Genomic DNA, 117452 nt, shown 5'->3' with positions numbered 1-117452 from the left:
TCCCATTAGCATCGCACCTTTCCTTCAAAAAATATTCACTATTCTGGCCTGGCCTTCATTTCTGTGAGAAAAAAACTTGAAAATGGGAATCCTTTAAGTTCCGGAAGGTAAATAAGCCATCCAGCTTATTTTTAAAGTTTAATAGTATTTTTGAAAAGTTTAATAATATCTTTTACACTTTCTCTCTTTTTTAAGTGGAGCTGACTATACCATCATTTTGGTTCTCAAAACCACTGTCTCAGGCATTGTGACTTTTTTATCTATAGAATTGAAGACGAGCAGTTGAATTTTCTCATGGAGTTGGGCTCCAAGCTTACGTACTCACCCACAGCTGACCTGTTTATTTTTCTGGTATGTTAGAGTAGGAAAGCTCTCCAGTAGAAACCATGTTGGTAATTTGCATTACAGGTCAGTGCTTATCAAGAAAATAAATCAGTTACAAGAGTCCTATAATTCTTATTTTAACACTATTACCCATGTCTTCCTGAGTGCCTACACCCATTTTTAGTCATGATGCACAGCGCGATTTATTTTCAATTTTAATTTGTCCTGTGAAAAACATTCTGATGCTGACGTAATCTGTAACACTGATATTTTTAGATACTATATAGTAATGGCATCTTTCTTATTAAAAAAAAAACCAAAAAAACCCATGAGATTTCTGATTATAGTTAAGAATTTAAAGTATTTGCATATTACTATAACAGAAATAACCACGCCAAGTATAATGGAAAAAATGTTGGCTAACACTTTAACAACTTGTAATTAATTTCTCCTCTGAAATCAGTTTTATTCGTTGGAGGGAGGTTTTTTGTTTGATTTACTTTGTGTTTATACTGTTGTAAATAAAAGGATTGTCTGGTGTTTCTGCAGTGTTCTAAAAGTATTTATGCTCATGTTAAAACGTATAGAAACTAAAGCTTGTTGCTCCTTTGTTGCTTTTGCTGTGACCCCAGCCTTGGCATGGGGAGGGGACAGGCAGAGTAGTGGCCATCAGGGAGTCTCTGAAAACCATCACAGGCTGAACCCTGGAGATGCATCTGGATCTCTTCTTCCTTACCCAACATCTGGGGGGAAAAACCTAGCTCACTTAAGTCCCAGTTGAGCAAATATGCCCTTAAATGTAAGAACATGAGCAATTCCTCTTGAGTTCAGAGTCTTCATGCTCCTGAAGCTATGTGTGCACACAGGAGCGTGGATGGGGAGAGCCTCCTGGCTCACCCTTGATGCCTTCGTTTTGCCCAGGTTCCTTAAATCAACCTTTTTGTGGCCTTTCCTCCTTATCTTTCCTGCTCTAACAGCTGCAGGGTGGCATGTAGCTTGCTCAGGCTGCTTCCATGGGATGTGGTCTTCTGCCCGTTCCTGGTGGGGCTCAGTCATGTCATCCAAGGGGACAGAAGCACGTCCTGAGGGCCTCCGGCCGGCCGTGGCAGGGACTCATTGACAGCAGCAATGTTGTATGCCAGCAGCACTACTCCAACGCTATTCGCAGAGCAAAGAGGGAATTTCCTTAATGCCTTTCTGAGCAAACCCATCCATGGGATAATTTATTTGTCTTCAGTTGGGTTATGCCAGCAGGGAGACCTGCCCTGTAGAGGCTTTAACAGGGTGTCTGAATTAGCGAGTACTTCTCAGCTCTCATACTCCAGCTGTGCTGATCTTCTGATTGCTAAGAATTTAGATAGTGGAAGTGTTGCTTTGTTTTTATTGGTAGTAATTAAAGAAATAATAACAGAAAACTGTTCCAGACCAGATCTGTGAATGGTGTCTTCTTGAGCTGGCAGAATAAAGCTTTTCCATCGCAACTCAAAGCCTCTTACACTTTCAGTAAAGGCAAGCATCCTCATTAAGGTGCTGCTTTATCCAGCCCTTAGGGAATTCAGTCAGAAAGAGTCAACATAATAACCCATGACAGACATCTTTTCTGCTAAGATATTTTTATACCTTCCCAATCGTATTGGGCTAGATTGCCTGTCCATTTTACTTGTCACTGCTTTTATTTGGCTGCAGTACTTCAGCCCATCACTCTGCCAGCTCAGCTGCTGCACACAGTTCATTTTCTTTAGCAGGAGGGAAGAGAGGGAACAAGGAATTTGCTTAACACCAGCATTGTGAGACATTTTTAGTTGCTCACGTCTCTTGGCCCTCGCAGCAAATTTTAGGGAGGAAAACAGTCCTTTAAAAACATGTACAGCATCTTGGTATTTCAGGGCTGGAGTGGAGCTTGGCAGAGAAAACCTGGATGGGAGCCAGGCTGCTTCAGCAGATCCTACCTGAAAGCGATCCTGCTTAGCCCTGCTTTAACAGGGCGTTTCGCTGAAGTGGAAGCTTTTATGGCAATTTTCCCAGTGAAACTGAGGTAGAATAAAGAGATAAGTGATGTATCGCCTGTTGGCTTGACAAAGCAGAACAAATACTTTTTCTTCTGGATAATAATGAGATATTAAGAGCTTTGCTTCATATCATGTGTAAATACAGGCTTTGATTTATTAATTCAAAACTTATTTATTATTAAAATCAGGTCAATTCTCTTTGTTGAGGGGAAAGGGACTTTTTACTCTTTTCACTTTCTGTTTGTAGTGGATTTTCACATATAAAGAAGCCTTTCCAAGGACACTCGTCGCAGAAATGCTCACCAGGCACATTCTCCCGTCAATCACCGTCTGAAGCAGATGACACTCTTCCGCAAATCTTGCCAAGGTCCCATGGCCTTGGTGGGGAGAAAGGTCCCACCCCGTGCTAGAGGTGTTTTCCTCCCCTCAGGAGCTAGAGGACGGGAGGACAGAGGGAGCCAACCCTGTGGGACCTTCCCCAGGCTGCCCTGGGCATCACCTGGCAGACGCATCCATGTGGGCAAACCAGCATCCCACCTCCCATCCCTGCCTCGCCTCATTGCCCAGCACGGGGGTGCGCTGGCTTGGACCGTGCCTGCTCAGCTGGAGAGGCAGGAGGTACTGGACGTGGACACCTCACCAAGCCCCTCGAGGGTGGCAGAGGCAGAGAGATGCCAATAAGGGGGGGTCCTGCTCAGGAGGTCTCCTGTTGGCAAAACAGGCAGTGCTCTGTGTGTCCCCCAGCTCCTCTGACCCTGCAGTATGAGTGCACTCCCCAACTCATACTGCAACACAGCCTGGGTGACAGCCCAATGTGACTCCAAAAAAAAAAAAGAGGAGCTAACTCTAAACGTTTGATTTAAGGCTCTTCTACCTTAAGTTAAAATGGTCACTGCAAGTTACAAATCCATTTCCAAGTCAGCACCCTCTTCAAAGCTTTGGCTCTTTTGTCTTTCCTTTCCTAATCAATGTTTAATTATTAACAGAAGAGTAATTTTTGGATAACGAGTCCCATCTGCTGCCTGCATGCCTGTATTTGGCCTGGCAACACCAATCTCCAGAGAGGTTCTCCATGGCCTCTGCACACCCAACTGACCATCCTTCCAAAGCAAGAGCAGATGCAGCTTCTTCTGAAAGCACTGAACTAGCTGAAGCCGAGCTCCTCTCTTGCACCTTTGCTGCTGGCCCGTGGAGTCCAGCAAGTTCATGTTCTGCAAGGCAGCAGCTGGCCCTGCTGAGCTGTTTCTGGAGCGCAGCTCACCCATGACTCATCTCTCCTGCAGCCCATCTCACTGCACTTCTCTTTGACCAAGTCATTTCTGTCACTCTGACCGTTGCCCCACTCTCAGGTTTGCTAAGCCCACAGCACTGAGGAAAGACTCTTTCAGAGGCAAGCGGGTAAGCACTGTGAGGGGCTGAACAAGAAACCTTTAATGGCACAGTAAAAGCCGACATCAATTTTAAGTCATCTGTTCCCAGAATTTGCCATCGTTATTGGGGTATTGGTGGTACATATTTATGGGGAAACTGCTTTGGGGAATGGTGCTGTAATGCAGCTGAAAAGATCCTGAGTCGGTATTTGAGTGCAAGGGATCTCCAAACCCTGGACAGGGTTGCTTTATCACTTTAAAAGAAAGAGGTCGTGGGAGGGGAGGGAGGAGGAAAACTGTTGGCTATTAATAGAGAATATGAGTAGGAGCTTTATTTTGAATGGCTGCTTTAATTAGTGACATGCAATGCAGAAGCAAGGCTCACGAGGCACTCTACCTGCTGACTTCCCAGGCGCAGATCAGAGAGAGGCAGACAGATAAAAAACCATTGCCGTGCAGGGGAGTTCTAAATAGGCTGAGCTAAAATGCCCGAATTAAAACATAACCAGGAGATCAACGAACCTTGATCTTCAGAGAAACGGTCTCTGAATGGAGACTAGTGGAGTCAGTGCCAGCTCAGACTCAGGAAATTTGAGTTACCTTCCCAGCCTTACCTGCCTGCCGTGAGCTTTCCCCATTACTCTTATTTTTCTCAGACTTTGTCTTTTATGTCCGTGTGGGCGATAAGCTCCTGGAGATAACAGCTGTCTCATCTTATTCAGTTTTACAGTGCCTGGTACAAATGTGTCTCGCTTTCTCAGGGACCCTGCTCCTGTATGGTGCTACAAGAAATAATATTGCTCTGTACAGTGGTTCTCCAGTAGCACAATTTATTGTACTTGTGTTTTCAGTATCTCAAAGAAACAAACAACAACTAGAAGCAGCTATTTAGGTGATTTAAAGCTAGGAGATGGCTTGCTTCCTTAACTCTATAAGCCATGGCATGACACCTGAACCCAGGAACCCAACTGGACTTCAGTAGTACATTAAAATAGTGGCACTATTTTGAAAAACACAACTCAGATGCTTGTGGTTACTATTTGCCTATTTGCATCTTGCTTTAAATAATTATGCATGGGGTGGCAAATCCTCTTTCTAATGAAAGGAGAAAGGAGTACTCCACAGGTAGGCATGTTATGGTGCTGATAAGCAGCAACCAGCCCTGCAGGAAAGTTTTAGTATGCAGATATCAAAAGCCGAGGCGAGGGCAGACAGCTGCCAGGCCGACGCAAATCTCCTCCTTTCCCAGTAAAGTAGTTCTATGGGAATGCTGACTCACCTGCTCCCTGTATAACAGAGGTGGAGAGAAAGCAATTATGTATAATTTCACGGCATTTCTTTTCCTCCTGCACCACCATTTCACTTGTAGAGTGGATCTGGCTGAAGAGTCAAGAGTTCTCTGTGTTGGAAAGCCTTATAAAATTATACCTTGGGCTAGATATGTAAAAGCTTGATAAGCAGGTGTTAATAGTTCCCACTCAGCTTCAAAGAAAGGGTAATGTTTCATTGCTTGGCAAGCCAACACTTAATTCACATAAACCAGTTGTAAATAGGTTGTGGAATAGTTGCAGAGAACATTTACACAAAAGCTGTTAGCAGATCTGCTGGTGGTGTTTGCACAGGCTTCCCCTTGTGTTTCTGACTGTGTATTTAAAGTTTTCGTCACATTATCTCCCCTTTCTTCCCAACCAAGGGAATCTCTGATTCTGAAATATTTCAGCTCATCTTGAAATATTCATCAGAAATATTCTGAAAGAATATTTCAGCTCATCTGCAAGTACTTGCTCATCCGCAGGTGCTGGTCCATGGCCGGTTCTCCAAAGCGGTGCGATTTTTAGCACCCAGCCCTCTCAGCAGCAACATCTCTCACTTCTCCAAGCAAGAAGTCGTGGCCTGTCCAGCTGAATGGCTTCTGAAGAGCTTCATCACTTGGCCTGTCTTCCCACCTGATCAGTCATGTCAACAACTTTAACTTCACTGTTGCTCTTCTGTCCCTTGATCTGACAGCACAACTAAACTATATCAACCAAAAAAGATCATCAAGATGCACTATTGTTTTTTCTCCTTAAGTCACAGGCTCTGGGTTGTGGTAGTCCTGATGAGCTGAGGACATGAGAAAGGCAAAAGAAGACAGGTTGCTCAAGATACCTCTTTCTCCTACTTTATTAGTGGTTCTGGTGAAAGACATGACCTCTCTCTACAAGCCCGGTGCTGCAAGGTTGCTCCTCATCTCCTCATCTCCTCATCTCCCACTTCCCACCAGAACTCAGATGCTGTTCCTTGCACAGAAAGCTGCTGGTTATTTTGCTAACTTGAAGGAAATGCCTAAAGGACAAAAGCCACAGGGCTTGGAGGGCTCATTGAGCGTCTGTCATCACAAGGCTCCTTCTGTCCACAGACCATATCTGTTACTCCATGTTTATGGCAAACCAGGAATGGTGGAAGCGCAGCCCTCAGCACACCTGACCCAACACGGGTCTCTGTTTTGGCAGGCCAAAGCCAGCTAATCCCATCTTGAAATTAAACCCCCTGAATACAGCGAGGCCCAATGCACTGCCTGGTACCCCAGCGGTAAGAGGGGGCGTGCAGGTGAGACCTCTCCTCACTGCCCAGCACAATGCCAGTGAGGCTGGCAGGGCTGCCTGCGCCTTAAAACAGCGTTGAAAATCATGGGCTAAATTCTCCTTGAAGTTTTTTTCCTCCCACTCAAGATCTCACTTTAATCTCATTACATCTGAGTTTCAGTTTCCCCATTTCCCAACCAAAATCCCCACAGGACCTCAGTGAGTTGAGTTGCACGAGTTTTGCTGTGGCTGTGCTACTGTCTCTCGTACGCGCTTCCAAGACATGGAGTAAGAGCAGCCTGGAAGTGGGCGGCACCTGCAACGCTGTTGACTTACACCTGCAATCAGTGTTTGGAGTGTTTTGCAACATTTTGCAAGATGGCAAAACAAACTATCCTCTGTTTTAGAAAGGAGGTAAATGGTGAACTCCACTGCAGATACCTTATCTCTTGCAGTTATGGAGAGATCAGGACACAGTCAAAACAAGAAGCCTGAGGCAGAGGAAGTTTGCCTTTGTATTTTTACTCTTTTTAAACTCATATCTTTGGGTTCCAGAGGTTTGTGACAGTTTGCTCTGATCTTTTGCAGGGCCCTTGCACAAAAATGCCTCATCGCTCAGTGCCAGCATCTGCACACGTATGTCCACACTGGAATCTCGTTTCCCAGCTTAAGCTTGATACTACCGTGGTTTTATTCCATGATAGTAGCTACTATCACAATGAAGCTGCAGGTCTGATCATAAGCAATGTGGCTTTCAGCTTAAACCCAGAGTAAAGCCAATGAGTGAACTGGCTCCCCAATGCTTCGTACTTGTAACCTAAATGCTGGATAGCAAAAGAAAGGTGGTTGGTTTAGTGGGGTTATTATCAATCCTGTGAAATGTAGGCTTGGTTTTCTTTTTAAATCACCCCCAGCATTATAATGAATGAATCCTAGCAGGTCGTGCTCTCTTTGCACTGCTTTCACTCTGCTCCACTGCACGCAGGTTTCAACACCGCATTAATCTCTGCGGTGCTGGAGACCCCCGTGATAATCAATGCAAGAACAAATCACCCACGGCAGCTGTCACGGCCACCCGTTCCCCGGTGACGAAACGTGTGCAGGAGTCATTTGTTCTGATGAAGGTTTGTGTTTTGCTTTTATTTTGGTTTTCAGCCAGCTTTCCTAAAGAAAAGAGGCCACGTTTGTGACCACGTTTTGTCAATGCCCCTTTTCCCTGGCCCTCAGCATCCCAACTGGCTCCATCAGCCGCTGCCTGGCTTGAGCAGCGCACGCGGAGAGGTGCAGAGGAGCTGCGGTGCTAGGCTGGGGGCAGCAGTGCCAGCCCCACCGTGGCCACGGGCACTGGCCAAGGCAGGCAAGACCATGCAGAGCACCCAAACAGCTCTGAGGAGAGCTCACCCCTTCGTACGCGTGGCATGAAAGAACATAAACAGGAAGCATGAAGCCACAGGAAATTCGACGACTGAAGTTTCACCATTCATAGAAGCATTATTTTTACTAGCTCACTCTCTATGTCTTATGTCAGTAAAGAGCGTTCGTTTTCTCACTCTGCTCAGACCTTGCGTAGGAAAAATATCGTCCCTTTAGCTTACGGATTGCTTCACGTTCTGCCTCCCACAGTGTTACAATGTGGTAATGCCGAGCCCTAAAAATTCACACCAGAGGATGCTGAAGTCCAGCCACAGGGACACAGCTCCAGCCAGAACTCGGGAAGACTGGCTCGATGGGAATATTGTATTGATTTAAATGAGTTTATAGAGCTTGGCATCTGTGAAAGTTCCTGCTGTCACGTTGTGCATGCACTCAGGTGTCAGTATGAAGACATCCTTCCGTTGCTCTACATGTTTCAGTCACCAGGACAAGGCTGATATCTACTATTTTGTTTTGAAGTAAGGGGGAGAAAATAATGTGCTTTGTAGCATCTCTCAGAGCACTCCTTTTAATCCTTCATAACTTTTTTTTTGCTGCTTCTCTAAGCAAAATTCTCCCATCTATGAATTATGCAGATGAGCAGTTTTTCTCCCAAATCTTCCGGCTTTTGGCAGTGAACGAGGGGTGCTCCATACTTATCTCCTTCTCTTGTCCTGACACACCTCTCCTCAGGGATTTCTTCATCCACAGACACAAACCCCACTCCATCCCCTGTGCTGCTGACCGATGGATCCACTCTCTGCTCCAGCACCATTCTCCTGTCAAACTAAAAACCAGGTGGTCCTCAGAAACAGGATGGAGAGAAACCTGAAGGTTCCAGGTCCGTCCATCCTGAATAATATCTGTCTGTTGATCTGTCAGCACCGTGAGCTGACAGGGAACCAGTGTGGGGGGACCTCAGCACCTCTCCAAATGTGGGAGCAGCCTGCAAGGAACGCTAGCGGAGCCCGCCTTACCTACACACTCGCCTGCAAAGGATCCTGTGACCCAGCCTTTCCAGGGCATCCATACAGCCACAACTCTTGCTCAAGAGCGCTCCATGTCTTGGCCACCGCCAATACTTTGCTGGTGGTTTTCCTCACAGACAGCTTCCTGGAGGTGGCTGTACTGGTGGCTTTCCCAGCCCACCACTGGTCATTGCCCTGTTCCTCTTGCATCTCTCTGCCACTTCACTGTTCTCTTCCAAATACCATTTTCTGGCATACCCTGCTTGTCTTTGCTTTCAAGGCCTTTCCTGGTCCCCATTGCCCACCAAAGCCATCCTTGCCCCGCTGCCCAACAAGCGCTCCTCTGCTTTCTTCCCAGCTGCCACCCTCATTTGGGTGATGCTCTAGAGCAGCATCCTGCACAGCTCCTGGCATCTCTTCAGTTTCTCCTTAAAACTCCTCATAGTAACTGCAGAAAACCCCACAGCAGGTTGATACCACTGCCTTTTACACTGCCCAGCACTGTCTCCTTGCCTCCTTTTCCTGCCCCACTGGACTTGCCTGCTGTTTCCTTCCCTGTCCTTCACTTGTGAGGTCTTTGAGGCTGTAAAGTTTGGGGCTTTCCAGGAGGCAGTAGCTTTGCTCCACTCAGCGAGGCAGGGCAGGCCTGGCAGCAGCTCCTGCCCAAATGTGTGGCTGATACAATCGGCTGTTCCCAGGGACATTTTGTGCCCATCTTATGGTGCTGCCACAGCCCTTGGGTAGAGCAGCTGCGCCAACCTGCTGGGTCACCCATCTCTTGCACTTCTCCTTCCCCACCTTCTTTTCCCTCTCTTCCTCCCAAGCTCCATCACATGCTGCCATCTGAACACAAAATAGCACTGACAGTTTACCTGGAGGTTTTTAATTCTCCTATTCAGAGCATTCCCCTGGTTTTAGGGTTTTGCTGGTTTAGTCTTTTTCCTTGCAGGACATTTTTCCATTTTAGCTCTAAGGTAAGTCCCTTGCAGCGACTGTCCTCCCTTCTCCTTAATTTTCTCTGCTCCCTGGCCCGTTCCCCCTTGTCCTTCACCCCCTGTTTTGTAAGCCAGGCTGCTTTCTCCTTCCCCCCACCCTCCCTGGGACCATTTTCTGAGCATTTTTTTTAGCCACTTCCCTTTTTCAGGCTTGCTGTGCAGCTGTAGATGACTGAGGGTACAGCATCCCGGGCACACACTGGAGTAACCCTCTGCTTCCAACCGCCTGCCCCAGCACATTTTAATCTCACCAACAACTGCACAAACTATTTATAATCAGCTCTCTGATTACATTCCTAAGGTCAACATCCAAATTAAAAGACTCACAGTAGCTGATACACTGCTGCAAAGCCTCCTCTCCCCCACAGGTTTCCAGAGCTGCTGGGTGGTATTTAAAGGCTGCAGTCGAAGGTGCCACCTCTCTCTCAGGTCTCCCACCTCGCTGCTGCCCCTCTCCCTTCCTCTGCCCTCTCTGCTGCTTCCCACAGAGATACCCTTGGGGAAAGCTGATCAAAAAGTGCCTGCATTGACATGCCCCAGCAGGTCAAGCCCTGCACACCATATACCCCAGCAGGGTCTCGCCAGCTCACCCAGCCTGTGTCTGGCCCCGAGGAGCTACAGCCCTCGGAGCACCCAGCTAGGGACCAGCGGTACAGGTGACAATGCTCACCGGGCTCCTGTCCCTCCCTGCTGCTCAGGGTTTCTGCACTAGGTGGGTGTTGTCACTGCCACCATCACAGACCCAGGTCACTTGGGGCAGCTAAGCCACCTGTCAGTTTTTAACTGATTTCAGCATGACCCCAAACCCCACTGTTTTTCCATGACTGACTTACAAAAGCAAGCCAGTACCACCCTTCGGACTTGCCTACAGAAACCCAGAGTCCTGTGTGCCACTGAGCGATGTGCAGCGCTGGCCCTTAGAGATGGTCTGCAGCGGCACCAGGAAGCCCCACCACAGCACGGTGCTGCCCAGGGGGGCTTATACACCATGTACAGTCCCCAGGAGGATTGCAGGCATAAAATATGGGGACTAGTGAGAAGGGGGAAAGAGTCTGGTTTTGATTTCACCCCCAGGTGCTTTCACTCAGTAGCACTTCAGCAAGCAGCAGCTACTAAATGTAAGGCTGAATGGAGAGGGCCACACACATGGGGTCACCAACCTTACTGGCAGGCTGGTCAATGAGACCAGGAGAACTTCCTCAAGCGCGGCTCAGGACCTCCTGCAGCAGCTGAAAGTCAGCCCTCACCCAGAAAGCTCATAGCCTCAGCCAAGGGAAGGTGGGAAAGCTAAGCATGGTGAACCAGCTGAGGATGAGGAGGCAAAGAAGGGTGAAGGGGCTCTGCAGAGAATTACTCTACTCAGAGAAGGTTACATCTGCCTTTAACCGGCCTTTTTGCATTGCATCATGGAGGCGAGGTGTGGGCTGTGCATTTGAGGAAGCTGCATTTAGCTGAATGGGGTAAAAGGGAACCCAAAATGTTCTGATTTTAGTTCCAGAAGTAGACAGGGAGAGAAAGAGGAAACTCTTGTGTCTGTTAAGAAGGATCCTACAAAAAGAAATCTCTCTGCAAGTTAGCTGGCAAAGTTTAGTATTAATTATGTTTTTGTACAGACGTGTAAATTGCACAGTGCTGGTTGTTTCCACTGCTCTCTTTGTAGGTCTTGTGGTTAAATAAATGAAACTAATATTTTCTTAATGGCCGTGGAAAGCTATGGTGGCACTTCATCCATAGGTACATCTTTGCATCAGATACTCTCAAACCAGTCAGATAATATTACTATAGTTTTAGGCATACGTAGGAAACCTGTTATCTCGTCCTGTTTTAGCAGGTAATGAGACGGCTTTGCATGGCTCCTTTCTGTATACAGTTTGAAGCCAGGAGGACCTGGTTAGATCATCTAGGTTGGTCTTCTACACTCCCCATGCTATTGAATTTCACTAGATAAGTCCCTATGAAGCTCACCACGTTCAGCTAGACAGAAACGTCTAGGTCTTGTGCGCAGCAGGCAGAGGCAGAGCACCATCAGTGGCCCTCTGACACTGCGGGCAGCAGTGGTGAGCTATTAAATACGATGCTAAATCTTGCCTGCAGATGCTAAACAAAAATACTTTTGGAAAATGACTGCTGTGCACCTTGTTTTCTTTTGAGGTGCTTTAATTATACTACTGTCTTCATGACAGCACATCTTGGTCTCTAGCAAGAAAAAAACATTATGTTTTATTTGGCTGGAAAAGTCAGGTCTTAATTTTTTGTTTTGTGATTTTCCAGGAAAATCCCAACTTTAGAATTTGATTTTTAATATGTAAAAATAAAATCTAAGATCTTACAAGGAAAGTTCTTCTCTCTGTTTTCAGTAATCGCTTTTCACAATGCTGGCAAAGCAAGCTATTGCACCATCCTTCTCCTTGAAGACCATCACCACAGGAATGGCAGAAGCTTTTGGGGGGGCTGCTGTGGGTTATTTTGTTACTAACCATTACAGGACTATCAGTGGTAGGGCAGGGATCTGCAGGGGGAGATGCTCCATAGTTGGAAGAGTTCTCTGGGTAGGTCTAGGACAGCAGAGAATCCTTTTTGCCTCAAAATATGCTGATTCTGGTTTACTCTGATATGCAATGAGAAAGACAGGGAGGTTTTCTTGGGAAGCAGCAATGTGATGTTCCCATGTACTTGGGGATGTAAGTCTCAGGACGTAATAAACGCTCAAGCTGACAGATAGCAACCAACCACGGAGAGGTGTGAAAGGGTTGCTTCATTCAGGAGGCTTTTGGTTTTGGTTTTAAATGCCTCATTAATGTGAGTTTTGGAGATTATTATGCCATCTGCAGTGACACCCTGTGGTGATGAAGCAGTAGTTTATCTCTGACCCTGTTACCTCAAAAAAAAAAAAAAAAAAAAGAGTTCTGCTGTAACTGTCCTGCTGCCTGCAGTCATTAGCAGGAGGAAATACACAGCTGAAAGGTAGTTTTTCTTGCTAATAATATGAGGAGACAAGTCTTCTGCTGTTACTGTTATAATTTAGCTATTATTATTCATACTGTTAATATTTCTAAAAGTGATTTCATATGCATGCTGCCTGGCTTTAGCAGATAATAAATAAATGTGAGATTATAGTTAAAAATATAATGGTATATGAAGGTATAGTAATTTAGTTTAAAATGTCAGGAGAAACCATACATACTTCCAAGAGGAATGCCTTATGTATAAAAAAGGACCTAATAATTTGTTAACCACTGTATATTTTGAGCAAGTTGCATGGGTTTTCTTCTGTTATGGAGCAGAGCACCAAAACTGTGGATTCTGTTCTCAAAGACAGACTGTTTCCACTGGACTTACCAGCATCAGTGTTTGACTTGCCTTTTCTCCCTTTAACAAAGCAGATTTGGAATATGCACTCTCAGAGGCTGTTGTGGGAAGAGGGCAGACTGACTGCACTGAATGTAAGGATTTGCTTAGCCACAATGGAGTACTTGACCTGGTACAAACCAGGCAGCATGAATTGCCTCCCCACTTTCAGCCCAGGTCTTTATTTTCTTCATCCTTCCATTGCTTAGCATCAAATGCATTTAAAAAAAAATTATTTTTTTTTTTCAGTTTTGCCAGAAAAGCAGACATTAGTAAAAATTGTTAGCTGTCTCATATGCCATCTTTGTTAATTTCATTATTGATGTATGAAAGACTTTGTGGTTCTGGTGGCTTTTCAAATCAGCACAACTAAGGTCAGGCTTTTAAAAAGCCTTTTGGACATGATTTAACTGATGATCCAGTTAGCCATACGAATACCTGTATCTTTAAGTGAAAACGTGGGTATGTGCACTTTCCAGCTCAGCTTGGAACCCGCAGCTGCACTTGGCATGAAGGCTTTCCCCAAGGAAGTGAAGAACTGCTCACATTAGTTAGTAGAGTCGAGACACTTTCATGCAAGTGTTTTCACCCAGCCTTTCACCAGTGGACTCCATGAAGGTCTCCATATTTAAAGCACTTATTTCCTTCCCCTTCTAGAACAAGAAACAGTTGTCTCCCTCACACTTCAGAAGTTTGTTGGACAGTACGTCTTCCCAAATTGTTTTTCCAAAAGATATCTGCTAGGAGAAAAACATATCAGGCTGTATCCGACAGCCCAAAAGAGGTAAGGTTGCTGCAGCTCCATGTCCCCACGTCCAACTAGTAGCAAGGCTGATGTATTGCCAGTAGGCACACGCACAGAGCACACACATACACACACACACGTGACCATGTGTGCAATCACCCACACTGACAACACAAACATATGCTCAGAGGGCTCACACACAGATAGCATCAATGGCCTCATCCTGCTCCCTTTGCTGGCTGAGCAGGATAGAGGTCCGCTGGTCAGAACAGAGCCCCCACTCATGAACAGAAGAGAATTTAGTAAGAAGTCAGGACTAACCACACTGATCAGGCTCAGGGCCCGACAGTTCAACTGCCCCTTTACCAGTGGAGCCTGGTGTAAAACTAGCATGTGCTTTCTTCCAGGTTTTTAGCATAAATCACCTGTTCCTTTCTCCTTTACCTTCACTCAAAGGCAGTTTCCTCTTTCTCATTACATTGTGCAATCCCTCCTCTCATTTTGCTTCCACTCCTCTACCTTAATCTTCTAACTTTCTGCAGTTTACCCCACCAAAACCTACAGCGCTGATTAACTGGCAATTGTGCCTCTATACTATGGCTTTCATCTATTTTGTGTGGTCCTCACACACTGAGCGGCACCCTACAGACAACCATTTAAGTTTTCCAATTTTCCTCATGTCTCTGCTAAATGCTTACTATCTTCCATCCCACTGCCTCTTCCCTGAATTCAACCTATTGACGAGATCACATTTTCCCAATCACCATGAGCTTAGCCCACCAGCTCTAGTCAGACCTCCTTGCCAGACTGAGTGAGCATTCAAGGACGTTCTCACCTCCCCCTCTCCCTTCTCCAACAGGCTCTGTCTCTACCCACAAGTCCCACTGGAACATCAGCCCTTGGCTAGAAATACCCAGAAGCCTTCCTGGCACTGACAAGGAATTTACTGACTTGGAGTAAAATGCAGCTTGTGTCCTGAGAGGAAAGGACTGACAGGAATATTACCTCTTTCCCCAAGCCTTCCTAAATGACTGGTCACATAGCTTACCTTTGATTTTGGTTTGCTCTATTTTAAAGACTATTGGAAAAGTTGTAGAATCATTTTGCCTTTAGAGGACCAAGAAGGATCAAGACCAGAAACTATTAAATCCAAGGCAAGAGCAAACTCCATGACACAACTTTTTCACAGCAAAATAACTAAGAATTCAAAGAACATTGCTATTCCAAATTACTTTGAAGTAGATTAACAGAAGTCCTGTCAGTCATTTACAACATATAACTGTGCAGCTGCTTGTTGTAATTCATAACCTACATGAAGAAATCTACATATAGGTTTTTTAAAATGTTATTTTTAGGTATGTTTAACAGGGGCCCACTTAGTTTTTCAACAGAAGTGTGGGTAATAAATCTGCCTGGAACTGAAGTGTCAATCAGTTAAAATAGACTAACCCTCTCTCACAAAACATTTCTACAAGAGAGACACAAGATTCCTCCTGATCAGCAGGTAGTCATCAGAGAACTCATCTACAATGTTTAAAATTGCCTCCTTTGCATAACTTTTGAACCTGCATTTCCCATGGCTCAATCACTACTCTTATTACCTGGCTATATAGTACACAATGCTTTAAAGCAGCTTCTTTTCAACTTCAGGCAGTAAGGCAGATGGGGCAGAAAAGGGAAAGTAGTATTTTGAGAAAAAGGGACATAATTAAGCTTAAAATTAATTTGCAAAACCTATCAGATCCTACACAAATAATACACGTAGAAAAGCATGATACAATTTAGGAAACAGTATTTAATTTACGTTTAAAAAAAAAACCCAAACAAATGCCTCTGGAAGTGAACATCAATTTGCTAACATTGTTTATGCTACACAATTTAAAGAGTTTTAAGTCTTGTTTTGCAAGTCTTGCATAGTCATTTACCATTCTGTCCTCCTCTGATCTTAAGAAGGTTGCCACAAGCTGAAACATCAACAAAAATGTTTTACAATTTTGTAAAAGCCTGTTCCATAAAATTCAGAGTCACGAGATCTAAATTTAGCTAAAATATGTTAACAAATAGTAAATTTTTGTAATTAACTCAAATTGATCTAAGAAGTGAAATTTCTCCCATACCACAAATCTGTTTCCACACAGATTAAATGTGGTATGCATATAGCACAAAGCAAACCCACTCTCATTTACTGCCAGAAAGAGGAAAGCAGACTATTCAGAATGTAGACTTCCTTTGGCACTGATCCTTATAATAAGCCCAAAATATGCCGCAACAGCTCCTCCCTTAGGGAGCTGCAGAAAAAGAAATTTTGGAAGACTGGTCCTCCCCCTTAGTCACTCAGCTTCAAGGTCAGAATACAAAATTTATTTTGAAACGGCTACCGTGTTGATGTAATTGCTTTACCTAATATTCCATACAAAAAGTTATAAAATGATCAGGAAAAAACTGACTGTATTCTAAATAAATACGCTTCCTAATTGTATGTAAAAAATCTAATGGCTGTTCTCCACAGTTTATGCCTTAAGTTATAAAAAAGGTTTAGGTTAGTTTATAACCTAAACTTTAAGAACTTGAGTTAAGAAGAAATGTATGACGACACTACTATCACATTATCATTAGTAAGCATATCACATTCTGAATCTTCTTCCTATTGGCAAAAGTATGAAACCAAACTATTTACAAGAACTGTTTCCTTTCTCTGCCCCTTCAGCAAAGTGAAATGTAGCACCAAATAGATCTGATAAGTGATCTGATGTTTCTTCAGTCTCCTCTTCCTAATTTTTTGAGATACTCAAGAGCACTACTTTCAAGTTTGTCTGTGCTTCAGCTACTCAAGTTTGCATTTCTAACACAGCCGTAAAATGTTTTACCTCTAGTAACGGACATAGCTAACTTTGAGACAGTTCATTATGCCACGCACAGTAGTGAATAGTAATTCAGATTTTAAAGTGGTATTTCATACTAACATTGCGTATAAATTACAGATTAAAAAAACGAACTGAAAAATCACAAGGTGAAATTCTTTTAGCAAGGGAAGTAAAATTCTTTGGTGAGCATAGAGACAATGCATGGAATCTGTTTCTTTGCATTAAAATCCTGCCGAGTTGAGCAGGACTCATACTCTGCCACTCTGCGATTTACACGAGTCAAAATCTGCATAAGTTCAAGTTTCCTTGCATGTTCCTTCAGCATTTTACAGAGTGACTGAATAAACCAGGAGCCTTCAGATGAATTCCTCCAGGAGTAATAGCCTATGGAAGAGAGAGAGATTAAATTGACCAGATGTAGTGGCTTCTGATACAGGACAGGATAGCAACTAGGGGAACAATGCATTGTTTCCAATAGCAATCAATGTTTTAAAATAAAAACTCAAAACCACTAACCAACAAAATTTAGGTTTGATAATCTCCCCAAATTCCAACTCAAAAGATTTCTCTCATCTTTTCTAATCTAAGAAAACTTTAAGTAGGTAGAAAATAAAAAGGCAGGAAAACTATCTTCTGCTGCAACAGTCTTAGCCATTAATGACTTACTACTTCTTTATAGAGTACACAGGACAGGACAGTACGAAGGACAGGGACAGTACAGACGGAGCTGAGATGCAAAATGGATTTCGGTGTCACTATCTTCAGGACTACATGCATGAATTAAAGACTGGAACCTACTTCTGCTAACTGATAACGTAAAGGGCATACTAAGGGCTCTGCCACTACTGATTTTGCTTAAGGATGCAATGAAAATAGAGTCGATAGGCAAATAATACGCACCCACTTCTGAATACACATCTACAGATATCTGATCGTTTTGTTTTCTTCGAACTAATACTACCTTTTACCTCCTGCTGAAAATTATTTGCACAACTCTGATTAACTGAATTTATAGCAGATGAACATTTGAGGGTTTGCTAGGGAGAAAGATGTATATTCAGGTTTTGGTTTACTTTTGCAGGAACTGAGAATAGCAACTACCTCAAAAAGAAATCAAAGCAGGGGAGAAAAAACAATTGAGGGAAGAAAAATCGTATTTCCATGAAAGAGAACAAGTGAAATAGTCACCCACTGACTGGACACAACTGCAAATTGTCACTTACAGTATCAATACAAGCTGATATATAGATACAATTTCAGGAACAAAAATTTCTTTGCAAGTCTCTCACCTGGAGCTGTAGAATATGCATACAGGAAGTCTGCTTCTACAGGTATTTTTTGACACATTGTTTCTTCTGATCCACTGTCTGCCTCAATACCAGAATCTAATTCTGTCCCTCTACAAGCCTATTTGGTGGAAAGAAGAATGGAAAATAAAATAAAAAATAAAGAAATAAAGGCAGCGATCATGATCAGCATACTGATTTTTTTTTCTGTTTTAAAGACAATAATATCCCCATGAAAAAAAAAGGCAAAAATAACAAGAATTTACGTGTCACATTTCCATTAGACAGACTCAGAAAAAAAGTAACTAGCGTTTTTTTAAATCAACTATACAGTTTGGATAAGATCAATATTCATTCAAAAGTGTATTCAGAAACTCACTAAAATATTGACTAAAGTTCAGAAAGATTTTACTTAATCCATAGAATTAAGGTAATGCAATCTCAGCTATTACAAACACTGCCTACCTAATAGGGCAGACTGTGCCACTTTTAGACCTGAAGAGAATCTTATTCTGAAAGTAATTCAATTTAAATCAATTTTAGAAATAATTAACTTTTTTTTCACTAATAATTAATGGGAAACAATATTTTTTTTTAAGTATCCAGCTGATTTGATGACCGTTGTTCAACTGTATATCACCTGAATGAAAAAGAGCTTGGGTTTTCCTGCTAAACTTCTGCACCTGTCACCTCTGAAAAGGCTTGTTAGTGCTTTCAGTTCAAGAGGGCCATCTGTACCATAGATGAATCCTTCATCGCCATGGCTTAGCAACACGCAAACAAAACTGCTTCTCTTGCTGTGATCTGCTTCAGAAACTTGAAAGAAAAAAAGAGAATTATCTTAACTTCTTGCATTCCCTAAAAGCTTTGAACATTTGATGCTTCCTACATGACGGAAGCCTGTAAGAACTAATTCCCACGTCTAGAAACCTCCAACCAGTTTTCACTTCTGAACAAAAGGAGCCAACCTACTTTACTTCAGGAGGTTGGACACAGAAAACCCCAAATTAAAGGCCAATCCTACCCATTCTAAGACATGGCTACAGAACTGGGCCATGAACATCATGAGGAGACTATCCTGGTTTGGCCCAAACCAGGCCAATTAGTCTTGGAGAAACCAAGGTCACTGCTAAATTCCTCACTGCTTATGAGTGAAGAGCCGAAGGGGGGTCCCAGCTGCAGGGGGGAGCAGACAGGGCAGGTGACCCAAGATTGACCAACGAGGTATTCCATCCCATACACGTCATTCTCACTTTCCTATTTATCACTAACCCACTGCCTCCTGGAGGTGGGGCCCAGGAGGGAGGGGCCCTCCTGTCTTCCACTGATTGGTACCAGCTTTGCCAATTCTCCAGTTAAAAGCCTGCAGGTGTGATGGCAGGGGGAGCTACTGCATTTTCTCCTCTGCCCGAGGATTTCCAAGCTCTTGATCTTGGTTTTGTATATATTTGTATATACTTAATTATTTCTATTATTATTACTATACTCTTTTTCATTATTATAGTTTATTAAAACTGTTTTAACTTTCCAACCCGTAAGTCTCTCTCCCTTTTCCCTTTCCCTTTGGGTGGGGGGGGAGGGTTAACAGAGAGCATCTGCCACAGGTTTAAAAGCCAGCCCAGCTTTAAACCGTGACAGATTTATTGGTGCCCAACGTGGGGCTCAAAAGAAGCTCCAACAGGTTGCTCTGATAAGTTGAATCCTGGCTCTGGTAGGAGGAGACCCAGAGAGCTCAGCTGAGAGAGTATCAGATTTCTTCCTTTGAGATTTATGAGGGGTTGGAAATTAAAACAGATAGTGAAAATGGTGATGTCATTTTTGAATGCTGTGTTATCTCATCTTTTTATAGAGTTTCTTTCACAGTTGAGTATTGCAATGATGCCTTACCTGCCGTGGGCACTGTGTTATTGCTTGCTTCTTATGAATGTTTACATGCAGTTTAGCAGTGGGCGCTGGTCGAAATGTATTGTTTTGGTATGGGGTTTGATACTGATTTATGCTGTGATAAACTGGGCAGTTAATATTCTGATCTCTTATCTCTATGACACAATGATGGGCAGCTTTAATCGCGAATCAGTAGCAGCAACTTCATCTGCACGCTCCAGTCGTCCTTTAGCTGATTCTGTTAATGATTACACTTCCAGTTTTACTTTGGGAAATAGTACCTTCTCCTTTTCTGCCAAGCTGATTCCACTAGATTTTGCGAAATTAGGATGGTGCTGTCTAGGTGGCATGTTTTTATTTTTGGTTGTCCTGAATGTGTTTCTGATGTGGGATAAGATTAAATATCGGTGCAGGGACAGTTGTAGGTGTTATGCAGCCACCTCAGATCCTACAGCATGTACTGCCGCTATAGCCACTAAACCCACTGAAACCTTGGCAGCCTGTACTACAGCTGCTACACCCCCCAAGATGGCCACTGCAGCTACTCAGACTCTCAGCACTCCCACGACAGCCACTGCATCTACTCGGACCCCAGCATCTATCGAATCTGTACCAATTGCTCCTGTAACCAGGAAGAAATACCAAAAGAAATCAGCTCGTGAAGAGGAGGATGATGACTCAAGAGCCTTCTAAGACAGAGCCATCATATGACCCAGGTGAGGGCCCTTCTCAGGCAGAGTTAGGGCCTGACACAGATGGGGGTTTCCTCAATCGTCCTTTTAAAGAAGACCCCTCACAGAAGAAAGGTCCTTCTAAAGCAGAACTATCACAAGAGAAGGACTCGGACGTAGAGATAACCTACCAGTCCTTATCCCTGAAGGACCTGAGAAATATAAGGAAAGACTTCAGCCATTATGACGGTGAACCTATTGTTACCTGGTTGCTCCGATGCTGGGATAATGGGGCAGACAGCATGCAATTAGATGGTAGAGAAGCCAGACAGCTGGGATCCCTGTCCAGAGATGGTGGTATTGATAAGGCGCTCGCAAGAAAGTCAAACACTATCAGTCTCTGGAGGCGACTCTTGTCAGCTGTAAAGAGCAGGTATCCCTATAAAGATGATGTTATGAGTCACCTAAGCAAATGGACCACTATAGAAAAAGGTATTAACTACCTTAGAGAACTAGCGGTGCAAGAGATCATTTATAGACACCCGCGGGAAGTTGTAGATCCTGTAGATCCTGATGAAGTGGAATGCAACCGATCCACGTTCCGGAAGGTTGTGAAGAATGCTCCACCGACATATACCCATACATTATCAATATTGGTATGGGGAGAAGATGATATGGCACGTTCTACTGTGGGCGAAATGGCTAACTGTATGCGACAGTATGAAGATAGTATTTCTTCCCCACTGCAGGCACGCATCTCGGCTGTGGAAAAACTGACTAAGGAAAACAAGGACTCATTTAAACAACTGTCAGACAAACTGTCCAAGATCGAGAATAAACTTGACTCTCTACCTACACAGGCGCGCATTGCAGCTGTTAAAACGCTCTCCTACAGGACCAGCTCAAAGGAAACGGAACACATCACGAGGTATCCTGTGGTTTGCCCTGCGTGGTTATGGGGAGGACATGAGCAGATGGCATGGACAACCTACCAGTACCCTACAGGCACGAGTATGTGAGTTGCAAGCTAAAAGAAATACCAGAGAGAATTTTTCTAGGAGGATGGCTGCTCCAGTTACCAGTGAGCAGGACCCCAGTCAGGGTAGATGGGCCTCAAATTCCTTTTTCCCAAGTGTGAATAGGAGAAATGAAGGTCCAGTCCCTGTGAGCAGCACGAATCCATTTCTTAATTAGGGGGGCCCTGCCCCAGCCAGGTGGAGGAGAGGGACAACCGAGTTTATTGGACTGTGTGGATTCAATGGCCTGGCACATCAAAACCACAAAGGTATCGAGCCTTGGTAAACACTGGTGCACAGTGCAGCCTAATGCCATCGAATCATAAAGGGACAGAATCTATCAGTATTTCAGGAATAACAGGGGGATCTCAAGAGTTATCTGTATTGGAGGCCGAAGTGAGCCTAACTGAAAATGAATGGAAAAAGCACCCCATTGTGACTGGTCCAGATGCTCCATGCATCCTTGGCATAGACTACCTTAAGAGAGGGTATTTTAAAGACCCAAAAGGATATAGATGGGCCTTTGGTATAGCAGCTGTAGAGACTGAGGACATTAAACAGCTGTCTACCTTGCCTGGCCTCTCAGAGGATCCTTCTGTTGTGGGGTTGCTGAAGGTTGAAGAACAACAGGTGCCAATTGCTACTACCACGGTGCACCAACGACAATATCGCACCAATCGAGACTCCCTGATCCCCATTCATAAACTGATTAGACAATTAGAAAATCAAGGAGTGATTAGCAAGACTCGCTCACCCTTTAATAGTCCTATATGGCCAGTGCAAAAGTCTGATGGAGAATGGAGATTAACTGTGGACTATCGTGGCCTAAATGAAGTTACGCCACTGCTGAGTGCTGCTGTGCCAGACATGCTAGAACTTCAATACGAACTGGAGTCAAAGGCAGCCAAGTGGTATGCCACTATAGACATTGCTAATGCATTTTTCTCTATTCCTTTGGCACCAAAGTGCAGGCCACAGTTTGCTTTTACCTGGAGAGGTATCCAGTACACCTGGAATCGACTGCCCCAGGCGTAGAAACACAGTCCTACTATTTGCCATGGACTGATCCAGACTGCACTAGAAAAGGGTGGAGCTCCAGAACATTTGCAATACATTGATGACATCATTGTATGGGGTGATACAGCAGCAGAAGTTTTTGACAAAGGGGAGAAAATAATCCAAATTCTTCTGAAAGCTGGTTTTGCCATAAAAAGAGGCAAGGTCAAGGGACCTGCCCAGGAGATCCAGTTTTTAGGGATTAAATGGCAAGATGGGCGTCGCCAGATCCCGATAGAGGTGATCAACAAAATAACAGCTATGTCCGCACCAACTAACAAAAAGGAAACACAAGCCTTCTTAGGCGTTGTGGGTTTCTGGAGAATGCATATTCCAGATTACAGCCAGATTGTACTCCCTCTTTATCAAGTGACCAGAAAGAAGAATGATTTTCAGTGGGGCCCTGAACAACGACAGGCTTTTGAACAGATTAAACAAGAGATTGTGCATGCAGTAGCCCTTGGACCAGTCCGTATGGGACAAGATGTTAAAAATGTGCTCTACACCTCAGCTGGGGACAATGGTCCTACCTGGAGCCTCTGGCAGAAAGTACCAGGGGAGACTCGAGGTCGACCCCTAGGATTTTGGAGTCGAGGATACAAGGGTTCCGAGGCCAATTACACCCCAACTGAAAAAGAGATACTGGTAGCATATGAAGGAGTTAGAGCTGCTTCAGAGGTAATTGGTACTGAAGCACAACTTCTCCTGGCACCTCGATTACCAGTACTAGGCTGGATGTTCAAGGGCAAGGTTCTCACTACCCATCATGCAACTGATGCTACATGGAGTAAATGGATTGCATTAATTACACAGAGGGCTCGAATAGGAAACCCTAATCGCCCAGGAATCTTAGAAGTGATCATGGACTGGCCAGAAGGCAAAGACTTCGGAATGCCACCAGAAAAGGAGGTGACACGTGCTGAAGAAGCCCCACCATATAATGAATTACCAGGGGATGAGAAGCAGTATGCCCTGTTCACTGATGGATCCTGCTGTCTTGTAGGAAAGCATCGGAAGTGGAAAGCTGCTGTATGGAGTCCTATACGACGAGTCACAGAAGCCACAGAAGGACAAGGTGAATCAAGTCAATTCGCAGAGGTAAAAGCAATCCAGCTGGCTTTAGACATTGCTGAACGAGAAAAGTGGCCAAGGCTGTATCTTTATACTGACTCATGGATGGTGGCAAATGCCTTGTGGGGGTGGTTAAAGCAGTGGAAGCGAAGCAACTGGCAGTGCAAAGGTAAACCTATTTGGGCTGCTGAACTGTGGCAAGATATTGCTGCTCGGCTAGAGAAACTAGTCGTGAAGGTACGTCATGTAGATGCTCACGTACCTAAAAGTCGGGCAACTGAGGAACATCGAAACAACCAACAAGCAGATCAGGCTGCTAAAGTGTTCCAAATAGATTTGGACTGGGAACATAAAGGTGAACTATTTTTAGCTCGGTGGGCTCATGACACTTCAGGTCATCAAGGGAGAGATGCAACATACAGACGGGCTCGTGACCGAGGGGTGGACTTAACCATGGACTCTATTGCACAGGTTATCCATGATTGTGAAACATGCGCCGCAATTAAGCAAGCCAAACGGTTAAAACCTTTGTGGTATGGGGGGCGGTGGTTGAAATATAAATATGGGGAGGCCTGGCAAATTGACTATATCACACTCCCTCAAACCCGCCAGGGTAAACACTATGTGCTTACCATGGTGGAGGCAACCACCGGATGGTTGGAAACATACTCTGTGCCCCATGCCACTGCCCGGAACACTATTCTGGGCCTTGAAAAGCAAATCTTGTGGCGACACGGCATGCCAGAGAGAACTGAGTCGGACAATGGGACTCATTTCAAAAACAGTCTCGTAGACAACTGGGCCAAAGAGCATGGCATCAAATGGGTATACCACATCCCCTATCATGCACCAGCCTCTGGGAAAATTGAACGGTATAACGGGCTGTTAAAAACTACCCTGAAAGCAATGGGGGGTGGAACCTTTAAAAACTGGGATAAGCATCTGGCACAAGCTACCTGGTTAGTTAATACCAGGGGATCTATCAATCAAGCTGGCCCTGCTCAGTCAGACCTTTCACATACAGTAGAAGGAGATAAAGTCCCTGTGGTGCATGAAAGGAATCTTGAAATTGTCTGGATTCTTCCTGCAACGGGCAAAGGTAAACCCATTCATGGGATTGCTTTTGCTCAGGGACCTGGATGTACTTGGTGGGTGATGTTGCAAGATGGTGAAGTCCGATGTGTCCCTGAAGGTGATCTGATTCTGGGTGAGACTACTTAAGTCTGAACTGTATGTTGTTGCTGCATAAGTGTCTTTCAGGTTAAGACAGTGGTGATGAGACCGGAACTAGCTTCATCAAGTGGCGTCCAGTAACCTCCTCGAGTCTGACATCTTTAACCTGCAACCCGTGGGCACGAACCATGACAAAAGAGAGACTGCTAGCCAGAGAGACTGCTGAGAGACTGCTAGCCAGATGGAAACCCACAATCCTGAACCAAATGAACTTGATGAACTTTTTGCATAAAGATGAATCATAAACTAGTGACATGTGTATATATATTTGAAAATGAAAAGGTAGTGGTGATCTGAGTATGACATGAATGGTATGGAATAAGGGGTGGAATGTCCTGGTTTGGCCCAAACCAGGCCAATTAGTCTTGGAGAAACCAAGGTCACTGCTAAATTCCTCACTGCTTATGAGTGAAGAGCCGAAGGGGGGTCGCACCTGCAGGGAGGAGCAGACAGGGCAGGTGACCCAAGATTGACCAACGAGGTATTCCATCCCATACATGTCATTCTCACTTTCCTATTTATCACTAACCCACTGCCTCCTGGAGGTGGGGCCCAGGAGGGAGGGGCCCTCCTGTCTTCCACTGATTGGTACCAGCTTTGCCAATTCTCCAGTTAAAAGCCTGCAGGTGTGATGGCAGGGGGAGCTACTGCATTTTCCCCTCTGCCCATGCTGGGGGGGAGCAACTCTGCCTGAGGAGGATTTCCAAGCTCTTGATCTTGGTTTTGTATATATTTGTATATACTTAATTATTTCTATTATTATTACTATACTCTTTTTCATTATTATAGTTTATTAAAACTGTTTTAACTTTCCAACCCGTAAGTCTCTCTCCCTTTTCCCTTTCCCTTCGGGTGGGGGAAGGAGGGTTAACAGAGAGTATCTGCCACAGGTTTAACAGCCGGCCCAGCTTTAAACCGTGACAGAGACAAAGAGGGTGTTCCCACAGCGTCTCAAAGTCTGAATGGTACACCTCGCTAATGCAGTAACGGTCAACAGCCTCGTGATCTGGGATCAGACTGATGGGAAGTTCCGAGTTTTGTGAAAGGCTGGGGAAGTCTTACCTCTCTTCCCAGAGATGCTTCAGCTACTTGGATTACATGGAAACTGAATATAGCATGAAGTTGTTGCAGCTGCAGGGACCTAGGTACTAGCATTACCCCTCTCACTCTTGCCCTGTAGCAAGGTCTAGAAAGATTTCTCAAGCCTCTGAACTTTGCACTTACAGACATTTCGGGTTGATATAAAATGTCTGTAGATTTATATTTTTTTTGCATCTTGTGGTACGAAAAGAGCATAGAACAGATATTCTCTAATGTCTTTTGTTGCCTGACATTGTGGGGATTGTACTTGAGGACCAAGGACCATGATGATTCTTTTAAATACATGAAAAGATACAAACATGGTTTAAAAGAAAGGAACCAAACGGAATTCTGACTGGGAAACTCAAGAAGATGTCAGAGTGTGTAGATTAAAAGCGTAGCAGTCCCAAAAGTTGAAGTCTCCTGATTAGATCTTGCCAAAACACTGACTTTCTATTCTGGAAAAACAGAACTATTTAGATTTTTCTCAAGTGATGCACACTCAGGCATTTCTGCAATCTACGGACAAGCACTGCATCTAGAAGAGTTGGGAAGGGCTGTTTTTTGGGAATCTCTACTTAGGTTGCAGTCTGTAGTTTACACTGTCTATTTGGAAGCCTTATAACCCGGGTAAGACAGAGACCTTTCCACTTTCAGCTACTGTCAACAGACAGGCTGCAACTATACTAATAAATTAACCATGCCTGGGAGCATTCTCTGGCATAAACATTAACTGGCACTAGAGAACCTACATCTATGTTAGCAAACACTTACATTAAAAGAAAAAATTCAACAAACAAACAGGATCACTGCACGCTAACTGGCTGCTGGGAATAATCCCTGGAACACTTTTACTGTTGAACTGTGACCTGGAACAGTCTGGGAGAGTGCTAGTAGGCATGAGCCACAGTCATGCCAGAGAACCTTCCAACAGTTAACTAGAATAGACTGTGTTCCAGGACTACAGGTACCTCCAGGCACCATTTAATTTACTGGTCTAGATATAGCCAAGTCCAGACAAAGCAGGACTAACACTAACAGTAGTATAAAGCTCTCAATTGACAGAGGGGTGTTTTGTTTCACAAGCCAAACAAAACATGAATTGCTTCTCTAAGAGTAATTCAGTCCACATGCTTGCAGTTCTGGTCCCTCAAACAGAACCCGCCCTGGATCAGAACACCTCTTGGGCCACACCGCTAAGCATATAGCACAGAACCCCTCTACCCAATTAAGCAGGTGTCTTTCCAACTCACAGAGCTTCAGTGATCCCAGGGTCAGAATATAAATCAGTCTGCATTTAAGTTTCATCCTTTTTTCCACCCTTCTTTAGAAGATGAGAAAGGGTATGGAGACAACAGTCATGGCACAAAAGTTGGAGAGACAGCAAAGATGAATAAACATAGAAACTATGATGTACATGTCATCCTTAGCAACAAACCACTGGTAGGTGTGAAACACCATCTAAAAGAACCATGGAAGAAGAGATGTGAGCGCTAGAGATGTAGTTGGAAACAGTGGTGGATTTAATACACACAGTGAACATATTATTACTTACCATTTTTCAATAGTTTAAAAATGTCCCCACATGAAAGATCATTGTTGATCTTTATTTTATATCCCAACTTCATAAAAACATCTCTGACACTTGCAGCATCTGCATCTGTACCCGAACGGGGTAACATCCCTACACATAAGAAAAATGTATTATTTTTTTATATCATATAGATGGCATGGTCTGATTGAGCCAAATTATTTTCTCACTTATACCTATATCAGTCTGGAATATTATTCCATTATTCCAGATCCACTCTTAACAGAAAAAACATTGCACTGTTATACATGCACACCATCTCCCTCTCTCTGTACCTATACTGTAGATCTATCTACTCCTTATTTTTCTATCTACCTGTCTACATAAAGACATAAAAAAGGACTTCATTTGCAAAACAGAAATCATGACTAAAAGGTAAGACGGACTTGTACTGCCCATCAATTTTTCTCCCCGTTACTGCTATACCCTAACGTGTTCCCTCTATGCATATTTGGAAGAATGCACTGAAACGAATCACATCCATTCAAAACACTTAATTTTAGATTGCAATCAAAATTGGTCTGTGTATTTAATTTTGAAGAATACTACATGCCACTAATTTATCTAAATTAAGGGAAAAACTTAAAAATTTGAAAATGGTACCGGTCTGTCTGTGGAAGTTCTTATTGTTTATTATTACACATTCCCCCATCTCTGGATAATCCATTCTATAACTGTAGTCTGGCAGAATTCCAGAGTCCATAGACTTGCTGGCAGGTAGGTTCTTTCTGTATAGAAATCAGACAAGCTTTAGGTGTTAATTTCTGATCACTCTTCTCTATTTTCAAAATAATAATAAAATAAGGTTATTTTAGCAAATTCATTGAAACTGGTAAGGTTTGCTACTTGTTCCCTAGAAGTTCCATCAGCAAGTTTGCCAATGAGACCAAGCTGAGTGATGTGGTTGATACTCTAGAAGGAAGGGATGCCATCTAGAGGGACCTTGACAGGCTTGAGAGGTGGGCCCGTGCAAACCGCATGAAGTCCAACAAGACCAAGTGCAAGGTCCTGCATGTGGGTCGGGGAAATCCCGGATACAGGCTGAGCGATGAGTGGATTGACGGCAGCCCTGAGGAGGAGGACTTGGAGGTGATGGTTGATGAAAAACTGAGTATGAGCCAGCAATGTGCACTTGCAGCCCAGAAAGTCAATTGCATCCTGGGCTGCATCAAAAGCAGTGTGACCAGCAGGTCGAGGGAGGTGATTCTCCCGGTCTACTCTGCTCTCACGAGACCCCACCTGGAGTACTGTGTTCAGCTCTGGAGCCCCCAACATAAGAAGGACATGGACGTGTTGGAGCAGGTCCAGAGAAGGGCCACGAAGATGATCAGAGGGCTGGAGCACCTCTCCTATTAGGAGAGGCTGAGAGAGTTGGGACTGTTCAGCCTGGAGAAGAGAAGGTTCCAGGGAGACCTTATAGCAGCCTTCCAGTACCTGAAGGGAGCCTACAAGGAAGCTGGAGAGGGACTTTTTACAAGGGCATGTAGTGATAAGACGAGGGGTAATGGTTTTAAACTGAAAGAGGGGAGATTTAGATTAGATATTAGGAGGAAATTCCTTACTGTGAGGGTGGTGAGACACTGGAACAGGTTGCCCAGAGAAGTTGTGGCTGCCCCCTCCCTGGCAGTGTTTAAGGCCAGGTTGGATGGGGCTTTGAGCAACCTGGTCTAGTGGAAAGGTGTCTCTGCCAGCAGCAAGGGGGTTGGAACTAGATGATCTTTACGGTCCCTTCCAACCCAAACCATTCTGCGATTCTAAGTTATGTCTGTGAAATCAGTTGGTAGATCTGATTTAAGACTAGTGAAGACTGTACTTGCCCAGAGATTAAAATAAATAAAAATGCTTTGTATAGTAATGCTCCCAAATAAAACTTTTGTTTCAAGTTCAGTAAAATGTGCACATACACAAATTAAAAAAAAAGTGAAGTCATTTGTATTTGTAGTAATCTTCTGTGCAACTTGTAACAAGCTTAAAATTTAAAGAATTGAGAAAGAACTGTGTCTAAAATGATAATACCTCTGCACAGAAGAATATGAAAAATTAGTTCAAGGAAACCAATTATTATAACAACAAGAAATCAGTTCAGTTTTTTTACTATCACCTTTTGAAAGCTATGTACCTGGAGGCAAGATCAGCTCTGAGATTGTAAATCTATTCTGAATTCTAACCAGAAGTCATACTACCAATCAGTTTTCACAAGTAAACATTTAAAACCTAGAAAATGACCAAGACCCTACAAGCAGCTGTAATTCTGCCTTAATGTGCACACCAACTACACCACCACTCATGACTCTGCAATGGCTGTCAATTTTACTCAGTCCATACATGCTGAAGCCGGTATGGCTTTTCTTATTTAAGCATATGGGTAAGCGGTTACAAGACAGGGGCCTGCTATCACATTGTGTTCTACAAATAAAAAGTCTGTAATGCCCTTAAATTTAATTTTCATTGAAATACTAAAAAGAATGACTTCAGAAAGAAATTAAGTTCCCAGAGAGAGCATAACCTGATGACAGTGCTACACCAGCGTAACAACTAGCTGTCACCAGGAAGAACAGGCCTGCGTTTCCTCCCTTCCACCCCTGTAAGTTCCCCTTGCACTTGTGCTTCCACACACATAACCTTACAGCAGGTCAGCTCAAGCAGCTGAACTGACTGCCACAGGTTCAGGTGAGCTCTAGAAGCAGTTCAAGGGAAGAGGTGAACATTCAGCCCAGGGTGAGGCAGCAGCCTCTTTCAAGAACAGCTAACCACTTGATAATACTTATCAAGCCAAGTCTAACTGCACCACAAATGTTTTGCTTTTTAGCGACTTGTACGTACACATGGCCTATTCTGTCAGAGACTGTATATTTTTCAAAGTCACTACAACAACTCTAATCGTTGTTTATGATTATTATAATTTACCATAATTGAAACTTTTCTTTTTAGCATTATTTCTTCTATGGCTCTGGCCTTCTGTTACAGCACAAGATTCCTCAAGACTTAAAGTGAAGACTTAAACCAAAAGTACCGCACTTACCCTTTGGAACCAGGAATAGATTTTGCATCTGCCAGATCTTGCCCTAGATGTGGTCCATCTCCTATGTCTGCCATTATGGCTCTCAATTATCAGCTTGAAAACATAGGAAAATAGAAATATATGACAGTTAATTTTCATATGAAATAGTATCTTCAGATTGCTTAATTTTTGTTAGGTTTCCCTAAAGCCTTACACAACCAGAGAGCAATTTTTTAGAATTATAGAGAAAACATGAATGTTAAAAGGAGATATTCACACAGAGTAACTTTAGCCTAGGAGGATTAGTATTGGTAGGCAAAAAATAGCATTTCTGAGTAATTCCTACATATCTTATATTTGAAAGAAGAACACGAAATAGTTTTCTAAATTACTGCGTTCTAAAACACCTCTGGGATAAACAGTCTGCAGATCCCTGTGGCCAAATCATTGGAAATGCCTACAAAAAGCAGGATAAGAGACAAACAAATTGAAAACAATCTTTAACATACTGTAATGTCCGTACATGCATTAGTAGCATTTTAGTATTATGAATGTTGTGTTATACATGGATCCTTCCATCTCAGTAAGACAGAAATCGAGATCCAAAACCAAGCAATACAAGTTATCGGACGTGTGCAAAGACTACCATAGAAGATTAGATTTTGAGTCATAGTATTCTGAGAAATAAATAATTTCTCTGCATTCCATTTCAAATGAAACATTACTGCATCCAATCCTAATTGGCGTATGCGAAGGCAACTGCAATATAAATAACATAAAACCACGACAACATAACTCTCTGCTGTGGGCTGCTATTTACTTTTGATCAGAACACAGGACAAGAAATCATGAACGACACTAAGTCAGAAATCAATTTAAAAGCAATAAACCTCCCTCCCAATTACTCTGTGTGTATTTATGGAACATATTACCACAAGTTACCTTTAACTCAGGACTCAGAAAAGGATTAAGCATCATAAAGTTAAATTGCCAGATAGGACAAAGTAATAAATGCTTAGAATTAAAATAAGTGCTTAGACCTCAAGAAACAAACTAGGCACTACAAGGCAAGAATTTTAAAGAAATTTACTTAGCAGATATATTTATGGTAAATAGGGATGTACAAATAACCAGACCAAGCAGTAAGATTTGCTGGTCAGATATGATGAAGATTCTTACTTAAGGCTTAGGTTCTTTGGTGGCAAACTATTTTTCCCATCTTACACCATTATATTATTATTTTATTAAGTCTTTTAACTTCATATCTATACTCTAGCTAGTACACCATGAACATCCATCTTCTGTGGCAACAATGATGCATCAGAAGCACTAATCTAGGTACATACAAACCTCTTTCTTTCCTTGTTTCTTAAAAGACATTTACTTATATTTTTAGTGACTTCAAAAGATCTTCAAGGTTACTCTGAATACTATTTCTTTGTACCTTGGAGCACTGATGTAATTAAGAAATCTTCTTGCTCACAAAATTATTCCAGACTTGAGAACTTTATCATGTAGATTAGTAGCACACAGGAAATTTCCTGAAAACCAAATTACAAAAATATAGAATAAGCTTGATATTTTAGAAATAAAATTTCTAAAATACATTATTACTTTATATTTTAGAAATTCACTTTAAAGACAGTATCATAGGGCAGGAATGATATCTACGATGCTGAACTTGCCTGCCTAGCACCATGATCTGCATTCATTCATCCTAACTTCAAAGTCTAGTTCCTTAAAAGTTCTCTATCTGAAAAAAGACAAGCACTTCCAAAGGTTAATTCAAGTACCTAAGACCTGTGGCAAGACAGTGATCCAAGCCTATGCCTTATCATTGGGCAGGGAGCATTTTCATTGACAACAAAGTCTAGTCTAGAGAGGCAATTGGTGCATCTACCCAGCTGTAACTGGAAAGCAGAGCTTCTGATCCTTGGGAAGAGGAAAGAATGGCTTTCATTGACAAGAGCACTAGAAGTCCCCTGCTCCAGCAGAGCCCAGCTTCCACGTGTCTCTATGCCTCTTTTAACCCTGTCCCTAACACAATCATCCTTGGCTTTGGTTCCCAGCTTTCCTCAGCTCTCAGCCTGACACTTTTGAACAAAACTTTATTTTGTAGGAAAACATCCAACCAGACTGACCCACAATTCTGACACAACTCATACTGTTCCTTCCTCTGGAGCAGCACTATGTGCAGAAGCACAACCCAAACCCTTTGCTGTGGCTGGGATTAATAGGAGAGACAGGGAAAAGTTTAACTTTATTCCTTGTTTGTTCTTTATCTACCAACAGTAATGAAGAACCACACCATATAAAAAAGCACAGTACCATGTACCAACTCCGTTATCGAAACCAGCCAGCAGGTGTAGTGAGAGCAGTGTAGCCATGTCAGCATAGAATTCAACTCCTGCTACAAGCCCACGTGTTTATCCCAGCTGTCTGGCACTGCGAAGATCCACAGAGCCAACACTGCAAGTACATGAACCAGCTAGTGTAAACTATTAAATGTACGCCTGCATGAGCTGTGGTCACCTCTTGTCTATCATACGAGGCAGCCTGGGCTACCAGTAACGACTTAGAGAAAGACTCAGCTAAAAAGCTAACACCACTCTGGCCAACAGATGAGACCTTGGAATCATTAGGGAGGGTAAGTGGATCATTAGGCTGCCTTGGGTTGGCATCAGGTGTGCTCCAACCAAACTGTTGCATCCCATTAGGGACTGGTTTTAGTAAGCTGGTGGGAATAACACCAGTGAACAGCAATAGACTTAAGTAGGCAAACTGGAGACCTAACAGACTGGGACCATTGAATGCTTCTATAACACAAATGTTGAAGCATGCTGCAAACAATAAGAAAGATCTTCAACATTTAAGTGACCTTAAATCAAGACTTATCTCCTTGACCCTTTTGCAACCTTAAAACTTAAAACTCTAAAACTGCTGTCCTTGATCCAATACCAAAGAAAACAAAATTTGAAGTAGCTAGCAAAACCTACAATTACAATGAACTACAGTACTTTGTTTCTGAAAAATGTAAAACACATTTTGTAATACCGTATCATAAAAATATTTCTTACTAAAGTCTTTGCAAGCCTAGCTCACAGCCTAGTGTTTCAATTGTTTAATGAAGCGTTAGAGCTCACTGCGTTCTACTGCATCACAACTGGAGCTTGTCTAAGAGTCTTTACAGAAGCTAGAGAGATAGTGAAGAAAAACTGGGCAGTGTACGTTAGGCATTTAAAATATGCACGCTTTATCTTCAGAATTGAATCTGTAACTCACCTTTAAATCCATCAATTTCTGAGCACCTTAACGCACCAAGTCACTTGCACTTCTTTAAAGAACAAAAGACATCCACAGAGAGATACCCGTTTTGTTGCTAGGCACTCAAATGCACGTTTTAATCAGCAGTATGTTTTCTGCTCTAAAGCACTAGTCAGGGTAACAGCAACCTTCTCTGGAGGACGGTGCTGATTCTAACAGACCACTAAGAATTGCCTCATCTTGGTTTAGGTAATGCAATGATGTCATGTTCTGTCAAGCAGAATACTCATTTCTCTGTAGAGGATGATCTGATGCTGCTAGGGATAGGGGGAAAAAAATGAGGACAATGCATTAAGAATTTAATTTAAAATTGTTATTCTGCTCCTTGATATTCTTTTCTCTGACAGCTTAGGTAAGATGAGCTTTCAACTGTAAGGAAACTTAAAAAACAAGTAGCTGAAATGAGCAACAGAATTTTTTAACCTAGCAGAATACGTTCTGTAGGTTTTAGGAAGCTTATTTTACAACATTTTATCTGAAAAAAATATAAAGGTTTTTAAAAACCCTATGAGACAGAGATAGCAAATATAAGGATGATGCTATAATGAGCTTTACAGATACTAAGTAGTAAAAAATAAAGTGGTTCAGAAAGGTCCAAAACTATGCCCAGCAAGCTACCAAAATTGACCGGTCTCTCTGTATAGCAATAAAAGCAAAAATATATTTTGCCTTATATAAATGCAGTTGTTTCAAGGCTTTTCTTTTGATAGGAAAATGATAAATAAAACCATGGTTTTATTCCATTCAAGCCTGGATTTACTTATTCTACCTAATGAAAATAAATTCATATCATCATATATTACCACTGCCATAAGAACCATCAGGTTTCTTTTTAAAGCAATATTTATTTGAATTGTAAACCAACAAGAGAAATTAATGACATAGTGATAAAAATAATACCAAAGCTTCTCAGGGAAGGAAGCAAATAACTGAGTTGTCTCTAGTTACCAACTGTATTTTGAAATATGCAAACCACAGGAGACAAGACAACACATGTTCAGTATATGCCAGCTGCTACAAAGCAATGATTGTAGCAATATTAAAATACATGTCCAAAACAGAAACCAGTATTGTAAAACATGTCCTTAAAGATTAGAAAAGAGCAGTTTTCCACCTCACGTGACTGCAAGAGAAAATGTCAAGCATTCAAAAAAGGTATTTTTTGTACATAAATGTATACGTGGCACATTGCGATACTAATGCAGACATACAAATTAAGAATTTTCCATTCTACAATGTATAATGATAAACAATAATTAATAATGGAAGGAAAACATAGAAGCTGACTGTATGAAAAAAATGAAAACATTTGAAATATACCATTATGTTTTCTGTGTGGCATTACCCCCCCTACTAAATGCTGCTAGCACTGATGGAAGCATGCCAATACTGTGACAGCCCTTCACATTACTTCTGCTCTGGATGTGGTTGTTGCAAAGCACTGACAGTGGGGCCAGCACTCTGATCTTCCAGAAGCAGACAGACTTTCAGTCAGTCAGCATTAACCTGCAAAATCAGCAAGACCTGAAATTATTCTGAGAGTAGATGGGACCCTTGCTTATTCATTCACCTATACCTATTAACCACATCAGATAATAGGCTATTAACCTGCAACAGATAATAGCCTTGTCAGGCTCCTTTATGTTAAGGACATGGTGTGTTATTTTTAAACCTACCAACTGACGAGAAGCAGGTAATTAAAGGAGAGAAATACGAGTTGGAGGGGAAAAGACTAGATGACCAGCGCTACCCTTCAACCCAGCAGGGAACAGACAGGACCCAACAGACCTCGGACAGGGCCTTCTACGTGCTATAAAAGGCTGCCCCAGTGCCTGCGCGGCCTCAAGCACGCTTCCCCTGCTCTGGCAGGATGGGGACAGCAGAGCCAACCGCTCGCTCCGTCGCCCCCGTGAGCCCCGCCTCGGGATGATGCCTCCCAGCCACCGCACCCTCACTCTTTGTTAGCGACCGGGTCGCTGCCGAGCCATTTTCCAGCCGAGGTTTAAGCCGCTGTCTCCAAAGCTTTATTTTGGTAGATCCAAACGCAGATTTTCACCCTGTGTTTCCAGTTAGTTCGCAGTCTATCGGAGGGACACCAGAAAGCAGTTTAAAATTAAAGCTCCTCCCCGCCCCCCCTTTTGTTTAGGCAGCTTCGCCACAAAAACAGGCTTAAATGAGCCAACTGTCCGCCTTAAGCTTCTGGAAAACTAATAACTGTGCCACTCGCTCTCCCTCCGGGAGGGGCAACGGGCGAGCGCTGGGGCGGCAGCGCGGCCGGTCTGCTCCCGCCGCGCCCGGGAGCCAAGGCACGGCGGCGGGCCGAGGAGGGACATCCGGCCCCGGCAGCCGCCCGCCCCGCCGCCCGACCTGCTGTGGCAGGCGCCCCGCGGGCAGGTGGGGGAGCGGGAAGGCGGCGCTCTGAGCCGGGCCCGATCCGGGCGAGCAGCGGCTCTCCTCCCGGCCCAGGCATAGGGAGGCTCCCGCTCCCTTCAGCCGGCTCCCTGCGGGCGAGGTGCGAACGGCCGCCCCCGCCGGACCGAGGCCCCGCGGAGCCGGAGAGCCACAGCCTGGCCCCAGGCGGGCGCCAGCCAGCCCTACCCCCCACCCCTCCCCGCTTTGTTCAGCCCAGCCACCGCGCCCGCAGCCCAGCGCTCCCGCCGCCACCACCCACCGGCTGTGCCGCCTGCCCGCTCCACCAGCGCTGCGCTCCAACCTGCCTTCCCCGCGCCTCAGCTCGGCTCGGCTCGCCTCGGACAGCGGACCGCCGCTGTACGCGATCGCCTCGCTGCCCCTCTGGCTCCTCCCCGCGCGGGGCGGGGGAGCCCGCCCGCCCCAACGGCACGTCGTTCAAACGGCGGCGGCGGCAGCGCAGGGGCTATGGCGGTGAGTTGGGGCGGCAGGAGGCTGCCTCCCTCCCTCACTCCCTCTCCCCCTAGGCCGTTCCCCGCCGTGCGCGGTGGCTCCCGGCCCTGAGCGGAGACGACGTGAGGCCGAGCGCCACGGCTGAGCAGGCGCGCGGGGCCGCCTGCGCTCCCCTCCGCTCGCCGTGGCCTGCCGGGCGCCGCCGAGCCGGTACTGCCGCCGGCCCCCGTCTCCTCAGCGCGGGGCTTGCCGCGGCGGGGGGGCCGGCCCCGCGGGTGTGATCCCTCACGCCCCGAGTGCCCCCGCACCATGCGTGGAGGGGTGCTCGGGCGAGCCTTGCGTGGGTTTGAGTGCTGAGGCTGTTACAGCTGTGCTTGGTGCTGTTATGTTTGACTTCGCCGGACACAAACCCTGTTGTTTTTTGTCTTTTGTTGTAGTTCCTCTGTGTGCTGAAGAAACTTACCTTTCTGACAGAATGGTGGCTTATAAAGATAACCGCCATCTGAAGTAATTTGTGGGAATGGTTACCAAATGAGAGCCTGTCTTTCAGATTTCAGTGAGGTAGATGAGCGCAGATGTACCGGACTGTGTCAGAGGAAGACCTTCCACTTACGGTGAGGTTTATCTCCCACCACTGCATGATGAAAGCTTGGAAATCGTACAGCCGATCGACAGGTGTAGTCTGAATATACCTTCCTGCTGGCATCCCCGTGCCCTTCCACTTGGCCTTATACAACAGCTCTCTGAAGCTGAGGGCTAGCTTCAGCTTCCTCATCAACTTTCAGGTCGGTTAGTTTAATATTTGTACATTGACCTTCGGTAGCAGCAGTCAGAGTAAGTTTGACATTAGAAACTTAAGTTTTCCAGCTTCTCACAACAGGCACTAGCCTGTTTTTGAGTTCTTGTCACCAGGTCTAATAACCTTCATTTTGCACAAAATTCCTCAGATCTTAATTGTAGACACTACTTCTCCTAGTAGGAGCGTAAGATGAAAATTACATGCTCCTTGTTTTTGTTGAGGGAAGGTGAGTAGTGTTTGTCAGTATGCCACAGTCCAGCTCAACCATAAGGATAACTAAGCTAATTTTCACTAACGTTAAGAAATTTAGCACTAGGGAGAAAGTTGTGTAATAAGTTCTTCTAAGGCTGAATCAGTAGCTGGGAGAATGAATGCATGAATTCTGCTGTAGAGATATGTTGCATGATACACACCATCCAGGAAACCAGTGTAATCGCATTATTTTGAGCAGTGGTTGATTTGCATGTCTAAGCTTCATTTCTCAGCAGGTGTGGATAGTGTGTTTTGTCCATAATCATTACAGATTTTTGAATATCCTTTTTTTTTTTAAACAAAAATGTAGGGACACATATGATGAAATCATGCATTTGTGTTTGTCTTTCCCCTGTAGCACAAGGGAGAAAATTGCCATTTCAGAAATGGTGAGTCCGTTTGTTTAAAAAAAACTGACAACCATCTAAGTTATAAAAATACAATATGTCCACTGTCCTCATCACTAAAAATGAAATAGCCTTCCATCAAAGGGAGGCAATAAAATAGCAAGTTCTTTAAGTCATCTCCCAGGAGATACATTTTTCCCAGTGTCTTCTAGCAAGTAAAATAAAAATAATTACTCCCCTTACTTCTGGTGGGACAGAAGAGAGGACAATAAAGTGGGAATTTCCCAGTAAACTCGGAAGGCTAGTGTATAGTTATACCTTGTCTGTAGGTGTAAACTGTATGTGCTCTAAATAGGTGTGTTGTGTTAGGTATAGTTGATATAGGAACTGAAGTTACCCTGAGAAGACCCAACACATTGGGCTGCTGAGAATCCAGAGTGTTTGGACTGCAAGAACAGTGACAGATCTCAGTTTAAAGTAAGGGTCGTCATTCTTCTCCCAAGTTCAGATATCCTCCCAGCCGTGTTTCTGCAAAAATACGTCCTGATCTAGCTAGGAAGTTTAAAATGAGTAGAGAATTATGTGAATTGTCCTTCACTTCCCTTCTTTTTTTTAATGGCCGCGTTGTGGGAAAGTGCTGATGTAGGGAATGTCTTTTGCACGCAATTAATTTACAGCAGAACCAACTGCATCAAAATGAAATTGAGGGTTCTGCTAGCGCTTCTGAGAAACAGTGATTGCTGTCAATAATTTCATTTTTCATTCCCAAAGAAGAAACTAATTGCAAGAAAAGAAAGGGAGTGGAGAAAATTCACAGGTCAGGAGACTGACAAGGTCTGTAGAGATAATGTGTCTGACCCCCGTAAGAGAAAAACCATTCTCTTATTTATGCTTGACGTAGGCACTAAACTATCAAAACACAGGGAGGCTTAGATGTACCATGGGCAGAAATGTAGGAGTCCAGGAACCTTTACTGTGGAAAACTTGGAGGGCGATTCAGAGGATCTAAAATTTGGGCTTTGAGGCCCACAAGAATATTTAAATACTTAAACTCACCTTGTGGATCTAGATCGTTAAGATCGTTAAAGGTTTGCATACTTTTGAGTACAGTCAGTTTCATTTTTATCTTTCATCACAACCGGGAGGTTGAGAACCAAGGATTGGTAAGTGGTTATGCCGGGCAGAACAAAAAGTTGCACCTTCATCTTTTTTTACTTCTTGACCCTGTTTCTCTCTTTCAGTTTCTTAGTGATGCTCTTTACTGATTTGCAAGTGTTCAGAAGGGCAATGAATTTTTCCAGGAAAAAAGTTAATTAAACTTACAATAGTTATACGTATGTTAATGTGTGTTTATGCTTTACTACACTACTTTGTAGCATTTGGATTACTTTATGTGACTAGAAGTTTAAAGGTCGCAAGATAGCAAGCATTACTGTATCACGTGCTATTTCTTGAAAAGAGATAAGATTGCTATCATAAGTTTGCAAGAAAGGACATAAGATTTTAAAGCAGGCGAAAGTATTACTGATCAATAGCAAAGGTCGGCAGTGGAGAATGGAGCCCTTATTTTGGACTTCATTTCTTTTAGATACAGAGCTCAGAGCTAGAGTCACTGAAATCTTAATTTTTCTCAGGAACTCAAGTGCTGTACTACCCATACAAATTGATTATATCATTTGTCTCTCCAACCATAAAGCAGAAATAATAGTATTTTTTCACTCCTTACTAATGTTGTGTGGCTAATTAACACAGTCTGTATACTTTTTGAGGAGGAATGTAATACCATTCTGTAAACAAAAATGAAACTTCTTAGACCTTCTCTTACTGTGTCTATTCTGTTGTGTTTATCTTTGATAGTATTACTATGAAGATCTTTTTCTTCCAAATCTGTGTGGAAAGATGTTAAAATGAGTATCATAGCAAGGCTGGGTGTTGATTTGCAATATTGGCTACTCTCAGTTAGTAAATAAAGTACGCTCAATAAAACTGAAATCAAAAGCAGTGATGAGTACAAGATATATTAAAAGTGAGTCACAAACAGAAGCTGATACTGATTTGACTGTTTGTAATTGCTTTAGGACAAATGAAGAGAAAATGGGAAGAAAGACTGAAGGAAGTAGAAGAACTAGCATCTCACTATGAAAGAAACCCTCTTCCTCCAGTTTATAGACCAAGACTGTCCAAACCCTTTCTGCCATCCTCTGTTTGGAAAATATTTTGTCGTCAGGCTGAAGCTTTCAATTATGTAAAAACCTGCAAAGAGGTAAATTATGTTAGGTGAATGTCTCTACTCTTAACGTACTTTCAAGGTTGAACTTAACTTAAAAGCTTAGTTGACAGTAAAGTCTTTATCAGATTGCAAGATGGTTTTTTTTCTTTTTTTTTTTTTTTCCTTCTCCCCAATGCTGAAACAGCAAGTATTTTTTAATTTTTTTTTTTGTCTCCGTAGGAGATCATGCTACACTGGAGGTAGCTCTAAGAAGTACTAGTTCTAACATACAATTGCTATGTGGTATTAACCTCTAACAGTAAAAGTGCTTTTTGGTAACGTTGTAGTGATAGGTTTGTTCCTTCTGGAGATAAGGAAGCTGTCAAGGTTGGCAGGAGAATGGGAAGGTAGTGAGAGTTGAGTAGGAAGAAAGAGGAGGAAAAAACTGAGGAAGAAAAAGAGATAAAAAGGAGGCAGAGACAAAATAAAAACAATACAATTCTCCAATGGCATCAGAGTAGCAAGTTCAGATGATAAGTGATGAGCCAAATAAATGTTATGCAAAATGTATCCTCTGTTTTCAGTTCTCTGCATTTAATACTTTTCATATTGATTGCTGCTTTTAAATAAAGTGAGTTTCTTCCCACTGTTTTAGGTGTTTAAGTAATGCTAACAGTCTGTTTTCCAAAATGTGCTCTCACTGGCTCGGCAGTGGGTTTTTTGGTTTGTTTTCTTTTCAGATTTCCATTTTTGGATTTAAATAATGTAGAGTGTGAAGAATATTTGCTATAAAGCCATATGCTGCCATCATATCTATAAGACTGTTCCTTTCAGGAGATTGTTCCTCCTCCCATTAGATGCACTTGCCACTGATCGGGGAAAAAGATGACTTTACAGAGAAAACAGAGTTTACATTAATGCACAACAAAGAAAAGCTTCAAATTTTTACTCATGTGACTGAAATCAGAATGATGTTCTTAATTAAAAACAGGTGCTACTTGGGTTGAAAAAGGACAAGTGATCTACTTATAGTTTTGTAATATTTACTAACCTTTGACCACAGAAATTAATGTCGAATAGGAACTTCTGAAGACTTTAACTGGTTCTTTGAATAAAAAAAGTCAATGTTTTTATTTTAAAAGGATGTTCATGTATTTGCCTTGGAAAGGAACACACAAAGCGGACAGAGGTTTTACCTTGTGACAACGTATAAAGAGCTTTGGTTTTATTACACGTGAGTATTTGAAAAGGTATCCTGTACATTACTATAAGATAGTAGTATATTGGATGTACTTTACAAACTTAAATTCTAGGCCAGACAGGTATCTTTGTTGATATTTGATGATGAAGTTAGTTACAAATTTTTCAAAGCATTATAGGGCTGCTACTTTTTTTAATACGGGTAGTTGATTGAAAAAGAAAAGAATATTTAGGACTTGTGGGATCCGTGTTTGCAACTGATAAGTATGTATACTGTTTATTGTGAGAGGTTGTGATTTTGTGTGGTTTTGTTTTTCCTTAGCAAAGGTTATAAAACAAGTCTTATGCATTGCTATGAAGTAATTCCTGAAAAAGATGCTTGCAAACTTTATTTTGATTTGGAGTTCTACAAACCAGCAAATCCTGGTGCAGATGGCAAGAGTATGGTTGCAAAGTTAATTGAGGTAAACTGGAGCAAAGACGTGTTGTAGATTAATATCAATTTGTTGTTGATTTAATATGAAACCGAAGAATTTACCACTTTATCTTGATTATTCTGTAGTAAAATGAAAAAGAATTGCAGACCTAGTGGTGATTTTTAATGAAGTAAAAAGTACTCTCTTAATTAAAGCAGAGGTTCTCTCCTTTAAGTGAAAGGAAAAAATAGAGAACAGTGGTTGTTGGAATGCTTGTATTCACTGTAGGTTTACTGAGATGATGTTTGCTTTTGCAGATTGTTTTATGTGCTCTGCCACTTCGAAGCTGTAAAACTGAAGGAGTGTTTAGGTATTCTTCAGAGGAGCATCAATGAAAGTTCCATTCAGATATTCCTCAGTTCATTTCATTTGCCAGCTGGTGCAGTTATGTATCAAGGCTTAGATAAATCCCTCTTGATTTTAGGTGTCTTCAGATGGCAGTTCACTGTAGTTGAGTTAAATGATGATGTAGAGAACATCAGGTGACTGCACTTATCAATTTAGTACCTAAAGTTAAATATGTTTGCTAATTATCAATTTTATTAAATAGTGCAAATTTCCATTTTATTGCAAATTTTGTTGGAAAATGAGCTCCACTGCAAATTCAATATGACAGAGGTGGAAAATAAAGCAGGTTTTTAGAAGAATATCTTCTGTTCCAATAAAATCTCTTTGTAAGTGGCCATTTATTTGTTAGACTTCTGACACTGACATGCCCCTAGCTAGACAGGAAAGAAAGAAAAACTTGATTGAGGTTGTTACTTTGTAAGGAACCCTTCATTGATACAGAATCCGGAGGGGATTAATCCATTGCAGATCAATTCTGAAATTCCTCAGGTTAAGAAGAGAACTTTGGATTTGCTGGGTGGGGAATCTGAGATGCTAAAACCCTAAGTTCCCAGACCCTTAGGTTCTGAGTCCCAGTCCTAAAAATGAGTAATCACAAGCTTAGGTTATAGAGGGTTTTCAGAGCTATTTTAGAGCCAGACATCTTATGTTTTCTGCTTAGTTAGTGTTCATTGTGTCATACCAACGAATTAGCTAAATCATAACAATAAATTAACATACTAGCCCTTTAAGTCATCATAGCGTCTATCTTCCATTCTAGGTAAGCCTGCATTACAAACATTGTCACTCTGGGTGTGAACTGCTTTGTGGTGGGAAAAAAACAGAAGATAAAGCCACTAACTTAGACTTTGACCTGAAAAACTGAAAATCTGCTCAGCTTATCACTGTTAGTATATTCAGTGACTTGGTTGTTTCAGGAAATACAGTCTATGTCAAATATGGTTAAAATTTGCTATGTTATGAGTTAGTTTGAATTAAATTAATTGTATGCTCAAAATGAGGAAAAAAAACTTGAAAAAAAAGATGTAGGATCTGCTTTGTGTTAAGTTTTATAGATACCACTTTTAAAAATGCTGGAGAAAATAGCCTAATTAATGTTTGTAATTTCAGCTTGTTGGCCAAAAATTAAAAGAACTTTATGATGTAAATTGTTCAGCCAAAGATGTCTTGAATTTAGATTCCAGTACTGATGAAAAATTTAGTCGACACTTAATATTTCTACCCCAAAAGACTGTGTTTAAGGATAATAGTCATGTTGGTAAGTGTGTTCTTTTCTTTTACACCTAGAAATAAATGGTGAGGTTTTGACTTTGTACAGTGCCATCTCACATTGAATATTTATTTTAATGGAATTACATGTGGAAACAAATACGTATTCCCAGCAGAAATTACTAGCTATTTCTATTTCATTAAGCCTCATTATTTCTCAACTCATCTTCTACTTCCTTTTTCTATAATTAGCATTTGTGTTTGCAAAAATGTAACTTTTTTTGTGCCTGTATGTTTTATTTACGAAACTACTGGCAAGACTGGCTTTTGGCTTGAAAATTGTTTTACAGTATGACTATGACTCTTCAGTTTTCAGGTTAATGTCAGTCTTAACAACTGAAGCTAAGATTATCATCTCTAAATACAGTTAGTTTGTGCTCAGCACAGGGTCAGAAAGGCAGGACAAAGATGGTTTCAAGCCACCTGTGCATAAACATGATTAAGAGAAAGCTGAAAGCAATTTTAGTTGTTAATATAAGTTGAGATTTCATGGGATAGGGCAACTCCCAACACAAAGAATTGCCACTTCAGGGTTGTCTTGACTCCATTTTAAAAATAAGTAAAACAATACCTCCTCACTTCACAGAAGTATTTGAACATACTTTTAAAATAGTTTATGAAGCACTGAGGTGCTAGTGGTGAGCATTAAGAAAAGTTGATTTTGAAATTCATAATTTCTTCTTCTTCTTCTATATATATTCTGTATGGTGTGCAGTAAAGCAGGCTTGTAGGCATACATTGAACAATGAGGGCACCATAGAGTATCAGCTGAGTTTTGTCTGAGTGAAGCAGGAACTGATGGAAGACTGCTTGCCCAGTGGTGGAACTAAAATCTGTATCAGCCTACAAATGCAGAAGTTCGGGTTATTGAACATTGCACCTGCAGCCTTGGTTTTGTTGTTTCTGAATATTTGACTGTGTGATTTTATAACTTTTGTTCCTTATTGTGTTTGTTTCAAACAAACAAATAGGGTGAGGGAGAGGAAGCAGAGATGCTGTTAGAGAGTACCGTATTAATAGTCTCATGGGTTATTAGAAGGGATGAAATCTAGATTTTTGACATTTAGTTCTACTGTTTGTGTTCAGGAGGAACTGTGACATCAGTAGAATTACATGTATCAGAGAGAAGGAAATGATGTGCTTTGTTACTGGGTTTCCACTGGCAGTAGAAGAGGAAGAGTTGAGGATATTGGGTTCATAATTTTGGTCCCACTCAGTTTCCTGCTTTTATTCTGCTATCTGCTTGGTCACAATCTGTCTGACTGTCTTCACACCCAGTCTTCCTTTTCCTTTCTCACCATTACCTCTTTTTCTAGCTCTGCACCTTCCCTCATTCCAGTCTTGAGTAAAGCTTACACTGTATTTCTTCTTTTTTGATACCTCCTGTGTTTTTTAAGTAGCTTCTTACTGTGCGCTGTGTATGTCCTAGCAGGGGATTGTAGAGAGCACAGGGAAGATGGGCTCTTTGCTTTTAGTACGTAATGACAGCACGGTGATGCTGTCATTAATGACACAGTGCTGGGCTGCTTTCTAGCTCAGTACAGCACTAGAGAAAATCCTATTTTCCTTTTGAATTGTCGTTATTTCATGAGGAGAACACATGTACTGTTGGATCAAAGTTGTGTAGGGTTGACACATTTTGTGTTGCTCTCAGGAATCATCTATGAAAGGTGTTGTCAGCATGAACAGCTGGAGGAGTAGAGCAAACTGTAAGGAGAGGCTGGACCTTGTAGGCCTGTGTACATGTACAAAATTCTTTTTCCCCAAATATTTTTAATATATGCACGTGGTCCATGGTCTAAGCATCACTTCAGGCCAAAATTCAGATCCTTACTCCAACACAGAGAGGCCATAGGACTTCTCAGAACCACTTTTTTCAGCTTTTTTTAACATTAAAAAACCTATTTCTCATTCTGAGGAGCAGTGGAATCTGTGTCCCTAAACCTTTTGAGGAGTAGCTGACATGGCAAGCTAAGCAGCTTGTCAAAACCATAAGCAAATGCTTATAATATTGGCTGCTAGCCCCAAGCATGACACAGCAGTTATTTCTTACGTGACATGGTGGTAACAGCTACAAACCCCAAAGACTTAAATGGGATTGCTGCAATTTTTAGTTCAAAAGTATGGTCTTTAACTCCTGTGCCACTATAAAACTCTTAAGTAATACATGGATGGTAAATAATTTGGTATGACAGCAATTTTAGCCTGTGATCTTGATAACTAAATTACATTAGTCAGTTCTTCCAGTAGAAGCTTGAACTGTTTATTCTAGTCCATTAGTAAGCATTCTGCGTCTCCACTGTGACATGAATTTGACATGTTTACTGTCAGACTTAATATTTTGAGATTGTGTATTCATGTTCTGCCTTTGCCTTTTCAACAAGATGTTGAAGTCGCAGTAAAAATAGATTTTTTTTTTTTAATAATTGAGATATGTAAATATCAGTGTTAAATTAATGCATGTTACCAATAATGTTACACTCTAGACTTTTGATTAATGCATTTTAGTAACCTGCTTGACAAACCTGGCTTAAAGCGTATTAGCTTTGTACTTTGTGCAAAATACTCTGCTGTAGTAAATAACTAAAAATGCAGACAATTTCATCAAGTAATTTAATAGAATCTGTATGAAAATATATATATTCTTTGAGATGATGGAAAGATTTTATCTAATATTGAACTTAAAAGGTTTAATATATTTTTCAGACACATTCAAGTGTTGCATTTTTTTTAAATTCATCATTGTCGTGTTCTGTCTAATAAAAATTACTTTAAGATGAGTTAGTGGCATTTATGTGGGATAAACTAGAATATGAACTATCACATCTTGGATGATATTGTTTCATAAGCATTTTATGTCAGGAGTCATGCACAAAGTGCATGGGCTTTAAATATGATAAAAAAACATTTAGTTTATAATATTTGGAATTAGTTACGAGTTAGAATTAAATACAGGGACTGAGTTCATAGCTCATGTAAGAAAGCACGAGGTCATGTAAATCCCCAGGAAAGCTGTGGAGATCAATGAATTTACGTTGATCTACACAGTTGACCAATCCCAAATATATAAATACAAAATACAGTCAAGGCTCAAAAGTGTGAAACACAGAGTTCGGTTCCCACATCTGACTAGTTACAAGAAGAAAGAAAACAAAGGTCTGTGTGAATGATAAAGAACTAACTCCCAAAATAATCTTTCACTTACAAAAGCCTTGCTGTTGTGACACCAGAGTGATTGTTCCTTAATTACACAAACAAAAAAAGGAAGTGGTCAACCAGGACTTTTTTTAAAGATACTTTAAATTTTATGGTAATGGAAATAAACTTCAGTTCTGAAATAGGTACATTTTCTCCCTGAACTGAAGATCTGAGTAACTATTGTTATAAACCTAAGAAATTCTGTGTGGTTATTTGAACACACAGGGTTAAAACGCTGTCTAAGACTATGACTCATTTGTGTGCCTCAGTAGTCCTGTACTGAATTATGAGGATGGTGATACTAATGCTTGACACACTGAGTCATTCTGCTGATGTGTGGCATAGGAGGACTGACATTTCACATTCTTCCAGGTTCCCCATTGTACTTCATCCAACAACTGCAGAATCCTCCTTGCCAGTACTCCTTCCACTTCATAGTTTTTCTTCCACATCTGTATTTATTCTCTTCTTTCTCCCTGCAAGTAATTTGGACATGGTTTTCATTTGTTTGTCTGTCTTTGGTTACCATCTAGCAGAGCCTGGAGTACAGTGGGAGTTGGATTACAATACTGGGAGTTTGAAAAGTCATTAGAAAATACTTTCATAAAGTAATTTGTTGTTTGAGTAGGCACTGGTCAAACTCTTCCATCACTTAATGTACCGTGAGGCTGCAAGTAAACCTTCTTAATCATTCGGAAAGTAAAATTAGGGGAAGCAGTAGTGAGAGGGACAATCAGAAGCTCTTCAGAATCTTAAATCTGAGCTTGTTAATGTCATCGCATGCTGTTATTAAGTACTACAAAAATATTCAGCTAAACGATTAAAAACTACCTGTGATTGGATTAAAAAAATAAGTTGTGTAATAGAAAAGCTATATGAATGCTTTATTCATGTATTGAAGAGTTTCACTAGTGGTACTTGAAATATTAAATCAAAACTACATTTTATAAAGGATATTGACTACTTATTTTTTCATATCACTGTCATTAGCTAAGTGATCCTACATTAAACATTTTAGTAAGTTTTCCCATTAACAGCCTAGTTCATATGCAGAAATGTTTGGGCTAAGCTGGCATGAAGACCCAAACTGAACTTGTTCAGTAAGTTTCTGACATTGTAGTGGAAAATTCAGGTTCACAGAAATTTCAGTGCAAAAGTCTTCCTCCTGTTAATCATTCAGTCAAGATCATTTGTGCTCCAAGCTTGGGAGCAGCTGGAGACCTTGTCTGTCAGAGGCGTCAATAACTGCAATGGTACAGGTGTGATGGGTAGATGAAATTCTTTTGAAAGATAAAAAAGACATTTGTTTCATTTTTGCACTTTTATCCAGGACTTTGAATTTAGTTTGGGAATTTGTAGTAGCAGCCTATGCGATTCTGTTATGTTGTCTTTGTTTCTAATGAGGTGATTGCCCAGCCAACTCGCTTCTCAGTTCTCTCTGTTCTCAGCAGTAAAATTGCAAAGGGGAAGACTGTGGTATGATACAATTAATATACGCACAGTTGAATTGTTTATTTTATTGTGTTTAAAAAAAAAATTCATAAAAATTCTTGCCAAGCATGGGTTTCTTATTTACTAGCCAGAATCATTTTGTGCACTAGGCTGGTGCAAAAGATTTTTTTAAAAAAAATCAGGAGGGGAACACCCCCCTCGCCCCCAAACTCCCACCACTTCCATCTTGGCTGTTTTGAAAAATGTTTGCACGGGAACTGTTAAGTTCTTTCTTGACTCATAAATGATGTTATCTGCTTTTGGGGTTTGGTTTGTTTGTTTGTTTGTTTCTTAAGGTAATTTTGTGAGAACCATTTTGCAGCCTGCCATAAGGTTAATGGAGAGTAAAGCTGCTGTTGTGATTCCAGAAGAAGGAGCAGGACATGCTTTCCAGTGTGCTGCAGAAGCAGTTGGATTAGATGGTTCTCTTAGAAACCTCACAGACGTCAAAGATGCTTCCAAAGGCTGGCCAGCCATTGCTCACAAAACAAAGGATATGAAAACATCACACCATGGAGAAAATTTGGAATTTTCCTTTCTAATAGTAAATAATAAAGAAGGAGACAAGCAACTTTTTGTAGATCTAGGTAAATATAAGAAGTGCTTTTAAACCTCTTTGGGACGCAACAAAGGTTAAGAAATGAGATGTTCCTTAATCTTTGATTACAGACAATAACAACAGTGTTCTTATTGTTGTCCCTACGGTCAGAATTTAAACCAAATATAATACGTGCTGAAACTGTCATCATAAATGCTGTACCTTAAAGGAGCCTTAGATGCTTGGTCCATGGAACTTCGTATATTGCTACATTTAATTATTTTGTTCTGAAGTTTGAAGAAACTCTTGCCACACAAGGATCTCTAATTTTGTTCCTAAGGACTTAGTGCTCCTATTTGGATTAAAAGAGGATAGTATATATTGCATTTGTGTCATTTCAGTTGAATTCGAAGTTGCTTAATTATGGACCAAGTCTTACAGGTGTGGCCTTCTGTATTATTCTACACGTATGAATTGAGCCTTCTTCCCCCATTTGGAATGGCAGTTGTTAAGTTTTAATGACAGGATAATAGAAATCTTGGGTTGGGCACTTCATGCCCTAGTTGTTCTCAGCCTGTTCATGGTATTAAAATGTTTAAAATCTTCAGGAGCACAATGCCCATAGTCAGAGTAAATTTGGAAGTTCCGCCTTTCTCCACCCCCATATCTGGTTTCTCTGCTTTTTTTGCCCTGTCTCTGTGAAATTAAAATAAATAGCTTAGCATGCTTTTGTACAGCAGTGGTTTATGTACTTGAGGACTGTTTATCATGGTTTTTTTCTCAGACTTCTCTGAAGAACCCCCATTCCTTCAAATTCTTCTCATGGAATTCAGGATCACTTTTACTGCTGGCCTCTTCAGTATGTCAGATTTGTTGAAATAGAGTCCCAAAGTTGGCCCTCTATTAGGCTTCTCCATTACTGATTCAGAAGGATTACTTTGCACCTACTGCTCAAAATTCCTTCAAGCATATTCGTGAATGGAAATTAAAGAAAAATAAATTGTTTACCTTTTAAGAATTTGATGTTAGTCTTCAAAAATTAACCATACTCCATCTTTTAATTCCTTTATCTTCGTGAAACCCACAAATGATGCACCCACCTCCTCAATAATTCTTAGACAGATTAGGCAATGTTTATGGTACCTGTTCCGTTTTTTGGTTTTTTTTAGTTTTTGAGGTTGTAATTAAATTTTCCTGATACATACTTCACAGTGTACTACACACAAGTACACTGGTACGCAAAACCCAGGTACGCAAAACCCAGGAAGTTTGCTGAATATGAAGTACTTGCTGGTTAAAATAATTGTGTAGCTTTTTATGCTCAGCTGTATTTCACAAAGTTAATGTGAAAGCACCATTTTTTTATACTGAAAGAAACTTTTAGCAGTGATAATGTCAAAAGGATTAAAATGCCTGTGTAGAGGTGTTGAGTGTTTGTCTTAATTCTTTGATAACATAAAAATGTACATGTGTGCATGATCTTGCTTTGTTGCATTTCTTCTATGGGAGGTGAGCTGAAGTCAGTAAGAGTTCTTGTCCATTCTTTAGACCCTTAGCTGGGTCTAAGGAAAACTGTTTAATTTACAAGTACTAAGTATCTTAAATCCTAGCCAGCATTGCTATATTAAGAAATATTTGTTTTCCTGTAGGAGTTTATACAAGGAATAGAAATTTCCGGATGTATAAATCATCAAAAGCAGGAAAAAATGTGATTCTAAAGATAGCAGAGGATAATAAGTTTGTCCCTAACTGTGAAGAGAATGTTTCCTTGGAAGAAGGATATTTTCTTTCCTCTTTGATCTGCAACACTAGGTAATTGTTTGATGCCAGTGGAATTGAAAATATTTTTCAATACCTACTTTAGTGATTTTTGTCCTGCAGTTACAAATAACTACTATCAATGAGCAGTTCTTTCATGAACATTGTTATAGTGTCATTTAGGAGTTTCCAGTAGAATTCCTTGTTTTTGAAGAAAAAAATTCTTGGGACTCTTTTTTGGTTTTTTTTTAACCTACTTTCAAATGTTTAAAGAACATGGAACATGTGGTACGGCTTCTGAGTTGTGCCTCATTTCTCTATATGCACTCGAAATGCTGAAATGTAACCATTAACAAATGGGGTTTGATTCTGTATCGTTCTGAAAGGAAAAATTAGTCAGTTAAATTTAGTTTCCAGTCAATTAAATATGAAGAGTCTAAATATTTTCCAAAGTATGATAAAAAAATAAAAAGGATTTTTGTACATGTTTACTTGCATACCAGATTTCCCATTTGGTACAGAAACCTCCTTAGGCTGGATACTGGTACATATAATAATCCAATTTTCTGTATCTAATCTAAACCTCTGATCTATCTTGCCCTGCACTGAGTGTATCTTAAGATGATCCTAATCATTACTGCAGCAGAAAGGATGTTAAAATGGTAGATCTAGCTGTATGATATTATGTATAATATTTTTATTGAAAACATGTATTTGTTGTGACTTCAGTTTTTATATCCTGAAATGTTTATTGTCTTGAACTGATGCCAGTAGCCCTGTGGCAGACACTGTGTAGTGTATTCAAATCATAGGTATTGGCCGAGTCTGTCACAAATATGGATGAGAAATTCTGATGCGTTGAATTTAGTCTTCTGTGATCGTTGGGCTTCCAGCTAGTAATACGGCAACGAAAAGCAGTTCATTGCAGAAAGCAAAACAAAAAAAGTTGAAACCGTTCAAAGGGTATAGATGCATAAATACTACATCTAGAGCAAATACTGCAACGGACCAGACCTGAGTGTGGACCAGCAGTCTTCAAAGGGCTGCGTCCCGGGATTTTTGCCAGGAGCCGAGTGTTGCTGTTGTGAAGGAGGAAGCTCTGCCCTCTGCCGGTGTGCGTCAGGGGAAACTATCCGAGTGAGACCAAAAAGTGCTACAGGGGTAGTGTGGGGTAGCACACAGAATCGCAGGGTGGCGGAGGTTGGCAGGGACCTCGGGAAGTCACCTGGTCCAACCCCCTCCTGCTCAAGCAGGGCCACCCTGAGCCAGTTTGCCCACGAGCATGTTATGCCATACTTACATGCTTTGCTGTTAAGACTCACACATTTTCCTTTGTATTCTTTTCTTCAGAGCGAAGGATGACACACAAGTTCTGTCATCTGGCTTTTCAGAGCAGGAGAGAAAAATGTCTGCTTTTTTAAACAGTAAAACTACCAGAAGCAGTAGAGGTATCTCAATCTTTTTCTACTTATAGAAAAAAAGTACTCTTAAATTTGATGTCCTGTGACTTACACACCCGATAATATCTATGAGGGCTTTTCTTCAGCTAGCTTTCTGCAGGAAGCAGAGTACAGCTATATTGAAGGATGCTCTGCAGCACTGTAATGCCCTCCTCTCCTACTCCTATAGCTGCCATGCTTTGTCCCAGTTCCCTCTGTACCTTGGGGTGGGGGGGGCAGTTTAAAGATCTACAGGAAGTTAACACTGGATTTATCCCTGGGTTTATTTAAGGATTTGGTGTGATTCACGTACATTTTCTGTCTGTGGTCTATATAACGTGTAACAATTACATATTACAACTACAAAACCAGTAACGGTATGTATCTGTGGTCTTTGTTTTAACAGATTCCATGGAAGGTTATCAGGATTCACCATACCCAGAAATTGATCATTTTGTTCATTCTTTGGTTAATAAAGATGGGGTGCAAGGAGGTAAAGACCACTTTAGTATTTACAAATGAGTATTCCACAGCAATATTTTTAAAGAATTTATTTATTTATTTTTTCTCCCCAGGGATACGACGATGGAATTATTTCTCTCTGGAAGAAATACTTGTATATGATATTTCTGATTACCGTTGGTGTGAAAATATTGGAAGAGCTCACAAAAGTAACAACATAATGTATGTATGTTCTTTAACTATTCACTAGTGACTTTAAAACAGCTTGCTTTGTTTTCCTGTTCAGCTGTTAATCTATAAAAGGGCTGAAAACCTCTTACGGATAGAATCAGGACTTGTTATAATTGCTGCTCTCTTGCTCTGTGGGGATACAATGCCTTTTTTTTTAAAAAAAAAAAAAACAAAACCCTCCTTCCACAATTTACTTTGTGATGACTGAACTTGTATGTCTAATCTCTCTGTGAAGTAATCTTCATGCTATTATGTGCCTAAAGATGCTAACATACAGATCAGAGTATGTTAAAGATATTAAGCGGTACTATGCTTTGATGCTTCTTAGCTAGGAAGCTGAACAATCAGAAATAAGATAAAGAAAACACCACTTTTAAATTCATTTACTGTGCATCTTAAATTATACTCTTTATGTTATTAAAATGACGAAGGTAATTCCTGCCACCACTTCAGTCAAGATGAATTTTGCCAGTGACTCTACAATGACTCAGACTTCTCCTAGTTTTAGCAAAGCAGGTGTTGAAAAATCAGGTTTTTTAGATGACAGTAGAATTGCAGTATATCATTAGTAGAAATATTTTAACTTAAAATAATTCTACGTAACATTTAAAATAACTGAAAGATAAGGAATGTGTTTTTGAGAAATACAGGTATTAAAAAAAATAACCCCACAGCCACTAGGCTAGATGAAGTTGGTGTTTCTCAAGCAAGTTGCTTGAAGCGTGGTGTTTCTAAAGCACAGCTGAAAAAGCTGGGTTAACAGGAAATAGTGATTTTATCTGGCTTTTATGCTTTTATAATGAAATTATCTGTAACAGCAGCAGCAGCAAAATCTTATCTTACAGTTAGGTCCCATATACTAATCTTACTTTAATGACTTTTTCTTCCAAGCTTAATGTAATTTCACTTTTGAATGTTAGTCTTAAAAGAAATATATTTTTAACTTAAGAAGCCTGAAGTTTATTGAAAAAAATAACAGACTGCACAAAACAAGTATGCAGTAAGTATGTCAGAGTATGAAAGCAATATCCATAGATGGGGACAAACAAAACCTGTTCATTTAGTGTCAGTTTCCTAGTGTATGCATTCACTTCATTTATGTACTGTTACTAAAAAACAAAATTATTTAATTCTTAGGATTCTGGTAGATCTAAAGAAGGAAGTCTGGTATCAAAAGTGTCATGATCCAGTCTGCAGAGAAAAAAACTTCAAATCACGAAGTATGTATTCTGTGATTTCAAAGCAATTAATACTTTTTAGAATGTTAACTTTAATTAATGCCATATATTTGATTTAGGTTTTCCATTACCACCTCGGATATGTCTCCCGTTTCTTTTCAAAGAGGTATGTTTTTGTCCTCTCGATATGCTGAAGTTCTTGTGAGTAAAGCTGTCCCTGGAAGTCATTGAAAATCCCCACTAACGCAGTCTGTTGAGCTCCATAGAGTAGTTACACTGGTATAGAATAGCTCCCCAGAGCAGTTGTGCTGGTGCAGTAGCTCCCTATATTAATTTTTAAGTTCTCCAGCAGCAGATCTAGCACAAAAACTGTCAGCACAGCTAAAGCTAAGTTACTGGAAGAGCCTAACTTCACCTGGGACTAAAGATTTTCTTCTGTTTTGGTCTGAACAGCAGTTCCCAGAGCATAAACCACAAGACCGCTGCAGGTGCAGAATGGAAAAACTGCCCCAAGTTAAGCTCTGCTGTGCATGTTTGACTTCATGCTGGGCCAGCTAGAATAGAAGTGCTCCTGGAACACTTCAGTCAGTCAGAGTCAAATTTAAGTCAATGACCCTCAGATTTGAAGTTCACTTAACTCCATTTTAGTGTATTAAAGCAGTTATGTTTACGCACAGGGGTAGAATATTTAAACCTACCTGATACTGCACCTAGATTCTCAGCCCTGAACATAGTAGTTTTTCCACTGAGTAGGCAATAAGAGTTGGCCTCTTTGCAACTTTCAAATTTACACTTTTAGATTTCATACTGTGGAATGGGACATTAAGCTCTACTTGAGCAGATCATCAATAGCTATTAGTGTTATTTCATAGAAAGCATAACTGAAATGCATTTTCAGATCCTGACAGTATCTTTAAACAGATGCTAAAATTAGTTTTGACCTTCTATTACTTTAAGAAGCTTTATACAACAGCCTACTTGTTGTTTGCTAGAAAAACAGCAAATTTCTCTTCCTATTAAAATAGGCTTTCACAGGTTAACGTGGCTATAAATTACCTGGTGGAAAATCTGTCTTGCTGGCCAGCTTTCTATAGTACCCATTATACGTGACAGTATGAGTTTCAAACTTTCGGAGCAGTTACAGATATGAAGGCCATTTTCATATGGCATAAATAGTATTCTTGCTTCTAAAAGGAAGAAGAGAATACACTAATGGATGAAAGGGGGAACACAGAAGAACAAGTAAAACCACATTCTAATGCGGCAGACTTGTCAGAAAGTTCAGTATCTCTAGAAAAAAGCTTGTCTCAAGATTTCCTGTTGTCAGACAAAGAGTGGGACAATGCAAGCAATGATGCCTGTTTCCTAGAAGCTACTGAAGATGTGGAACTAGCTGCAGCTGCAAATGATAGTCTGAATTATGCCATGGAAGAAATTCCTGATGAAGTTCTTCTGGAAGCTTTAAGGAAACAGGACACTTGTAATAAAGAAGGCAGGTAAGCATAGACTTGGCTAGCAAACAGACTGCTAGCAATAAAACCTGCTTTGACACAATGTGTGTATCGCGTGCCTTCTGTGAAAGATACTTCAAAGAGTAGTTCAAAAATGCTCTTCTGGAGCTGTAAGACAAAGAACTGACTAACAAACAAGTATCCTCACAACTGGATGATCTTCAATAAGCATGAGGAGATCGTGGAAGATTAACACGGAGGCTGAAGAGTACCGGCCTGAAAACTCATCATGAATGCTCCTCCAAGTTTAGCACTTTTAACGCTCACTGCTGTGGGGTTTGTATTTTGTTAGCTGTATGTCCAAGTTTTACTGATAAGCCAAGTAAAATAGATTTCTTTACTTCCAGAAATGGGAGGAAATTATTTATTTCAAATGCAAATATAATAAAAAGATTTGTCTATTAATAGTTCAACTAATGCCTATGTGTTCTCTTTTAAATGTATATATTGCTTTCAAGATCACATTACTAGCCCAAGATTAAAAACCAACATTGTTAACAGAGCACAGAAAAGTTTTACTACTTTAACTGGAATTGCTGTTTCATTAATTTCACTGAGATTCTGAGTGTGTTCTCATATAGACTATTTGACAACAGAAAGATACAATTTCTGATTAGGTCACTGACTTCTGTTAAACATTGAAGCAAAATACAGCAGCAATGATTAAATAAGCTTTAAGCACTGACCATTCTAATAATTGTTCCTAATTAATGTCAAAAAGTCTATTAAAAAACACTTAATGTTTCTTTGATAACTTCCTTCTTTGTACAGCCAGAGCCTCTTCCAGTTTCATATTAATATTCTGAAAGTGTTTTTCTGCTCCTAGAATTCTCCGCGACTCCACCAGAAGAGCAGGTAGGCTGGAAGTTCCATACTGTTAAGGAAATAAAATTACAAGGCAATGTTTTTAACTCTTGGAAAAATCACTTGCATATCTGCATTTACTTTTCCTCTATCAGAAATGATGCAATGTGAGTTTTAAAAGTGAAAAAGAGCCAACATTAGAGAGTCTTATGAAATGACAGGATTTCCTTACGTGAGCCAGGGTAAAAGGGGAAGGAGTTCTAAGACTACATGAGAAGTTAATCTGGTCATGAAATACAAGCGCTGTACTTAGCATTAAATACCTTACAGATCAGAGAGATAAGTACCAGAGCTTTCCCTGCCTTTGAACAATAGCAAAAAAAGAAATTGATTATTTGCTTCTTACTGTTAATCTTTGTTCAGTTTCTATAAAAAAAATGTTAGACCTGATAACAACCATTACGCTTCTATGTCCTTTGAATTCCTCAACATAGCAAGGTAGCAGAATCCTCTCTGAAGTACTTTAGGTTCTAACATGAGACCAAAAAAATGAGTGAGATACTGCAGCACAGTTAGAGCAATGATTCTCAAGTTGCTTCCTCAAAGACAACTAACAAAACACTGCTATTCAATGTAAGTTAAACATTAATAGAAATGCCCATCAGTCCAGGAAAAAAAAAAGGGGGAGGGGTTGATCCAGAACAGCTCAGAAACACAGGCAAAATATGTACTTACTACCACTTTTTCTTTGGGGTTTTCTTCTCTATAATCCAAACAGTCTTGCTGTAGCTCCTTTAAATCAGTAAGTAATTCAGTTGCTTGCCTTAAGGAAGATTTCCTTTCCTGTATCTCAGCGTATTCTCTTTGTAGTTTTATGAGTTGTGGTTCAGCTCTGGAAAAGATCAAGGGTTTGAGGACTATATCTGGGTATTTATTTCATGAGTAACTATGAACATATTTCCTCTGAAGACAACTTAAAGGAAAGGTTGGTCAGAAATACAAAGCACAGGTTAGTATAACATAGTTTAATTAGAATAACTAGCATATTATTTAAACAGGAGCACGGGTCCAAATCCACAAAAAACACACAAGCTTTTTTCCACATCTCACTTTTGAGTCTGACGGAATAGCCACTCTCTCTTAAGCACTTAAATTTTTCAAGTGAAGTTTCTTAAGTAACCCATGTTCTGCCTCTGCACACACCTGCTTGCAGGCTGAAGTGTTCAGTGCTTATGCTGAAGCATATTCAGGATCTACAAACCAGATACGCCTCTGCCTAAGTAAACTGGAAGGCTCGATCTGTTAAATTAGCACTGCAAAAACTGAACACCAACAGCCGTTCTCATTTAACAGTGTTGCAGCAAAAAAGCTTTCTTAAGATGATCAAAGGATTAAAACACAACAAATGAAAAATGTGAAGAGAGCTTTCAACCCGTGAGGGGGTTCAAACCCATATTGAGGGATGCCTTTAATTAGTTCTTTGAGTTAAGTTTGTCCATAGTACTGCAAAGAAAACAAGACTCTCATGGCCACAGAGAAAGGGGTTTTAATCTGCATTTGTGGATCCGAGCCCATGGTTCCCTCCAGAGTTAACTTACAGTGTGTATGTTACACGCAGCTTCAGTATAAAGCTTGTCACTAGTAACCAACTGGATTTGGGGAAGTCTAATGGTTCTTCCAAAGAACATAATTTCTGTGCTGTATATCTAAATGATACTTAAGATTAATTCCAAGTTAGAGAAGGGGAATTGTGTGGCCACATGAGATGGAAGGAAAACACGTAGTCAGAGGCATCACTGCCAAACTGCAGAGGTGAAATACATTCTCCCACCTCAAAACCAGAACAGCCCTCTCTATTACCTTTGTAAATTTATGCTTCATCACCTTTGCAATTCCAATTGTAACGTTAGTGTTCTTCTTATGAACGTATGGTCTGAAATACCATCCCAGTAACTAGTGAGCTAAGAAAACTTACAAGAATTACTATCTAGGCAACTGAAATACGGAAACGGGAGGTTATCCTGAGCTTTTGTGGAAACTAATAGCAATACAGAAGTAGAGTTTCATCAAAATAAAAGAACAAACAAAAGTTACTTTCACTTCGGAGTTACAAAATACCAGACTCCTTAAGTTCTTCAGGCTGTCATTGTGCATCATTAGAAACATACCCAATTAGCTCTTCACTGAGTTGCAACAGTCGCTGCCTTTTCTTTTTGATGTATGCTATTACCTGAAACAAGTAGTGAGGAAAGTCTTTGAAACTGTTTCTGTAACTTCAAAGGCAAACAACTCAGATTTCATTGGCTTTTTTTCTTTGAGGTTTTATGCTTCTGATTCTGGGTGTGGAAGATTCCAAGATGCCAGACCTTTTAAACTGCTATATTTTACATTTGTATTTTAAACACTTTAAAGCTCTTTAAAGTGTCAAACTCTCATCTCCATCCAAAACTTCTCTTAAGGAACACTGGTTTACAACCATACAAAAGGATTGTGTGACTTTTTTAACTCAAACATGACCAACTGTAGCAGGTTTTTGTTTCAGTTTTAAAAATGCAGACTAATATGAGTGTATGTTCAGTATGATTGCCATAACTAAGGAACTAAGCAGAATTAAGCTTTAATACAACATCCAATTTAAAAAAAAAAAAACCAACCAAAGCTAATCATATATTTAAATTTAACAACTACAAATCTGATTTTCAACAAATGTATAAAAGGCAAAATAAGGATGACTCTGAGTGGATGCTAGATGTGTATTGAAACGTTCATTTTACACGCAGAGTAGCTTACCATATCACTTCAAATTAACAGGACTTCAGCACATTAATTGCTACCTCCCAGAATAAGCTTCCTGTTGACTTTACTTGTTAAAAGCTATTTTGCTATCGAAAAGTTTGCAGAAGAGGTTAATCTGGGCAGAAAGCCTCTGGCAGACAGTGCCTCACCTGCTCTTAAATATCTCTGCTGTAAGGCATTCACCTCGCTCCCGATGAAACCACTGCAATGTTTTTCTGCTCTTACACTAGTTCCTCCTCCCGTCGACTCTCTCCTGTCGCATTTTCAGTCAATTACTACTCGCTCTGAATGAACAGAGGAACTGCCCGCCTCTGAACAAAAATTTTGCATGTATTTAGGGAATGCAGCTCCCTTAGACTTCTCTCCTTTAAACTCAGCAATCCAATTCTATCCTCACAGGTCACCATCTGTGCTGCTCTCCTACATTTTATATTCATCTCTGCTTCTTGAAGGTTAGCTCTCAATATGTAATGGGCTCTCCAGAGGCCTCACCAGTGCTCATTAAAAAAAAAAAAGAAAAGAGTAATTCACATGCATAGATACCTACACATCCTAATGTGCGTTCCTTCTTTTTACACCAGTATACCAGTATATGTATGGAGTTTGCGATCCATCATATTTACTCAGATCTTTTCCAAAAAACCTCTGGTGGTTCCCTATCCTCTATTTGTGCAGTTGATTCTGTAGTACAGCACACTTTTTTTGTGAATTATTTTATTTCTTCTAGTCAGCTTCTTGACATTTCAATGCCTACCAATATATGCTGTACAATCAAGTGATATATATGTATTTACCTTAGCATTTTTTTTCTTCATATTCTTTAATTCCTGGACTTCCACTATCTACAGAGGAAAAGAAGGATTACACATTGTTTTCATCTCTATCCTCCTAAAAACAGGGTTGCAAGAATCACTGTGGAATAACATAAAAAGCTATTTAAAAAAAAACCAACACTGATTCAAAGGAAGATTACAAGTGTATCAGTTGTGTACCAATTCTTTCCTCTCTCCTCATGCCAGAAGATGACTGTTGCACAAAATTAGTCACCTTGTACCAGTTAGTACAAGTAATACTCCTTGTACCAATTAGTGTAGTACTACCTAGCTTAATTTTTCTATAACTTCATATAAAATGTATAAATCTAGTCACTTTAAAACTTGCCCATTCTAATGAATCACTTAGAACTATAGTTTTAGTACTTATCCATTGTACTTACCACAACTCCTACAAAGTTCTGAGTTTATTTTACTTGTCATAATTAGTGAGAAGAAATCTTAGTCTTCCGAGCTAATAAGCTTTTTACAGTTAGGTTCCAACTGCTAATTAAAAAAGGATGATTCTCCCTGAACTACGTTAGAGGCCTTAGTCAGGCCTCTGCATGAGTCACTGAGACGCTTTATAAAGATTAAATCATCAACCTTTTAAAAACTCTAGTCCATGAGCTTTTCAAACAGTGTTTGACATAACTGTTTGCTCATTCAAATTATGCAGCTCTCCAGTTTTACTAAATAATGCTTTAGATATGACAAATACTAATGTTTCCCTATTCTCAAAAGCTGACAATTTTGCAAGGTACTTGCATGACAGCAGCATTGTGTCTAAAGACAGTTCTCATGAAAGCCAGCACAGAGGCTGCACACAACAGGCTGTCGTCATATTATTTATGCTGACAAGAGACTAGAAAATTTAAAGTATCACAAAAATAAATGTGTAAAGGACAATATAAAACCATAGGCATTTTGACTACAATATAATATACAGCTCTATAATCACTACCACAAAATTGCTTTCATTTATGGTGTACTTACAAGATCGGTGATTTGGTCCTTGAAAGCAGAACAGAAGCCATTGATGGCTTTTCTGCAAACGTTTGATTCTATGCTTTGTCTGGAGAAGTCAGAGGGACAAAACACAACCCATTTGGTTTAGTAAAGGTGAAATCTCATCCAAAAACATTCCTTTGAGTAACGAATAAAACCCAATGTTAAGCAGCTAGTAGCACAGACAACTGCAGATCTTTCATGTACTAGCAATAGCTTAATTTCTACATTGAAAACCATCAGCTGAGATGTGTTGTTCTTATGTTTGGAAAAATACCAAATTCCTGGACACCACCTCAAGATCACATATGAAAAGTATCTGTATCACAGAAACCTAATAATCACTAAAATAACATCAGAATGTAACCATGCAATACTGCATTCCCTAAAGGACAGCCCATTAGCAAAACCGCAGGCAATTCATTTTTAAAACGTTGAGTATTCAGCCATAGGACAGCAGAATATCTACCCGTAATTTGCTGCTATCTTCTCAAATTCAGCCAGAACAACATCCAGTTCTGTAATATCTCTGGGCGATCTCTTCAGTTCTTTGGGACACCAAACCTGTACAGAACATGGGCCATCCACTGAAACAAGAGAATAAAGATAAGCATTGTACAATTCAGGTACATGTTCTACAATAATAGAGAAGTTATTGTGCCCACCATTAAAAAAAACATCTAAAAGTTATGAATATTTTAATATGAAACGAGAGGAGGGAAATATGAATTATTTCATCTGTGTTTGGCTGAGCAACTATGATAGACTTATCTGGGAACACTTTAGAATTTGGATGATAAATTATACACAACTTAGTTCTTATTCTTTATCATTTCAAGCAAGTCCAGGAGCACATTATTTCACTAACTGACAAACTATACAGAATACTGTAGATATAGCTGTTTGTGCTGGGAAAACTATTAGCTGGGGTTTGGGCAACCTGCATTTCTCAAAGAATCATGAGTTGTTAAATCACATTTCTATACATTTTTTATTAAAACCATATACGCTTCAAAAAAAGCTATATACAAATATGTTTCTTTAAACTTTGCAATGGTATGGTCCTGCTTGACCAACCTGATCTCCTTCTATGACAAAGTGACCCTCTTAGTAGATGAGGGCAGGGCTGTGGATGTAGTCTATCTAGACTTCAGTAAGGCATTCGACACTGTCTCCCACAGCATCCTCCTAGACAAACTGGCTGCCCGGGGCTTGGATGGGTGGACTCTTTGATGGGTTAAAAACTGGCTGGATGGCCGAGCCCAGAGTGGTGGTGAATGGGGCAAAGTCCAACTGGTGGCCGGTCACTAGCGGTGTTCCCCAGGGCTCAGTTCTGGGGCCGGTGCTGTTCAATATCTTTATAGATGATCTAGACATAGGGATTGAGTGCACCCTCAGCAAATTTGCAGATGACACCAAGCTGCGTGGGAGTGTCGATCTGCTGGAGGGTTGGAAGGCCCTACAGAGGGATCTGGACAGGTTGGATAGATGGGCTGAGACCAACGGCATGAGGTTCAACAAGAACAAGTGCTGAGTCTTACACTTCAGTCACAACCACCCCACACACCACTACAGGCTGGGGGAAGAGTGGTTAGAAAGCGGCCCGGCGGAAAGAGACCTGGGGGTGCTGATCGACAGCCAGCTAAACATGAGCCAGCAGTGTGCCCAGGTGGCCAAGAAGGCCAATGGCATCCTGGCCTCTATTAGGAATAGTGTAGCCAGCCGGTCTAGGGAAGTGATCGTCCCTCTGTACTCGGCACTGGTGAGGCCGCACCTTGAGTACTGTGTCCAGTTCTGGGCCCCGCACTTCAAGAAAGATGTTGAGGTGTTGGAGCGAGTCCAGAGGAGGGCGACCAAGCTGGTGAAGGGTCTGGAGGGTCTGACCTACGAGGAACAGCTGAGGGAGCTGGGGTTGTTTAGCCTGGAGAAGAGGAGGCTCAGAGGTGACCTTATTGCAGTCTACAACTACCTGAAGGCAGGTTGTAGTGGAGTGGGAATCGGCCTCTTCTCCCAGGCAACTAGTGATAGGACAAGAGGACATAGCCTCAAGCTTTGCCAGGGGAGGTTCAGGTTGGACATTAGGAAGAATTTTTTCTCAGAAAGGGTCATTAGACATTGGAACAGGCTGCCCAGGGAGGTGGTGGAGTCACCATCTCTGGATGTGTTTACGAAAAGACTGGACATGGCGCTTAGTGCCATGGTCTAGTTGACATGGTGGTGTCAGGGCAATGGTTGGACTCAATGATCCCAGAGGTCTCTTCCAACCTGATTGATTCTGTGATTCTGTGATATTATTAGCTAATTCCACAAATCCTTAAACCATGTTTCTTCACACACTCCCAAATGTAAATCTAGTACTTGAGTGTGACGGGGTACAGTTCAAAGAAGCACGGTGACACTCGAGAAACAGTTTATACCAAAAAATGCCACAGTCTTGAAGCTCCCCGGCTCAAAGGTCTTTATACTAACAGTTGTGCTTTCACTGTAAGTCAGGGCACCCCAAGCTCTGTCCGCAGCCTGGCGCTCCAGGCTTCCAGACCAAGGGACATACTGAAGTGTCTCACAGTTCCATATCCATGGACCCAGGCTTCCCTCCAAAGGGAGCCAGGCTGCGTGCGAGCGATAATGCACACCTACACTTTACCCCTTCAGGGGAGTAACAGGCAAGGCCAGGGATGCAGACCATGGGGATCAGAGCTGTGTGGCACACCAGCTCCTCAATTTAACCATTGCTAAGGAGCATCTAGACCAAAACTGAAACGAACACCTCCCATTTCTAGAAGCAGTGTGCTGCTACATATCAGAAATGAAAACCATTAAGCTATGGAAAAGCACTCATCTCGAATGAAGAAAAGCCACACAGGACTGTTGAAAAGTCTACTTTACCAGAGGGATCTGATGTGTTCTCCTCTGAAGGCTGCTGCTCCTTTTTTGCCTGGAGTTGTGTAGTATTCAGAGCCTTCTGTGATACAAAAAGCAGATTAACTTAAAAAAAACCCTACGTTTACTGATTTAAAATTCTGAGAGATGGCAATTAGGCAGAGCATATGAAAGTATTTCAGCTTTTCACGACTGAAGCATCACTAACATTTACCTAGGGCTATTTTGCCATAATCACAGCACAGTGATCCCACTGCCGAGGGAGAGCAGCTGCCTGGCTGCACTGACCGACAGACAGTTCAGCCACTGGCTGTGCAGGAGGAGGAACGTTTTAGGGAGCATAGGGCCCCTCAGTTCAGCACAGTCATCGCCCAGTATTTACAGTTCTCTGATCAACAGTGCCTCCTTACCTTCCTTTTCACCCACATTCTGTCCCAATTCTTGCTCTTAGACTACTTTGTGACACCAACAGAAAGTAGTAATTCTACAAAAGTGCTGCATACACGAAGTCTACTGATGAAAGACTACTGCTCTGTACTGAATTTTACAAAAGGATTTTCAACACCACCAATGAATTTCAATAATGTAAAAGAACTTTTGTGTAAACTACTGCATAGCTTCTTTTATCAGAGGCCTACTTTCTCAAGACTGCAGATAGTTAACTCTTCCTCTGTACGCCTAGAAACTACGTTGGCCAAAAGCATTTTACACTAATTGCAGTCTAAGTGTGGAAAAACACTCATTCAAGACCAAGTGGTTTTTGTCTAATTCTAATATATATTCAAAATTAATTTTATCAAGGAAAAATTAAATTCTCTCATAAATAGGTTCTTACTTCGATACTGAACAAGTACAAGGGATTTATATTCCATTTAGTATGCCATTCTTTAAGAACATACATTACGGATATAAAGAAGATACTTGAAAGAAGAAAAGAACATATTCCCAAATGAGCAAGACAACAGGCTACAGGACACAGGAACACCTACCTGGCTATCATATTCCCCATTGACATGATGGCTGTAGCTTTAAGCATTTCACTTGGCCATCTCACAGGAATACTTTGAGGATTAATTACTTGGGACACAATTAAATACTAAGTATTTAAAGAAACAAATGAAAGGTCTTGCTCTCCCCTCCTCTCTAATGCAGGCATGGCATAAGGTAAGTTAGAATTAAATTGTCTGATATACTCATGCAACTTTCTCTGTACCGCATTCTCCTTAAGGGGTTCATCTTCAGGATCAGCTGTGCTTAATTTCTGAACATCATCATCAGACACTTTCGAACGACGCGGTTTTTTACTAGGAAAAGAAAAATATCCACATGTAAACCCACTACACACTGAAAAAGAATGATCTTCAACCATAAAAATAACAAAATCTTAGGTTTGGTGGAACATTTTTGTACTGCTATGTCATTCAGTTTGTGTCTTCTAGATCAACTACATAAAAAGTTACAAATGGCATATAAAGGCAATAGAATCTATCCCTCAACAACCACCCTTGCAACAATTAGAAATCCATTGCTAACTGACCACTGGGATAGCCATGTTGTTTTGAGGAGAAACTTCAAAACAGAAACAAAATTATTATTGAGGATATTTTAGCAGGAAAGGAGGCGGCTTTCTTGGTGGTGAGGCGGGGTTAGAAATCAAAAACCAAAAAAATACACACTCTCATACAAGCTCTATTATTGTCTCGCTATTTCGTTCAAATAAGAACTATTTCAGATTTAAACCAAACTTGATTTAACAAATGAGAAACAGACTAAAACTTGTATTAAAAGATTTTTTTTTTTAATTAATTTTCTTTGTAAGATGTCAAGTGCTCGTACAAATTGGCCTGGTTTAGGCCAAACCAGGACATTACATACAGTTTAACTGCTTTTACCTGTTTTTCTTTTTTTTTTTACTTTTTAACTTCAAAGACACCAGCATTTAGAGGACTAATTAATATCTCACATAGATATTTTAAAATCTTTTAATTTGAAAAAAATACAGTAAGTACTTAAATCAAAGTACTGCTTGCAAAAGGCAAACACCGACTTATTCTCCCATTTCTTTTCTACACTCCCCAATCTCACTTATTCTTTTGGTTTCTCGCCTGGGAAATTTTAAGTTAAAGCATCTGTTTAATAAGCAACTAGGGAAACCGGACAAACAGAACACTTTTCCTATTTAATCTAAAAATATAAAGATTAAATTAAATGCTGGCAGTTGTTTTTTTCACCAGACCTTTCTGCGTTTTTCCTTTGCGGAGATGAAACGTGTCCAAGTGACTCGTTTTGTGGATGTTCCTCTCCATAAGCATCAACAGCAGTACTGTGCAAAGGGTGATCTACAAAGAACAGAAAATAAGCCATATGAAAATCGTTCCCGTCTGTTCAGGCAAGAGCATGGACGTGCTAGCACTGCCTGCCATTCCGCATTTAGAATTTTTGTGGTTTGCTCACTAATACAAAGGAAGACTCATTAAAAGTCTTATTTGAGGATTAGCAAAAATATATATAGCGAAAAGCTTCATAGTTTCTCTACTCATCCACCTGCTATTTCTTTGCAAACTGAAAGCAAAGGTGCATGAAAGCTCAGCACGTACGTATGGCATATAGCAAGCAAAACATTTTGCACAGTTTATTTAAAGTCTCTCTTGTTATGGCATACATCAATCTATGCATTTAAACAACTACTTTCTAAATTTTACCTTTTTTTTTAAATATGGATTTTTAGCTGCTTTATTGGGTGCTATAAGACAGTTACAGCTGCTACAGAAAGTTTGTAAATGTAGAATTATTGAAGGTAGCTACCAGAATAGATTAAAACTATGAGAACTTTAAGATTTTAGCCTGCCTTCCATAGTATATATTTCTTTTTTAAAGCACACTGCCATAAAAATTTAGTGTTAGCTTACATTAGTGTTAGTGGGCATCCCTTTTATAGTTTTTAACACATACCACAGAAGTGAGGAAAAGAGGAGCTTCTCATTTTGCAGACTTTCCCTTATCACAACCCTTTTGCTATATTGCTCTTTATAGCTAATTTTCAATGCGGTTTCTAGCAGTTACATATATATTTCCATTATTTTCTTAGAGAAATAAATATTACAGCTGAGAAACAGCTCTTAGCATTTTCTGTACAACTCATAATTACAGTTTTTCAAAGATTTTCCTGTCCAACACTGGCATGTAAGAGATTATATATATACACTTAATAACAGAGAACTTCACACAGGGGCACATATTCTGTTCTAAACTGATTCTCTCCCAGTATACTGAGGCCGCACTGCACAAGTCCCATACGGAGCATGAAAGTGGTTTTAATGCTTCACCAAAACCAGTATGTTTTTATGATGTTACTTTTTAAGTAGAACAACATGCCTGTGAACGTCTAAGTTTGCTGCCACGCACACTCTCACAATAGCAAAAAATTTCACTTCATAATTTGTGTAATTTAATAGAGCATAACTTAAGATACTGAACTTTCCTTTTAAAATGTAAATTCTTACACAACTACGTTATATTGCCTGAAATTTTACCACTCAGACTATAAAACTTGAATAGCCAGTATTTTTCTATCAACTTTTACTTGCACATATTACAGCATTATTCTTGTTACTTCTTAAATGACAGAAAATAACACCACTCTCAAAATTAACATTGAAGTTAATACTAACCAAATGAATCGTCAGGCTCCTCAAGTTGATTTGCTTCTGCTACCTTCAATATCCTTGAGACATCTGGTTCCTCAAGTGGAAGCAATTTCCAGCGAGGATGGGAGTTGGCTTTGTGTTCCTGGATAGGTATGAAATTAGTAGCTAGTTCATCCAGCTTTTTGAGTGTAAAACAGATGAAATATTACAATGAATTTCAAGAACTTTGACTAGAAATACATTTAATCTGGACCATACTGACTACTGAGCTATGATATAGAGTATTTGAAGCATGTGTTTTTTCCTCAGGCTATGTTTTTTTTCTCCTAAGAGAAAAGATGGTATAAAACTAATATATTCTGCTATTTAATACTATACTGTAGCATCAGCTTTGTCTCATTTTATAAAACTAAGTGTATAAGCTTATAAATCTTATAACAGTCTAATATCTGGTTTCCATGATCTGTGGCCTTTTTCATTTCAGGCATTAAAATATTTCTTCTTTCATCTCTGTATTACATGAACGTCCACACTTGCCCAATTTAATGATTCTGATGAAAACCTATGCGTAACTTCTTATAGCAGGTGGAATTTTTAAGTCAAGTATTACACAGACACTTCTGTAAAGCAGAAGGATAGGGGAGAATGGTACTCCCATTTGTAATATTTGTAAATGTGTCATTCACACCCTAAGTGTGGAAATAAATTTCCTCACTCATTTGTGTGTGTTTGTGGAAAGGGAATTACAAGTAGGAAACACCAACTTCCCGAGCTTTTAATTTTACTAGCACTTCACAGCACCTCACAAGTTTTGCTATGGTACAGAAGACAGACACATCAACTATTTCCTCTTTAAGCTCTTCTCTTTAATTTTACAAGACTTTTCAAACTTTTGCCTGTTTGAAAGTCAATGGCCCATTTTGCCTGATGATGTACTACTCCTAAAACAAAAAAAAACCCACACAAAAAAAAAGGAAAAAACCCCAGGCACCCCAAACCTGCACCAGCAGGGACTGCACAGCCCAGTTCCCAGCAAAGCCCCGCGTTAACACCTGCACATCCACCTCCAGAGCCAGCGCCACAAAAGCACAGTAAAACAACAAAACACTTTCTGTTTTAATTCTGCTCAAACTAGCAAAACTTACCTTTAATTTATTTCCAGAATGATTTCTCTTCATTTTCTTCTTTGAGGACATTTCACTATTCAGTATATGCTGCTAAATATACAGCTGAGGATAAAGTTACCGAAAAATTGTCCCCGATACGAATCTGCTTTCTCTGTCTCAATACCTGGGAGAGAACGAAAAACCTTTGTTAATCCAATGTATTATACAAAACTCACTTTATTAGACCAGCCCAACGCCTGAAGTAGCACGCAGAAGTCAGTAACACGACACACAGACTAAAAAGATAAACCAACACAACGCATAACGCCATGTAGGCCCTTGCTTTTGCTGCACGGCGGCTGTTTCTCTCACGCAGGAGGCTCCAGGCCCCCGCCTCCCCGAGCGCCAGCAGCCCAAAGGCGGCCCGACCCCGAGGCCTCTTCTCGGGAGGAGGAGAGGCGGGCGGCGGCCCCACCGCTCTCGCTCTCCCTCTCCCTCTCCCGCCCAACGCCACCGCCCGGCGCAGGGTCCCCTGAGGGGGCCGGGCCGGGGGGCGCCGGTGTCCGCGGGGACCCACCCACCGGCAGCGGAGCCGCCTTCTCGTCGCGATTCAAACGGGCCGCGCAGGCAGCGGGAAGGGGAGGTGCGACCGGCCGGCGCGGCGCCGGAAAGGGAACCCGGACCGCGGCGGAGACGCCGCGCCCGCTGGGACAGGCCCGCTCCGCCCCCAGCTCTCCCGCCCCCGAGCGGAGGCGCGCTACCGGCCGCCGCCCCCAGTCGAACCGGGGCCTCGCTGCAGGAGAGTTGCCGGGGCGAGGGCCCAAGCTGAGGCCGGGGTGGGATGGCAGGAGAGCGGGGCTACCCCGGCGCGGGCTCCCGCCTCGGCCCTCCCGTGCCGCCGCAGCGGGGCGGCCCCTGGCAGGAGAGAGCGCTTGTGGGAGGGCTTGGCCCACCTCCAGCGCTCAGGGATCATTTTAAAATGGAGTACGAAGGTACTTGTGCACCAGCAGCTGCCTTTATTTTTTCTTTTTTTCCTCGTTTTAAAGAGGTGAATGAGGGGAAAAACCTATTTCCTCATTCCAACTGTCAAGATTTTTTTTTCCAGTACCCAAGCATATCCAAGTTGGGTGCTGACCAGGAGCCTGCTTTATGAACTTATGTTGTTCATGGGTGGCATTACGTAAACCTACATTCCTACCTCTCTAGAGAAACAAGTGAATAGGATCATTACTATAACAATAACTTGACATCTAAGGTCAAAAACTCACACCAGTTAAAAAGAAATTGATTCAAAACATAGAGAAGTAGTACTTGCTATAATAGTGTGCCAAAAAAATGTAGGATTTGGATTGAAAACTTGTAATTCCAGATAACAATTCAATTGCTGCATAACCAAATGCCAGATAACAGGAGATTTAGCAATTTGTCAACAGTCTTACTGGTTGGAAGGGTCCCTTTCTGCTGCCTCTCTTCACCCACAGGTAAGGGTGTTCTTCCAAAGATCATCTGCTGCTGTCCCCCACCCCACTTTGTCCAACCAAGTAAGCTAAAATAGTGAAATAACACTTCAGGATTAACAGGTGGTGAGTCCTCTTTATACTTATGGTTTCCTGGCTGTAGCACCTGGCCCTATTTAGCAGTCCATGAGCCAAAGGTAACAAGCAGTAGTACAGACTACATACAGCACAGCTTTGTTTCTGTAGTGATAAATGGTTCTTCCAGAAAGCCACCGTTGAAGAACATAAACCTTAGATCCAGCTCTCAACCATCTCTTAGCCATCTCCATGAGGAGAGGTATGGTGATATTTCACTGTCTTTCCAAGTAGCATACACACGTATTTGAATATAGTATTAAATAAGTGACAAAAATTTGGTTTAGATTTCCTTCAGTAGGGAAGGAATGTATAAGGAACATACAAAATTACTCAAAAGGACGAAGTCTACCATGGCTAGGAACAGGAATGTGCTTATTATTTCACAGCAACATCTGTGTTAATACTGAGCTCTAAACATCGTCTTGTTGGTGATTCTTCATCTACCCTGATCTGATAAATCTTCCCATAAAATCTTTCATACCATAGCCCTGATTAAAGCCAGATGCTCAGTATAAGGGGGGAAGGGGAGGAATGATGACACAGGGAAGACAACCACTACCACCCAAAAGCAGCATAAGAGTTTAAGAAAACTCCAGATTTCACTCAAAAGTTGACACTACCTGTCAGAAACCATACTGAAGACAAAAACAGATTTTTTTTTTTTTTTGCTTAAGAATACTGATCGCGCAAGTTACATACAACAGCATCCCCTTCTTACAGATATTGGCCAAAAACTTACACATAAATATCAGACCAAAGCAGAAAGTTACCTTCCAAAAGTAAAGAGTCAACCAGCATTTATCCTCTGTTTAGTATGTTTATAGCAGTGGAGTTCTACAGCTTGTCAGAGTTACCAAATGACATCTCAGCTTGTTAGAAGCATCTTTCCTTGATAAACAAACACTTCACTGAGTTGAAATGCAGAAATATTTATTTTGGTTTCCTTCATTGGTTTTGAAAATTGTTTTGGTTTTATAAAACATAGAAATAGCCAACACTAAGCAAACATTTGAATTCCAATGTAACAAACTACTGCTCTAACAGTTGGATTTGTGTACCTTAATTGCACACATGTATGAAATTATGCTACAGAGTAGTGCATTACAATCACACACAAATCTTAGTGCAAACCTCGTTGTGCTTATATTTTACATATATCCATGTTTTCAAAAAACAGCAATGAATGCTAATGCAAAACCAACTCTGTTAAGGATAGCGAAAGACTTATGCTGTAATAAGGCTTCTTTCTGCTGATTTCTCAAACAAAAGGTAAGTAGTTATTTTATAATTTATCTGGGAATTATTTTTTTTTCCCTGAACAAATACCTATCCTGTGCCAACACACAGCTCTGTTGGCATATTAAATACTTCCAATTGCTGCAAAGCATCAGGCAAAAACATTCTACCTGACCTATTTTGCTATTCAGTGAAGAATAATCAGTGGCTCATACATAAAGCACAGAAAACTGAGAGGTTATGTCAGAAGCTCTTCTGCTTATAGAGGACCTGGCACATTTTAAAAAATGCATTTTAAATACACGTTCATTACAGGGAAACAAGTGGCTTGTACAGGTGCAATGTTTACCTGACTGTTAGCATTGCCCAGCCTCCTGAATGGTTTCGTTTTTAGGTCTCTAGTGTTCTGGCTGGAGTTAGCATCTGTTCACTTACAGGGCTGGCACCACTCTGAAGTTGTGTTAACATGGCAAAGGCTACACTTGCTGAATTAACTGCATCCACACTTTCAGTGCAGAACCACCATATGCAGACTTACTCTGAGGAACTTCTATTCATCAGTCTCCTTTGTGTGGACTTCTGACTTCTACCTTATAAAAGTACATCTCAGAACTGGCTGCAGATATAGAAGGGAGAAAAACCACTCAGATGCCTTGCCCCAGTTAATATTAGGACTAATGCAAGATGTGATACCAGCTATACGACCGTCGATTTTTTTTTGTTTTGGTGCTTGATTTGGGTTTTTTTGAACAGATTAAGTAATCCTCCTGAGGATGCAAGATACTTAGAGGCATTTTCAAACCTGCCAAATCCTTTGTGGAATTACAACTGCAAAATACACTGCAGACAACAAACATGCTGGCAATAAGAAAACCGTAGCTCCTTGGTGAAGGAGAGTCCTCGTTTTGGCCAAGGAAGTCTTAAATAACTTACATATAGTTACCATTTATAGTTAAGGCTCTTTTTGGAAGTTGTAGGTCACCATAAAAACAAGTACGCAACAGAACTTGACAGTAAGGCAGTGTTCCATTTCTTCAATGTTCCTATGGTAAGTACCCATTTTTGTACAAGGTAATGATTGCACAGTTTCCTTCCCTATGTTTGCTGTAGTCAAATTACAGATATGAAGGCCAACAGTAGACAGATAAGTGCCACTTTCCTCATTCCATTCTCAGTTACATTTTGGCGTTAGCATAGAGTTCATCTATCTGTGACTGGAAATATTTTCGTAGTTCTGGTCTCTTCGCCTTCAGTGTTGGTGTCAGCAGGCCATTTTCAATAGAAAACATTTCAGTGTGCAGAACGATGTCTTTGACCTGGAAAGTAAACAGTTACTAGCCAAGCTGTGTTCCTTGGAATAGACAAGGCTATTAAAAAGATTGCCCAGGTATCATAACAAAGCGCATCACTTTAAAGATTTTCCAAATGCAATCTAAAACCAGTTTCAGCAGAGTCATATTATATTGTTACAGAGAAGTTCAAAGAATTAGGTGTTCAGTTCTCATTAGCATCTTACCTGTTCAAATGACTTCAAACCAGATTCTTTCCCAATCCTCACCATGTCTTCCAGAATGTGTTTTTTGAGGTCCTGTGGATACAGGAATACACTGTATAGCTTGAAACAGTTGATGCAGAACAGCTAACTGTCTAGTTAGATATGACTCACCTTGTTTTTGCATAGCTCTTCATATGAGCCTTCAATTCCCTTTTTCTTGGCCCAGCTGCGCAAAGTCTCAGGATCAGGTACCACAATAGCTATCAAGAAGGACTAAAAAGGAATTTTTGTTAAGCTTTTTTTTTTTTTTTTTTTTTTTCTTTTCTTCTTTTTAAAGTCAACGCTTCAGTTCCTACACATTTCTTACTAGGCACTGTTAGGTTTTGGACAAAGCAGTTCTGATCCTGCTGTAAAGTCAGCAGATTTCTGCTACTTGAACACAGGAGTGCAGTTCAGAAGCTTGCACTTAAGAGAATTACTCTTGTTAAGACCCACACTTCAATTTACACTTTCAAAAACCTGGACATCTGGTTGTGTTGGGTTTTTTTATTTTTATTTTCCCTGCACACTGTTAGCAACTTATGTACAGTCATTAATACTCAGTTGAATTAATCCAACTCTACTACCTGATCTGAAACTAAATCCAGAAACATGTTATACAACTCTTAAAGTTGAAAGTGCATTTAGAACCAAAATGTGTAATGTTAAAATTTTTTAATATTTCAGTCCCAAAGTGTGGGGTGCGGGAAGGGAGGAAAGGAAAACACTTTTCTGCAGTCTCCTCTTGCGTTTGTTTTTAACATTACCTGAAGAATGCTTACCTGCAAACTCTCTCCATGGACAAACACCTGAGCAAGTGCTTCACATCTCAGATACACATTTTCTATTTTCTCTGGTGCTATGTACTCTCCCTGGGCTAGTTTAAATATGTGTTTTTTCCGGTCAATAATCTTCAATGTACCATTCTGTTGACAGAAATAACTTCCACTCAGAAGAGGCACTTCAAGTGAAAAACCAATTTACACAGCTTAAGCATACCACACTAGATCACGTAATGTACCAGAATTAAAACAGACAAAGAAGAGTTTGTTTCTATGTATTTCAACTTCAGGTATTACTGTGCAACTTCTGTTAAGCTTTCAACAACAGACCAGAAGTGCTACTGCCTGAATGCTGGTTTAATGCAAACTTAAATGCTGTGAATGATCCAGGACAGTTTATTCACATTTCAGTTAGATTAGGTACTACATTAAAATAGTGCTAGAGCCAGAGTACTGTCAAACTAATGTTACAGGAAAACAGGCTCTGCACCCATCTAACCTAAACTAGGGAAAGCCTCAGGACTGCTAATACTTTTTTAGCCCCAGGCACACACATTTATCTACAACAGTAATTATCCTCCTCCTAAAATTACTTATCTTTCACCTAATTCATTGTGTTCAATACCAAATATTTTCTATTTTATTTGTTAAATTACTGCTAATAACTACAGAAGTACATTTCAGCTATATAAGTTAACTTACTGGTAGCCATTTCCCAATATCTCCTGTATGAAGCCAGCCATCTTTGTCCAGAGCTTCTGCTGTTTTTTCTGGATCTTTCAAATAGCCACGAAATACACTTGGCCCTTTCACACACACCTGAAAACAGCCATTTGTTAGTGTATGCTACTACAAAGGGAAGTTAGCATTCATTGCAAATAGTGTTTGTTTTCTCCAGTGGTTCTCAGTAACCCCCACTTAAAAGACAAAAAGTTTATCCATTAGTAGAGAAATCTCTGCTCATGGTTTTTAGAGACGTAACATTTTCCATTGGTATAAAGTATAAGAAGCAATTGGAAGCATCTGTTCTCTTCCAGTCTCGCAGCAATGTTCCTACCTACTATTTGAATAATCTGAATTTATCAGAGGTAAGTTTATTTTTATTTATCTGAAGAAATTCTGCTGGATCCAGAAATATTACCCCTCAGCCTGGCAATGTGACAAGGGGCAATGGGCACAAGCTGAAACATGGGAAGTTCCATCTGAATATGAGGAGGAACTTCTTTACTTTGAGGGTGACAGAGCACTGGAACAGGCTGCCCAGGGAGGTTGTGGAGTCTCCTTGTCTGGAGATATTCAAAACCCACCTGGACATGACCCTGTGCAACATGCTCTAGGTGAACCTGCTTTGGCAGGGGGTTGGACTAGATCTCCAGAGGTCCCTTCCAACCCTTAACCATTCTGTGTGATTCTGTGTGTTCATTTCAGCTTTGGTAAGCCACAGGGGCATTGTGCTAAAACTAGTAATGAAAGAGCTACATATCAAGCAAGCACATGTTTGTTGTCCAAAAGTAAACCAGTTAGTACCTTAGGCCTTAGAGCACTCAAGACTTCTCTATAAAGGAAACCTGCAATTTCTTTAAATTGAAGGTTGTCTGTATTTGTGTACCAAGTAGAAAACTAAGAACAACTTCTCTGTATATAACTAGATGCATGGGGATTATTAGGATGAAAAAACCATGCTTCCAAAGTATGAGAAAAGGACCAACAAGATTAAAGGTTTATAGGTGAAGAGGCTTCCAGAGAATCAGGTCAGACCTTACAAGCTAAATTTAAACAATTAGTAGAGTATCTGTCAGTAAGAGAACATAAAAGTAAAGCAACTAGTCAGGAACACGGAGTAGAGCCTGAAGTATCCAGAGATGATCCCAGGTTTAAGTATTTTCTTCTCAACACCCAAGGCTGTGTAAGTTTTCTTTAGTGGGGAGAGGGGGGACACAGGACAGGACTCTCGTTATTTAAGGATCAGCAGGACAATAAAATACCTCTTTAGAAATGAGGAGAGGTAGGCAAGATAAACAAGACTGAAGCAAAACTTGAAGATGGCCACTGCACACAAATGTTGGGGAATCAGGAGTCCAAAAACCCTGAAAGCTCTACGCAAGAGTCCTCAGAAGCAACAAAGGATTCAAACCATCACACCAGCTTGGGAGTGGCTTGGCATGTGTGAGTGACAGGAGACAGGGATAGAAAATCCAGTTTTAAGTTAAGGCCAAATGGATAATAAATATCAATAGGGGCTGATAAAATACTAGGCCAACTATCAGTCTAGGGGATTAGTACAACTATAAAATGGGCAAAGAACTAGCTAAAGGATCTTCAGGCACTAATATCAGTTCTCAGACTGGAGGAAATTACTAACATAGTTCAGAGACCAATTCTTGAAAAACTCATCACAAATATATTCAGTGCTTACCTCAGCACAAAATATAGGCATGCTGGTGAACTACAGTACAATGATCAGGAGATGTTGTCAATATGAGGGAGATGAGAGTATTAGGGAGGGTTCTGATGACCTCGTAGAGACTGCACCAAACTCATGACCAAACCAAGGCCATGTTTTAAGAACCAAGTCATTTTTGCTATGAAACAGAGCTTATCTGGAAGGATATGACTAGAGGAGAACTCTCTATGTCCCAGTCAAGTCAAAGGCTGACTGATCAAACATTTCATTTTTTCATGGCTCCTACAATCATGGGATGGCAGTAGGTGACAGCTTTTCCCAGTAGAGACAGCAAACCATTTATCTGTATCCTGCTAACTGGCACTAACACCTCATCTGCATATGAGCATATATAATTCTATTCACAAATTTATCCTTTTTGGAACATGGATAACCAGCAAAAGTAAAAAGCAAGCCTGAGAGAACAGAGAATATTGAAAGCTTACTCTCAGAAAGGAGGACTAGGAGTGTTTAATCCAGCTGAAGAGCAGACAGACAATAAGGAGGAAGATCTATTTTAGGCAGAGGTTAATGAGAGCCAGTTCTATAGCTATGGGCTTCAGTTCTGTGAAACAAGTTACAACACTTATTTGTTAAATTCAGAATAGTTCACACTGAGGAAGTTAGGACTGAAAGACTAAGATGGTACCTGGCATATTAAGGGACTACCATATTTATTCAAGTCCAAAGTAACTCCTAATGCAGCAAACTTTCACAGTAAGTGCCAGCAAAACATTTTTAGAAGTTTGTTTAAAAACTACTTAACTGTTTCTCATTATGAGAATTTATACTCAGTTCCTCTAGCAGACCAAGCTTTAAAAGCGTATTTTTTTTGTGAAGTAAAGCAAAAATTGTTGAAGACTAAACATGGGGTCATATGCAAGACAGGAAAGAATCCTGACATTGCTCTCCACTTGCAAACAGTTTCCCACCCACAAGCCCAACAAAATCCTTAAGTATTTCTGGGAATTAAGGCCCAATGATTTGTCTCTAGTCTCATACAAATTACAACCAAAACAAATAAAGATTATATATTGTTCACATTCACAAATCAGTTACTTGCTTAAGCTACTTTTTGTTTATCCATTTCTCACCCCCCAACTGCCCCCAAAGCCTCTCGAAAGCATATGAAACACACCACTGTTAATTTGCTTTCAGGGTGTGTGTGCGTGGCGAGGGGGGGAAAAAATCACTACATGGACATCTGTTCAAAGTCTATACACAAAGTTCAAGCTGTGTATATCTTACTTGGAAAAAATACTGAAAAAGACAGCATATAGCATTACATACAAAGCTGAGTCCTCAAAGTGCAACTGTAAAACATACGTGTTCAATTTGGGCAGGCTGCAGAAAAGAGTTCAGAAGAATGTGCAGGCAGTTGTCACAAATCATTAGCAGCCTTCATAGCATTTTCTCTGTTTCTCTTAATGGTGTTCCAGCCACTTTAAATTACTTCATCTCACACACCACAAGCTGGGTAACAAGCTACGCACATCAGCTGTTCTCCAGCACTTGGCAGTGGCGGGGGCAGGGCGCAGAAGCCCTCCACTAGCATTTTACTGAAGGATAAATGCAGTATGAGCTACATGAGCTGGAAGATAGCATGTTGGTCATACAACCATAAATACATAGTAATCTGTTATCCCACAGTAAGCTGCTTTTTCTTCCCTCCAATACACTATTTTCAGTTTTGCTTCTGTGAATTGTTAGCTGACATTGCATGCAGGCAAGGCAGGCATCTTTGATTTTAGGTAGCAGCCCATGTTTAGCACTCCTACTAAACTCAGACCGTTACTTGTTATTTCAGGAACAAAAAAACATTCTCCAGGTTTTCATAAGAGGCTCATATTGAGCTTTTGAAGTTACTTACTTCACCCTCTCCTTTGGCAGCCAAGTAATTCATTTCCTGTACATCAACAAGCTTGATGATACTGCATGGCATGGGTGCTCCAACATGACCTATTAAATAGAGTAACACTTCAATAATAACCTGAACCGCTTTTCAGGCAGGTTCTTAAAGCAATAAGGTAGTTACATGCTAAAGTAAAAAAGATGGAAAATTGATTTCTGGTAATGTACTACACCAATACCAGTACAGTAATAGCTTAAATTTGCTGGGACTAAAATATTAAATCCTCAGATCTCCCTAGAATGTAACAAACTGCACCATGTACTCAGGCTTGCTTTTTCTTATAATCAGCATCTTCACTCTATGGACATACTTCAGTAGCGAAAGTTCCACTATAGTTTAAGTTATCAGTATTCTTTCAGTTAGGGAGCTAGAGATGTAACAGCTGACAGAAATGCAGACTGTTTGTTCCAACACCAAAAAATGCCATTTAAGTTTCCAGCACTGTGTTTATACACAGCAGATTCCTATTCTGTAAAAGTTATAAGGGTTGATACTATGACCTCCCCTCTCCTAAATCAACTTCAGCTGACAAGGACAAATCCTATTAAAAGTTTGTATTACTGAACATTCCTAGCTATTTAGGGGTAGAAACTTCAAGGGATCCCGTCAAAACTTTCTTACTTCACTTGAAGAAAAACAGAATCTTATGCTGCATGATAGGTGTACTGAAGACTAAATAATGTGATCAGGGACCTCTATACCATCCTGAAATTTAACAGACCATTACACACCATACCTGCTGTCCAGTCACCAGGCAGTGACAGTGAGCATCCAGCTGTGCATTCAGTCTGTCCATAACCTTCATAGAACTAGGACATGAAAGCAAAAGATTACTTAAAATTCTTACTTTTCAACATCCAGTTTCTTCATTAAAATGAAATTAATATTTTGCCTCTTTTTCTAGTTGTTTAAATTTGAGTTCAGCAAAATCCTCAGCATCTTCTAAAAAGAATATCACTATATTAGAGTTTTATCACAATGCACAATTTTAAGTGCTATATTCCACCTTCAGTTCCAATATTTCCTCAACATTTCACTCAATTTCACATGCTATGTGACACCTCTATAGATCAAAACAGAAAGCAGAGGGAGCAAGATGAACAAACAACAGAGGCACTAGCAATGACTTCGTTCACATCATTTAAGGACAGGTTTGCCCAAGACAGTCAGGAATGAAATCCCTACACCCCATCACAGCTCTGTGATTATTATACACATGACAGGCTTCCCTTTTCTGTGCAGAATGCGCTCCTACACCAGCACACTACTGAAGAGCTTCAAGAACTCACAGAAGCCTCACATATTTTAGAGTGGGTTTGTGTTTTCTATCATTGAAATTTATTTCAACACATTTGTTCCACCCTGTGCCATTGTTATTCAGATTTTTACCTCAAAGAGCATATACTTTGAAGAGGCTCTGAAGGTAATTGCAGTGTGTGCAATCTGATTCTCCACAGTGTCATCTTCAAAGCAACAACACTACAATATCATCATGTTGATTAGATTCTCTGCAGTACAGTTATGAACACTTCTGTAAGCAAGGCAAGCCCCAGAAGCTTAATCCAAGAACATTAATTATTGCTTACAGCACCACCACCCCTCCCCCCCCCCAAAAAAAAATCTTTTCCTTAAGACAGTTCAGCTGGTTACTTCAGTTATAATAAAGACTTTGGGATGAATACAGAAATCTCAGAGGACTGAGAAATAAACTCTGGAAAGGGGCATGCACTTGTGTAGTGTTGAAGAATGCCAGAAAGAGTTATCCATATAGTCAGACCACTAGAAATGCTCTAACACCAAAGCTGGAACCAGGTACCACAATCTTTGTTTTAGGATTAAGGCCAGGAAACTCACCTGACAGCCAAGAGCTGTTCTCAGGAAGGTCAGTACACTTGCAGATACAGGCGCTGCTCCTGTGACCATCAGCCTTACTTTTCCTCCCAAACTTGCCTACAACAGACACAAGATACTGTGGACACCAAAAATATTTTAGAGAGATTTCCAGAGTCTTTTTCCATCCCACCCTCAGCCACTATTCACGTACAGTGCCACCCACAAATGTTAGAGATTAAAGTTTAGTCTCCTATTGCAAGCTTTCTTGCAGGGTTTTTAATCTCATAAATGGCTGGAAGAAACGGTATCTCAAACATACAGTATCTACAAAGACTATGCTGTGGTGTCGCTGCAATGCAGACTCTGCCAAAAGTCTAAAGAGCTTAAGTCATGGCCTTACAGCAATAGCTTTATTTTTAACTGCCTTCTATCAGCTTCTCATACATCCTGAATGCTATAAAAAGCAGTCACAGGGGCACATTGTACAACCAAGGTTAGGGCCATATAAGTGAGTGCCAGATATAATAGCAAGCATAACTTACTAGTGACCAACAGTGAGGAGACAGTAGGGGCTACAGGTGGCACCAAGTCACATTTACCATTCCTCCTTCAGAAGGACAGTTTGCTTTCAAAGTGGTAGGCGAGAGAAGCACCAGACTGTTTTAGAGAAACCTCCCTAATACAGTTAGCTGATATTATTAGAACAAAGGGAATTGAAAAGTGAAGTTGGAAATAAGAAAGTTTTGGGTTTTATTCTGAGTAGCCAGGTAGTCTTTAATCAGTGATGAAAGCCATACCAGATTATAACCAGATTATAACATGAAATTCAACAACTGCAAACTGATGCCTGTAAACTAGTAAGTAGATAGGATATATAGTGATGCTTCACGCTTCCAATATTGAAAACGCATGTCAAACTGCTGTTCTGTAACACAGTAAGCACATTTGGAGCTCTGTTCTCAAAGTAATCATGAGCAAATAAATAATGTGATAAAAAAGTTCCAATATCCACCATACAAAGACTCTTAGACTCAGAGGCTTTCAAGCATACCTGTATTTTGCGGAAGATTACTTTATCCCAGAAACTGTTATTTCTAACTATACCACTTCTGAGTTCTGCTTCTTTCCTCTTGGAAGCAAAATCCAGCATCCACCTCTTTAATGAAGTATCTGCCTGTCCAAAAATCTATTAAGAAAAATGATCCGTGGTTAGAAGCCTCACAGACTACCATTCCCTTTCTTACAGAAGCATGCAGAGAGACTCTTAACAGTGAAAACCAAATAAGTTAAACAACCTTTGTTGGTAAGCATCTTAATTCTGGTAAGAAATACTTGTGGATTTTGATTTTGGCCTCTTTACCTCAGTTCAAGAGGTGTCCACTAAAATTAGCACGTAATGAATTCTTGTTTCCCATCCAGCTGTGTGATGCTTTTTCAATGTATAGTTTCTTCATTAAAATATATCAATGAAAGTGGATGTTTTACTTTTCTATTCCAGTTTAATCAAAAGCCAAATTAGGTATAATCCTCAGCATATTCTAAAGAGCACATCATCATAATATGTGAAGTAACACAGGGTTTTCTGAGGAGATGCAGATCCCTTCAGAAATACCAGAGATCTGCCTTGCATATATATTGCATATTGCTTTTTAGATCACTTTTCAAAGGCTCCTTCTGGTTGTTCTCAGCAAGTCAGAGCAGACTCAACAGCAGACCACAGATTAGTATACTCACTTGGAAAGAGACAGACCCAGCAGCTCTTCAGCATTAGGCTCCCCCTCCAGCCAATTTCCCACTGAACTTCACATGCTAAGCTACTGCAAGGCTGAGTGAGGTTGAAACAGGCCATAGAACTGTGAAAGCCTCAGGGTACCAGAGTCAAGCAGCAAGACATCATGAAATAAGAGAGTCCCAAGCTTTGGCTCCATTTCTCAAATTCCATTACAGAATGCATAAGCAGAATGAGGGGCTAAGCTTTAAGCACCACAGGCAGGGCTTAGAATTTCCTTCCCTCCAGACATATCAGAGTTGCAGTATTTGTTCCCAGGGACAAAGAGAACCCTGTATTACTTGCTGTTCCTCTAGTCTCATGATTAGAGCAGTGTCCTAGCTAAGACAGCACAGGCAGATCTGTCATTTCTTTGGCAGTCACAGGACTTTTGTATCCTTCAACTCCTCTGGTTGTATCCTAAGAAGTCAGTCATCCACATGCAAAAGGACGATTTAAAATCTTAAGTTCAAGAAAGAATCTACTTCTGAATTCCTGTCTCGGATGACCCTAAGCAAGCAAGCAAGCAGCAAGCACAGGAGAGACTGAGGCTCCTGACACACCCTCTCTCCAGCACTCCTGACTGGCTGGTTTATAGTTCTCCCTGCTAGAGCACACTGGCTGCTGTGTAGGAAACTTGTATGCATCCATGCAAACATAGCCAACACCTGACCTTGGTTTGCAAATTCCAGTCCATGAGTCAGATGCTAAAAGCGTGGCATGCAGATGCTAAGCCTCAAGTTCATGTTGTAGACTGGACTTAAATAACTTGCTCAGAGCAAAACAGTAAGTCATTAATCAAGCTAGAGAGAACCAGGTCCCCTAGTCAGTCTTTTCAACACTAGTATTTGCTGCCTGAAAGTGTTTTAATACAACCAGTACTACTCCCTACACTTTCATCTCTATTTTAGAAACACACTAATTTGTTAGCATGCTGATTTAACATCCCAGAGCACAGTTTCTCCTACCATGTCAGCACAGACTGCATTAAGTCTCTTAAAACCCTGCACAGGTCTAGACTCATGCCTGGAGACTTACCTTGTCAAACATTCTGTTCAACAGTCTTGGTACGACAGGAAATACAGTTGGCTGCAGTGTTTTTAGGTCATCCATAAGTAGTCTGATATCCCCTTGAAAGAATCCTATCCGAGCTCCGTGGCACAGAACCACACACTGTTAGAAAAAAGTAAAAATGCCCAAAACCACAGCATAAATAATGTGTTATAGCTACATATGTATGACAATTCTATGCAGAGTGGACAGTGCAGTATCCACCTTAAATCCGCTTAGCTTCTGGACAAGTTCTACAGCATTCTCAGACTATAGGATGGGACTGGAAAGACCAAGTAGCAAAACACACCTGGTGTACACAGGCCAAGGACTTTAACAGAATGAGACAGCACAAAAGCCCCTATCCAAAAAGGGGCAGTTGGCCAAATAAGGCGATGACAGCAACTCAGAGGTAGCAAGATACTGAAAAGCAGAACTTCCCTATTTTAAGTATTTAACAGCGTTATTTAAAAATACTAGAACTTTCTTTGTTCCCTGCTATACACAAAAAGAAAGTCAGCAGATGGTATGTGCTGGTCCAGCAGAGATTTCTGCCTTGTGCTACTTGCTTTTCATTCTCTTGCACTTTGGTTTTCCTTTGTTTCACAAGACTGACGCAGACAGATTTGTTGTTAGGTGATCAAGACACTCTTCGAAGATTCTAGCAGGGCCACTGAGTATTTTTGTATCACTTCAGACCTACACCAAGGAAGGCAGACTTAATCTTGTCATGTTCTATATTCTGTTAGTCTAGAAGCTCCACTCCCCACACCTATAAACCCCTTTTCTTCGGGTTTTATTTATTCTTCTTAATAACACCCCTACTACTTTTCTTGTGTTTCTGTATACCTACTTGTTTTTATTTCATCTGCTTCCTCCATAACACCTCTTCCTTCATTCCCTGCCATCCATTCTCATCTTTTCTGCACACAAGACATTCTAAAGTATCACTTCTCCCTTTCACCTGTACTCTTCCACCATCTGCTAAAAAGCTGCAAATACATGAGTCCAGATGGAGTGAGCAGCAACTGCCTTTGCTCGGTGGGAACATGTCTGTCCTGCCAAGTTCACAGAATCACAGAATGTTAGGGATTGGAAGGGACCTCGAAAGATCATCTAGTCCAATCCCCCTGCCGGAGCAGGATTGCCTAGACCATATCACACAGGAATGCCTCCAGGCGGGTTTTGAATGTCTCCAGAGAAGGAGACTCCACAACCTCTCTGGGCAGCCTGTTCCAGTGTTCGGTCACCCTCACCGTAAAGAAGTTTTTCCTCATATTTATGTGGAACCTCCTGTGTTCCAGCTTGCACCCATTGCCCCTTGTCCTGTCAAGGGATGTCACTGAGAAGAGCCTGGCTCCATCCTCATGACTCTTGCCCTTTACATATTTAAAAACATTAATGAGGTCACCCCTCAGTCTCCTCTTCTCCAAGCTAAAGAGACCCAGCTCCCTCAGCCTCTCCTCATAAGGGAGATGTTCCACTCCCTTAATCATCTTCATGGCTCTGCGCTGGACTCTCTCTAGCAGTTCCCTGTCCTTCTTGAACTGAGGGGCCCAGAACTCGACACAATATTCCAGATGCAGCCTCACCAGGGCAGAGTAGAGGAGGAGGAGAACCTCTCTCAACCTGCTAACCACACCCCCTCTAATACACCCCAGGATGCCATTGGCCTTCTTGGCCACAAGGGCACACTGCTGGCTCATGGTCATCCTGCTGTCCACTAGGACCCCCAGGTCCCTTTCCCCTACGCTGCTCTCCAACAGGTCTGTCCCCAACTTGTACTGGTACATGGGGTTGTTCTTGCCCAGATGCAGGACTCTACACTTGCCCTTGTTATATTTCATTAAATTTCTCCCCGCCCAACTCTCCAGCCTGTCTAGGTCTCTCTGAAAGGCTGCGCAGCCTTCCGGTGGGTCAGCCACTCCTCCCAGTTTGGTGTCATCAGCGAACTTGCTGACAGTGCACTCTATTCCCTCATTCAAGTCATTAATGAATATATTGAATAGAACTGGTCCCAGTACCGACCCTTGAGGGACTCTGCTAGACACAGGCCTCCAACTAGACTCTGTCCCACTGACCACTACTCTCTGGCTTCTTTCCTTCAGCCAGTTCACAATCCACCTCACTACCCCATCATCCAGACCACACTTCCTCAGTTTAGCTGCGAGGATGCTGTGGGAGACCGTGTCAAACACTTTACTGAAATCGAGATAGACCACATCCACAGCTTTACCATCATCTATCCACTGGGTTACGTCCTCATAAAAGGCTATCAAGTTGGTTAAGCATGACTTCCCCTTGGTGAAGCCATGCTGAGTGCCCCTAATGATCCCCCTATCCTTGATGTGCCTAGAGACAGCACCAAGGACAAGTTTTTCCATCACCTTTCCAGGGATGGAGGTGAGGCTGATCGGTCTATAGTTACCCGGGTCCTCCTTCTTGCCCTTTTTGAAGACTGGAGTGACATTCGCTTTCCTCCAGTCCTCAGGCACCTCTCCCGTTGCCCACGACTTAGCAAAGATGATGGAGAGTGGCCTAGCAATGACTTCCGCCAGCTCCCTCAGCACCCGCGGGTGCATCCCATCAGGGCCCATGGATTTATGGACGTCCAGGTTGCTTAATTGGTCCCTGACCCAGCCCTCATCTACCAAGACAGATTCCTCCTCTATCCTGACTTCTTCTGGGGCCGCAGGGGTCCGGGGCTCCTCAGGACAGCCTCCGGCAGTATAGACAGAGGCAAAGAAGGCATTCAGTAACTCCGCCTTCTTTTTATCCTCTGTCTCCAGGGCCCCCACCTCATTCATCAGTGGGCCTACATTGCCTCTAGTGTTGGCTTTACCTGCAATGTATTTGAAGAAGCCCTTTCTGTTGTCCTTGACCTCTCTTGCAAGGTTTAATTCCAAGGAGGCCTTAGCTTTCCTAGTTGCCTCCCTACATCCTCTGACAACAGACTTATATTCCTCCCAAGTGGCCAGCCCCTCCTTCCATGATCTGTACACCCTCTTCTTCCACTTGAGTTTGCCCAGCAGTTCCCTGTTTAACCATGCAGGTCTCCTGGTACCCTTCCTTGACTTCCTACCTGCTGGGATGCTCTGGTCTTGAGCTCGGAAGAAGCAGTCCTTGAATGCTAACCAACTATCTTGGGCCCCCTTACCTTCTAGTACCCTGTCCCATGGGATTTCCCCTAGCAATTGCTTGAAAAGGCCGAAGTTGGCCCTTCTGAAGTCCAGGGTTGTGATTCTGCTAGCTATTCTGTTCCTGCCACATAAGATCCTGAACTCTACCATCTCATGGTCACTACAACCAAGGCTGCCCTCAACCTTCACCTCTTCAACCAGACCCTCCTTGTTAGGGAGGATCAGATCCAGCAGTGCTCCTCTCCTAGTTGGCTCATCCACCATTTGCATCAGAAAGTTATCATCAATGCACTGGAGGAACCTCCTGGACTGAGGATGGCTGGCTGAGTAGGCCTCCCAGCAAATATCAGGGTAGTTGAAATCCCCCACGACAACCAGGCCCTGCAATTGCGAGACTGCTCTCAGCTGCCTGTAGAAGGCCTCATCACCCTCCTCATCCTGATCCGGTGGCCTGTAATAGACACCCACAACAGTATCACCCCTGCCAGCCTGCCCCTGAATTCGCACCCACAAACTCTCAACTCGCTCCTGATCCGCCCCTGGACAGAACTCAATACATTCTAGTTGCTCACTCACATAAAGAGCAACTCCACCACCTCTCCTTAGTGGCCTGTCTTTCCTGAACAGGACATAGCCATCCATGACCACATTCCAGTCATGCAAGGTGTCCCACCAAGTCTCTGTAATTGCCACTAAATCATAGCCCCCCGACCGAACACGGATTTCTAACTCCTCCTGTTTATTCCCCATGCTGCGTGCATTGGTGTACAGGCATTTCACTTACCCTCTAGCTTCCTTAGGAAGCCAAAAATCAGCAAACATGAACTTTAGGAACATGGGCAGACTCTAAAGATTGCTTCTCACAGAGCCTGTGTTCATACCTACCCCAAACAGTAACAAATTTTTTCTCCTTTCTACCAAAGGTGTTCTTGCTTAATCTCCTTATGTAAATATACAGGTAAACACCTACTTCGTAAAGGCCTCAAACAGCAGAGGAATACTGAGATCCAAACACTTATTTTATCCTTTAGAACACAAGTTCCCATCCTGTTTCTACTGCATGATCAAGAGCAGAGCCTGTACCTTCTAGTGCAAGGCAGGCATCAGTAAAACACACACTGAAGCGTAACTGGTAGCCAGGTTACCAGGAGAAGAGTGAGTGCTGAAAGCCTAAGGGCACCAGTGCACCTCAGTTAAGCTCTATTCCCAATCTTCATAACATACATATATACAGACACATATGCATATATACATTTTAATCTATGTGTATATAGGCATACTTTTTTGGTAGAAAGCTCAGGACTCCTAACTGAAATCACAGGACAATTTCTGTCTCCATGTGCCTTTTCACACTTGCATGGAGGCTGTTTATTTCTCTACATAAACTGGGACATGACTACCTTTCAACATTCCTATTTGCAATCTCACTTGAGGGAAAGAAGTTAATTAAACTTCAATAAGTATGGTAATTAAATATCAGTGCCTCTACTGTATGTAAGAAGTTTGAGGAAATTGCATCCTTTCAATACTACATACCACCTAACTATGGGCTCAGAGGTCCTTATTAAGACTGCCAGTATTCAGACAACCTGAGCCCCCACATCCTCAAAAATGAAGCCCCAGGTTTTACTATATGGCAAAACAAGCTATCCGAGGGAACTTCAAAGTTTGTCATTAAATGTATTAAAAGCCATTTTCATTTCCTGGAAGAGTACTCCACTGAAACAAAATCCCTGTCTTTTATTGAAGTTCCTTGGAAGCAATGGTAAGTTTAACCAACTTAAAATTAGTTTTGTGTAAGCAGGCAGGATGCCACATTATAAAATAAAATTTTTAAAGTTTGCAGACTAAAGAATGGCATGGATTTTTAATAGTGCACTGATTACATTAGAGGGAATTTCTGGGCTGTGTACATGTGCTAAGGGATTGTCTCATGTTCTAGTAAACTAGTGTCTTATTAACCCTAGCTCTAAGGTTAATGTTTATATTTCATCGTGAAAACCAGTTGTCTAGTACTCACTGGATATTGTTTATGGGATATTGTTTTCCTGAACCTTACCTCAGTCTTTCATACACATGTGCAAGAGTCAAAAAGGAACAGCATATATCACTGGCATTCAAAAGACATGCTTCTCAATAGTTCACTACAACAAACAGATGCTTACCTCAACGATTCTCTCAAACATATGAGCCAAGGGCAGGAATGATATCAGAACATCATCAGAGGAAGGCATAAATGTTTTCTGAAAGTGTTAGTAAAATTAGATTTAATTCTCATTGATTCTCTATTTTGCCTTAGTCAAACACAACAATGAAATCTAGTGTTTTAAACTCTAGAGCACAGCCCTTGCTTCAGTTTTGTTTGTAATGAAGCTGCATTGTCTTTCTTTCATTAAGAAGATTACAGCAATGACTTCTAGCATGAGTAAACACACATTGCAGGAATGGTAGTCTTTTACAGTTGAGTACAGTAACCATAACCTAATTCATATGATTAGGAATAGAAACAAATTCTGAGAGAAACCACAGAAAATTCCATTATATACATTGGGAGAGAGGGGGAACAAAAAAAAAAAAAAAAAGGTTAAAGTAGTATGCCTTAGGGGTTTAAAAAATACACACTTTCATCTTAGATCAGAAAGTTTGCTTATCCAATTTACCATAAGGTTGATATCAAAAGTACCTTACATGATCTAATTGTGAGACCAGTTGGTTAATTTAAAAACAATCTCTATGCAGAATGCTTGGCAAAATAAGCACAACTGTATTTTTAATTACATCCATATGTGTTAGAACAGTCTTCTTAGCTAGCCTGCAGATGAACTGTCTACTGTAGAACTACTGTAGACTAAAAGTTAACACTATATCAAGTAAAAATACAGTTGTGCTTCTTGCTCATTTATGCAAGGGCTTTAATTATTTTGGGGGGTTAAAATACATTATAGCTTCTCCCATCTTTAGTGGAAAAGGTTAGCCTCTACACAAACCCTCTGATACAGAGCTTGCACTAATGACAAACACTATAAGCCCTTGGCAGAATGTAATGTAGATCCACATCAGGATCTTTATAACATTTTGCTTGGATCAGACCAAATTGTAAGTCTGTCAGGTTCTTGACCCTAACAGAAGAAACAAGTAAACACTGACTTCTGACCTAGCACGGGCAGAGTGCTGTCAAGTTACATTTTCACTTGGATCTTACTAAAAGTTAAGACCAAAGGTTGGTTTTACTCCTGATGTTCTTCCCTTCAGGCAAATCCACAATGTTAACCTTTGCGGTTTACCTCTGTAGTTTTCACAAAAGCTGAAGCATTGCTGACTATGTTTTGATGAGTGATCATTGCTCCTTTGGGGTCTCCTAAGGAAGAAGCACACCAGGATGCAACAGTGAAATTTTTAGATCCTTTAAGTTACCAAGCAGTGGTAAAACTAACCTAATAGCATTTCAATCAATCAGCCCCTTCTTCAATATTAATACCTTTCTTTGTGTATCAATTAAACAAAGGCAGAGAACTTGCTAACACAGTTTCAAGAATAGCTGGTAACAGTTAAGTGGTAAGTTCATGTTGAAGCCCTCAAATTTCATAAGGAGAGCAAATCCTTAAGAAATTGTCACGTTTCTTGGATAAGTTTCTCATTCAAAATACAACACTTCTGTGAAGATGCAGCTATCAAACCCAGACTAATTTCCATTCTCACATCTGCTTTAAAAACATAGCTTGTCATTGTACTCTTCCCTCTTGCTCCCTGCCAGTGTTGGATATTAACTCGCAAGTGTCAAGCATGGGACATCTAGACAGTACTCTTTCTGTTTTGGTCTTACAGCAAGGTTGCACAGAGGTAAGGAACAAGTTTTGCTGATACAATGAAAAAAAAACAAAAAAAAACAAAAAAAAAAACCTATGGAAGAATTGCAAGTCTGAAGTCTGATGCAGAGCCCGTATAATGGAAACACAGGTTCAGTACTTGTTCCCAAGCCCAAAAATGTAACATCTCCGCCCCCCCAATACTGCAAGTCTGTACTGATCAATGGGGGGGAAAAAAAAAAAAAATATCAAAGGAAGCCTTACCACGGAACTTCCCCAGCTACTACTTGCCAAAAAGATGCAGCAGCAGGGGAGAGTCTTGAAAAAAAAAAAGTAGGAGGGCTTCTGAATTAATTTTGCACATACAAGATAATAAATTCTGCATAATGTAATGAGGTGTACCTGTCGTCCCACTGGTGAAACAGATGACTGCTAGATCTTCTGGCTTTGGAGGCTATGAGAGTTAAGAGAGTATTAGTATGGTTAAGATAGCAAGGAAAAAGATTTTCTTGGACAAAACATTGAAATACTAGTGTTACTTTTGAGCTATGGGAGATAGGGAGGTTTGCTAGTTTGATCTATAGAATGCTATCCAGCTTCAGATTAAGTAACTTGATCTAATTTCATACTTACCATAGGTTTTTGCCTGTGTGCTCTTCCCAGCTCCTGCAGAAAGGAGAGAAAGGGGAGAGACAGTTTAGACATGAGCACATAACGTTTTTTGCTTTAGATTTATCAAACATTACCAAACATCATAATATTCCCATTATTTAGACTGTCTGTTAAGGCATTTAAACTTATAAAAGGGTAACAAAGGCTTTAAAGGATGTTTTAAAGATATATAGAATAACTACAATATTCTACAAATACAAAAGTGATAACTAATATAGAACTCAGGTTTTTTTTCAGCTAGTAAACCACAAGTCACTCACTAGAGAAGCTCAAGGTTAAGCAGTGTTATGACAAGCCACAGCAGCAATCAATTCTATACCTCATGCAGAAGATATGTGCCACTGACAACCATTGAACAGATATGAAGCAAGATTCAAGACTGAGTTTCCCCATGAAGGGTCATTGGTGGTTTGTACTACTTTTATACTGAAGAACAGAGAGCACAAGATTCTCTCCTGCAGAACCTCTTCTCCTTCCCTTTCCCTCCTTACGATTAATCAGGCCTGACCATTAATGATGCCATGGTTCTTTAAGCAGAAGTGAATCGATACCAAGATCCTTTTATCATCAAGGATATAGTGATTAAGAGGAAAGATTTGAAAGCTAATGTTCAGTATCTATGAGCTTTAAAATTTCAAATCAGGACTTATTACTGTCATGCCTATTGAAGGCTAGAAACAATACTAACTTAAGGACTTGCGCAAATTAAAATGGACCTTTTGTTAAGTTTGGAAGCACCCTTTGACAGACACCAGCTTCACCATTACCTTTACATTCCCAGTACACAATAGCACTATGCATTCCTTTACTAGCCCTAGACTTCCTTTAGTAAGATGTACCTCTTCGATTACCCAAATAGGTTTAAGAAAAAAGGAATGTCCAGAAACACAGTTAACATTCCCATACCTGTAAGTTTGCCTTTTTGAAACAGTGCAATTATGCAAAAATTTGCCACTATGACAACGCACCTGTCTGCTCAAAACAACACCATCTGCATTTGAAGTACCACCAGAACTAATACTTCCCTACAGCCTGTTTTGAGTGAAGATCTGATATTTACTGTATATACAGATTTCCACACACTTCTTCTGATCTCCTAGATCAGGACTCCAACATCTCTGCCCATTGAAGAACCATTTATTCACAGCTACTCAGCTCTAAGTAACCACAGCATACATACAGATATTAGGCATCAGAAACCAAGCCTATGGCATTTGGGAGATACACAGATGAACTGGTCACATAACCTATAAAGCACAGCTGAGCAATAAGCTCAAGCCAGAAATCCAGAAAAGTACTTAAAGCTAGAAATAGTCATTCTGTTCTAATCTAAGCTCCGAAGAGTTCATAGTTGCCTTTCCAGCAACAGGTAACATTCACCTCCTGGTTCTGTTTTTCTGCAGCTAGAAGATCCAGTGGAAAGCATCTTCCTCTCCCAAAAACTGAAGTTCAACTCAAGGAAAGAAGCTGATTTCAGTGTACCAACTTGCAATTGGGCCAATCTTTTTCCAAGTTTAACCCAACTCTTTTGCCACTGAGCTACAGCACTGTGTAAGTCGCTTACTCTGCATAATGTTTTTAACCCTGTTTCAACCTGGCAGTCTTGCTGAGGCTAGTTAGCTACGATACAGTTAATCATCTTTTAAAAGATGCTGGCATTTTTGTATCTTTACCAGAAGGTGGCCCTGTTAACATAGCAGTTAAGACTTTCATGCGCAGTAAGTATTTCACACCAGTTACTGACACCTGCACAAGACAAGCACAGTTCTTTGGAGTGAGTCCCAGTGAGCCAAGCCTTCACCAGAGCTCTAGCTGGAACAAAGCTAAACCAGGTTTCATAATATCACAGTAAAGACGTACTTTATGCAATTTGATCCTGGGACAGAGTTCTCCAAATAATGAGTGAAGTTATGAAATAAACTTGCATAGAAGATCTATGCAGACAAAATAACTACAAGCAAAACCAAGACTTGAACATTAGGTGGCTAAGCAAAATGGTTTCTACTTCCAAAACCTGGAAGTCTCATTCCCCTGCATTATCATGAGCTTACCCTGGAACAGTTTACTGCTACTTTCCTCCTCCCCAGAAAACATTTTATAGATTCAGTGTACAGGGGAAGATGTCATTTTTCACAAGACCAAAACCCACACAGGCTCTTTTTGAAATAAGTATTTCTGAAGTATTAGTCACAGTATATAATCATGTTACTGCTTCACATGGGCAAGGCTTAATGCTCTGATGTTTGGTCTGGACTATGTTAACAAGCTTTCGTTCCATCATCTTGGCATATACACTTTTACATTTTCAGCATTGTGAAATACTACTAGCAAGTTGTTTTCCTTTTTTTTTTTTTTTTTTTTTTTTTTTTAAAAAGTATTTTTGTGTGAACTTCAATCCAAGAGGTAGTTAAGTCTTTTGAAACTAATCCACCACATTTTGTTCACAGTCCTAAAATCTGTTCAACAGACACTGTCTTCTTCCTCCACAAGTAAATGTGATGAAAGCTGTAAAGTAGGTTAAGTGTGCTTACCTCTATTTCTCTCATGCTGAAGATTTCCACCCCACACTTTTTGCCACGTTCCACAAGATCCATGCTAAAAGACTCCATGATGACAATAGTGTTGAGTATTGGAGTTTCCCCCTTTTCCACACTGGTTAGCAGAAGCTTGGCCTTGTCAGGTTTGTCACAGAAAACCAATGACAAGTCAGCTGGTGAAAGAGAACAACATTATCAATATGACAAGTGGAGTTCAGACTAGATCCATACATACTTCAGAAGAAGGTAATGGAAGGCTCTTCTGAAGAAGGCTACAGTTCTGCCCTCAGTCAGCCCTGCCATCATACATTCAGTTGCTGAACTTCTGAAAGTGTCCTACCTTTGTTCACAATGTACGTAATCGCTTCAGCTCCCAGTGTATCATAGAGTGGCACCACCACCATGGAGAATGCATAGCATCCCTGTTCAATGATAACCCACTGCACAAAAAGAAAAAATGCAAGTCACTGTGTTTGCTTATCATACCAGAACTCCAAGAAAGACTCATATTTGGGTTCTAACAAGGAAGCTAATAGGACAGAGCACATTTGGATGAGTCTTCCTAAAAAAATAAGTGGCAGTTTGTATCATTTGTTTACTTTGAAGACCTACTACATTTTTATCTGTAGAAGGAGGAAAGAAAAAATAAACAATAAGGAGCTATGGGAAAGAATCAAATCCAATAAAATTAAACTCTGCCCCTAAGAGTAGTTTTAAGTACTTCTGAAAAACAGTTAACATCATCTGTCTCCTTAGTTCACCTATCGACAGAAAAACTCTGAGTACAATATTTTTTTCTTGGTTTTAGGTTATCAAGGTAGCCAAAGCCTTCAATACTCTATTACTATGGTATGTGAATCAGTGAAGGACTTGCTCATGTCTTGACACACATTAAATTTATATACACATAGTATTCTTACCTCTTCATTATCTGCATATCTCATTTGATGGCCAGACACGCAACATATGCGGCTAAACTAAAGTCATTTGGAAAGCCAGCCCCAGAAAGTTTTTCAGCGTTTCTCAAGACTAACCATTCTTCTTTAAAGGAATCTAATCTGAAGACTTCTATAGAAAATGCAATTACATCCCTGCAAGCTGCAATAAGAAGGATCTGCCTGCTAACAAGTGCAGTACTTAATAAACATAATGGATATTGCAGCCTCACTGTGTGTGATGTAAGCTGACAATGCTTTACAGCAAGCCTGATTTCATCCAAAGTAACATCAAGGTAAAATAGTCATGCAATTTGTTTTCTGGATAGTAGCTATTGGGTATATTTTGTAAAGAACTAGCTACACCAAAATACAGGGTAGCACGCGATTCCTGACATGTGAGCCTCCAGACACACGAAGAGGCCAGTGGAACTGGAACATTTCAGGTTTTCCCCATCAAAGAATGGTGACAAAAATTCTCAGACACTGTATCTTTAGCCAGTTCCAGTTACAGGAACAAAACATCATGTGTCTTTAAAAGTTATCAGAACTCCCAATTCACCAAGGACTGCATTAACAAGGGTGCTTGTTTCCCTTCACCTCCCAACTTTGTCACACTTTCCAGTGTTTTTGCAGGACACTAGCCAGTTACCTCACCCCCGTACAATGACAAGTTTAAATATCATTCAGCTGGTTATTCCATATAATATCTAATATAAAGGCTATGTTAACGAAGTTGCTAAATCTCAGTTTTACAAACTGTTTATTACGGATAAGTTTCCTAAAGTTCTCTACTGATTGAGACAGCCTTAAACACAGGGAATTTTTCCGAAAGCAGTTACGCAATAGGTAAGTTTTACACCTCTTCTTCAAAAAGACTTCTTACAAAACTAGTACAAGGCCAGCTAACAGGTAACTAGGCTTTCATGCAGACATTAGACATACTGATAAGTCTAAGCAGGCACGCCTATACCTGCCATGAAAGAATCCACTGAATATTTCTTCCTAGATAGCATCCACCCGTGCATGAAACCAGAGGGCAGCTGCATTGCTGTTCTGCAGCCTGAAGTTTATAGTTATTTTAATAGGGCAGTGGTCTACTACACTAGACTTCAGAAGCTGCACACAGTTATAAAAGCTTCCTGTTGGAGACTGCAACAACTCTTGCACACCATCATTCTCAATACAACAACCAGCATCTTTATTTTCTGGACTACCAAGACATTTTTCTTCCATTTTAGCTTCTAAAGTTAAGAGTATTTAAATACAAATATCAAACCTTGACACTTGAGTTCTCTCTCAAAGCCCAAGCAAGCAACTAGTACTGAATACAGACAGTAGTCTGAAAGTTTCAGTTTCTTTTCTGACTTGGCTCTTATCTTCTATTAAGGGACACTGTATATTTTACTATCCTGTTTTCTCCATTCAAAACAAACTTCCTTGCTTGCAGAAGAGATCAGCTGTTTTCCAGTTACTCAAAGAGAAAGTAATATTTTTATAAATAAATCCAAGTGTGTTTTTTAGTGAACATTTAAGCAAGTAACATGCTAACGATTTTCCCCATTAGGGGATTTCCCCAGCAGTTGTTCCCTGAACTGAAAAATATGAATCATTTCACACAAAAAAACTTCACATCATCTCCTGTCTGGATTAGTGATTATGTTGGGGATGTCACAACACCCACCCAGTAGTTTTCAGCAGGGGAATTCCCAGATTTAAAATTGCTGGTTTAAACAAGTCTTTCCAGCTCATTCCTGAGCCAACTCAAAGCCTGCTGGAGCAATGCAACTCAAGCACATTTTGCCTCTCTGATCCAAGAGCAGACCACACTACTGTGCTCTCCTTCAGAAAATTCACTGACCCAGCAGTCAAAGACTTTGCACCCAAAGGTTTATAGAGAAACAGTTCAAACTGGCACAACACTAATGTCTAGCTCCCTTTTTTACTTCCAGTTCATAGAGTTATAAGCACAGCAGACTGAACTTTAGAGTCTGCAATACCACATCATTTAACAGCTTCCTAGTTGGAGACATCCCAGTCTTTTTTTGTTACAGAAATGAAACTGTAGCTGTTAAAACCAGAATTCCAGCAGGAAAATCCAAACAGCAAACTACTGAAGATTTAAAAGTCTGGAAAAAATGTTGGGTTTTTTTTCTTCATCTGTATAAGCCTAGATTTAGGGGGGTTTTTGTGGTGTGGGTTGGAGAGGAGGAAGGTGGTCAAGGTCACTTGTGACAGAGCTTGCATTTTAATGACAGCAGGGAAGGCTCAATGACAAACTGAAATCAGAAGACCAAGACACTGATACAACTTCTAACCCTGTCAACACTGTATATGGCTCTAGATAATGGCATCCAGATGGGAGTGTTTAATCAAGAGGGACAGCATATTTTTGACAAAGCTTAAGAATCAGTCTCCTGTCTTAATACAGGTTTGGATTGAGCTATCTTAATGTAGCAAGTACCAGCTCAAGTTACTAAGCACATAAACATAGGTTAGAGAAATTCAGTTCTATTAAATAGATTTAATAAACAAGTCTAGAGAATAAATATTTACTGAATATTTCATAATATTTTTAGAGACACAATCTAGAACTGCTTCTGGGTTAAAATGGATAGACACTAGCTAATCAATCCAAATATCCCTATAGTTGTCTCTGGTTTGTAACATCATTTTGCTTTGTCAGGTGATCTTCTTTAATTATGTCCCTTTCTTTAGTCCTTCTGCCCCTTTACTAAACTGCAATTCATTTTCAATTTTTGCCTTCATCAGCAGTTCTCCCGCCCAGAATCTTTGTGCCCAGGGCCTCTGGTAGAAACAGAACTATCACGTTTAGCCATCTGCTATTTGTTCAAATATCTAATCACTAAGTGTTTCTTTGGGTTTTGAAGGGTTTAAACACCTTCTTTGACTTCCAACCACTTCCAATTACCTTGTACTCCAATGTCACTTTTTAAGAGAAAGCAAACTGTGATTACATTCACTAAGTACCACATTAGCTTTCCATTAAAGAGCCCTCCTCTATAAACTGGAAAGAGGAGAAGAGAATGGGTTAAGTTCTTCTGGATTCCCTGATTCTCTTCCTGCTCTCCAGCCTTCTGCATTCAGCTCTGGAAGCAAAAAAACAATATAAGACACTAACAGTTGTGTCAATTACCAGTTTTGATTCTTAGCTAAAGATGCCATGTCTATGGCTTGTGGGTCTACAATGTCAGCCTTTAGCCTTTTCCCAACACCAAGTAGACTATTAGTAGGGAAGCTCAGTACACTGCCACAAAGCAACAGACGTAAGAGTGAGCCACTTCAATAACAGCTAGACCACCAGTACACACTGTCAGTTAAATTACCTCAGGTCTGTTTTGTGAAAAGATTCCTATATATTGAGTGTGAGATGGTTTGAAGCCTCGGTGGAGTAATGCAGAGCCCACACACTCAGCTCTGTCTGAAACCTGGAGGGGCAAAAAACAGAGAAGACAAAAAAATTGAGCAAGCTCATCAGTATACACCCCTCGACATTACTTTACCTTAAGTCTTACAAAAAGAAGGCAAACAACTGGTATGAAGTAGACAGAAGTCTTCTATGCTATTTTGGATGTCCTCTGTGACTTTGATAACCTAAACATTGCAGTGCCATTACACTGCACTGGTTGTAGATACTATACTTGCACTCAATATGCAGCAGAAGAGACACTTAATCCAGTTTGACTTGAAAGTGTTAAGTGTAAATTTAAATGTTAAACACAGAAAAGGCTGTTTTGTTGTAGCTGTGTTAAACCCCAGAAGTGACCCTGGAATGATTCAGCATTATATTTCTGCTCAATCACAGCACTACATATGCCATCATTCTGCTTCATTCAGTGCCTATGGGAATAGCATTTCTCACTTCAAGAAGCAGGAGAATAAGGAGGCAAAACCCAGCTAGTTCTATAAACAAAGCTTGTGAAGGCAATTTTTTAAGTTCTTTCCATATAGCACATGACCTGAATCATGTGACTAATGTGGATTCAAACAGAAAAGCTTTATTAAAGACGGGTTGCACCTAACAAGTGCCCAGCAAAATCACCTTGGAAAAAGTGAGGTCTGCTACATAAAAAAGGTGTTTAATGACCTTAACTGTATGCAATAGGCATGCAAATTTGAAGAAAATAACTGGCTAAATCAGGAACCAGCTACTAGTGCACAGCTGTTAAAGATTTGCATAAAGATATTTTTAGCAATCATGAAGGAGCATGCTACCAGTTAGAAGCATATCTGTTAACACTCTATACAACCATCATTCAGCACTATGGAGACAAGTTGTCAAGAAGCACAAGTAACATCTGAAGATAGGACATTTCCTAGTGCAAAATGAGCCTCTCAGAAGCAAGCACCTAAAGTAGTAGCAGTCTGAGTCCCTGAATACTACTTCAAAGCTGCAGCCTTTCAGAGACAGTGTCCAAGGTTCTAACCAATGCAGCAATCAGATGCTAAAAGCCGCCTAGATAACCCCAAAAAATTCTGAAATAAAACCATTAACAAACCAAGTAAGTGCAGGAGATACTATTCTTTTCTCCCCCTTGCACATATTTGAGGCTGTTACCTTTAAGATACTGTAATAGGAACTAGAACCTTTCTGCAATATTCTGCTACTACTTTAAAACATCTATAAATAATTTAGATTTGTTATATCACATTACTGATGCTGTATCAATGGTCTCCGCAAGCAAAAGCAGGTCTAGCACTAAGTTAGAGAGATTACTTACCTCTTTATAGGAGATCCACTCATACGGCTGGTTTGGTTTTCTAACACCTAGACATGGGCCATTATCTAAAAATGATAATGAAACGTTACTCAAAATTTAACCCGACTCCTCCATCCTGACACCACACTAACTACACTCTCAGTGTTAAGCTTCTAGATTCTCTGCAGACACCTTCAGAAGACAAACCTTTTTTTTAGAGGGGGGACAGGGAGAGAAGCTGGGGAAAGACAGAGAGGCAACAAGGTTGGTTTAGGCTAAGGAACACAGCACTGACTTTATTCACACAACTCTGCTTCATAGAAGGTCACAGTTAAATTTGCCTTCAAGAAAGCTCACATCCAATACATTTATCATATTGTTAGGTAGACATCCCCTACCTCCAACTGCATTTCAAAAGAGCCCAGACATCTAGTTCTTGACATATTGTTGAAAAAAATTATCTTTAATTTTAGACTTACTTGATACTTGCACACCCCTTTGGAAGATATCATAAGCTGTTCTCACATCATCGTAGTAGTAAATCAACAGTTCATCGCTGTTAAGAAGAGAGGACCTTCGAGCATGCTCACCACCCTAAAACCAATTAGAAAGGTTAGACACACTTGTTGGTTCTAAGTGAACAGGAATTTCCTGAAGGAATAAAAACACCTTATCCATTAAGTTTTGTTATGAGCCTTGGCAAATTGTGCTTGAGAGAACTTCAGTTCTTGTCACCACCAGGGGAGAGATCTGCAAGGTTTCCCAGCACATTGTTTATAAAGGGTTCAGCTGCTCCCTGCATTACTAAAAACCTGTCAGGCAAAAATCTTATTCCTCAGCTACCTGTGATAGCTCAGAACAAATGAGAATCACAAAATGCCCTTTGACACTCCTTACTAGACACAGGGTTTTTCTTAGAAAATGTTTTACTCTATTATTGCAGTAATAGCATAATTAATTCCATCAAGCTTTCGAAATCACTCCAGCCTCAGAGCTCTCTAGATACAATACTAATGCTGAGATCCTAATCTACTTGTCTAATTAAGATTACAAAACATAATCACACTTCAAACTGTGGTTTCAAAACCTGTATGATTTTAAGGGTGGTCAACAACACCCTAAAACAAGTGTTCTCATAAGTAAAATACTCTGTACCAGATAAAAATTGAGTCCTTTAATCCAATTTAAAGTTCCATCTTACAAAAAAGGTTTCCTCCTGACCTAGTTAGAGGCAGTCAAGACAATACTACCTTGAAGATTAAAATAACTGTTTTTCGGCAGGTGAGCTTTGACATAGGCTACAATTGGAAGTCAATACGAGAATTTAATAGTTCATATTTTTAATATAGCCTTTTTTAGAGTGACTGATTAAATAATCTCATTTTATATCAACCAAGTTTTACAAATTGCAGTTAGGCAAGTACTATTGGGACAGATTTATTAGATCTGCTATGATGACAGACACCTACAAACAAGTTCTTAACAGGAAGAGCCTCACTGGTTAAACAGAGGGTCTTGGGTAAACACTGCATAAGATTCTGTCTCTATCAGTGGTTGTAGTTAATTCCTGGCTCTTTCACAAAGTCAAATTCTGGACTAACTAAATCTGTGCCTGAATTGTGCCATCATCCACAAAGTTAAAAACCTATTTATATGCAATCATAGGCTCTTCCTGGCCATTGGTTTATTTTCCTGTTTTCAAGGAAGACCAGACAGCATCTGTTCAAGTATAAGCTAAACACAGGTTTATCTGTGGAAGATGTCATATTGCTCATGTCCACAGAAAGGAGCTAGCACATTAAAGGGACATCAGAGAGGAAAAAATATTTCAACACTGAAACAAGTCTAACTTGTTTTAGTAAAACACTATGCGTAAAGCAGTGCTTGCCACTCCTTGAACAGTAAGCGGAAACTTACACTGTGAACATGACCCAGAACAAGTTAATGACTGGCTTACCTCTAAAAATTCATAACTTTAGAAATTCAAGAGCATACTTGCACTCAGACCAACATCTACTCTACAGGAAGTGAACAAATCACTAGTACGTTCTGTGCCTGGAAAGAAAAGCAAGACTGCTTGCTTTATTGTCCTGGTTTCACAGATCGTGGATAACCAACGTCAGCTTCTAGATTTTCCCAGTTTTACCACATCTGAAGCTAACCTAAGGAAGATCACATAACGTAGTTTGTAACCACAGTCACAGGTAGCGCCAACAAGTGCAACATACCATGTTTGATGTGCTACACAATTCCTGTGTCAGGTGAAATATCATATCCTAAGCCATTCCTTAGCAACAGTTAAGAAATATTTGTTCTCTCCTCATCTGAGCTACTACTGTTTTGTTTACATGCCCTATAACTCAGCACCACAAAAAGCAGTTTTTGCAGGGCCTGAGGCACTAACCAAATTTGAGGATGAGAGTCATCAGACAGAGCACACTGCTTTGATGCAAAACTGACTGCACTGTCCTTCTGAAAAAAAAAGAACCCAGAAACTCTGTAACAGACTACTTTGAAAAGACCCCATCAGTTCTCATGAGTTTTCAGTAAAGGGAAACATAACCAACTTATGGGGAAAAGAATAAAGTAAGCAGAACCAAAGTAAAGTGAAATTAACTGAATTTTCAACAGCCCTAGAGTAAGAGTTTTGCTGAAAAACACCCAGCTCCTTGTGTGAAGGCCATCAGGAGTTCAGTGTTATTCTTCAGAGACACAGTGAAATACACCTCGATATGCTGAAGATCATTTAGACCTTACCTTATATGCTCCCAGTTTGAACTCATCTACTAGGCAATATTATGGTATTGGTCTACACTTCGCTTGAAAACAGTAGATCTTGCTACTCTAAGAGCCTGTCCACAGGGTCCATATCCAGAATATTTATGCAGTATCAGGGAAAGTTCTGTTTGCAGCAAACTTTTTCAAAAATAACTGGTCATTACAACCACCAAACATCTGAATCCCAGGACTGCAATGTTTGGCTGATTTCACACAAGTTATTTAAATAGGATCTAACAGATCTGTCCAGTACAAAGGTAAGCATTCAAAAGGGTTGTCAGTTTTACCAAAGCCTTCTTAAGGAGTAGGCAATAAAATCTCATTAATGCAAGAACAGCCTCTGTTACTCATGTAAGGTAGCCCTTGCAGCAGCTCAGGGAGTTGCAGGAAATTGACCCATTACACAGCAAGTGCTGGACACTAAGTAAAACCCTGGCAGCTGAAGGAAACAGATTTATTGTACAGAGGCATATATTATATATTACTCTATCAATGCCTATTTGGGTCACATAACAAGACAGGTGCTTTTGTTCAAGCCATGGGTTTGCTTCTTGTTGACACAGGCTGCTTAGGATTAGCAGTAATGTCAAAACACACTGTTGGCTTCACCATGCTTCAGAGGCAAGAGACCATTTTCCTGAGAGGGAAAGTACACCAGCAAGTGGTGCTTAGGGTCACCAACATGCATATTCTGGGCAGCAAGAAGTTTTCAAACCAGCCATATAATTTTAAGCATGCTAATTCCTAGGTAAGCACACAACAGCTAAAATTGATCACTTAATAGGGAGACAAGCACTTGTCTATTCAAGTGATTCTTAAAAGACAAGGCAAGCTAGAGTTCTGGTAGTGTATCAGGAGAATGCAAGCAAGTTTAAAAGTTTTCATGAGTTGAATATCTCTCTCTGTATTTGAATGTCTTTTCTAAAGGCAAGAAAAAGAAGCCAGTCACAAATCCAAACTCTTATTACTAGAAAATACTGACATCCTACTGTTTATTTATGTGCTATCCTTCTACATGCTTTAGCAGAACTTGATACAAATAGAAGTATTTGGGTTTTTAAAGCAAGATTTAATATATTTGACAGCCATGCACCTACACTCAAATCAATAGCCAAAGTTGTTCAGCTATCAAGTCACCCATAGAAAGAGCGATCTACAAGCAGACAGATCCAGATGTGCCTGCAGTTACAGACATTAAGGGTGCACAAGCTTTGCAAAACACAGGACTAACGCCCTATTTCTGCCATTACTGTAGCACTGAAATTGCTAACAATATAGTGCATGATTGAGTACAGCATGAGTCTCAGCAATGCAGTCTCACAGTAGTCAGACTTTATTTAGAATTACGCTTCATTAATCTTGTCTCCCCTCCTACAGACAAGGTATTCAAGTGGATCCTGAAAGATTTTCACCTATACCTCTGAGAAGTTCCCCTGAAGAGAGATCAGGTTGGGAGCTGTGAAGACAAGAGGGTTTCTTTCTGTGAAATGTAACTGCAGTACGCATACTTTAAAGATCGTACTTTAATTGTGGCATCTACTCTAGAAGAGCTGATACTTTCAGTAACTCTTTGTACCTATACTCAGCTAAGCTTGCAGTCTTTACGCTCACACAGTGATGGTTAAAATGGGTCACTGGGTGCTGGCCTACCAAATCAAAGCTTTCCAGAGATGGGAAGTGACCTGGAACAGCAGTAAATAGGATCTTTTTCCTCCCATATAAAGTCATGAAGCTTTATTATCAGAACATGTAGAAACCCTGCTCCAGTCACTGACTTCATTTAGTCACAAGTTAGAATTAAGCAGAGGTTTATTTATAGTGAAAAATTATCATCATTAGTGAACAGGTAGATTAGATACTAATACAGCAGAGAAGAGGAACTGCCTTCTGCCATGTCTTTTTGGAGCACACTGCTTACTCCCTAGACCTTTTAATATTGTATTGCTTAGCCAGAAAAAAATGTTAAGACATAATTTGAAAGCAGTATTTTATATTTTTCTTCTGTGGAAGTGACAATCCGTCTTAACACATGTATAAGAGAATGGAGTAAGTGAAGTGGAATTCTAAGCAAAATGTAGTGAGAAACTGAATCCCAAGCACAGTATTCTACTCTTGTTACTGTTATAAAAGTACCAATTCTAACAGACACTTGAAACTTGCTTCAAAACATACATTCTCATTTGATTACAGTTTGGTACAGTTTACAACGTAAGGGCTGTATCCAAACTGTCAATAAACAAAACTGGATAGATCTTGGTCATTTCAACATGTTCTCAAAGTTTGAGCTCTTATCACCAAGACATGCTAACACACTCAGCTGTTTTTCATTTACGTTTTACTACTGTTCAGTCTTCCTATTAAAATGTATTTTCTGAAGAAGCAATAAAAAATAATGCTGTTATATCTACATTTCTCTGATCGGAGATCTGATGTTAATTAGTATAATATGGATCAATGATGCATTAAGTAGTTTAGTGAAGTCTCATACTAACAAACAATTATTTCAATCACAGAACCTAGCAGTGCTGAGCAATTTAGCTTGAAGAGGTAAAGGCAGTGAACTGAGACTGCTGTCAAGAGTCTCAAGCAAATAACCATTTGTCACTGGTTTTATGGCCAGTTGAGAGCCACTGTTTTACCATCTTCCAATGCTAAGCCCCCCAAATCTGCCAAAGTCTATACTGACTAATGAGGCCCTCCACAGCTGGAAAGCTTTCACTGCCAGTTTATTCCAACCACCAAAACATGCGGCTCTACAAAACTATTCCAGCCACTGTCAGGACTGGGAAAGCTCTACCAAGATGGATGCAGTCTATCCACGTGGAAGAATGTGCTGTAAAGGGAGACTTCAGTTGCAAGTATATATAAAAAACCCTAATAGTGGTAGTTTCTGACTATCACTAGTAATGCAAGAAACTGACAGCCTTACAATCCTACATTTTGTAAGTGTCTCCCTTGAAGATCACACGCTTTCAAAGCTGTCTCCTTCCTTCAAAAAAGGAAACACCTTGTCTATCCTGAAGAAATACACAGGCACTCTTGAAAGAATGAAATAAGTGGTAAAAATATTGATTCTGTAGTGAACAGGAAACCTTAGCCATGTAATCAGTTGTCTATACTTGCTTCTAAGCAAGAATTCCTCCCAGTCAAACCAATTCCATATTTGACTTCACTATTAAAAAAACCATCACCTAACAGCAACTCTGTCTGCCTCTAAAGCCTAAAACAAAAGCTAAGCTAGCCTATCCAGAGTTTAGCATGTGGTTGCTTTAATTTCAACTTACTTTATGGCTGGGATCTGTTGGCAGGACTAATATATCTTTCCACAGATCATTTGAGGACAGTTAGTACCCTCTTCATGCTTGTAACCCAATATAAAGTCTCATCTGTCAGCTATTATGAACTAAATATTATAAAAGTATTCGCCTAATCAGAATATACCAGCACACATACTCTGAGCCCAAGACCAAATTTAATAGGCCATCATTTAAGCACGTGTCTAGGCATCAAAAACTACACTGTGCCATTTCTAACATTCACAAGTTTCCTCCTACCAGTCACATCAGAAGCTGAGTTTTCTCAGCACAGTCTTCTCCTGTGCTAGTTACCACCATGATGACCTCAACCCTCAAACTGATTTTCAAATTCAGAAAGCCAAACACTGAGTTCAAGCTGTATTTCAAAAAAAACAAAACTGCCCTGAAATGTATTCCCCCCACACTACAAGTTTAGAAACACTCTTATATCAGTGTTTGGCCTCTCTCAATGCTGCCTTTAGGCTTCAAAATTAAGTGAGCAACAGCATCCATTAAGTGACACTTACCTCTACTTCCACAGACTGCATTGCTAAATCACATGGTGGTTTTAGTGCTTTCGGTCTTGTTGCATACCAGTAGGTTGTGAGAGCTGCAAAAGCACCGAAGCCCATCAGCGTATTTGTCGGAAGGGTGCGCACGTACTGTCTGACGTCCCCAAGTTCTGGCATTCGTAGGTGTCTAAACAACTCATGTGCTTGCATTGCAGTTCAGGGCAGTTGTCCTGATGCTGAAATCTGTTGATATGAAATAAAGTTACACACAAAGGTTTGAAATCCCCTTTTGATTCACTGTTTTAGGAGAGCAAGGTATGCTTTGTCCTGCTAGCTTCCCACTATCAAAATAATTTGGTCTGCCACTAGGCAAGCAATACCTTTAGACTTCTGTGCTGCAATTAAGTAAGCAAGCAATTATTGGTTCACACTTCAGAAAAACAGGTGAGGCTGACAGGAGGCAATTTCTACAGGGTTTTAATATTGTTTTTAAAAGACAGTGCATTGTAGCAAATCTTTTGCCTTTTTTTTTTTTTTTTTTTGAAGGACAGCATTTCACAAATGCTGAATATTTACTTTCAGAGTAGCTGTACTGTAAGACTGTTTAAACAGTAAGTGTCAAACAGGGAAGTCAGCGAGAGGGAGGGCAGGGTATAAGATATTAACTTGCCTGCATTAACCTAACAAAAAGCATCCTAATCATACAGGAGCATATCTGGAGCAGCATTTTTCATCTCTTAAGTCTATTAAATAATCTCATCTCCCTCTCTTCTACTCTCCCTTCAATCGTGCACAGAAAGCTCACTACAGCAAGCTGCTGTCACAACCAATATCCTCCCACAGCTCCCCTATGCTAGCAAGCTTTCTATTTCTCCCAGCACCATGGCAGCAATTTATCTCTGGCCATGAGGCAGACTAAAGCAGCCACTAAGGAGGCCCAAGGCAGCAGCACACTGCAATACAATCAAGCACAGGAAGCACATTTGATTTGTCACGTTCACACAGAAGGAAGAGCCGAAAGAGGCTGCTCCCCGCCAGTGCTCACTGACATGGATATTCCAGAGCAAGAACCAGCTGCGGGGGAAAATAGGGATTGCAGTCGGCTCAGCTGGCGCTCTCCTCTACGGCCAAGGTCTCCCGGGACATTTGTCACATGCCAAAGCCACCAGCTCCTGCCCAGTAGGTGAGAGGTGAGCAGCGGGCAGCCGGGCTGCCAGGGCCAATGGCAGCCCGCACCCGGTCACCCCACCGCCCGCTGAGGGCCCTGCCCGCCCGGCAGCCGGTCACCAGCGTGGCCGCCTGCCACCCAGGGCCGGCTGGCAATGGCTGCCGTCGGGGCGGGCGGGAAGCAAGGCTTTCCTCTATTAAGCTCTGCTTGCTTGAGGAGCCGAGACATATCTACTTAAATTATCTAAGTCCAGCTGTTTCCTATGGACAATAAAATTAAACAAAGGACCTAAAGAATGTCAAAATGTGTGTTTAAATATCTAGAACGTACTGTGTAACAATGCACCACTGCAGGATGGCAGCGCAAGAGACACTGAAATCCAAACGGGCAGAATTATATCTGCTTAGTTTTTAAAGCCAACCATACCAGGCTAAGATTTCATATTTCTACAGGAAACTCTAGTTTACAGTCTGCCCTTGAAATCTTTACTGCTGCAATCAGTCATTCAACCAGGCAACAGAAGAGTTGTCTATTTCACAAAAAGTCTAACCAGTATTTGGACACCATTTGCTACAGACAGCAAAACAGCCATAAAAATAGTCCAAAAGGGCCCACGGTTTCACAGTGTTAGCAAAAGGACAGGCTGAGGTAAGGTCATGGATGGGGGCAGCGTCAGGACGGAATAGAGTTCCATCTCTGGAAGGGTCTCAGACCCATGGAATGCTCCCCAGCCTGCAGGCACTGCCCTCTCTTCCCACCACTTCTCCTTGCTCTTAATGGCATAGCCTCAGGGTACACGGCTGCATCACCTAGACAGGTAGTGCAGGGCCACTACACAAATGCCTTTCAGGTATTTGCACTGTGATACACAGCAGGCTATGCTCAAAATCCACAAGCATCAGGCTGTAGTAATGGAAGGTAGAGAAGAACTGAATACATTAACGAAGAACCTCTTCATCTTCCCTTGGTATAAAAAAAAAAATTTTAAAAAAATCAATTACTGACTTAATAGTTAGGATTACCATGCTGTTGCTTTTAATGCATCAAATTATGCTCATGAGCATTGCAGGCATGAAAACAACCTCTTAAGTTTTAACATACACAGATGAACAGTAAGAATAAAAAGTCATTCCAACAAGGAAGCCTTGGCTTACAAGTTAATTTTGGGTGTATCATAGACACCACGTTATGAAACTAGAAAAAGGAGGCTATAGTGTACGTAAGGGCCAAGAGCAAGCTTAGCTCTTTTCTCCTCAAGCTCCACAATAAGCACCTTTTAATAGCCGGCCCAGCTTTAAACCGTGACAGACTTTTAAAACAACAGATTCTTGCTTTCCTCTCTGCATTAATCACGATGTGTCCTGCACACTCACTATATGATTTAGGAATGCAATGTAATTAGAGAGTTACTCTTTCAAAAGGCTGTGGTGCCATTACAGCTAACAAGGACTGAAGTAAACATGATCACTTCATTCACCTAAGAGTCCCATTGTAGTCAAGGAGCTGCTATGATTTCAGCCTAGGTGAAGAGGGGGGCGAAAAATAAAAAAACAAACACCACAGATATGCATATCACTACTTCTCATTTTGTTGACCAGTTGTCTGTAGAGCAGCCTGTAACATAAAACCTTTCTTGAGCAGTTATACTGAAAGTTAACAGTTACGTAATGATACATTTTACTGAGGTTTATATTGAGGGATGACATTTTTTTAATTACACATTCTGCCTCATCAGCACAAAAAACAAGGTTAGGACAGAGTTTTCTGCAGGACTAAAGAATTCCTAACTTTAACACTATCTGCTAAGTCATATCAACTCTTCTTCTCTGTATTTAAGACAATGCCAGAGGTAACGGGGAGAATAAATTCACATTCTTAACATATACATCCAAATATACCCCATCAAGAAAGAAGGCTTCTATACCTCCCAGCCTTCTTTGATCCATCTCAGTATTTACTTGGCTTATGATCCAATCACATCAGATATCCAGAGGCTTTACCATGACCAAGGGGAGGAGTTTAGAGCCTTTAGATTGAGATACAAAGATCTTCCAAGTGGAGCTAGGATCTGGCTTTCAGTCCTTTTCCTCAAGGAAGGACCCAGCTAAGTCTGCTCACTCAAGACAAGCAAAAAAAAGCCATGCTCTCTTCACAAACCCAGGTCATGCAATTGCTTCTCACTCAGACAGGATCTGGACCACAAGGAATGGACTCAGAAACTCAGCCCCAGCGCAAGACAGGACATAGCAAGTTGTTGGAAGTCACAGCTGGAGGCCCAAAGGAAGAAGATACCAGATAAGAGTAAGTATCAGTCTGTGATACTCACATTGCTACATGTAGCAAAAAACTTGGAGCAGAAGGGACAACATTTGAGGTCGAAAGCACTTTTTCCTCAATGCAACTAGTAGACCTTGGTTTATTAGTAAGTTTAGAAACAATACCAGACAGATATGGGAAAGTGGTTTTAATAACAGGGCAAAACTGCTTCAGAGGTAACTACCTGTCACAGAATCACAGAATCAACCAGGTCGGAAGAGACCTCTGGGATCATCCAATCCAACCGTTGCTCTGACACTGCCCTGTCAACTAGACCATGGCACTAAGTGCCACTGTCCTGGCCACCTCCACAGCAACAGCAGTTCCCAAAATCCAGCCCATGAAAGCATCCCTCTGAACTCATCGTATCAATTCAGTTAAGGAGTTCTGTACAGTTCAGACAAAGCCAGCTCTCTGCTCACACACACGCGCGCACACACACACACACCCCCCCCCTGCAGCACCCAAGACTCATTCTTTACAGCAGAGCCAGTATCTCAAGGCAACGACCCAAGTTGGCAGGACTCTGCCGTTCTTTGCTGCTCCTACTCTCGGCATACAATGGGCTATTTACAGTGGGCAGCAGCCTGCCTATTGTCTATCCATAGCCAGACATCGTTTGAGTGCAACAGAAGAGAACGGGAGAGCAGCCGTCAGCTTCTGTATTGCAAAGAAAACAACCCCAAGAACCAGTGGCCTCTCTTCTTCTCTATCCTAATATTTAGATGAACAGCACACTAGCACTGCAGTGGCCTGCTATAAAGGCAGGTCCACCACATGGTATAAAAGAAGTGGCTGTGTTATTTCTACAGCCTCTTGCAGGCAGGAGAAAGCTACAAGGCAAGTTGCCTAGCTCCTATTATGAGCAATATGTCCCTAAGATGTTTTCACTACAATATGCTGGAACAGGGGATCAGACACCCATATACCTTTGAGTTACCCTAACAGCTACCTGCCATTGCAGTTTGTTGTTTTCTTACTGTTACAGGTTACACTGCACAGCTCCCACAGATCTCTGTTTTACTTAAGTCTTTCTCCACTTATCCTTTGAAAGAGCAAGTGCGAAATCATGTTCTAGCTCCTTTACCGAGTATAAATGGTGGCGCAACAAATAGCTTTGGCTATTAACAAGAGAAATCCTTTTGTCCAAATAAAATACATAATCCTAATCTCAGAGTGCATTTACAATCAGCTTAAATTTGAGCCAGTCCAACCTGTCCCAGATACATGCTCCCACAACCCTCTCTGAGCTGGCCAGGCACTCATTGGGTTGTGCAGTCACACTAGGGAGGTGATCTGGCAAACACCGTTTTCCTGGGTTAATTCTGATGTTAGTTCTCTGCTAGATCAACTCTTGTCTGGATTACCAGATAGCCATAACCTCCCAGAAGAAGCAAGACAGCACAGCTGGGGAAAGGGATGGACACTGTAATACTACACCTTAAGCATGCAACCCCAAATACTGCATGCAAGTCCTCCCAGGATTTTCTCCCCCTGCCCTGCAGTCAAGGCAGTAACTTGACTGAGGTCTTGCAGCCACCTGTGACACAGCCAAACTGTAGACAGGAAGGAAACCACAACCACCCTCAAGGTACAGCAAAGGAGCATAGGTAATTGGGATCTGAAGGAGAATCCTCAGTTTAAGCCTTGTATAATATGAATACAACAGCAAGATGTCTCCTGTGGTGCAGCCTGTCATGTGATATATGATGCAAGTCTCCTTAGCCACAAAGGAATTCCCTGACCAAACCAAGTACTGTTGAACTGTCTAATCCACTACTCTGACACCTTCTTCCTCCACCTACCTGCCTGCCACCCCTCAACCCCAATTAAAAAAATAAATATCTCATCTTACCCAGAATCACCCAGCCAGGCTTCAGAGCTATAAACCTGTCTTTTAAAGCAGTAACTGCCAGATTCACTTTCCTGCAATAGTAAAGAGGGAGGAACTAAAAAGCTGTTAGTGAGGAACCTATCCTATGCACAGATAAGAACCAGCAGGTCCTTAATAGTCACCGTCCCACCTCCAACCCCACTTCAGGCCCCCAGCCTGGCTCTGAACAACCACAGGGCATCATGCAGTGGTTCAGGTTGCTTCTGCTGGTTCAGTTTCTGTTCCTGCATTTGGGAAAAGGCAGGAGCAGATGGAAGCAGCCTACGAGCTGGATTCAGCCTCATCAGTTGGGCCATGGTTATTTACTTCGTAAGCTGCAACTGAAGTTAAAACTCTCGCTGCAACATTTAAGGAGCAGTACATCCGATATTGATGTGTCAAGGCTCTGTCCCCACCTACAAGGGAAGTCACAGCACTGTTCTCAGATGTTTGGCTGCAATCCTCTTGCAATCAAATGGAACACCACCTGGATTCTTGCCTCTTAATGATGTCCAACAAGTAATCCAAGTGCACACCAATGAGGTCACTGGAGTTTATTCAAGTTCAGAAGCTGAGCCACATGACAAGAACCTGCTTAATGCCTTTTGTGCAATTACAGTCCTTCATCAGCACTTGGTAACCCTTTATATTAACGAAAACCAATACTTCCCACTAAAACCTTTGAGACAGTGATCGATTTAAGTTTCCTTTGATCCATGCCTATACACACACAACGTGTCACTAAACAGTCTTATCGGTTTCTCATCTTCAAAGACCACAGCAGATGCTTACAAATATCTATTTTGCAGCCTAAATTACTACCCATTAGAGTTCCATCCCTACAACTCTGATTTGCAAGTACATCATGGCACTACTCTGTTAATTTACACTCAATCCAACTACAGTTTAGATTAAAATCACCCTACAGAAGCAAAATGCTACAAATCAGCAGCTTTCTGATGGCATTACCACCTTGAGTATATCATACCAACTTATTCATTCTACTTCCCCCAGGAAAAGGCTACTATTCAGAAAGCCCAGTATGCAACATCAAGTTAACACATGCTTCAAGTGCTTATGTGAGACTCTGCAAGAATGAGTTTCTTACTCATACTTCTGTCACCTGAAGTCTAACAGAACACAACCTTGGTCAGGCACACTAAGCCACATTGCATCACACTAGATAGTGTTTACATTCAGAAGGATGTTTTAAAAAAACATAACCCTTAACACTATGAGACCTGACAGATTAGTAAGTACTTACGAGAAGCAACTGGTTCACCGAGTGACCTCCCAACACCAGCATCACAAGATTATGAAAAACCAAGCAACCCCTTGACCTGAGATATTAACGTATCCCTGTATTTCCTCCAAGTCAGTGATAGTAAGCATGTTCTTCTAGCTTTCCTAGGAAACTAATCCATCCTCACCAGACTATTAATGGAGAGCAACTGCAGAGGCAAAGTTCTGGAAACAAGGCACATGCAGTATCAAACTAAAAAGCTTAAGAGTTCTGGGTTTAAGAACAATAATTCATATAAAAGCCAGAAGTTGTTTTCTGCAAACAAGACGTTATGTACTTCTGCTATAAGCCTTAAACTGCCCAGCTACAAAAACAAAAAAAATTTTTCCTCTAAATCTCTATAAAAACATGCAAGCTGTTTTCAGTCAGTTTTGGACAAACTACCAGTACTACTAAGATTCAAATCCTAACCAAAAAGGAGTATTTTACTATCACATTTTACTCTCTGTAGATGAATAACTCCCAAAATGAAAGGCAGCAAGAGAGAGTGGAAGCCTTGTGTTATTGAGTGTCCTTGTTTCAGGAGTCAGGCGGGATCTGCAGAAACGCAAGCCCCCCCATCTGCAGCCAGGGTTCAGCCTACCGCCTGTAAAGGTCAATGCTGCACAGCAGTGCTTCCTTCAGCATTGTAAACTCCCACGCAAAACCATTTACCAATGAACAAATCATCTCCCCTCTTATTTGTGAGGATTTCTGGGGAGTTACTGCTGGTTATATTTGACATATTAAAATATTCAACATATCTGAACTTGTAATTTAGCACAGCAGGGAAGTAGGATGTGGCAGGCAGTCTATTCATCAGACTACCAGAAGCCAAATTTATCAAGCAATGTATCCCCTTGGGTCAGAATCTCTCTCCCTCTCTGCTTCACACTTGAAAAATTTGGTGCTCTTAGCCTTTTTGAGTCTACCCATCCCAATCAACTGTAGTACCAAGACCTAGAAAACAAAACAAAAACACAACACAATAACCTACCACTATCTTCTATTGCTCACATTAGTCAAAGTGGCATTTTCTTGGAGGGGGAAGAGAGAGAGAAGAAACCCCTTACTCTTCCCCACTAGAGATCAACACACCCAGGACAGAGAAGATATAACCCACCTCTATCCCCTCCAAAAAATCCCATGAGGTATTAATTTCTAGTGAAGCAATGAGGTAGGAAAGTCAGCTACAGAGCCTTTACTCAAGAAACAAGAGAGTCACCCAGATAAGTATTTTAAAGTTGTCTTTCCTTCCATTTTGAATTTCTGGGGTTTTTTTTTCCACCAATGCCAACCTTGTACTTGCCCTTGAAGCAAAAGGCTACTTGGGGGTTTGCTTCTCAAGAACTGAAGACTTACTTCCAACCTCACGTTGGCCGATTTGTAGTTCTAAAACAGCACGTACCAAATTTAGAAGCTGCCTTTTAGATTCATTATAATCTCGCAGTCCTCAGAATAGGCTAAGGCCGTTTGCTCAAGAGCTTGAATTGAGTATGCTACACACAACAGCCACTTATAATTACAAGCTTTAGATTTTCCCCATCAGCCATCCTCAGACATTTTCATATTCCAATACAAGCAAGCTAGATATCCTTGGATTTTAAAGGATCAGGCAGTAACAGCACAGTTCCCCGAGGAACTCTGTATTTCAGTTTTTACATTATCAATACTGCTGTTGTTGCAAGAGGAAAAGAAAGGTATTTTTCAGTAAACTCAATACCTTCTTACACTCAGAATTTCTTGATCCGAGAAATCTGATCCAAATCTCTTGAGCTGAAAAATCTCAGCTTGTGAGTTTGAGAGCACGTTCCAAAGCAGAGAGGCAAATACAAACACTCTTGAGCAGGCTCAGGAGACTGCAGGGTTCCCTCTAAAGCAACGTGGACAAAAAAGAGTCTGTTAACACCACATTGGAATAGCTCTGTTGTCCAGGAACAGATATAGAACCATGGGGTTTCAATAGCAGTTTCTTTAGAAGTCAGTCTTTCCTACCACAGGACATTACCATCATCATATCTCAGACTTTAACCCAAACAAGGCCTATGTTTAGATGGATTACTAGGTCCGAGAGGGTGTCTATAATATCCCAGACAGCTCACAGACATGCCCTTTAGAAATTCAGAAGGCTTCAAGTGTTGCAATTCCTGTTTAACTGGAATAAGAAATGTATGCACCCTAGAACAAAAGCATCGCGTAACCAGGCTAAATCCTTGCGCTGTAGCACTGCAAGTCCTATCTAACAGCCGAGAGGAGGCCTGCAAAGTCAAAGTCACTCAACCTTCCATTTCAGGCCAGTTTGCCTCACACCACATTTCCATACATGCTCTCACTGCTTAAAAAGAAAGAAAAAAAGCTGCTCCAAGTACATGCTGCATTTATGCCCGTAAGAACAGCCTACTTGAAGACAAGGTCCAGCAACTGAACACTAAACCCCTGAGGCTAACACGCAGCACTGCGCTCCCCAGTCCGCTGCTCGGCCGGGGTTCGCCTCTCCGGGAGCGGGGCCGGCTGGGGCGACCACCCTGCGGCCCGAGTTGTTTACCCCGGGCCGGGCCGGGGTTAAGAGCAGCGCTGGAACCAGAACAATGCCCTGCCAGCCGGGGCCGCCGCAGCGCTGGGGGGAGGCCGGCGACAGCCGGCTACGCTCTCCTGAAGGCTTCTGCGCCGAGGGGAAGCCAAGCCGGGTCCCCGGGACGCTTATCCCGCCACGGGGCAGAAGGGAAAACCCCACAGCCCCAGCGAGGCAGCCGGAGGGGATCGGCAGCGGGACCGCCCCGCCGGCACCCGCCGCCCCTCACCGCCAACCGCCCGGCCCCGCAGGTGACAGCGGCCGCGCAGGCCGCCCCAGCCCCGCGGCGAAGGGCCGGGCGGCGGCGGCGGCTCCGGCAGGCCCCGGCGGAGCCAGCCCGCCTCAGCGGCGGCCGGCGCGTTCCTGACAGTCCCCGGCCCTGCGCCGGCAGCGCCGCTGGGCCCGCGGCCTCGCTCCCCGGACAGCTGTAGCACCCCCGAACCCCGCTCACCTCCCGGCGGCAACGGCAACAACGACCACGGCTGTGCGCGGCACCCCGGCGCCGCCCTATTTAAGCCGAGCACAGCGGGAGCGGCGTGTGCGCGAGCGGAGCCCGCCTCCTCCGCCCGCCCGCGCCGCCCGGCGGGCGCTAGGGCCTTGCCGCCGCGTCCCTGTCCCTGTCCCTGTCCGTACCGCTGCCCCGCCCGGCCGCCCACCCCGCGGCCGCCCGCGTCCAGCCTCCTGCCGCCCGGACAGTCTCCGTGGCATCGCTCGGGTGTCCGGGACTGCCGGTCTGCGGGAGCTGCAGTAACTCATACAAAACCCCGGTGAGGGCGGTGGAAGGACCGTACGCGCGGTCACAAATTACGGGGGAATCACAAGCAAGCGAGAGGAGCATCGGCACTGCGGCGCGCGTCACTTCATGCTTTACAAAGCTGAGGCGACAGCTTGCAAGGGAAGTTTTTCTTACGGCTTTGCAAAAGACATCTGCAGCCGGTATAAATAGGCTAAAAGGATGTACGTTTCAGTATGGAAGCGTTGGAAGAGGACGATGGCCTTGTTGCAATCCAGGGACTCATCTGTTCACCACCACTAAGCTTTGTTTGTGAGGGGGCTGCGGGTTTGAGGTGCACCCTGGTAAGGCAGAGGCACTTGGTGCCATGGCAGCGACCTCTGACAGTTATCTGAACTGGTTTTGGTTTGGCTGTGTGCTTCATCAGTCCATTTGACCTGTAAATCATCAACCTGCATCTCAAAGTCCCACTGTGTTGCACACTCTGCATTACCATAGTTGTCTCGTGTATTTCATGGGTAGTATTTGGGTTATTTTAAGTGTGTGGGGGGTTAAAACTATACACATTCATATATATATATAATATTTTGTAAATAATTTGAGGTATTTTTATTTTCCGTAAAGGCAATTGCTGTTTCTTGATGCTTCAGATTATACTGTAGTATAATAGGCATATAATAGTAGTATAATAGGCATAAGACCTCCTGCAAAATAGAGTTTTTAACAAATGAATGAGCCTATATTCACTTTTTAGCACAAAGGAGGAGTGCACTTTTGAAGCTGCTGATAGTTCCAACTTAACTGCACTTGGGTTCAATTGTGGAGGGGCTCAGAAATGCAAAATAAATTCCCTTCTCAGGAAAGGAGGTGGAAGCACATGATCCAGGAGGGCATCTGATTGACTGCAGCTGCTAATGGGCACATCCACTGCAGCTGCTAGTCCACACCACTAAAGCTAGTCCCAATAAAGGCCCAAAGCACAGGCAGTGTGGACATCAGCTGCTCTGCCAGGGCTGGGCTCTGCTGGTTTGTTCCTATTGCACCAAGCTTCATGCTCATGTAGACACAGCCAGACTCTGCCAAGTGATTTTTGCATTACAGCCAGGGTTTTGGATTAAGGAGTCAAGTGATGTAGAAATACACTATCTCAGGCACTGGTGACTTCATGTTTTGTGTCCTGAATGCATCTAGCTTCCATCTGCCAACCACCAAAGCTCATTATGATTTTATCTACTATGCTAATTAATCCTTCATTATCACATCTTTCTCCACATCTGGGTTTCTAAAGGCCATAAACCACATGTTTTAGCCCTCTCTCAGAGAAACTTCAGTGAACTGATTTTCTCTTGTCTCTCAATGGAAAGAGGGTTTCTAAAAAGTCTCTCTCTCTCTCGTGCATACCTTTTCATGAATCCTGTCATCAACATGAAATTGCAAAAGTCCCAGCTATGCAATATTTAAATAGGTATCTCACTAATGCCAGGTATCACCTCTCTACTCCTTCCTACTTGACACTCACCAGATTATACATCCAGGGATGTATAATTACTCTCTGAAATTGGCTTTTTTCCATCTGATCAGAAAAAAGAGGGACCCAGTCTCCACCAAACTACTTAGAAAAACATATATAGAAAACAGGGAGGTAGGAACTGTACATAAACAAAATCTACAATGACAATATTAGACTGTTGTACATGGGGGAGCTAAGGAACCTGGCTCCTGGGGATCAGCGTGGGCTAGGACTAACAACTTCATTTGCACTTTAAACTATATTTGAGATGTCACCAACTCTTTTTATCAATGTATAGGGTGTACAGGCTCTAAACGTGTTTCACTGGGGAATTCTGCTCTCATTAAGTACATCAGATAAACCAAATAAGTAAAGAGATCCAAAAGGAGATTTTGGCTTTCTTGTTTAAAGGGGACTCCATGTGTTGCAGTCTGTGCCCATTGCCTCTTCTCCTTTCACTGGGCACCACTGAGAAGAGTCTGCCTCCGTCCTCCATCTCTCCCTGCCCCAAAATAGGTATTTATACACACCAACAAAATCCTCCCTACCCTCAAGCTTTCCCTTCTTAAGGCTGAACAATCTGAGCTTGCTCAGCCTCCCCTCGTATGACAAAAGCTCCAGTCTCTTTACCATATTCATGGCCCTTCACTGGCCTGTCTCCAGTATGTCCATGTCTCCCTTGTACTGGGGAGCCCAGGGTGGACACAGCTCTCTGGGTATGGCCTCACTGGTGCTGAGTAGAGGGGAAGGATCATCTCTGCTTCATTTCCTGCACATGGGGATGGACCACTGTTGAGCTTGGAGAAGGTGATCCTTGAAAAATCAGCCAGCTTTCCTGGACCTCTCTTCTCCCCAGGACCTTTTCATTAACAGGGCAATAATCCTGTAAACAGATTACCCAAAACAGAGGATTTCCATTTCAGCAATGTATGGATATTACAGAATTTTCAGCATCAGCATTTGCTTTTCCCAATAATATTGATATTGAAGTACTGTTCTTATATACATGTATTG

General features: G+C 41.3%; 4 protein-coding genes across 7 annotated transcripts; 1 reads left to right on the top strand and 3 right to left on the bottom strand.

Moving 5' to 3' along the window:
* Positions 1-15511: 15511 nt before the first annotated feature.
* On the bottom strand, positions 15512-36592 carry CASP3 (caspase 3). Of its 3 annotated transcripts, XM_068403188.1 has the most exons (8): positions 36485-36592; positions 31934-32030; positions 30511-30603; positions 28092-28216; positions 27453-27581; positions 18527-18702; positions 17890-18007; positions 15512-16984 (listed from the first exon to the last, which is right to left on the bottom strand). In XM_068403188.1, the coding sequence occupies exons 3-8, from the start codon at positions 30582-30584 to the stop codon at positions 16758-16760; spliced, it is 849 nt and encodes a 282-aa protein (XP_068259289.1). In that variant the 5' UTR covers positions 30585-30603; positions 31934-32030; positions 36485-36592; the 3' UTR covers positions 15512-16757. The 3 variants fall into 3 exon arrangements, with proteins under 3 accessions (XP_068259289.1, XP_068259291.1, XP_068259290.1); XM_068403190.1 differs by lacking the exon at positions 31934-32030; XM_068403189.1 differs by lacking the exons at positions 31934-32030; positions 36485-36592 and adding an exon at positions 31840-31923.
* A 614-nt stretch (positions 36593-37206) lies between these two features.
* On the top strand, positions 37207-55385 carry PRIMPOL (primase and DNA directed polymerase). Its single transcript, XM_068403288.1, has 13 exons — positions 37207-37289; positions 40152-40336; positions 41425-41516; positions 41805-41946; positions 43417-43564; positions 48561-48851; positions 50452-50614; positions 51911-52008; positions 52406-52492; positions 52575-52683; positions 53830-53912; positions 53990-54036; positions 55065-55385. The coding sequence occupies exons 1-13, from the start codon at positions 37241-37243 to the stop codon at positions 55368-55370; spliced, it is 1800 nt and encodes a 599-aa protein (XP_068259389.1). The 5' UTR covers positions 37207-37240; the 3' UTR covers positions 55371-55385.
* Positions 55386-55782: 397 nt separating this feature from the next.
* Positions 55783-69077, bottom strand: CENPU (centromere protein U). The gene is made up of 12 exons (XM_068403289.1): positions 69016-69077; positions 68474-68618; positions 67353-67470; positions 65918-66020; positions 64895-64985; positions 63688-63763; positions 61271-61388; positions 60790-60868; positions 59776-59823; positions 58354-58415; positions 56921-57077; positions 55783-56255 (listed from the first exon to the last, which is right to left on the bottom strand). Exons 2-12 carry the CDS (start codon positions 68522-68524, stop codon positions 56118-56120), a joined length of 1041 nt encoding a protein of 346 aa, XP_068259390.1. The 5' UTR covers positions 68525-68618; positions 69016-69077; the 3' UTR covers positions 55783-56117.
* Positions 69078-70942: 1865 nt separating this feature from the next.
* On the bottom strand, positions 70943-114784 carry ACSL1 (acyl-CoA synthetase long chain family member 1). 2 transcript variants are annotated; one of them, XM_068402694.1, is made up of 22 exons: positions 114647-114784; positions 113347-113496; positions 105000-105227; positions 98878-98992; positions 98420-98484; positions 97025-97126; positions 93083-93182; positions 92737-92915; positions 90167-90199; positions 89936-89987; positions 89012-89085; positions 87893-87970; positions 82576-82710; positions 80821-80955; positions 79791-79886; positions 78673-78745; positions 77895-77983; positions 74284-74400; positions 73582-73725; positions 72932-73033; positions 72782-72853; positions 70943-72581 (listed from the first exon to the last, which is right to left on the bottom strand). In XM_068402694.1, the coding sequence occupies exons 3-22, from the start codon at positions 105192-105194 to the stop codon at positions 72441-72443; spliced, it is 2097 nt and encodes a 698-aa protein (XP_068258795.1). In that variant the 5' UTR covers positions 105195-105227; positions 113347-113496; positions 114647-114784; the 3' UTR covers positions 70943-72440. The 2 variants fall into 2 exon arrangements, with proteins under 2 accessions (XP_068258795.1, XP_068258794.1); XM_068402693.1 differs by lacking the exon at positions 113347-113496.
* Positions 114785-117452: the final 2668 nt, after the last annotated feature.

This window comes from Nyctibius grandis, chromosome 6 (genome assembly GCF_013368605.1).
Source record: "Nyctibius grandis isolate bNycGra1 chromosome 6, bNycGra1.pri, whole genome shotgun sequence".
Classification (NCBI taxonomy): Eukaryota; Metazoa; Chordata; class Aves; order Nyctibiiformes; family Nyctibiidae; genus Nyctibius; species Nyctibius grandis.
Note: the sequence above shows the minus strand (reverse complement) of the source record. Positions and strands in the feature narration are given on the sequence as shown.

Excerpts from the sequence above, each read along its gene's own strand:
- CENPU (XM_068403289.1), bottom strand. The coding sequence starts at position 68,524 with ATGTCCTCAAAGAAGAAAATGAAGAGAAATCATTCTGGAAATAAATTA. Across the intron at positions 63,764-64,894 it reads AACCCCTTAAGGAGAATGCG|AAGGCTCTGAATACTACACA; the intron begins GTACAGAGAAAG and ends TTTGTATCACAG. Across the intron at positions 57,078-58,353 it reads CTCAGTGAAGAGCTAATTGG|AGCTGAACCACAACTCATAA; the intron begins GTATGTTTCTAA and ends GATCTTTTCCAG.
- ACSL1 (XM_068402694.1), bottom strand. The coding sequence starts at position 105,194 with ATGCAAGCACATGAGTTGTTTAGACACCTACGAATGCCAGAACTTGGG. Across the intron at positions 78,746-79,790 it reads GAACAGCTCTTGGCTGTCAG|TTCTATGAAGGTTATGGACA; the intron begins GTGAGTTTCCTG and ends TTCATGTCCTAG. Across the intron at positions 72,582-72,781 it reads GTTTGAAGTCATTTGAACAG|GTCAAAGACATCGTTCTGCA; the intron begins GTAAGATGCTAA and ends TTTACTTTCCAG.
- PRIMPOL (XM_068403288.1), top strand. The coding sequence starts at position 37,241 with ATGAGCGCAGATGTACCGGACTGTGTCAGAGGAAGACCTTCCACTTAC. Across the intron at positions 37,290-40,151 it reads AGGAAGACCTTCCACTTACG|GACAAATGAAGAGAAAATGG; the intron begins GTGAGGTTTATC and ends TAATTGCTTTAG. Across the intron at positions 52,009-52,405 it reads AACTACCAGAAGCAGTAGAG|ATTCCATGGAAGGTTATCAG; the intron begins GTATCTCAATCT and ends TTGTTTTAACAG.
- CASP3 (XM_068403188.1), bottom strand. The coding sequence starts at position 30,584 with ATGGCAGACATAGGAGATGGACCACATCTAGGGCAAGATCTGGCAGAT. Across the intron at positions 18,008-18,526 it reads CCAAGCTCTTTTTCATTCAG|GCTTGTAGAGGGACAGAATT; the intron begins GTGATATACAGT and ends TCCACCAAATAG. Across the intron at positions 16,985-17,889 it reads TGCATATTCTACAGCTCCAG|GCTATTACTCCTGGAGGAAT; the intron begins GTGAGAGACTTG and ends TCTCTTCCATAG.